The sequence below is a fragment of the Pelodiscus sinensis genome, chromosome 9, assembly GCF_052426305.1.
Source record: "Pelodiscus sinensis isolate ZL-2025 chromosome 9, ASM5242630v1, whole genome shotgun sequence".
Classification (NCBI taxonomy): domain Eukaryota; kingdom Metazoa; phylum Chordata; order Testudines; family Trionychidae; genus Pelodiscus; species Pelodiscus sinensis.
The window spans coordinates 14,827,651-14,971,829 of NC_143060.1; the positions used below are offsets into that span (position 1 = coordinate 14,827,651).

Below are 144,179 nucleotides of genomic sequence, written 5' to 3' on the forward strand. Positions count from 1 at the left end.
CTAACCCAAAAGAGCTGCAGTTCTAAAAGTCACAGGCTCTTGCAATCAGCTATATGACCCCGGAGAAGTGGACCCTTTCCCCCTAAAAGTTACTACTTTTCAGCCACTACCAAGGTTGCCAACTCTGACTGAAGCTATTCCGGGAGATTTTTTTTTCCAGCATGACATAATGTCATTTTCTTAAAATATCCTATTCTGATCCCCCGGATTGCTTTCAATAGTTACCAGGAGATCGATGCAGGTTCCGAGAGACTCTAGGCCAATCCTGGAGGGCTGGCAACCCTTACCACTACCAAAATCCCTACACTGGGTTTACCCTTTTATAGGGACATTTTCCAGAATGCACTCCTGCTGATGGCTATTTACATCTGGGAGTGAGCCAACTTCATCTCTAAAGTGGCCATTTTGCTTCTGACTGCTATAAGTACAATGCTCTCTCTTCCATCTTGTACATGTTTACCTTCTTTTATGATGTTTTCTCCCCTTTTTTCTTACTCCTCAGGTGATGGCAACTCCCTGTACCAGTAAACCCTGTGTAATTTATCAGGATAAGCCTGTTATCCAAACACACAAGGGAGTCTTTGTTAGCTATGACACTGAAAGACAACCTTACATGGAGGAAATATCACAGGAAGACCTATTGCTAGAGTTGCTCCCCATCCAGATTTCCCCAGAATAATCCCTTTTGGGGACGTCCTGAATTTTTGCATCTAGAGGTGGCAACTTTGCCTAATGTACATATGTTCCTGTCAGAGTTTATGATCTGACAAGGACAAAGCTATGCTGCTGCTGGTAACCAGAAAAACATGGTCTTGTTGTGGTAGTCTGCTGGTCTAACTAAAATATTTGCTTCAATAGGAGAGTCAGGGAAACAGGGCAATGTCAGAAGCAGTGACCTTCCCAAGGGAACTGTTTAGAAAATAACATTGTCAGGCATGAAGCTAGGCTCTTTCTTGGCTATTATAAAAATGGGTCCTTTGCAAAAGCTCAGAAATCATGTCTCTTAGGTGTTGCTGAATCCTGCACAGCTTGCTCGTTTAGAGACCAAGCCTGACTCACACCATAGTTACACTGATTCCCATTTTATTCAGGATAATTGGGCTCATGTCTCTCATTTCTAAGTATTCTACCCTGTACTATAAAGCTCTCCCTAAATCTAAGGAATGGGGCTAACAGCCCATTCCTCCTCTTCTCACACATCTGTATACCTCTACTTCTTTTTGCTACTGTGACTCCTCTAGTCTTTGTTATTTCTATTTTCCTTTTTTATTAAGACTTAGTCCTCGTCTTCACTTGCCGCGCCAGAGATTGATCTTCTGGCATTTGATTTAGTGAGTCTAGTTAAGACCCACTAAATCGAACACTGAGGGTGGCTCACCGCTGGTGCTCCTCACAGCCATGAGGAATAGGGGAAGCCAATGGGAAGATTTGCTCCCATCGGCTTCCTTCTGTGAAGATGGCACCAAGTTTGGCTTAAGGTAAGCCAACTCCAGCTACATATTTTATGTAGCTGGAGCTGCATACCTTAACCTGACCTTCCAAGTCTAGTTTAGACCTGGACTCAGTAAGCTAGAACCCTGGCAATAGCTGAGATATAATGCTACAACTGTACTGAATGGAAGGGGATACTTTATGATACCTTTTGTTCCTCTCTAGCCCTGTGGTTGGCTTAGGCCTTGTATAAGTTAGAGAGGTCTTTGTGCTCCTCTTAATTACATGGTCATTCTCCCAAGATGTGTGTTCAGGCATTTGAGGTTCACTCTGTCTTAGGGTTTGACATTCTCTTTCTCCTGGGAACATCCCAGAGCCTAGAAGGAAAGGTGGTGTAGAACAACTGTGCTGGTGTTCCATGCGGAGGCTGTTAAAGTGGATACAGGTTCTTTGTACAGCTGGAGCACACCTGAGAATTGGGCTCAATATCACTGTGCGTGAACTGCCATATAGTCTCTTCTTTGTACACAGTCACAGTTACAAATAACTAAATCCAGCATAAAAACAACTTAGAGTAGTTATCTCTGTCTTTATACTTCCCCTTTTGGATGATAAATCACCAAGAAAATTACCATCTTCCTGTAATTTCTGCATCTTCTGCAGTCTCTACCCCGACCTTAGTTCTTTCTTGGAAGTGTTGGAAATTTGGTTGCTGAAGGTCATATCCCACTTATTCTGCTTTTGTCTCTATCTATGGGGTCTTTCATGCCTCCTCCCCACCTTCTTCCTTTATTATCATTCTGGACAAATGTTATCACCCTAACCTTCCCGCTTCCAAAAAGAAAATAGGATTTGCTCATGACCTTTATACGTAAGATCCTTTACTTTTGAACCATACAAAAACATCCAACTTGTCATCTCTTGTGTAACTTTCCCAGAGTCCCCTCTATCTGCACTCTCCATGGAGAAGGATCCCACTTCAGTGCTGTGTTCTTGGGCTCTTATAAGACTCCTAGCACTAATCAGAGGCACATGTTTCACATGACATGCACATTTTTTATAGAATCTAGTGACCGTACATTGTTCAAAATTGTGTCTTATAGAAAGAGGGCATCATGGAAGGGAAACACTCCAACTTAAGGGTTGAAGACTCACAAGAAGTTCCCTCCGTGTTAGAATTGGCCCTTATTGGTGGAGAAAGAGAGAACTTGATAGAAAAGTGAGGGCTTTAAAATACTCCTGAAACAAACTTCCAACATTTGTGTTTGTAGAAAAAAAAAGATTTCCTAACCAGGCCAGACTTAGGGATGTAATGGTCACAGTATTTATTCTGATCCCTGTTATATCATTCTAGGTTGCTCCAAGAGAAGGTCTTGTTTACATTACCTCACTTGGCTGAAGAATTCTTTTCAGTGCTGCTCTAACACTCTGACTAGACTTGGAAATTTTCCCTTGCTTCCAGCGTCGTGTTATAATCCCATTTGTTTTTCACTATAAAACCAAACCAACCTACTACGTGGCTATTCCCGTCTCAGCTGTTTCTGTGTGCAATTTTGTGCTTGCTTATTATACATGATGATCAAAACAATATAAATATAAGTATAAATCTCAGGGCTCAGCTGCATCGCCGCTAAACATATTTGTAATGCTTGGTGGTAGTGATCTAAAATGTCCTAATGCTGTCCGGGTTATTCATAGCATCATCTTACTACTTTTTCTTTGAATAAGCTCCCATATGAATGGCTTGTTTATCAGATATTCTATTACACTCAGCAGAGAGAATTATAGTGAGTATTTATTAAGGGAGGGGGGGAAACATGGATTCAGCCATTAATTTCTATGAGCAGCAGTTAAATGTCATAGTAAGCTGATTGGGTTTGCACAGACTATTTTGTAAAAGCGTCTTCAAGTGTCTTCAGCCACCAAATAGACTTTTCTGGGCTTAAACTAAAATATTACCATTTCAAAAAAAAAATCACATGCTCAGATTTTGTGGCCAGGCAGAGAGAGTTTGGTTCACTTAACTCAAGGTAAATGAGTAGATTATCAAGAGTAATAAAATGTGTTTACTCATTAGATGCAAATTTAGAACTAGAAAGTCTTAACATGGATAAAAGGTTCAGAGCTGCTTTATCTCCTTGGAATGTTAGGAGTATTTATGGTGCCCCACAACTGATAGGACTGTATCTGTAGACGTTATCAGTTGAGTGCTCACCTTTTCAATGCATCTCAGGCGGTTGATAATAACCTTTTTCTCTAGCTTGGAATGTTGCTTGTTTTTGTATGGACCTGACATTCTACCAGTATTCTAGAAGGGAGCTAGCTGGGGGTTTCTGTGCTGCCCTGATTTTACTTTATCTCTCACCAGCTTTTAGGAATCTCATTCCTTTTTCCATTTTATATCTGTATGTGAGACTCTAAAGTATCTGCTAATCTTAATTGATGTCCATTACTTGGTCCTACACATTCCTGGTATTGGAGCTGGGAAGGAATTAGCTGCTCGGTTTTCTATGAAACTCCCATAGGCAACTTTGAAGTCTGAGTCTTTCCTCTGAGCCCGAGACTGATTATTCAGGAGATTAACTTCATTTCCCAGATGAACTTGAGAGCTGTCTTCTCTGCCAGGTTTGCTATAGCTCAAGCATTTGCTGTGGTGAAATGTTGACAGTTCTATGCTTCTAACTTTCAATCAGAAAACTAACACTTCACATCCTCCTATCGCTGATCCATTTATCATGACCATTAGCACCTAAGTACGTGATGTGTGCATTGGGGCAATGGGTATCACCTGATGTTTAACTTGGTTTCTTTTTAGTCCATGTGACATGTGTAAAACAGGATGTCAATGAAACTTTGTAAATTTCAGCTTTCAGGTTCAAAACCAGCAATGAAACCAGATGAGTTGTGAGCAAAATGTAGTAGCATACATACACCTTTAATTGAAACAGGTCAAATTTATATTGAGAATTACATTGGGAATTATTTTTGCCTCTAAAAGTATAAAAGGGTTTTGAGACACAGTTCCCTGGTTTTGTTTTGATTTTGCAGCTCTGCTAGCAACTGTTGGTCTTCCCTTAAGGCAATATCATCTACACTAGAATTTTGTCGGTGTAATTTATGTCGTTCAAGGGTATGAAATAAACACCCCTTTGAGCAACGTAAGTTGACTGAAGTGCCAGTGTGGACAGCACTTTTGGGAGTGGGAGATCATCTCTCACCAACATAGCTCCTACTGCTCATTGGAGATGGTTTTAATTATGTCATCAGGAGAGCTCAGCATAGAGCAGTGAAGCTGCATGGGACAGCTGTGTCACTGTAAACTTGACAGTGCAGAAATGGCTTAAATCCTATGTTGAACAAACCTTGTGATTCTGAATTCTTATAAAACTTCATTAAGAACAGAGCTTAATGAAACTCACTAGTAATTTTCCCTTTATTATGCTAGAATCAAACAGGAAACAGTCTCTGAGGATTAAAATTAAATTACCTGAAACATTGTTTGAAGAAAAACTGGTAATATTTGCTCTGTCACACTCCTAAGGAATTTTAGAATTCATTGAAATGTCTAAAAAGTAATTAGAATTAGATAAGATACTTGTTTTTAATCTTCAAGCTATTTATTTGTAGAAAATCTTTCTGTTCCACCTGTGTTTATGTGTGGGGACGAAAGACCAAACAATACCTTGACAGAGGATGTTGCGAAGACCAAGACTTTAACAAGGTTCAAAAAAGAACTAGATAAATTCCTGGAGGTTAGGTCCATCAATGACGATTAGTCAGGATGGGTAGGAAAGGTGTCCTTAGCCCAGGCCTGGGGAAAATACAGCCCGTGGGTCAGATTCAGCCCACCAAGCCACCAGATCCAGCCCACGGATGCAGCAAGGAGCCCCAGGCAGGCTCTCCTTCTTGCCCCACGTGCCACTGAGAAAAGTGGCTGCAGGGCCGTTTCTCTTTTGAAACTGTGATCCTGAGGGGAGAAGGCTTCAGGTGCTGTCCCCACCTCCAACACAAACCCATTGGCTGGTTTATGGCCAGAAACTGGCCAATGGGAGCTTCCTGACTGAATAACAGGCAGCACTTGAAGCACCATGCCCCCCTCACCTCCATCTCAGTTATTCACACAAGCACATGACCCTGCAGCCTGTGCAGGCAGGCTGGCTGGTTGAGAAATGTTTTAAGCTCTGCAAGCATTTAGCTCTGCAGGCAGGCTGGGTGGCTGGGCTGCTGGCTGGTAAGTCTCTTGTCTTCCCCAACCCTCTGCCCCCCACTCCACATACCCAAACCTTCTGCCCCCCTCCTGCACCTATACCCCCTCTCAGATATGGCACCCCAATCCTCTGCCCCAGGTCACAATCCAAGACTACCACAAACTCCTGCACCCAGTCTCCTGCCCAAGTCATAACTGTGTTCTTCACCCAAACTCCTTCCCAAACACCATTCCCCTTCCTGCACCCCAATCCCTTACCCCAAGCTCCCTTCTGCAGCCAGCCTCCATCCCAGACCCCACATCTCCTCCATTAATATTATGGGTAAGTGTGGTCCTCAACCATTTCCCAAAATCTTGGCTTGGCCCCCCTGTCCAAAATTATTGCCCACTCCTGTCATAGCCTCTGTTTGTCAGAGGTTGGAATTGAATGAGAGGAGAGGGATCACTTGATGATTGCCTGTTCTGTTCATACACTCTGGGACATCTGATATTGGCCACTGCTGGCAGATACTGGGCTAGGTGGGCCTTTGGTCTGACCCAGTATGGCCATTTTTATGTTCTTATATTCTTATACCTACATCTAAGTTCCTATGATTGACTGATATAATTACTAAAGTATATGCAGACTGCCAAAATTGTGGGGCATGACTTTTCCCATCTTTTAGATATCAAATACCCTCTGGCACCAAAATGTGAATCATAAACCCCCAATGCTCCTTGCAGGTTGGTTTGTTGCCACACAAAAGGTTACCCAATTACAGGCAAGAACCCAACGCATTGCAAAACCCCAAGTACAAATGACTTCACACATTATAAACCATCCCTGATCAAATATTAAGAGAACAGTTCAAAAAGTTGTTTTTTAACTGCACTTGAGGGGTTTTATCCCCCCCAAGTTGCAACATTTCTTGTCCAAAAAAAAAAAGATGTTTTTCCTGGAGCTGGCTCTTGGAATGGCGTTGAACACTGATTAATTATGAAATAGTTTGAAAAAAAGTTGCTAGCTGGATAACATGATGTTTACTTCTGTCTTAAGAGGACACAGCCAACAACATTTGTGTGTGTGTGTGTGTATTGATTTGGGTTTATTTTGTTTTTTTGTACTCTTTTGTATATAACCCTCATTTAGTAGTTGAAAAGCAGCTTTTCCTTACCTATTTTTGTCCTTTCCTTTTACTAGAAATGAGAAATACTAGAAAAGGACCTGGAGAGAGTTAAATTATGTGCCGGGAAAACTCCCAGGCAAGACTGCGGCTAACTCTGTGCAATGTATTTAGAAGCAGCAGTGTGGTCCAGTTAATAAGACATGGGATTTGCAATCAGGAAACTGAGGTTTGCTTCTCACCCTTGCTGTGTGACCTTAGACATAGAAGTTGGGCTCCCATATTTCAGGCTCTCAAAAAGAGAATACTGCTGGGGAAGAGATGAAGGGGGATGAGTGAGGAGGAAGGGAGGTGGTGGAGGGTGTACCTATAGCAGGGGTGCTAACCAGAGGGAGGGCAGTCTCACTCGCTGTCACAGTGGCCAGGTGACTGGTGCAAACCTAGGATGCAGGGACAGCCATCAGTCAGTGTCTTTCTGCAGGACACCCACCCAGGGCTCAGAGTTCAGGCCTAGTGAAGTAGGATTCAGCAGCTGGGACTTGCAGAGGACCAGTCAGCTGCAGGTGCACTGGAGGAACCAATCACAAAGCAGACCAATTGGCCCTCTTTCTGACCTGCTGCTTGTTGTTAATCAGAGTTCAATGCCATTCCTGGGACATTGCCTGTTTCTTTTAAAATCCTCCCCTGACCGAGAAAGGGCACTCAAAACAGAGGCTGTGTGTGAAAAAACCCGCACAGTGAGTAACCCTGCACACAAATAATCTCACTTCTCTGAACCTCATTTTTCCCAGCTGTGAAATGGAAATAATGGTACTTACCCACTTTTGTAACGTGTTCTGCGATCTAGGAGTGAAAAATTAAGTATAGTTACAATTATTATCTAAACAAAATGAACTATTGATGACCCCAGAAGCTGGTGTTTGGATTGCTGATTGTTTTAGATCTAAAGGGAGATGAAGCAACCTTTAAAAATTCCAGATTGCTCAGAACTCCAGTACAGGCAGTCCCCGGGTTACGTACAAGATAGGGACTGTAGGTTTGTTCTTAAGTTGAATTTGTATGTAAGTCGGAACTGGTACATATTGTAGGGGAAACTCTAGCCAAACATTTCTCCAGAGCTCAGTTTTATTCTCCCACACCTCACTTCCCTCAGTCCTTTATTCTCAAACTGAGGTGTCTGCTGAGAAAAGCCGCTCCACGTCTCCCTGGTCTGCTGGGGGCGGCTCTAGCTTCGCGTCTCCCTGGTCTGCTGGGGGGAAGCAGCTAGTGCGGGGTTGCCTCACCCCGTTTGTAAGTAGGGATCCGATGTAAGTCGGATCCATGTAACCCGGGGACTGCCTGTATATAGAGGGAGAAAAGCCTATTGAGAGTCTATGGGTTAGTCTTACCTCGGTCCATGGAAAAAATCATGGAAGGGATCCTTAAGGAATCCATATTGAGGCACTTGGAAGAGGGGAAAGTGATCAAGAATAGTCAGCGTGGATTCACAAAGGGCAAGTTGTGCCTGACCAATCTGATTAGCTTCTATGATGAGGTAACTGGCTCTGTAGACATGGGAAAGTCAGTGGATGTGATATACCTTGACTATAGCAAGGCTTTTGATACAGTCTCCCACAATATTCTTGCTAGCAAGTTAAGGGAATGTGGATTGGATACATGGATGGTAAGGTGGATAGAAAGCTGGCTAGAAGGTCGGTGGATGTGATATACCTTTACTATAGCAAGGCTTTTGATACAGTCTCCCACAATATTCTTGCTAGCAAGTTAAGGGAATGTGGATTGGATACATGGATGGTAAGATGGATAGAAAGCTGGCTAGTGATCAATGGCTCGATGTCAGGATGGCAGTCGGTTTCTAGCGGAGTGCCCCAAGGATCGGTTTTGTTCAATATCTTTATTAATGACCTGGATGAGGGGATGGATTTCACCCTCAGCAAGTTTGCAGATGACACTAAGCTAGGGGGAGAGATAGATACGCTGGATGTCAGAGATAGGGTCCAGAGTGACTTAGACAAATTGGAGGATTGGGCAACAAGAAATCTGATGAGGTTCAACAAGCACAAGTGCGAGTCCTGCACTTGGGACGGAAGAATCCCAAGCATTGTTACAGGCTGGGGACCAACCAGCTAAGTAGCAGTTCTGCAGAAAAGGACCTGGGGATTACAGTGGATGAGAAGCTGGATATGAGTCAACAGTGTGCCCTTGTAGCAAAGAAGTATAATGGCACATTAGGGTGCATTAGGAGGAACATTTCCAGCAGATCCAGAGATGTAATTATTCCCCTTTATTCAGCTCTTGTGAGGCCACATCTGGAGTATTGTGTCCAGTTCTGGGGGCCCCCACTACAAAAAGGATGTGGACGCATTGTAGAGGGTCCAGCGGAGGGTGACCAAAATGATTAGGGGGCTGGAGCATATGACCTATGTGGAGAGGCTGAGGGAGTTGGGTTTGTTTAGTCTTCAGAAGCGAAGAGTGAGGGGGGATTTGATAGGGGGTTCCAAAGAGGCTGGAGAGAGGCTGTTCTAAGTAGTGACAGATGGCAGAACAAGGAATAATGGTCTCAAGTTGTGGTGGGAGAGGTCTAGGTTGGATATTAGGAAAAACTATTTCACTAGGAGGGTGGTGAAGCACTGGAATGGGTTACCTAGGGAAGTAGTAGAGTCTCCATCCCTAGAGATTTTTAAGTCTCGGCTTGACAAAGCCCTGACTGGGTTGATTTAGTTGGGATTGGTCCTGCCTACGGCAAGTGGCTGGACTTGATGACCTTCTGAGGTCTCTTCCAGCTCTATGGTTCTATGATTCTATGAATACATTCTTTAAAAATCCAATATTGGGAAACAGTAAACTTTCCAGCTGTTGTTAAACCATGTTTCAGCGCATTACAATGTTCTATCCTTTGATACTGTTTTCAACTCCACTATTTTAACATGCTGCCGATGGTTTGATTTGGAAGGCAGAGCGTACTAGTTGTAGTTACATTCCTATTTGAGCAATGGGACTAATTAATATCTCTTCTTAACCAAAAAATGGCATCAGTCTCATGGTGAGGCACAGATGCTTCGATGTTCAGTCTTACATCATATCTGTCAGCACATTGTTACATTGTAGAATTCTAGGACATGAATCTACAGTACCTACTGGCCTCCAACTGTTGTGGTGTCCAGGAATAACTGTGCCTGGACCAAGAGGGAGTCATGCTTCAATTTTTGGAAATTTTAAAGATTTTATTTATTAAATGAATCTGGTTTTGAAAGAAAAACATTAGAGGAGCTATAAAGCCTCATGCCCCAGAGCAGAAATCAATCCCCAACAAAAGGAGTTAGAAAGATAACTTGTTCATAAGGGACGTATTCCTTAACAGACCCCTTCAGGGCTCCTTGCATCTTCCCCTGAAGCATGTAATACTGTCCCATGTCAGAGATAGGCTGCTGCACAAGATGGATGCACTGGTCCACAGGATGGGGAGTTAGTAGGATCTTATTTCCTACTGTTGTGCAGTTTAATCTATTGTGCTCAGTAGCTTCCCACATCTGAGACCAAAGGGCTATATTTATTTGTAGAGGCCTATAATTTCCTCCCTTAACTTTATCAGTTCTTAATATAGAACTGGGAACCAGTATATATAACTATCCTCTTATCCCTTGACATTTCCTCTGTACTCAACGCCCTGTCATAACAGGCATGCTTCTTGCCCTTGTTTACATCGTTCAGATTTCTGGCATGGAATTCATTGGGGCCGCATAACCTACTAATAGTCATGTTTGTTACCTATCTTTCTTGAACAGAAACTATTGAAAACTTTGTAGCATTTCACCTCCTCCCAGGAAAATGCCTCCAATCTCTGGGATGTGATATGCCACTTTTTTCATGAATGTGGCAGTAAATAATCCATTCACCTTCCTAGTAAGATCAGCATCATCCATCATTAAGTCCTAGACCGTGTCTCCTTGTCGCCTTTCTGACTCCTTGCTGGTTTCCTCCTCAGATATTTAAAGAGCATCTTAGCATTTATCTTTATTTCCTTTGCTATTTGTGTTCCACATCCTTGGCTTTTCTTATCGTTATTTTTATTCCTCTGGCTGTGTTTAATAAAAAAGTTCACTTTCAAGGTTATAGATTAAAAAAAAAAGGAAATCCAGAGAGCAGGTCCGTGATGGCAGGCCCTTGAAAAGTCACCTCTTGAATACAGATTACAAGGCCTGATACACGTGACTAACATAAGATTCAGATTTCCCATTTGTTCAGTCGACAGACTTTTCTGGTGAACCAATCTTTTCTTAGTGAAGCATAAATTCTATGATGTAAACTATTGTTCCAGTGAGAACTAAGCTCAAACCAAGTTTCTTTTCCTTTAGGGACCACAGGCTATTCTTGCCTTGAGTTGCAAGGGGACAGACCTGATGATTTATCCACAAAGCCATACAGGCCCCTCAAACAGTTTCCTAATGTAAAACATATGTCACCAGGCCCAGGCCGTTAATTCTCACTTGGACTTAGACAGGGTTGTTCAAACATTGAACATCATTAGACAACCGATATTTTCAATAAGGAAAGCAACATTTTAGTATCTTTACTTAAACGGGGTTTCCAATCAGTCTGCACTTTCTCTGCGGGTGATTATTTTGACTCTAATTTAATTATTTACATAATGTAACAAAGATTGATTCATTTGCCCACTCTAATTATGATTTGTTTATGCTGCTCTAAATATTGTGTTAGGCATACACCGTATTATCAGTGACAGTGCAAAGGGCTTGGTTTATTCTGAGGACTTACATTCTTGTAAATGGGTTGTTGCAATAAGTGTATATCACCTTTATGGAGATTTCTGGGGATAGGTGCTGGGCCATAGCAACTCCCAGTTTGGAGTGGTTTCCATTATATACAAAAGATTACAGTTTGATTGAATAGCTCTCAGCATTCTCACTCTCCAAATTGTTGCAGCACCCCTGTGTCTGGAGTCCTGAGGGTGGTATCAAGGCTAATTTACACTGAGAATTCATTGGTGTTTTCTTAAGAATGGCTAGAAGGTTTGCAGGAGTGAAAGAAAAGAACCAGTAAAGGCTATGTACATTGAACCCAGTCAAGGTCCATTTCTGAAGGCCCATTCTGAGTAACTATATTAGACCAATTCCTCAGGTGGTGAATATGGGCCTAGACAGGCTGGCTGATAGACTTTGCTTGTCCCTGGGTAATGTCAGAGAGGGGGGCTGAAGGGGTGGAGCCTTGGATAGAAGGGGCAGGGTTGGGGCTAGCCTCCCCCAGCCAACCCTCAGCATCATCCAGACTGCTCACACGGGGCTCAGGCATTTAAAAGGCTCCAGCTACTGCTGCTACCACAGTAGCTGTTAAGAGCTCTGGACTCTTTTAAATTGCCCGACCTCAGGGCAACAGCCTTCTTTCCCCCACCAACAGCTCTGGGCCTTAAACGCCCACACTTAACCCATGTCAGCAACTCATGCTCATGGGGCATGGGCAAGAGGGGCTGTAGGCCTTTAGACTCAGGCTAAAGCCTGGTTCTCTCCCCTCTCGTAGGGTCGTCTTCATAGCCCAAGTGAAGCAGCCCCTTAGCTCAAGCCCCGGGTGTTTAATTGCAATGTACATATACCCATGAACTTCCATGGAGTAATGTCCATTTACATCAGCTGAAGATTTGGCCTTTGATGAGTCTGGGCACTTAGCCTAGGTAAGAAATCCCTCCTATTGTTTTGCAGCATATTAAGCTACGTTCTAGAGTAATTAAAACAAAATCAAGTATAAACCACCACCAGAGTGTAAACTCCTCAGAGCAAGGGCAGCCTTTCTATTATGTGTATGATGTAGTGGGCCCTGAACTATAACTGGGGGTCCAGAAGCACAGATACAATACGCAAAATAACACAACAAGCTGGTCAGAAATTGTCCGTCAACGTTTCGCTGATGGAAAACTTATTTCTGCAAAATCTTTCCGTTCTTCCCCACCCTTCCCAGCAGAGAAAATATAATTCCTCTGTGAAACCAGTGTGCTGCCTCATGAGAGTTTAGCCATATAGTGCATCATGGGAGAGGTAGTTTGTCCCAGCTGCCCAGCCCAAAATGGGGCATGAGGCACCCAAAGTCACTCCAGCAGCTCAGACAGATGCTGTCTAATTATATACATATTCAAGAATGTCAGAGCTTTCCATTCAGTGAAAAAATGTTGCTTTTTAACTTTTTAGTCCTAAAACAAACAATCATCAAAATATTGGAATTTCTCATAGGTTAGAAATTCCAAATTTTGACCAACTCTAGTAATTACAAATATGTGTAGGAGAAACTATAAACATATTTGGCCTCAGTAAATACATACATCTAGCATATCTGCTGCCATCAAATAACTCTAGCACATTACACAAGACTGTCCAATTACTTCTGAATTATAGTGAATTATGGTTGACCAAAAATGATATCTGGAATCAGATTGTCACTCATTCTTAAACGAAATAAATGAATGTCTTAGTCTCTCATTCATCATTCTGAGACTCAATTCAAGATTTTTCTCCTAATTCATAGATTCCAATGCCAGAAGGGACCATTGTGATTATGTAGTCTGACCTCCTGTCTAAAGCATGCCACATAACTTCTCCAAAATAATTCTTAGAGCAAATCATATAGAAACGCCCTCCCCCTCCCAATCTTGATTTAAAATTTGTCAGTGATGAAGAATCCACCACCATGATTGGTAAATTGTTCCAATGGCTAATTACTCTCAACATTGAAAATTACCCCTTATTGCTAAAAATCATAAAGATAAGACAACACAGGAATATTGTTAAAATAAGCAGGTTTTATGAAAGCATCCTATACAGAGATATGTATCCCAAAATCCATTTACAGGATTCCTCCTCTTCCAAAGAGCGAAAGAAGGAAGGTCTTGTGGTTAAGTCACTGGACTGAAACTCTGGTTTGGGTTGAATTCTTGGCTCTGCCACAGACTTGGTGTGATCTTAGGGAAATCACTTTGTCTATATTCCAGTTTTCTATTGTAAATTAGTAATAATGCTTCTTTTTTCCAGACATGTTTAAGGCTACTAAATAGATTATGAGCTCGTTAGAGCAAGGAATGTCTTACTATGTGTTTGTACAACACCTAACACAATGGGCCCTGATGTTGGTTGGATCTGCTACCTGCTATTGTAGCCTAAGTAATAAAGTACCAGAAGACAAGGACAAAGACATGGCTTTTATGCTCCACAACACCTGTTGGAAGCAGGGGCCTGCAGTAGAATGACAGGCCAGGACTGACACTGTTCTTTGTTTCATTAGGGTGAAATTTGCAGGAGCAGGGTCAGAATGCAGGTTCTTGGGCTCTCTGCAGATCAAAGGTCCACTAGTAGCTCTAATTTGGGGTGTCCTACCATGCGGTGCTGCTTTTGACAGGTCGCCACCCCTGCCAGCCACCCCTTGATCTGTTCAAGCTAGACTGAATTACATTACAAGTTACTCTTGTCTTGGCTTGCAGAATAGTAACTTCCCTTCAAAGAAATTCTTTGAGGTCCCTTCTCCTCTGACTACTTATTCTCACAGAGCCTCCAAAAGGAATGACTCTCCACTGGCTGAGGAAAAAGAATGCAGTGTAGTCGTACTAACATGCATGTGGTACCTTTGCCCCATTTCCAATCACATTCACTACCCCTCCAAATTGTTTATTAAATCTCTTCTCTGTACAATGTACCCCCTCTCTAATTCCTCCCCCCCCCCCCCCACAGTATAGGTAAAGTATGATAGCCAATATATGAACATGGTCCTGTTTCTTCTTTGTCCTGAGTTGATTCCCTCCCTATGTGCTGAGGTAGCTTGGGGACAAAGAGGCCATGGACAGGCTTGTGCAGAAAAAAATAGAGGTGAGCTGAGGAAACTGATTCTGTTTTTCCCACCAGGTAACCAACAATAATTTCTTAGCCAAGCATCGCTGGGCAAGCGAACTAAGCACAGTAAGGGTGTGTCTAGATTACTGGGTTTTTTCAAAAAAATCTTCCCCTGCATCTAGACTGCTGCTGCGTTCTTTAAAAAATAAATCGAAAGAACACGGCAGTTTTTTCGACCACAGAAAACCTCATTTTACGAGGAATAATGCCTTTTTTTGAAAGTGCTCTTTCAAAAAAGAGGTGCTATGGAATGCAAACTGTGCTTTTTCGAAAGAGAGCATCCAGACTGCCTGGGTGTTCTCTTTCAAAAAAGCGGCTTGCTTTTTCGAAAGTACTGAGTGTAGTCTAGATGCTCTTTTTTAAAAGAGGCTTTTTCTAAAGTATCTTTTGAAAAAGCCTCTTTTAAAAGAGGCTTGCAGTCTAGATGTAGCCTAAGTGTCCTGTCCGGGAACTATTTATATTTTGCTTCTAATAGAATATACAGGGTAGCTCAATTAGATACAATAGTGAATATATTATACATCACTGCTATAGTTCATGCACATTTGTCCCCTTCCACCTGATTAGAGATGCTAAATTGTCCAAGTGTCACACCAGTATGTACAAAGAGCTGTTCCCTGATAAATGAGAATAGGACTGCACTCGGATGGGTCAGTCTGCTCCCTGGGCATTCCTTTTTCTAATAATTGTCCCTACAGACATCAGAGCCTTACAATGCAGTTATTTGAATGGAGAGCTGCTCTGCAGGGATACTGCTTCGGACAAGCATTTCCTTTGAAGAGTTAATCCGCATGTTAAATTTATAGCCAGGCCCATTCTCCATCTGCTTTTGGGAGTTACTTTATGTACCGCATGATAGTGCATGCATGGACTAACACCCTGTGTGATTTTTGCCTTCCATATCCCAATGCGGGGAGTGGAAGGGAGGACCTGAAAAACCAATTCGATCTCTATTGTAAATGCTGTTGCTGGGCGTACAAGGTGTATAATATCTTTGAATATTTTGTCCTTAACTAATGCAACTAAGAAAAAGCAACTTTTCCCTGATTATGTCTCTGTAGATTAGTAGGCCAGGGAGCAGCCTCTGAGAGAGAGAAGTCTGATGAATTTTATTTTCAGATCTCATGAGCACGGTCTCTCCAGTATTCTATTATTGACACAATGTGCTGTTGTTTATTCAGATCAAGGCCAATAAAACATGTGCCTGAGCTGCATCTTGGCAGGCAGATAGTTGCCTTTCAAGGACTGGTGTGGATTTCCTAGCATTCCTTTGTAACAAAGTGCCTGCATTGTCCTAGAAAGCTCAAATCATCACACAGCACGCAAGGTGCTCATCAGTATCACCATGGGACAAAGTGTGCTTCCAATGACAGCTTAACCCTCCAGCGTCACCTTCTCTCTTCTCGTGAAAGGGATAAGGCTCCAAAGAGCCACATCTAGTGCCATGCTGGCTCTCCACCCTTGGTCGCAAACCTGACTTGATGGGAACTACCCTTGACTTATATCAGTGTAAGTAAGATGATTTTCATACATCAGGTAGTGTTTGGAGTATGCCGCCCTCCGTCACAGGACACTCCCTCAGGTACCAAGTGTGCCACACTGCCTGGCGTATTGGGGTGGTCCCTTATTTGCAACATACACAGAGTCTATGTCTTTTTCCTCATGTGTACCTTTAATCTTTAGATACAAGCACTGAGGAACATGACACAGGCATGTGTCAGGAAACTTCCCTCCAGCTTTCGCTACACACCCAACTTACCCTCTGAGCGCTCCCTCTACGTCCTTTTCCTGCCAATTATACATCTTCCCCTTATTGAGCTAAATACCTCGTTAACCCAGCCATCACCCCCAAGTATAAAAAATTTCTATCGTAACAGGTTAATAGAATCTAATTAAGCCTGTAATCTTCTCTACTATACAATTACCTAAGTAACCAGGGCGTGCCTGCTAGCACTCTATCACATACCTTTCCCCTTCCTATGTCATGAGAAACCTTTTATTGCCCCCCAGAAGGGGGGAATCTTCCTGCCCCTTGTAGACCGTCCCAGTATGCAGAGTGGGGGATCAACAGTTCCTCTTGTGCCCTTTCATACTGGCTTGTCTATGGGACATCAGTGAAAGGCAATGGACCTCTCCCCCACAGAAAGTAGACTCAAGGGACGGAGCTTTCCCCTATATTCTCACCTTGGCCTATGAGTCATCACACTGCTCATGTCCACTTGACCTTTCCTCCAGCTTTTTTTGCCCTGGGGTGTATCTATATAGGGATTTCTCCCCTCAACTTGTCATGCCCCAGGCTAAAGGATATCTGCTTCAGGTCCCCTTCTTCCTCCCAGGGCTTCATTATCAGAGACTGTCTTTCCCTTATTAGTATATTTTCCATCATGAGCCTTGCCTATGGCTTCCTCCCTCTAGGAGATGTGTCCTCCTTAACCACTAGATCTCCCACTCCCAGATACACTGGCCCTTTCCAGTATTTTCCCCCCCTTCTTATTTCACAGTAGTCCTGAAGGGCTGCCTGGAGGATGTACGATGGAGAATTCAGTATACAAGCCCCACCATGGAGGTTGCCTTCTCCACCCCCCCCCCCTTTTTTTTTCTAGCTGAAGTGGACACAATTCCAATTGTTCTTGCATAGGGCGAGAACTTCAAAACTCCCACTGCCTGACACCTGAATTTCCCATCTACTTCCCTTGGAAAAATTGCCACTGGCTGTTTCCCCCGGGACACAATTCACTGTAGTCAATGCCCCTTTGTGACACCACTGCACACCAGGGAGCATGCAGCTGTAGCATCTACAATTGTGGTTGCCCAGCCTACTTCGATTGGAATTGTCCTTCTTCCCAGACTCTGTCCACGACAGAACTCACAATCCTATAGTTGATGCATGGACAGCCTTTCCTTATCTGCCCTTTGGCCCCTCACTGATAACCCCAGGGGGTGGACACTAGAGCCACCCCTCTTCACCTCTGACATCATCCCCTTTCCAGGCTTTGATGATGGCAGCTCTTCAGATTTCTTTCTCCCACTCCCTATCGAGAGGAGTGGGGTGGGAAACTCTGGTTTTGGAAAGTCTGCCTCCTGTGTTAGCATCACGAGGACTCTGACAACGCCAGCTGGCACTTAATCTTAGACAGCCTCATGAGGGCTCTGGGTGAACTGTTCCAGACTCTCATCTGAGGAAGTGGGTTTTGTCCACTGAAGCTCATGATACTCTCTCTATATTCGAACAGGTTGGACTTCCCTGGTTCGGCACCTTCGGGACCTGACTGGTCCCAGATGAGGGATTTTTCCAGAAGAGGGAAGGGCATTTTAAGTCCCCCTCTGCCAACTCCCCCCTGCTTCCTGGATCCCCCGACAGTCCAGCTGAGCTGTGCACCAACTCGTGGCCCCGCCCCAGCCTAGCTGAGCTGTGCACTGGGCCCCAGGCCACGGCAGTGCTCCAGGACTGTATGATCCTGGAACATCTATGGTCATGTTGGATCACAGATGTTGCTGGACCAGAGAATCTCAGATTTAAGAGGTACAACCAGTGCTACAGGTGCTACAACCAGTCTAAAGTGCTACAGGACTGCTAGTCATTCCAAAGTAATTGAGTATAGTAGTGTCCTTCTGTCCTGTCTTTCTGGCCTCAGTCGCCAATTGACTTTTGCATGAATGGCCAGGGACGTGCTCCATCATTCCATCCAGCTGCTCTACATTTTTGGTGGCATTTCTGCATGGATGGGCCTGCCCTACTCACAGTAGCAGCCTGCAATGTGTACCAGTCCTCAGCTTGATGCTCCCTTAGAGCTACAGAAGTCACCTGAGCATCACTGCTCAGTTAGAGCCCCATGCCCCTTTCTCCCATCTGGTGATCATAGCCAACCGCTCAAACATTATCAAAAAGGCATCAGGGTCATCCTCTAAAACCATCTTTCCTAGTTCCAGGCCTACTGACCAACACCCTGTTCCCTCGTTGACATCCACCAGTATCTGCAGGAGCTGCTGCTATGCCTGGGATTGCTCCTCGATGAACTCCCGTAAGGCCTGATGCTGTTGCTGTCTCACCCGCCAAACAAAGAGTGCTCCTGTGGTGCCTTGTGGAAATTGCAGCTTTCTTCTAAAAGTAGGGGTGACAGATTGCACTACATCTCCCTTGATGAACCATGGTGAGGGGAGGTGGTTGCATCATGGGAGAGCCTGCCCAGAATGCATAGTGGAAGATGTAGGAAGTTAAGAAAATATGGATTGGAAAATGGACTGTAAGGTTGATATCAAGCTGTTGGTCACTATCCATTGGCCCTGACAATCTAGCCAGCTTTCTGACTGGTTGTCAGTCAGTTTCAAGTGGAGTGCCCCAGGGATCGGTTCTAGGGCTGGTTTTGTTCAACATCTTTATTAATGACCCAGATGAGGGGATGGATTGCACCCTCAGCAAGTTTGCGGGTGACACTAAACTAGGGGGAGAGTTAGATACATTGGAGGGAAGGGATAGGGTGCAGAGTGACCTACACAACTTGGAGGATTGGGCCAAAAGAAATCTGATGAGGTTCAACAAGAACAAGTGCAGAGTCCTGCACTTGGGACGGAAGAATCCCAAGCATTGTTACAGCCTGGGGACCAACTGGCTAATTAGCATGTTGGCAGAAAAGGACCTGGGGATTACAGTGGATGAGAAGCTGGATATAAGTCAACAGTGTGCCTTTGTAGCCAAGAGGTCTAATGGCACATTAGGGTGCATTAGGAGGAGCATTTCCATCAGATGTAGAGAAGTTATTATTCCCCTTTATTTGGCTCTGGTGAGGCCATATCTGGAGTATTGCATCCAGTTCTGCCCCCCCCCCCCCCCCACTAAAGAAAGATGTGAACTCATTGGAGAGGGGCTAGTGGAGGGCAACCAAAATGATTAGGGAGCTGGAGCACATGACCTATGAGGAGAGGCTGAGGGATTTGGACTTATTTAGTCTGGCGAAGAGAAGATTGAGGGGGGATTTGATAGCAGCCTTCAACTTCCTGAAGGGAGGTTACAAAGAGGAAGGAGAGAGACTGTTCTCAGTAGTGACGGATGGCAGAACAAGGAGCAATGGTCTCAAGTTACAGTGGGGGAGGTCTAGGCTGGATATTAGGAAAAACTATTTCACTAGGAGGGTGGTGAAGCACTGGAATAGGATACCTAGGGGGGTGATAGAATCTCCATCCCTAGAGGTTTTTAAGTCTCGGCTTGACAAAGCCCTGGCTGGGATGATTTAGTTGGGATTGGTCCTTCTTTGGGCAGGGGGCTGGACTCGATGACCTCCTGAGGTCTCTTCCAGCCCTGGGATTCTATGATTTTATGTAGTGGGGTTGGGAAACCTGACCCATAGAGGAGAATGGAGAGTTGAGGTAACCAAACTACAACTCCCATGAGGCACAAACAAGGGATATCTGAACCAAAATATTTGGAAGATTTGACTCAAATATTTCAGTATGGTGTTATTTGAGTTTTTTCAACAAAAGCTGAAATTTCCCAGAGGAAAATAATCATTGTAGTTAAACCCAGTTTCCTTTATTACAAAGAAACAAGAACAAAGAAACAAAAAATGCTTCAATTTAAAATTATCAACCAGTTCCTATTTTGTTTTCAGCTGTATTATTTTGATTTCACTCAGTTCTACTCCTGACCAATTTAAACTAAACAGTAGTAAGTTTGGTTTAAAGTGAAAGAAGAGCATCCACACAGTCTTTGACATTGGTTTAACTAATTTGGTTTCAATTAACATCTAAAGTCAAACTGGTGCAATTGTATTGTGTAGACAAGGCCTTAAAACTCCAGAGATGTTATCCTTGCATTTTCCACCATTACTCAAATTTTCCTGAAGGAAAAAGTGTTCATTCTCCAGTGTAAACTGATGAGAACACAACACTTGTCCATTTGTTTGCAGTACGTACAAGGAACCAGAGCCTTCTGAAGTCAATAGAGTTTGGACCAAAACCAGCTGAGGACATGGTCCTCTCTTTACCTTGAAAACAGTTTTATTTCTGAGACCTTTATTAAAACAGCATAGTTGTTACTGTTCCACTTTTAGTAGCCCTTTTGGGAAAAAGTCAGCATCATGTAGTATGTGTGCTACCTCATTTCATTTATACCTCAGCATGACCTCACCCAACACTAAAGAACTGAAACTACACACACACACACACACACACACACACACACACACACACACACACATACAGGTAGAACCTCTCTAGGCCGGCACTCTGTGGTCTGGCAACATCTGTGGTCCAGCATGTTTTCAGTTAGCTGAATGTCTCCTTACCATGACTGTGGCCAAGTTTCCCATGGTCCCATAAAGTTTCTTTACAGCCACCAGTCCTGGCTTTCAGTATTCTGTGCTGTCATTTAGCTCTAATTTACTCCTAAATGTCTTCTAAAAGCCCAATACACAGTGGAAGCATTGTTAATGCTGCTAGACAATATTGACTTCGTGTGGTTCAGTAAATTCTCTGGTTCGACACCAGTCAGATCCCGAGGGTGCCAGACAAACTAAGAGGTTCAACTTGTATATATAAAATCTGAGATGGAAAAGACAATCTATTTGTATTAGTTCCTATAGAAACAAAGAGCATTTTTTTAGTTTGGGGTGGAGAGAGAAATTACACCATTTACATTTTTGGGGTATTCTGGATTTTCCCCAATTTTAGTTACCTCAATGATTCTCATTAAAAGTGGTCCGAATTCATTTCTGCACAAAGGGGTCATAGTGATGGAGTTAGGATAAGAATATATATATATCAGCTGACATGTGGAAACACTAAAAGGTGTTTCTTAAAATAACAGCTCATTGCTTCCTCTGGTTATGAACTTTTAATATCAAATGAGATCAAAAACTGTAAACTTCACGCCATTACAGGCTGCATATGCTGATAGGTTAGCTACTACCAGTGAATTCACTCACAAACTTGTATTGTGAGGTTTCCCAAAGCATTGAAAATTATCAGGTTACAGAGAGATCAAGCTTATTTTTAGGTTAAATAAAAAGATACAGTATTACCCGAGGCAGCACCATGATTACTAGGAATGAACACAATTTCTTAGAGATTTGCTGACATTATTATTAACTGTGTAGCCATAACACCTAGGGGTGTATTCTATATGAGTACATTCCACAAGTAGAGAATTAACTCTGTAGGCATAGACTTTTCTAGGAAAATAAAATATATGTGAGGATAATAGAATTGATCTCTCTTGTGACTTCGGGTGACCAAGAAATTCAGGTTTATTTCCCTTATCAGCTACAGATACGATGAAAACAAGGGATTGGGCAATTAGTCATGGCTGATAGTTTGATCAGTACTACACCAACACATAAGGAAACAGTCTATGCCCTGAGGAATTTACAATCTAGACATAACACAGTTCAGACATACTGTACATAATGCATCTGGAGTCAATGTGAGCTTGGAGGGAAGAGTACAAAGATCATTACCAAAAGACTGTTTGGGACAATGTGTCTTAGAAAGAGGTGTTTAGCTGTTCTTCCCTGTTGCCCCCACAAACTTTTTATAATTTCTGCTTCGGTCAGTAGAAATATCAAACTCCAGGTATCAATTAGTGGCACTATTTGGCAGGATGTACAGGCAGTCCCCGGGTTACGTACAAGATAGGGACTATAGGTTTGTTCTTAAGTTGAATTTGTATGTAAGTTGGAACTGGCTCCAGATTCAGCCGCTGCTGCTGAAACTGACCAGGGGCTGACTACAGGAAGCTGGAGGCAGAATTGCTCTGCCCTGGGCTTCCTGGAATCAGCCACTGATCAGTTTCAACAGCGGCTGAATCTCGAGCCTGGGACAGAACAGCTGGGCTGCCAGGAAGGTCCCTGCAGGACCAACCCGGCAACACCCCAGTTGCTCTACCCCAGGGTCCACAACAAAAGCCTGGTCTGCTGGGGGGGGGGGTGCACTAGCTGCGCCCCTCCCCCTCAGCAGACCAGGGACACGGGGAGCAAAGCCGCAGCGGCGGCGGGGTGCCGTGCCTCTGAGGCTTTGCTCTGGGTGTCCCTGGTCTGCTGGAGACGGTCCCCAGCAGACCAGGGACACCCGGAGCAAAGCCGGGGAGGTGGAGGGGTCCCGCGCCTCTGAGGCTTTGCTGTGGCAAAGCCTCAGAGGCGCGGGACCCCGCCACCGCTGCGGCTTTGCTCCTGGTGTCCCTGGTCTGCTGGAGACGGTCCCCAGCAGACCAGGGGCACCCAGAGCAGCTTTACTCACCCCGGAGGTCGAGGTGGCGGGACCACTGCGCTCTGGGCGGTCCCGCTGCCTGTGAGCTCCAGGGCGAGAAAGCCCCGTTCGTAAGTGCGGATCCGACATAAGTCAGATCCGCGTAACTCGGGGACTGCCTGTATAAATAAGCCTATAAAAGGTGGAGATGAGGGGAAGATCAATCAGTCCATTGGGAGTTGGGAATAAAGAGAAGAGAATGTCAAGGGGAAGGGGTGGTTATGGGTACACTGACGAGAGAGAGAGAGAGAGATTGTAGAGACAAAGGCAGAAGGTAGTGTCTTTGGAAGTTCTCAGAGTTTTGTTGGATCAAGGCTACATTCAGTCTTAGAGGTGAGTCTGGCCCAAAACTCCAGCTCTCAGCTAGGAGTGTTTGTTAAGTGAATATGGATCCAAATTCTGTTCTTGGTTTTATCTTTATAAAGAGTGAACAAAAACCTTCTACCCAAACATTGGTGTACTACAAATCTAAAGTAAAGTTCTCCAGTATTAAATTGTTTCTGCTTGTGGCACATGCTGTAACCTTCCTCCTGGCATGGAAATCTACATACCCCAAAAACGGACTGCATTCGGCCCTTCTTTAGCCAGCTCCAATTTACAGTTGTAAATTGAAGACCATCTACTCTGAAAAGATTCTGACCTTTGTCCATTTCTAAAAGGCTTGACTTATCTCACTGTATTTCAGTCCACCGCCTTGGCTTCCTGCCTCCTTGGCTAGTTCTCCATTTCACTGGCTTCTCATTCTCTTCCCTCCTGTGAAATTTGATCAAGACTGACCCGTCTTTCTCTAAATCAGCATTTCTCAAACTATGGGCCGCGGCCCGATACTGGGCCGCGGGAGAAAAATACCAGGCCTCAGCGTGGTTGCCAAGGTGTTCCGGGCTCCCGGACTGTCCTTGCACTGCTGGGTCCTCCAAACCCTCAGCCGGGATGGGCGTACGCAGCCGTATGTTTCAGTTTCCCGGCAGAGGCATAGTGAGGGTTACCAGATGAGCTCTTATTGCTGGCTGTGGAGGGGGGAGGGTTGGATATGGGCCGCAGGGAAGCAGGGTTGGGGCAGTGGAGCTGCCCCGGGGGAGATAGGGAGGGGAATCAGCCGGTGGAAGCAGGGCTGTCTGGGGGGGGGGGGGGGGAGCAGGGGCAGTGAGGCTGGGTGGGGGAGATCACGGGGCTGGCTGGGGAACCGGCTGGCAGAAGCAGGGCTGGCCGGGGTGGCAGGAGCAGTGGGGCTGGCCAGGAAAGATGGGTGGGGATGGGGAGAACCGGCCAGCGGAAGCAGGGCTGGGGAAGGGGAGGGAAGGGACAGCAGGGCTTGCCAGGGGAGATCAGGAGAGAATCAGCTGGCGGGGACAGCCGGGCTGGCTGGAGTGGGGGGTGGGGAGAGAGAAGGTGCGGGGGGGAAGGCGGAGAGAATAGGCAGCGGGGAGCGGGCAGTGGGGCTGTCCGGGAAAGATGGGGGTGGGTGGAGAGAACTGACCGGAGGAAGCAGGGCTGGCGTGGGCAGCAGGGCTGGCCGGAGGAGATCAGTAGAAGTGGGGGAGAACCGCCAGGCTGGCAGAGGGTTGGGGTGAGCGGGGATGGCCAGGGGGGGAAACAGGGAGAAGAGAATTGGCAGGCGGGGAGTGGGACTGATCTGGGTGCACGCAGATCCTGGGGTGCTGCCCGTTTCGTGCATGGTCCGGGCGAAGCACGAAGCAGTCTGGCCTCCTAGATTCCATTTTGCCACCCCCGAGTAGTTCCGAACTGCCTAGCTGGTGGACATCCTCACGCAGCACGTGTTGACCAGCCAGGAAGTTGGCAGCTACAAACTGATACACCTAATAATAATCATCATCATTAATAAAATGTACTTAATCAGAAAATATCGGACATTTTCTATGTCCGGTATTTTCTCAATTTGTTTCTGGACAGAACCCTCAAATACCAGACTGTCTGGTACAAAACTAAACACCTGGCAACCCTACCCCTCCTTGCACCCTCACTCCTAGCCAGATACCCTACCCCCAATCTGCTCCTGCTCCCACCTCCTGGAGCGCCCGTGCGGCGCCGGGTCCCCCAAATCCTGGCCCGGGTTGGGTGGAGGATGCAGTGAGTGAAACAGTGAAAATTTATTCATTTTTCATTCTTTTTTTAAATGTGATTTTATATTTTTGGGCTGCAAAAAAAGTACTGAAAAAAACCCCAGGTTCCAACTAAAGTAAAAGTTTGGGAAACCCTGGTATAGCCAGTTTTCTATCCATCTTACAGTCCATTTTTCCAATCCATATTCCCTTAACTTGCTGGTAAGAATATTGTGGGTGGCCATATCAAAAGCTTTGCTAAAGCTGGCCCTGGGGGCTTTGGGAGGACCAAAAAGAACATATTTGCATATTCATCATTTGTTTAATGAATATGCAAATTTGCAAATGAATGTTACCAGTCCTCCGAAAGCTTGTGAATGGATTTACTGGTCCCCGTGTCAAAAAGTTTGGGAACCCCTGCTCTAGATCAATCTTCTATTTTCAGTAACATCTGCTGCCCTTTCTGGAATTTTCCACCTTTTCAGTCAGGGTATGTATACACTACAAAGTTAATTCGAACTAACAGACGTTAGTTCAAATTAACTTTCATAGGCGCTACACATACAAACCGCTAGTTCGAACTTAATTCGAACTAGCGGAGCGCTTAATTCGAACTAGGTAAACCTCATTCTACGAGGACTAACGCCTAGTTCGAATTAAGTAGTTCGAATTAAGGGCTGTGTAGCCACTTAATTCGAACTAGTGGGAGGCTAGCCCTTTCCAGTTTGCCCTGGTGGCCACTCTGGGCACCACCAGGGAAATTCGTCTGCCCCCCGCCCAGCCCCGGAGCCCTTAAAGGGGCACGGTCTGGCTATGGTGCCCGTGCCAGGTGCAAGCCTGCCAGCACCCAGCCAGCAGACCCTGCACCTGGCACGGCACGAGCCAGCCACCCGCTGACACCCAGCCCTCCGCCTCTTCCCGGGACCCGGCTAGCGGCTCCCAAGAGCCTGCCCGGGGCTGCAAGAGGTGGGCGCCTGCCTGGTCTAGTGTGGACATCATGGACCTCATCCACGACCTCCGCACTAGGCACAGGAAAGTGGCCATCTAGAGCAGGATAGCTGCCAGCCTGGCCACCCAGGAGCAGGTTTGCATGAAAATCAAGGTGGTCCAGTAAGACCCCCGACCCTGAGCCCTGAGCTTAGAACATAAAAACATAAGAACGGCCATACTGGGTCAGACCAAAGGTCCATCTAGCCCAGTAGCCTGTCTGCCAACAGCGGCCCACACTAGGTACCCTGGAGGGGATGGACCGAAGACAATGACCAAGCCATTTGTCTCATGCCATCCATCTTCAGCCTTCCACAAACAGAGGCCAGGGACACCATTTCTACCCCCTGGCTAATAGCACTCCATGGACCCAACCTCCATGACTTTATCTAACTTCTCTTTAAACTCTGTTATAGTTCTAGCCTTCACAGCCTCCTGCAGCAAGGAGTTCCACAGGCTGACTATTTGCTTTGTGAAGAACTTTCTGTTATCAGTTTGAAGCCTGCTACCCATTCATTTCATTTGGTGTCCTCTAGTCCTTCTATTATGGGAACTAATGAAGAACTTTTCTTTATGCACCCTCTCCACACCATTCATGATTTTATAGACCTCTATCATTTCCCCCCCAGTCTCGTCTTTTCTAAGGTCCCTTTAAGCACAGCCCTCGGCTAGCCTGAGACAGCAGCTCCACGCTCTAAGTCCTAATCTGATGCCCTGCCAGCACTGCTTCTGGCCATCCTTAACCTCGGTTCAGGGTCCACTCAATGTGGACATGCTAGTTCGAATTAGCAAAATGCTAATTCAAACTAGTTTTTAGGTCTAGATGCATTAGTTCGAATTAGCTTATTTCGAATTAACTAATTCGAATTGTTAGTTTGAATTAGTGCTGTAGTGTAGACATACCCTCATACCTATTTCACTCACTGCCTGCACTCATAATGTATTCTAGACCTGGAAAGCTGGTGGTGGGTATCCAGCAGCTCCCAGGGCTGGCACATTCGAACCCGCCACTCTTATGTGATCTTTACTCACATTAGGCAGTCTGCCTTTTTCTCCTGTTCAACAGTGCTGCTACCTTGGACCCAGTCATCTCTGACCTTTATTAGGCTCTCTGCCATTAACCCTGTTCCTATGACCTGCCATCTGGTCTGTAGCTTGTACCCCCTGAGGGTCTCCTTCTCTAGTCTCTGTTTTGGTTTGGTTCTGCTACAGTAAACGTTACCTCCTTCGCTTGCCTGCCAGCTTTCCTCATCTGTCTTCTTTGGTGTGTTTAGTTTCTTTAAAAACTTTTGTTTAATTTTCACAAGCCCTCCTCATTATTTTAACCTAGCAATGTTGTATCAACCGCACACACATGAAGTTTAATATACTTTTTTACTGCTTGCTAGTGTTACAACCATCGTACACTACATTACGCGCTTTCTCTGCCACTATTGAAGGCCTCTGATCTTCTTAACTATGCAACCTCATTTTAGTGTAAAACTCAGGAAACTATTTGAGCGGTGCCAGACACTGCCACAAACCTCTATGGCTCCTTTCCATAATATACTTTAAATCCCATGATTTGTTAACTTTTATCAATTTATTCTCCTCTTTTATGCCTGTCTCCCACAAAGCTACTCTTTACTAGCTTTAATGGGCTCTTCACTAATGAACCCTGCCCATATCCCAGCAAGCTATCTCTCCCCTCCCATTTGCTAAAACTTCCTCTATTAAACTGTCTTCTGTCTGTGGCAGCTGAGTACCTCCCCACTGTACCATCCCGTACCATACTAATCCTTCCTTATAAGCATTCCTCCAAAATGGCCTTACTCTGGCATATTCCATTAAGCTCATCTCCACTCTAGTATTATTATTTGTATTGTCAGGATGCCTGTGCACCTGATACCAGATGCTTGACCTGCTATTAGGGTCTCATTGCATTAAACACTGTACATACACGAAGTAAGAGACAGCCCTTGCCCTGAAGAGCTTACAACATAAATAGACAAGGCAGATGAAGGGTGAGAGGAGAAACAGGCCCCAGAAGGGACTATGCTTACCTGAAGTCACGCAGCAAAGCAATGGCAGAGCCAGAAACAGAACCCAGGTTTTCTGAGGACTAGTCTGGCCTCTTGACCAGTGGAACATGTATTAAATAATGTTCCTGGAGGACAGGTCGGTCAATGGCTGTTAGCCAAGGTGCAGAAGCTCACAACCCCATGCTCTGGGAGTAAAAGGGAGCAGGGAAGGAGTATTGGGCATTGGGCCCCAAGAAAGTACAGTCTGTGCATGTGCAGCAGCTGCACATGTAAACAATTTGTAATAATCCTACACTTGTCCACAGAATGAGATTACTCTGGCTGACATATCCCTGCTGAAGTTCAACAGGCAAACGCAGGCTCAGCTTCTAGATGCGAGCAGGGGGAACCCCACTCCTTATGCAGCCAGACACTGTGCTGCCTTGATTCCAGATGCACAGTATGAAAATGATTTGGGAGAGTGTTGTACCATGGAAGTGGGGAAATGGCAGCCCAGCCATGGAAACTCTGTGAGAAACTTGATAAATACCTCAGGCAAAGTTTGGATGCCATCTCCCCGCAAGAATCTATTGATTTCTATGTGAAAGTCAATGCTCTGTTTGGACCTAACACAGACCCAGGCAGGGCATAGTCAGCTCACAGAAATACAGCCTCCAGTCGCCCTGCGCCACTGACCCTGCCCCAGCTGCAAGAGCAACTTCTTAAGCTTCCATCTGGCTGCAATTCACAGCAACTTACCACCCCGTGCTGCTGCCACCCACCCCACCCTACCCTGCTGCAATATATAGTGACTTACTGCACTGCATGTCCTCCATCTCCCCCTCCCCTGGCTGCACTAGAACAACTTACCACCCCACGCTGTTGCACCCTCCTTGCCCCCAGCTTCACTAAAGCATCTTACTGCCCTGCGTCGCCGCAGCCTCCCTTCCCATGGCTGCACTAGAGCAACTTACTGCCCTACATGGCACCAACCAGACCACCCCTGCCTGCATAGCAACGTACCCTGCGTCTCTTCCCTACACATCTGTTAATGTGGCTGCAGAGCAGCTGAGTTCAAAGTACCGGCCAGAGTGGAGAATGGGCATTCTGGGGAACATGCTGGAGGTCACAACGCAACAAAAAACCTACCGTAAAGTACACACTGCGTGGTTGTCGACAATAAAGGGAGGGGAAGAGATCAAAGTGTTTTGGGGTATGTCTACACTAGCCACCCTACTTCGAATGAGGGTGGCTAATGTAGTCATTCAAACTTGCAAACGAAGCCCGGGATTAAAATATCCCGGGCTTTATTTGCATGTTCCCGGGCACTGCCATTTTTAAATGCCCGGTAGTTCAGACTCCCTGCCCGCGGACTACTGTTACTCCTCCTGGGAACATGCAAATAAAGCCCAGGATATTTTAATCCCGGGCTTTGTTTGTAAGTTCGAATGACTACATTCGAACTAGGGTGGCTAGTGTAGACATACCCTTGAAGAGGTGGACATTTTCTGTTGCCAAAACTGGGCATTTGTCACCACTTTTGTCATGTCAGTGTGGACGCTTTCCAGGTTTTGTCACCAAAAGGGAGTGACAAAGGCCGCTTTTCTGAGCAGTGTGCAGAGGCGGGTGGGGCAAGCAGGGAGTCTGCCTGTGGCTCCCTTCTGCATCTGTAGGCTGGATCTGGTGGATTGGTCGGCTGGATACGGCCCGTGGGCCATATTTGGCCCAGCCCTGAAATACAGTCTGTCTGTGGGCTACATGCTGCTAAATCCAGTCAGTGTTTCCTTCAAAGGAAAATTCAGGAAGCTTAAGATGACTCAGTAGGGGGCGACTTCCTCTAAGGAATTACTGGAGATATTACTGAATGCATAGTGTAGCTAGAAATGTCATCTTTCAAGCGCGTCCTGTCCGTGTGAATGTTAATATAAAAATCCCCTTGTACCAAGAATAGGAGCATTTACCCAGTGGTACCAAGTTTCAATATGAGTAATAACTCCCACCATGTTCTGCCTACTTAATTTTGCCCCTGCTATTTCATTCTGGGGTGGAATTCCATTTCTATCATAAACCGTCGCGCATCTTTGCTGTGCTTCATTCCAGAGTGCGCGATCGGAGAGAAGCCTGGACTTTTAACTGCAACCTGTGTGCATATGTGCGGACATCAACAGACGTGGGCATTTATTTATTTTTTTTGTCCTCAGTAAAAATGTTCCATATCCATTTCCTATTACATTAGAATGTTGTGAGTCTCAGAAGAGAAATGTGGAAAAATAGGGGCGAAATAGATTTCTTTCAAAATGTTAAAAGAGAGGCGTGGAAAATGGCAGGGCTGCAGACTGTGTCCTGTACACAAGAGACACCCAGGCATGCATCTGACGAAGTGGGTCTTTGCCCACGAAAGCTTATGCTCCTACACTTCAGTTAGTCTATAAGGTGCCACAGGACTCCTCGTCGCTTTTGCAGATTCAGACTAACACGGCTACCCCTCTGATACAAGAGACACCCTGAGACTGTTGTGCTCCAGCACAATTGTGAGTTGAAGTAACACACAGGCACAAGACAGGTTAAGTGCCTTAAGTGCCTGGCAGCCTTTAACATTAATTAGAAGCACTGTGGTCTGGCAGAAGGCCTGTTCTTGCCCTGCCACTGATCTTCTGCATTGACTGTGGGCAAATCACTTGATTTCTGTGCTTCTCTTTCACTGTTCAATCTTCTCTATTCAGGCTATAAGCCCTCCAGAGCAAGGATTGTCTTTCCCATCTTTGCAGTGCCTAGCAAAGAGCAGCCTACCCTAACATAAATAAGGAGAAGTAAATTTCAAGCTTTTTGAGCATGCCACTCCTTCATACACAAGAGCACTGGGGGAAAAAGAGATGTAGGCAGAGGAGAAATCATCCTTACTATGTAAATAAGGGGTTCATCTATGGGCTTCCATGTAAAGGTGCGTCTACACAGCAGGGCTTACCTCGAAATAAGCTACGCAAATTGAGCGACATCAGTTGCGTATCTTATTTTGAAATAGGGAGCGTCTACACGGCACTTATTTCAAAATAGAGCATTCTTCCTCTCACTTCCCTTATACCTCGTACAATGAGGGTTACAGGAGTCGGAGTAAGAGGTCCTCCAGCTTGACTGTATTTTGACACTCAGAATAACTGCCTGCTGTGTAGACATGGACTAAATTACTTTGGGATAACCCTAGTTATTTCAAAATAGTGTTGCAGTGTAGACATATCCTTAGACTTATTTCTATTATAAAGCAGAGACAGAAATGTAGAAAGACCTAGGTGCTTTGCAAAAATTCACACCTTGAGTGCTGCGTCCATTCTTGCGCAAAAAGCCTGAAGTGTAGATGTAGCCTTGGAACAGATATACGCAACATTTATCCAGTGCAGAATAAAGCCCTGGATATACTACCCCAGTGCATTTTCTTCCAATTAATCTAAGAACAACACAAATGCAGAACATGGTTAAAATAGGATATTTAGTTGTGTTATGAGCTTTTATTTAAAAAGCACATTTATACAGCAATAATTTCGCAGATACAAACTTCAATTTTGTATTCTACAAAAGTCTTTGAATATTCTTCTCTTTACAAAATGAAACATTACAAAAATACAGACAATTTAATATGATTTTTATACAATTGTCTCTAGTTGTAGTTATTTTCATTAAAATATTACTACCACAGACCTACAATATTTTAGTCAACTACCAAAAAATTAATTCAATGCTTTTTTAAGCAGCAAAATGTAAATAACACAGGTCAAGACACAGTTTATAATCATAGTGGATATATCTAAAAAAATTGTTTCAGAAATAATATTTTACATAGTTAATTTTTAATGTTTTATACATTATTTATATAATATTTATATATAAAAATCATAGCTTGCTATAGTTGAAATGATAGGACGGATTGTGTAATATAGATGTGCAAATGGCCATTCCACGTGGTTTGCATGTTCCCCTTTCAATTTAGCTTTTTAAAAGTTTTAAGATAGATCTTAAGTATTTGTCTTTAACTTCCATCAGAAAGCCAACAAGTCGAGAAAAAGGCAAAACTCTGATCTCCTTTACACACTACTGATTCACTACTGGTGTAACTGAGATCAGAATTTGGCCTAATATCTACTGAATGGCTTAGAACAAGACCCTAAACCGAGACTTTGAGGGAATGCTCAAAACTGTGAAATCCAGGTTAGGACGTTCCACCCAGCAGCCCGTCCTAAAACTGCAGGATCAATGTTTCCTGGGACTCAATCCCATATTCATAGTGCTAACGTATCTTCAACAAGATCGATCACTAACAACTGATATGACATGAACTCCCAAAGGTGGCAGCAATAACACAGAAAATCCTTCTGCAATTTATCAGGGTTAGGAGTAGTGAAGGGAGCCTTTTTGTAAATTAGGCCATTTGTCAATTTTGTGTAGGCTTGATGCCTCATAAAGCCATAATATCACAAGTGGAAATGAAGAGATTTGACTTCCAAGTGGATAATGGATTCATTGATGTTCAATTTGTTGCAGAAACACCTTGGATAGTGTTTTTTTTAAGGTTGTGTGGTATGCAGGATTTTTTTAAAGTTGTGTAGTCAGGCACCCTTCTGACTTTTATGGCAAGCTTCTTCCGAACCAACATCACAGTATGGAATGGAGTTGAACAAAGCAATATTAACAAGAAGCGGGGAGGGGAAAGGAAAGCGGTGACACTGAGGAACCAATCCCAAATCTTGAATCAGTGCTGTTTCTTGCATACAGTGCTATATAATTTAGTTGTGAGTTTTTCTTACAGGCATTGGAAAGCTTCATAGTAAAAGCTAAAATGGCCGGCTTTACATAATCGTTTAGCGTTCACTATGCTATGAACAATTTGGGTTCACTACAACATGAACACTCAACCAATTGCACATCCAGAATTCCGGCACCGCTGTTTGTTTATTGTTCCCATAGTTGCTTTTGACTTTAGTTGAACAACACCCATTTCATGCAAATGTTGCAAGTGAAAAGGCCAGAGAGTAAGACCTTATTAGTCAGGCAAAAAAGTCTCTCCCTACATTCTACTGTCTGATGAGATTTGAGAGCAGCAGGTAGTTGCTGTCAGCAGTCATTTTTGCAACCAAAAAAAAAAAAAAAGAGGGTTATGGAAGGTTGCAAAGGTCTACACCATATTGTGGTGATTGTTCCGTTCAATGATGTCCACAGGTGAAAGGATATCTTTCCGGATTGGAGGAGGAGGCAGGGAGGTCTTCATCTTGGGTTTGAAGAGGTCTGAGACGTAGAACACCTGCAAATATAATTTAAAAATCAATATATCGACATGTGATGAATATTCCTCAAATGCCATTTGACAGGTCATCAGTGAGAGAGTATTCGTGTTCTATTTTCCCATACACAAATTCTTTCAGGTGTCTTAGACTCAAGCTCTAGGCTCACAAGGTGCTGAACATCCCCAGCTCCCAAATGGGGCAATGGAAGTTGGGAGTTATTAGCTCGCTGTATGATGGGGCCCTTCACCTATCTATGGCTGTTTTCCTAGCTGTGGAATAGACATGTACAGTACTTAATTACCAGCCAGATAGGGTGTTGGGAGATTAAATAATGATGGCTTGGTATGAACTGTTGTGGGCATTAATAAATGATTGCACCTATATGCTATAAATAGCTTGATAACACACAACTTCACAGCACTGGCTTGAAAGTCCAGAAATAAAGAAAGTTTCTTGGGGCAGAGAGCATCTTTGGGTATGTCTAGACTACAGGTTTTTTTGAAAAAAGTGGCCTTTTTTTAAAAAAAAAAAAAACTTCCCCTGCATCTAGACTGCTGCTGCATTCTTTCAAAAGTAAATTGAAAGAACGCGGCAGTTTTTTCGACCGTGAAAAACCTCGCTTTACGAGGAAGAATGCCTTTTTTCGAAAGTGCTCTTTCGAAAAAAGGCGCTATGTAATGCAAACTGTGCTTTTTCGAAAGAGAGCATCCAGACTGCCTGCGTGCTCTCTTTTGAAAAAGCAGCTTGCCTTTTCGAAAGTACTGGTTATAGTCTAGATGCTCTTTTTCGAAAGAGGCTTCCAGTCTAGGCGTAGCCTTTTTGTTCTTGTTTGTACAGCTGCTCGTACTCTAGGTTCTGATCCAGGCACAGGCTTCCTAAGCACTATGGTTACACCACTTATGCTCAAACACCCCCTCCCAAATTTAAATCCTGCTTTGCCTGACTCACACAAGTAGCCCCACCGACTTAAAATGATCTCCAATGGGCAATTAAGGCCCTCAAGTTAAAACTGCTCCACGAGTGACTCTCTCTAATGAGTGATGGCTGCTTTCCCCTCTTCTCGTGACACATGGGCTACAAAACTAAAGTTTAGTCAGGATGACTGTCTAGCAGTCAGAGCCCAACAGAGAGAGGAGATATTCCTGAGTCCCCCTTTCCTGACTACCCAATGACGTGACCGCTCCGCCGGATGAGAAAAGGCCAGCGTTTGACAATTTAGGGAGGCAGAAACACAATAAGAAACAAAGTGCTGGGAGGAAACCTTCATTTCCTCCTTGGCAGCCATGGCCTAACCCTTATCAAGCTCGCATGACTGTTGCACTTTCTCCGTTACTAAACTTAAACCTGAAGCCAGCAGGGAAAACAGTCAGACAGTGTAACTCTCTGGAAACAGCAAAATGCACAGAGGACTCATCGTTGTTATTTAGCACCAGAAGTTGGCTATAAACAGTGCCAAAACTTAGTTACTGGTGAACACAAATGCCAACAAGCACCAAGGCTACCTCACAGCTGCACTTTTAGTAAGCATGTGAGTCAGAATTTACCAGCTGAGCTGAAACTTATTCTGGCCCTGACATTTAATAGCTGTGCACACATAAGGCATCACATTTCACTTTAGCCAAAGTGATACGGAGGATGAAATACGGTATTTTAATGTTTATAGAATCATTGCAATGCACGGCGAGAAAGGATCAAGTATTCCTAGAGCATCTTGGAGAGGTCTTTGTGCAACTTGTTCTTAAATACCACCAGCGATGGGGATCCCAAAACCTCCCATAGCAGCTTATTAGTTCAGCACATAAGCCGAACATTGGCTGTGGGGGTGTTAATGTTCCCTTAAGGGAAGGTTATCTTTTAATAGTCCTTTATGGGATTTCTAACGCATTGGGTGGAGATGGGATACTGGCCTGGTAGGACCAAGTGATCTAAACTGGTATACCAAGTTCTAAATTTCAGTCAGGCCCTATTGGATGATAGCCTCAACATTAGAAATGTATTTGTATCTCCTTCTACTGCAGTTTTTGGAAGGGTCCTTGATTTGACTAAATAAAATGGAAAAGGGGTAAGATGCTTACATGAATAAGACCAGACTACACAATGACTCTGGCTAATCCAAGTGCAAGGGTAACTGAGACACATGTCTGAGGATGGTATACTGGAAGGCATTATATAGCAGCCCATATGCACTATTCACCAGTATTCCTCTTCCTTTTCTATATCTTTTCTAAGCTACTATCAGAGTCATGAAACCAAGTTACGTGGACAATTCAAATGAACCCAAAACTGAGAATTTGGGGGTTTGATTCCTTCACTTTTCCAGTTTTATTACTTATCCATAAATATTTCTCTGGATCAGAAAAAACATAAAGAGGACTAACATTTACAATTTTTTTTTTGTTCCTGGAGTGAAGTGCTGGCACTCAGATGTCTAGCTAAATAACACTTCACACAAATCTGCTGATTAGACAACTAAATGCCAGGATTTGTGCTACAGCAAAATGAGGGAGTAAATTTGCACCCACAAAAACAGAGGTTTGGATGAGTCCTTTTAAAAACAAACGAACAAAAATAAAAATAATCTATCAAGAGAATGTATTACTATAAAGTATTTTTCTCTTTTTGGTTGTTAGCAAAAAAAACCAAAACAAAATAAATCAGTTATTTTGGAATATTTCTCTCACATGGCTAACTCCTAGGACTGGATGCAATCAGAAACATGTCCAACTTCTATACCAACAAATCCATGAAAAATAAATTTGTTGGAGGAGGTAAGTGGCAGTTGCTCCATGCAAGAGGTAGATGGGGATTATATTGAATGTGGCCCTTATTTTGTAAATTAGTAAGTTATGGATGAAGTATCATCTTGGGGTTTTTTCCCAGCCATTACTCTGAAGTTCATTGGTTTTGAAAGTTTAATTCAAATACTTGGTAGTCGTTTTAATTCCCTTTTAAACTATATTTTTCTCTAGCATGGCTTGAGGCTATGTAAACACATACAGGAATCATGAAACATGATCTTTTAGGGTCAAAAGAGTGTTAAATCCTGCTAATGCTTGAACTGTTTGCACATTTATTAGTCCTTTTTAATGTTAAAGTTTTTACTTGGATTTGTTCCACTTCCTGCAGAAGGTGCTCTCCACCCATAAAGAAAATTTGACATCAGAGAACTGGGATTGTACTATACAAACACAATATCTTATATTTCCATTTAATAATACTATTTATTTTCATCATATTAAAGAAAACCGTACTCAGATACAAAATAGTAAAATAAACTAATATGACTTTTAAATGTTGACACAAAAAAGTATCTGGTCTCTTTAAATGGTTCCCCTCTGTCATAAGGGATGTAAACTAAGCAATCCGTATTAGTCTGTTATGCTGCATGTAAGAGCTATTTTGATTTTTGGAAATTCTCATCGTATTTCACTTCAGAACCAAGTAAAAATGTTTCATCAGCTGGAAGTGCTTGACACAAATGTCTTGTGTTTGTTATTTCAGGCAGGGAAGGACAAATGTGTCTGTTACAACTTTTAGCTTTGGTAACCCTTGGAGATGAAACACATAGCTGGCTTTCACGGAGAATTACAGCACGATTCCTACTACACTTAACAACCTTCTAATATCAACAGTTTGAGACTTTTAGTTCTTGAGTCACAGTTGCAGGCTGTTCCTCAGAAAGAGAGTGCTGTAAGAAATGATTTTTGAGTCACTCCTCTCTGACGCAATGTAGTAAGGAGTGATAAAACTGTGGCTAAGCAAGGAGGCCTTGAATGCCCTGTGAATCAAAGGTTCAGGACTGGCTTTCTCATCTTCGCCAGTTAGCGAGGTCCCAGCCACAAGAAGTGAAAATTACTCAGTGCATCTCCAGAAAGGTTTCCATGACAAGCTGGAGTATATTGTTCTATTAGCAGAGCTGATTAGCTCAAAAAGGAAAGGGTCAGACAAAGAACTGCATAACTTGTAATGGTTGATATTAACTAGCTTTTTGAGTGTCCAGCTTTCAGAAGTGGGATGTGTCCATTTTGCAAAGGTGAAGCAGAATCCTGGGAGGAGAGAAGTGAGGGATCATTACATTCATGTGGAAATGAGGATGAGGGAGGGGCCAAGATCTGGTGGGAACATACGGTAAGATCCTAGTCCCAACTCATGCATTAGGATTGTGGAGATTGCCGAAGCCACAAGGTTTCAGCAGTGGTTAATGGGCGGGGGAGGGGGCACTCCAAGAGTCTGGTAAGTGGTCAAGGGCCACGCTTTTCTATGGAGGGGGTATGGGATCTGGGATGGAGGTTGGTGCAGAAGGGAGCCCAGTGTATAGAGACTGGGGTGCAGGAGAAGGTGTGGGGTCTGAGAGGAAGTTTGGGTGAAGGAAGGGGTTGTGACCTGTGGCAGAGGTTTGGGGTCCAGGGTCCAGGAGAGGGTATGGGTGGGTGCAGGAGAGGATTTTGACTTGGTGAGTGGTAGGAGGCGTTGCAGGGTCTGGGAGGGAGTTGTGACCTGGGGCAGGGAGAAGGGGGGGTGTCAGAGGTTTTGGTGGTGACCTGGGGTGAAGAACTGGGGTATAGGAGAGGCTGGGGTGTCAGGTGCAGGCTCCGTCTGGAAGGCACTTACCTAAGTGGTTTCTGGCCAGCAGCCCAGCGTGACCATCAGGGAGGCTCCCTGCCTGCCCCAGCCCCAGCCCCAGTGGCTGGCTGCTCCTTCCATGCTGGGGCGGGAGAGAAGGCTTTGTTCGCTGATCCCATCCTCAGCACAATCTCTCAGCTCCCATTTGCCAGGTTCTGGCCAATGGGCTGAGAGATTGTGCAGGGGGTGGGGACGGCATGTAAAGCCTCCTCGCCCCCATATGTACGATACAGAGAGCCACATGGAACAGCCAGCCGCTTTGAGCAGTGTGGAGCTGCTCCATTCCTGAGGGTCCCAGGAGGGTAGTCCGCAGGCCAGACTACTTGACATATGTGTTATGGCTTAGGAAGGAATAGCACTGCTTTCCCCACTCTGCAGCAGAGCTGCTAACAGCATGATACTGCTGCTCAGCATTCAGCCAGACAACTGACCCTAATAAATATATATACAAGAACCAAGCAGCGTTCCCTCTAAGATTTTCCAACTATGAGCGGAGTGAGTTTTGGCTTGTGCACTAATACCGAGGCCATGCGCACTCATGTGGATGTATGCCACTGTGGCACCCACATTATTAATACACACATGTTCCCAGATGCCAGAGCAAAAACCTACCCCCCCTTGCCATACGGCAGGTCCCATTCCCAATCGCTGGAGCAGACCCTATCCTCCACCCCTGCGGCATGTCCTGTTCCCGGCCATCAAAGCAGAACCCCCCTCCCCCCGCCATGCAGCAGGTCCTGTTCCCAGCCTCAGCCGCCAGAACAGGCCCCGGCCCCCCTGCCACATGGCAGGTCCGGCCACCAGAACAGGCCTCCCTCCCACTCCACATGGCCCACCACAGTGGCTCCCTCACCACGCTGTCTCAGCCGGCTCCACCCGCTACAGTAGCTGCCTGCCGCACGAGTGCTGCTGCACGGCTCTCCAGAGGAGGTGGGTGAGAGAAGAATTTTTTGTCCGTGGATGTGCAAGTGTGCACCTTAGTGGGAACTATGGAACCAAGTCTACGCTTGATGCAACTACCAGGGCCCTTCTCATCCCGTCTTAGCACAGAAAAGGCTATATTGGCAGGCTGGCCCTACAACTACTTTAGAGTGATATTCTAGAGAAGAAAGTCCCTGGGGGTGGGTGGACAGCCTTCAAGATGTGACTGGCTGCTAGTCTACAAGTGGTTAGCAGCCTAGCAGGAGAGGGAGCAAGAGAAAGTAAAGAGCTAGGCATGGGAAATTGTGTAGCCAGCCAATGAGAGCTGTTCTGGGACATAGTGGTAGGTGGGGAATGGATCTACCAACCCATTCTAAGATCTATGGCTATCAGTTGGGGTGAGTCTTACCCTAGGCACAGGGTGTAACCGAAAGCTAATAAACCCTAATATGAAAACAAATGCCTCCTGCTTACAAGAAAAATGTCTAAGGTAGGACTTATTAAGCCTGATGTTGGATCCCCTTTACTCATGCGACCCTTGACATCCTTGACAGTTTTGGCAGGTTGCTCATCCCTACACCACTGTCCTGATTCCAGCTGCAGGGAGCCCTGGAGCGATTTCCTGTGCTTCACAGGGAACAGCCTAGCAGCTATGTAGCGCCAATGGCCCTTACTATTAAAGGAGCTCCAAACCTTCTCCCCAAAAAGAAGAAAAGAAATATCGGTCCATATTGGACAAATACTAACCATTGTTAAGCAATCGAGTTCAGGATTCCAAGAACCTTTTAACTGTTATTTGTACCTGGGCAAATACGAGACAGGGGTTTGGGTCTGAATCTCATTGGAACCCACTTGCATCTTTCCCAGGCAGTAGGAACAGGGCAATGAATGACTAGTGCTCTCCCCACATCCGGGCTTGGAATGGAGGCACACAAAAGAGTACAGCGGGGTGTGCCCTGTGCTAGAAGGGAAAGACTAGGTCTGTTTGTGAAATAATCAGGCAGCTGCTTCCTATGGTGATTTACTTCGTCACAGGAAAATCAGCCTATGGGAGCCACATTCTCACCCGCCTCTGGGCACAGCACAATTTGCCATCTGTTAAAGGGTCAGGGAGGAGGCCACCAGATTTGCAACTTGTCACTAGACAGGAAATGTACAAATGTCCGTCCTTAGCATCTGGATGCCTATTGTCTTTCAGAAGCCACTAATTAGATCAATAGTGCATTTCATCCTTTTATTGTGTTCACATTCTTCTTTCTCTCTACCTGAGATAAAGCTTTAAAGTGACAAAAAGAAGGCTATGTAGGAAATGTACACATACAAAACAGTCTTAATTATATACAAACTGGTGCCTAGACAAAGCCTCCTGATGTGATATGAATCACTGGACCTAGGAAAAGCTGCCTCGCTGCTCCAAAGGTTTGCCCAAGATCTTTTTGCTTCCATAGTGTTCAAAAGGGGATGGGTTGTTTCTTTAATTGGCTGAGGCTATGTCTACACTTTGGGGGTTTTTGGAAAAAAATATACAAACTGCGGTTCGCAATTTGCGTACCTTTTTCTGCTTGTTTTTTTGAAAGAGGCTTTTCCAACATTTGGTCCATCTACATGGAGCCAAATGTCAGGAAAGCCTCCTCTTTCGGAACATCCTTTATTCCTCATAAAATGAGGAATACAGCGATGCCAAAAGAACGCGCCCACTTTTTTGGAAACTGTTCTGAAAAAGTGGACGTGTTCCCTGGACACGGCAGTTTTTCTGGGATACTAGAGGTATCCCGGAAAACTCTGCAGTCTAGACACAACCTCATAGGGATAATAAAAGGTTTCCAAGGCTCTGAGAAATGCCATGACACTTGAACAAAAGATTTATGAACCATAATGATTTTGCTGCTACTGTGCATTAAAAAAGGCAAATTGAAGACGGAAAGTCACACACAGGAGTGGCCTATGTGGAAGACTTCCACCAATTCACCCTTTGGCACTGGTATTTAGGATTTGCCGACACTCAGCCACAATGTTGCATTGGCACTTGGGTTAATATTTTTTTAAACAACTAGACTACAGCTTTTTTTGGCTCAGATTTAGCATTTTATCAATAAGTGGAACATGCACAGCCTATTTTCCACTCCTGCAAATAAACCTCTAGTGAACTTTATTCCTTGCCTGGAGGTTTACTTTACTTTCAGATCAAGCAAAACAAAACGTGTGCAACCTTTTAAAAGCTTGGTTTTAGGAGTTTCTAAAGCCACATAATTACTTTAGTCCCCAGTCCCTTTGTTTCTAAACAAGATAGCTACACTGAAAACAATCACGTCATTACACAGAGCCAGCACCTCTCATTAAACGTTTACATGTGTCACTTTGAGTTAAAGGACTATGCAATCAGGTCTCTCTTTTGAAAGTAAATTGCATGAGAACAAGCCAGGCAGCGACAGACAAGCAATCATGGCTTTTGTAAACCATTTTCTCACAAACCTTTTTGCTAGACCAAAAAAAAAAAAAAAAAAAGTCTCCAATCAAAAGAACAAACCCAAAAGCCACATTCCCAGGCAGGGGAGTTTTCTGGTTTAACTCTGAAGGGCATATAGCTGTCCCCCACTTCCAAGATAGTCTGCTGGGATCTTTCTGTACAGATCCTCTGCAAGAGCTTTGACAATGTACAGCCACCACCCAGCTTTCATCCACAACGGGCATCAACAAAACCAGGGGTTAGCCTTTGAGGAAAAACTGCTGCCACTGTTTGCCTGTTAGCCTCCCTAAACTGCACTGGTAATTTGCCTGGATTCAGAAGGGTCCTTGCCAATCAGTGAACATACTGACCCTAATGCTGATAGGGAAAAGCAGAACACAGGGGTTTCACTTCACATGCTGGGTTGGTTTTACATTACTTGGTTTCAAATGAGACTCTACAATTTATTTTTTTTTACACATGGGCTTTCACCATCTCCTAGTCAACAGTGCAGCAGGGGTGCTAAGGCAGCTTCCTGCCTCTCCTGGCACTGAAGACCATGCTTCACCCCACAAGCAGCCAGCAGCAAGTTCTCAGCCAATGGGAGTGCGGAGCTAGGGCTCAGGGCGGGGGCAGTGCATGGAGCTGTTTGCTTCCCACTGCCCCCCTACTTTGGAACCAGGCTAGTTGCTGGCCACTTCTGGGGAGCAGCGCAGTGTGTGCTGCCAGAACAGGCAGGTAGCCTGCCAGAGCACCTGCACTGGCCACCTGATCACCCTGCAGCAATGAGACCCAGTGCCTGACATTCCACGACCCAGTCCCGGATCACGAGCCTACGTTCGAAAACCACAGCCTCACCTCATGTCTCACTACACATCCATGCCCACAGCAGAGAGAGATTTTTACAGAGGCATCTTGGCTTACAATGCATCTTCCACACTGCAGCCCACTCGAGAGAGCCAGCCCCCATGTGAATGTTAACTCTCAACAGCCCCAGCTATTCTGAAGCAGCTGGATTGCCTAACATGGTAAGTAGCCTCTGTCACAGGCTATACCCATCAGCACCTCCCTCCAGAGCTACTAGGCCATGCGTGCAATAGTAAGAGATGCCACTCACTATGCAATAAGCCACCAGGGCTCCTTGTGCAAATCCTGCCAGCACATCTGTGGGGTGATGCTTGTGGTCAGACACACGGGACAATCCTGTGTAAAACGCCATCATGATCAGAGTAAACTGCAGAAGGGGACGTAGCAGACGTGCTCCTCTCCACGTGAATCTGGCCTGCAGATATAACTAAGGAGAGAAAAGAAACAAAACGAAGGGGAGCATTAGTTTTACACCCTGGCCACTGTGTGCACAGCAATGTAGAACAACAGCACTGGCTAGCTGTAGCAATGGAGCGGAGGGAGGTCATTCTGCCCTCGGATGCTGGCTGCCACTGGATACAGCAAGAATTTCATACATGTATCCCAGGGCAGAAGTTGGTCCTTAGTGTGGTATGGGGGGAGAGGCAGGTTGTATCAAAGGCGACGAATGACTTCAGATCACAAAGGCTGCCCTGACACGGGTGCCCAAGGTGGTTGCCATGGCAGCAGAAGTGGCAGGATGCCAATCCAGTGGGGAGAGGCAGGGAGAGCTGGCTTTCAAGTCAGGCTGGAGGAGTGTGGGCTTTGAGCTAACTCCCACTGCCAACCCCGCTGCTGCCTCTACCTAGCTATCTTTTGCACCACAGCACAAGCCTGAGTCTGTGGACCTGGCATGGGCAATGGATGACCTCATGGCTGGAGGAGGCAAGCCCCCCAGCCCCGCCCCTTCTGCTCGAGGCCACGCCCACCACTGTGGCCACTGCTGGCCTCTGCCCGCAATGGGGAATAAGCGCAGTCCCAGACCTCCAGGGAGTTGGTGGGCAGTGTGGCTGCAGCATGCCCTGGCCCCCGGAGTGCAAACAAGCAGTGTGGCCCCAGCCTCCCCTGACCCTAAAGATGAGAGTCAGGAGGGCATGGTCCTAGCCTCCCTGTGCTGTGCCTGCCAGATTCCTACAGAAAGCACGTCCCTCCAGCCAAGCTACCGGTCCCAGCGCTGGGAGGACAGGCAGTGTAGCACATCCCCCTGCCTGCCTGTCCCAGCCTCTGCCTCCTCAAGAGCAGGCTGGGGGAGAGAGCCTGGGCGACTCCGGTGGAGCATGGGTGGCACCATGGATGGGGGAGTCACTGGGACCTGCACCCCCATCTGCAGTCAGATGTGACTGTCAGCCAGCAAGTAGAACAGAAGGTTTGTTGATTCGCAGGGACACAGCGCAGCACAGACTTGCTGTTACAGGAACCAGGAGTATTCAGTGCAATCCATCTGCCCAGACCCCCAAGCCAACTAGGCTCACTTCTCCTTAGGCCAGCTGAAAAACTAACACACACCCAGCAACTGGTTCCTAGCCCTTTAGGCAGCCCCAAGGCCAAGGTGTTATCTGACACTCACTGGTTGCATCTTCCCCCTAGGAACAGGTGACAGGATGGCTTGGGCCATTCCCTACCTGCCCTCCCTCAGCACTTCTCACCCAAAGTTCTCATCCAACGGTGGGCACCAGACACACAGAGTCACAACAGAGCAGCACAGGACAGTAGGAATCACATACAGCATAACAAAGCAAACAGTGCAAACACGATCCCCACTACATCACACTAGGTGAGGCAGTTTGGGAAGGCATTACATTCCTCTGCTTATGCCACCCACCAGCCCTGGGACCTAAGCACTGAGATTGGCTGCTGCATTGTGTAGATGGACCCTACGAGAAAGCAGTCCACACCAGTGACAATGTTCCCTCTAACTTTTTCCATCCATGTACCGAATAAATGTTGTTGTGGGCACTGAGGCATGTAGAGATGTGCACCACCAGCAGACATATTATACTGCCAGCTGTGGGCAGATGCTCTGCTGATCAGCTGGGAGGCACCTGAATACCTCCTGAGTGGCCACCCAAGCGCCTAGCTTATAGGAAACACTGACCATTGAGTACAGTATTTCCAATTCTAGTTCATTTTGCACAGACAAGGCTTCTGAAGGTAAAGGGTAAAAACACAATTCTATAACATTTTCCAAGCCGAGTAGTGAGAGTTCATATTAACATTGTTGCTTCTATTTAGCCAGACCCACAACTAGGCTTTGCAGAATTCAATTTTTATTGTAATTTCATAATTCCAACAGACAATATTGATGTTTATTTCTAAGCATTTTCCCAACCTTTATTTACATTTTCAATTATGAACAAGTATAGGATCTAAGCATCTTTTCTATAATCAATTTATATTTTTACAACTGTGGGAAATTAGGCATTGGCATGTCAGAGAAAAATTACTTAATACCAGTGTAGAGATATTAAAAACAATTAACTTTATAACCACTAAAGTGCCAACATCATGTGCTGAAATATACATAGCAAATATTCTTAAATCAAATGCTGATAGGCAACGAAAGAAAGTGAAAACTTATCAGCCAATTTCTATCATTACTGGAAATGTTTTTGTCACTTTGTGTGGATACCATGAACTTGACATTTACCAACATTCACGAATAATAATAAAAAAAAAAAAGCTAATCTGAGAGGGAGGCAAACTGCTTATCTAAATGCAGGAACACTTCAGCTAGAAAAGGCTGATGACAGTTGTGCATATATCTACCTCCTTCAGTCTGTGCAAACAGGATAATTATTAATGATCTCACAAGCCCTGCTTCAGAATAACTGGCATGTTATGGTGAGGTCAGCGCGCACTCATGCTCACACAAGCAGACCTATGAGCTATGTTGGGGCTATTCACATCAGGAAAGACTCTCTCTTTGCCCTGAGCCTCGATCCCTCAGCATGCAGAATTCTGCAGCGCCCTAGTGTTATAGAGAGGGGTATGTTTGGGCGTGGGGGAGGGAAATGTTATTACACTTACAAGGGGAAACAAAAAGGACTTGACCTGAAATGAAAAAGTTGAAGTGACGTCAAATGGGTATTGTCCCCCCCTTGGTTATCTTGAGCTTTTTTTCTGTTGCAAAGGGTGGGCACAACCTACTTCCCAGGTTCCTGTGGGAACTGGGGAAACCAAACGGGAAGAGACGACAGGAAAACTGGAACCTTCAGTCCACAAATCAAAGTTGCTTGAGGCCGATCACCCCCAAGGCCGAGCCAAGCGGAGCAGCGCCCTCCCAGAAAGTGTTCCCTTCCTGTGCATGCGTGAGGAAGTGGAGACAGGGTGGGGTGGGGAGGACGTAAAAAGGATGTAGGTCAGGAAGTCATAGCTCTGTCTGGGGCGGGAGAAGGGAAGGAAGGAGGGAAGATTGTGTGTATCTGGAAAAGGAACAGGTATAGCAGCTTCTTCTTTAACACTTGCAAGAAAGCTAAAAAACCCTCTAACTTCTAGAATTGCAGCCCAGCTAAGCATCCTGCTAAGCTCATCTGTCCTTACAAATGAAACAGAAAATACAGCTAGTAGCCATCTGGAAAAGACTTGGTGACTGAATAAGATTTCTAGGCAAGACCCTCTCCTGGCAGAATGGTGTAAAGTAGGTACAGCTCCAAGTACAGCCCAGACCAGTGAGCTTAAACACCATGCAAAGGCAAACCTATAAAGTGGCTGTACTAAGTGATTCATTATGTTGTATCTATTTCATAAACCTTTTATTTGCCCCCCTTTGGAAAAAGTACAAGGCAAAACATTAAGATGATATGAAGAAACATTTGCACCAGTCTAGCAGATGCTTCACATTATCCAAATTGGTAGCCAATTATGATTGAATAGAGCAACTCCAAGCCAGTTTGGTGCTGGCCAAAGCACATTACAGAGTCTATGGACATATCAACATATATTCTGGTGAATTCACTCCCACACATTTGTACTTCAGTTTTGAATAATAATGTATATGCTAGAAAAAGAATTAATTAATCATAAACACATTTTCTAAACACACTGCATCTGTCATCCAGAAAGATTTAAAAACACTGCTCAAATTCAAAAACACATCAGATACTACTAACATGCAGCCATCTCTGAAGTGGGACACTGAAGCTGTTTAGTAGCCCAGTGCAACACTACATAGCAATTGAAAACTATTTTACTCTGGGCACATCTTTATTCACAGAAACAGCAATTTCCATGTGTTTCGTTAGCAGCAAACTGGCTTCTAAATTGTTTTCAAATATCTTTGTGCTCATTTTGAGCCAAATTCTGATACCCATGGGTCATAGTAAATAGTCCTTTACTCCTTAAGCAATCAATTGATGGGAACCAGTTGGGGAGATAAGATACTATGGAACAGGAGTTCAGGGGCTCTGGATCTGCTTCTTTATTGTTCAAATGCACTTTCTTGATGTTTTTATACAGAGATGATGTTGCCCCTTTAAAAGTCTACATTTTGGGAGTAAGGGTGGCAGGTTTTAAATCAACAGAGGGATGCCAGCTATATTTGCATTGATACTGATATTCAGACGTAAGATTGCAGTGCAGCATGCACGTCCCATACAATGCTCCTCCACCTTGCTAATTAATCGCAAGAGCTAATTTCATGCTATGTTATTCCAGTTCCTTAAGAAAAAGGTTTCAAATGTTTCATATATCCCCTTTTGCATACCATTGTGAATTACTTCTCTGTCCTCTCCTCAGTGCAGTCCAAAGGCTTTGATTAAAAGTTCAAGCAGAGTAGAGAAAACGAGAACTGAATTTAAAAAAGACCATTTCAAAAAGAACATTCAATTTAAACAGAACACAACCTCAACAGTGACAAACTCCAGACATTTGGGGGGGTAACATGAGAAAAAATGGCTTACAATGTACAAGTGCAGCTGTTTGTGTGCCCACCTGTTCAGAAATGTGCCATACACCAGGCATTGCATGCACAACGTTCAGACTTGTGCATGTCCTTCTGTAAATATGAGACAAAAGTAATACATGCCTATATTGGATAATCAAGACTGTTAATTAGGGACGTGAATAGATAACCAGTTACCCAGTAAGCATCACCCTTACTGGGTGATATTTACTAGCTAATGGTTAACTGGTTCCCAGGAGCAGTCCCCCTGCCCCGCCCGGTCCACCACACTGGCGCAGGCCCTGGGCCACGGAGGGCTAGGAAGGAACCAGCAGCCTCCCTGCCGGCATAGGGCTGGGAGCCAGGAGAACTGCAGGTTGGGGACTGCTCCAAACTGGGCCCCCGTTTAATCAGATAACTAGTCAAATTTAAGGTTTACTCAGTTAACTGATTAAACGGGATTTTACATCCCTACTTCTAGGTGGCCAAGTTGCATGCATGTCAACACACAACACAGATAACCTATGGAACTCATTGCTAGGTGATGTTGTGAAGGTCAAAACTATAACAGGGTGCAAAAAAGAGTTAGATAAATCCATGGAGGAAAGGCCCATCTATGGCAATTAGCCCGGATGATCAGTGATGCAACCGCATGATCTGAGTGTCCCTTTGCCAGAAGCTGGGAATGGATGACAAGGGGATGGATCACCTGATGACTGTCTATTCTAGTCACTCCAGCTGAGGCACCTGGCACTGACCACAGTCAGAAGACTGGATACTTGGTTTGACTGGACCAGTATTTTCCAGCCTTATGTTCTTATGCACACACATGTGAATTGGGGCATTTAAAAACATGTCAGTACAGTAGGGAGGAAAGTCCAAAAATCAGAGCACTAGCCTTGCACCCCGTATTCAATTCCTTGCTCTGTCACAGACAGCTTATTGACCTTGGGCAATTCACTTGGCCTCCTCATGCCTCAGTTCTGCCTTTGTGAACTGTGGATAATTGGACTTGCCTATCTCACAGGAAACTGCGAGGATAAATACATAGAAGACAGTCACTAAAACTGAATATTCCAGGCTTGAATTTAGGAGGCTGGACAGAGGCTATACTGAAACCGTAGCCCTTGGTGTGTGTGCAATACATATAACTTGGGAAGAAAAGCCAAGAAAAGCAACTCAGAAAGCTAAAGGAAAAACAGAACGGATCAGAATCTCTTGGCACAAAAAAACCAGTGGCCTAACTATAAAGTAGGAAACCCCCAGCAGCCTCTCTGCAAAACTTTTTCAAAACAGACCTTAAGCACTTTGCAAGTGGCTTCTGCTAAGTGTCTAAATGCTGCCGTGTGGGAGGAGTTAATGGGTGAGCCTGGATGGGGGTTAAGATAATAATGTAAAATATATGTTACTTCCACTGCAGCCCCTCCCTTGTGTAGCCTCAAAAGAAGTACACTAACATAATCATGATTCAAAGGAGCAGGCCTGAGAAAAGGCATGAGGGAAAAGAAGGATGAAGTGACCCGCCATACCATGCAGTAGTAGCTATGTAGAGAGCCTATCCATTGTCAGAAGTACTGGCAGAACAGAAGTTACCACAGAACAGATGGCGTTAGGAGCCATGAATAGTTTTTCTCCTGCCAGGGAACTTCCACTGATGTCAGTGGGAGCAGACTGTGGTCAGCAAGTCAGCAAGTGAGCCTAAGCAAACAGAATGAGACAACAGTTTGTGTTCAGCTGTAGGATTACAAGTCAGGGGCAAGAAAGGAGAGGAGAATATTTACACTTTGGCTACGTCAACATTGGCCCCTTTTCCAAAAGGGGCATGCTAATTTGACAGGTCGTAATAGAGAAATCCGCGGGGGATTATCCCCCGCGGCATTTAAATAAAAATGTCCGCCGCTTTTTTCCGGCCTTTAGAAAAAGCGTCTACACTTTGAAGTAGGAATAAGAAATCTCCGGAAAAGGGCTTTTTTCCGGAGGATCGGGGCCAGTGTAGACGCTCTTTTCCGGCTTTTCTAAAAGCCGGAAAAAAGCGGCGGACATTTTTATTTAAATGCCGCGGGGGATATTTAAATCCCCCGCGGATTTCCCTATTACGACCTGTCAAATTAGCATGCCCCTTTTGGAAAAGGGGCCAATGTAGACGTAGCCTTTATCTTTTGGAGGGGTGTGTTGGATACATAACCTGGTGGTCAAACTGAACTCCCGTCTCACTCCTTCTGCACCACAAGGCTGCATTTAGCCAAATCTAGGAAATTTGCCATTTTCTTTCCTAAAATTTCACTCTGAGCAATGGCAAGGCCTTATCATGCTTTTCTGACTGGATTCTTCGCACTTGGCCTGAAGATATCTTGCAGGTAAACCTTCCCCCACCCTCTTTCAAAAGGGCACAAATCCTGTAATGCTTATTTGGGCAAAACTCGCTGAGCCAAATTCTTCCCTGGCAAAGTCCCCTGATCTGATTGGATGAAGTTAGCTGCCTGATTGTGAACTATGGGATTAGGAGCATAAAAGACTTTGTAGGAGCAAAAGGACATTTGCAGTTTAGTGCATCACATAACCAGAAATCTAATTACAGATGGTTACCTACCTGTCACATTTTGGCCCCAATATCACTGAACCCCCCCAAATTATCCGCTAAGTAGGATTTGAACCCAGCACTTATTTTTCTTAAATGATTCCAGATCTCCCTGAGCCCCAGAGAGGGGCGCCCTAAGCTAGTGAATAGGCCACACGAGTGGCCCTCTTTCGTCTCAAAGCAGGCCTCAAGTTTCTCATAACCAAGGTAGTCTTTGGGGATAGGAGAGTTTTGCTCACTGCACTTGCATGTCTAGAATTTGTGGGTGTGCCAACTGACCTGTAGCAGCGCTTTGACTGGATTCAGAGGGAGCACACGGCTCTCACAGTCAATGTTGTGTGCAATTAGCACACACCTGAATTCATGTGCCCTTGCTTTACGCATGTGTCCCTTTAGTAATACCGGCAGAGAAAAAAAATGACACAGATGGAAACCAGCAGAATCTGGCAACTCTGGCAGGAGCAATGGTAATCAAAATGTCGTGTGGGCCACAAATAGAACCCCCTATGGACCGCAGATTGCCCACCCGTATACTAACCTCACACTGTACTACACTTGGCCCAATGAGAGCAATGAGAGCCACAAGCAAAGGACTATGCTGAAGAGACTGATATTAGTCAGTTCACCGAATGTGACCTCAGCAAACCGTAGTAAGAATTGCTGGCATGCAGGTTCTCATGAAGGATTAAGGATCGCTGCAATACAAAAGAACTCTGATAGTTGTGAAGATTCTGTAAGCATGCAGCATTTCGTTGCAGACTAATAACTGATCTTCCCCCCTTAATTATGTTCATGGAGAGATGGAAAAATTCTTTGCTATTCTTGCTTTCAAAGAACAAAGAACTCCAAGGGTGTGTCTAAACTACATGGCTCCATCGAGTAGATTTGTTTGTTCGGCAAAGGGAAATGAAGCCGCGATTTAAATAATCGTGGCTTCATTTAAAATTAAATGGCTGCCGCACTGAGCCGACAAACAGCTGGTCAGCTGTTTGTCGGCTCAGCGCACTAGTCTGGACGCTCCTCTGCTGACATGAAAGCCCTTTATTTACCTCCCCTGTAAACCTCATCCTACGAGGCATAACGGGGAGATCGATAAAGGGCTTTCAGGTCGGCGCGGGAGCATCCAGACTAGCGCGCTGAGCCGACAAACAGCTGATCAGCTGTTTGTCGGCTCAGCGTGGCAGCCATTTAAATTTAAATGAAGCCACGATTATTTAAATTGCGGCTTCATTTCCCTTTGCCGATCAGCCTAATCTACATGGCTCCATTGATGGAGCCATGTAGTTTAGACACACCCCATGTGAAACCCTGATTCCCAGCACAAAGCTGAAGCCTTCGTCAGGGCTTGAGGAATAGAATTGCCCCTTCAGCCCAGAGCCAGGGTATCAGCGTATCAACCCAGCTACTCCAAGGATGTTACTTCAGGCTAACGACTGCTCTAGAACCTACCAGGTTCCCCCTTCCGCCCCCTTGTGCTCAGCTCTATGATCCACATGGGCTGAAAAGTCCTATTGTACAGGCCATCTGCATCTCACAGTTCAACATCCTTATGGGCCTTATCTGATCTTCACAGTTGCACCCTTATGCCTTGTCTCCACTAGAGAGGAAAAAAGGTGTGTTCTTGGGTTAACTACTAGGAACTAAAATCCTAGTGCAGATCAAGTGGGGCAAAGAATTCTTTAACTTGACCCGGTAACTCCTGTGAAAACTACAAATCACCTTAACCTACTGAAGGTTAATCTAAGTGAATCATAAAATCATAGAATACTAGAACTGGAAGGGACCTCAGGAAGGAATCAAGTCCAGTCCCCTGTCCTCACAGCAAGACTAAGCACCATCTAGATCATCCCTGACAGAAGACATCTTCTTTTCCCCCTAATAAAGACACACCCAGGCTGTGTCTACACTGCACCCCTTTTCCGGAAAAGGGATGCAGATGAGACAAGTCGGAATTGCAAATGAAGCGGGGATTTAAATATCCCCCGCTTCATTTGTATAAACATGGCTGCCGCTTTTTTTTGGCTCGGGGCTTTGCCGGAAAAAAGCGGCAGCCATGTTTATACAAATGAAGCGGGGGATATTTAAATCCCCGCTTCATCTGCAATTCCGACTTGTCTCATCTACATCCCTTTTCCGGAAAAGGGGTGCAGTGTAGACACAGCCCTCGAGTATGCACTCAACTACAATCAAATCTTCTTGACCATTTCTAAACCAAAAGGTGTGGGGGAAACCATATAGCTGTGTTTGCTAAATGGAGAATCTCCCTTTTACCCATCCCACTATACAAATTACAATAAGGTTTTACTTAGACAGCTGGTGACAAGGCAAGAAAAATTAGTACAAACAGGATTTCCAGAGAGTCATTTCCCTTTGTAAATTGTTACAGTATACAGAGCAGGTGATGTTAATTCCTAGTTCACTAATAGGGGTGAATAGTGACACAACTCTGAGCCCCATTTGTATATTTTATCAGTCCAGTTCTTAGTGGATAAATGTTCTCATTGGGGGAAAAGAGTCACTCCAATTCACACTAGTTGGCAGCATCAGCAAGGAAACCAAGGACTGTTCCATCTTCTTATTTCCAGGGTTATTCTCTCCAGGTCAAAGTTGAAGCACATCGGTCACGAACTGTGGGGAGGAGCTTGTACTGCTATTACTACTGAGGGTCATTTCTGAGGATAAATGACAGACTGGGGCAATCAATCAGGTATACCTTCTGGAATCTTAAATCCACTGTGTTCTTGGACACCACGAAATTTGGACGTTTTGTAAAATTGATGTTGGTCAGTTTTTGGTATGTTTTTCTCCATACCAGTATGTATTCCCTAGTGAGTTTGAGGCATAGACCCTTGAGAAGGAAGGTTTTCATGAACTGTACATATTTGTATTGAGGATTTTGCAGATCAATGAATTCTTTGAAGTACCTACCCACCCACCCACAAGCACCACTTCTTGATGGTCTCCTGAAACTAATCATTTAAGAGTGAGATACTTGGCTGAATGCTGAGTGAGAATTCTGTATTGTTCACTAAGCCCCCATAAATTTGTCCGAGCATGTCTATATAAAAAAAGGACCCAGTGACTAATGACCTCCAACCTGCAGGAGATGCCTGAAAAAATGCAGCCAGTTCCCTCTTTCATGGACCCCTGCCAAGCCTCCTATCACATGAGCAGCCCTGAGCAGTGCAAGAGCCAAACATTTGCTAAACAGCTTCTCAGTTATAAACAATTTGTTTATATCAAGAGAACTGATGCCCAGGCCTCCTCAAGCAGGCAACAGTAGTGCTTAGCGGGGATTTAGCAGTGTTTCAAACCGGTCTTACAAAAAAAGCTCCTCTCACCCAGTCATCTGTGAAAGAGAGAGGGTTTTTTAATGCCCGCTAATACAATCTCATTAGTTTTTCTACCATTATCAGCGTTTTGGTACAATGGATGTTGTGCCTGGCGTAGTACATTTTCATTATGCTACTGGTTGCAGAAAATCTCTCTCTCTCTCTCTGGGATCCCTTAAATCCACTGGCAGGAAGATCATAGACTCATAGAATACTAGGACTGGAACGGACCTCGAGAGGTCATCGAGTCCAGTCCCCTGCCCTCATGGCAGGACCAAATACTGTCTAGACCATCCCTGATAGACATTTATCTAACCTACTTTTAAATATCTCCACAGATGGAGATTCCACAACCTCTCTGGGCAATTTATTCCAGTGTTTGACTACCCTGACAGAAACTTTTTCCTAATGTTCAACCTAAACCTCCCTTGCTGCAGTTTAAGCCCATTGCTTCTTGTTCTATCCTCATAGGCCAAGATGAACAAGTTTTCACCCTCCTCCTTATGACACCCTTTTAGATACCTGAAAACTGCTATCATGTCCCCCCTCAATCTTCTCTTTTCTAAGCTAAACAAACCCAAGATGTGGAATGACAGAGAAAAGGACTGACTTCCTGACATCAGACACACACTATACACAACTCCACCTCCGCTTCTTTTTTCCTAGCTCTCTTCTATGTCTGTTAAACTCTTCAGTATCATTTTTGCCCCAGCTCTGTGAGTGCAACAGTTGAACCTATGGCCTCACTGTTCCCGCTACCAGTCCTAGCTTGGCGTTTCAAGCCTTAAAAACTTCTGTGAATTCTGGGCCCGTAATCCTCTCTCCAGAGGGATAAAGGGAACAATCCAGTGTCGCAGGTCAGCTTGTTATATCCCAGCCAACGAGCAGAGGTCGGTGCCTTGCAGACTGCAGTCTTAGAGGACATACGCTGTCCCGGTCAAAAGCCAGCTTCTGCAATGTTTTGTTTTCAGTCTCTGGTGGGTTGGGGGAGAGAGGCAGACGCTGCAGAGCGCTGACAGCCAAAGTGCTTCCATATGAGGGAAATGGGAAGGGCAGGGGCAGAGACGGGGAAGAGAAATCAGAGCTTGATTACGGTGGGTGTGCACCATAGCCACAATCTGGCTTTCCCTCTGAGGTATCACTGATGCCTATTAAGTACTGCAGCTGGGGCCCTGTCCCCCAGTCAGGGCCACCAATAGGAGGGCAAACGGGACAAATGCCTCGGTGCCTGGCAGTTTAAAAGGGCTCAGGACCAGTGTTCCCGCTAAGATTTTCCAACCATGAGCAGAGTGAGTTTTGGCTTGTGCACTAATATTGAGGCCCTGTGCGCTGGTTTGGATGTGTGCCACTGTGGCACCCCAGTTATTAACTCGCACACGTTGCTGGCTGCCGGAGCAAAGCCTCCTACCCCGCCCGCCACGCAGCATGTCCCATTCCCAGCTACCGGAGCAGACACCCTGTCCCCCCTCCCCCCACTATGCAGCAGGTCCCGTTCCCAGCTCCAGCCGACAAAACAGGCCCTAGCTCCTCCTGCCACGTGGCAACCTCAGACACTGGAGCACACCACCCTCCCCCGCCACACAGCCACGGCCAGTCTCAAGCCCCTTTGTCCCTGTGGCTCCCTCCCCATGTTGTCTCAGCCGGCCCTGCCTACCGGAGTGGGAGGGATAAACCCAGAGAGCTTGAGTCAACTTCTATGGAACCCAACTGGGCAGAAATCTTGAGAGGTGCAGAGCTGAATCCCTGGCTTTTATTGAAGATACCCGGCACATCTCCAGGGGAGGGAGGACTTGCCTGAGTCAGCACTTCCAGAGGAGGTGGGCGGGAGAAGAATTTTTTGTGCATGGCTATGCAGGCGCACACCTTAGTGGGAACTCTGCCTGGGACTCTTAGCAGCGTACAAAGCCCTGGACCCTTTAAATCGCTGCCGGAGCCCCCAGCAGTGCACTCCCTGCAGCTTTGGGGGTGCTGAAGGTGGCTGGGGGAGGCTAGCCCAGTCGCACCCTTCTGCCTGAGGCTCCACTCCTTCTGGAGGCCCAGAGTGGGCTCCCCCAGGACCCGGCGAGGTCTCTCCCTGCCCTGCCCCCAGTGCATTTGCCGGTAGATCCCCTCCCCAGAGGAGTCTAGCAGAAAGCTTGCTGGCTGCGATTATTCAGCTGTGCGCTACCCCAAATACAGGGAAGTGGCTAAAAACCACAAGTGAACTTATTATGGAGCGAGGAGAAAAATATATGGCACTGGGGCAAAGCACTGTTCCTAAAGGCTCGTCGGAGCATCTTATGCAAGATGCCATCTCCAGGCCTGCCTCTGGCCTCTGCAGGGAACCCAGTGCATGCAGCATTTACATGGTCAGGCCCATCCTGTGTATCTGAGTTCCCACTCCACTGCTTTTTTCTTTCTAACTTGCTGGGTAAGCCTCACAGAAAAGAACCTGGTAAGGTCTGTGAGAATAAAACAACCCACCCAGTGCTTTTAACATAGGAGGGATACACCCAGAGAGCTTGAGTCAACTTCTATTGAACCCAACTGGGCAGAAATCCTGAGAGGTGCTGAGCTGAATCCCTGGCTTTTACTGAAGATACCCGGCACATCTCCGGGGGGAAGAGAGGACTTGCCTGAGTCAGCACTTCCAGATTTGTCCATGTATATGTTAATAAAGAAAGCACCAATGCTACGGCTACACTACCGTAAAGTCAACCATGCAAGGTCGAATTTGGCATCACTCCCCGTGAAAACAGGAGAACTAAAATCCACTTTAACAGCCCTTAAAGTTGATGAAACAGACTTGATAGTGAGGGCTCGTTGTTTAGAAAATCGACCTTACATGGCTAAATGTGATCTAAACTCCTAGTGTAGACCAGGCATAAGAGAGCAAATTACTTCTTTGTGGTAGCAGGATCAGCAGAAGCCTTGAAAGGGCAGTGGCAGAATCTAGCAAAGAATGTAACGATGGGATCAAACACAGCACCAATCTTGCTTATTGTTCTGCCAAAGCTAGTCATCTGTTTAATTAAAGTTGCCAGTCCTTATAGTTTCCTAAAACCAAATCTGAGAAATGACCTATTTGACTTCCTGCAGAACCCTATTTAATACTCATGGCAAGCAATGGCTTCCAAGCGCAGTTTGGAAAGTTTTGCAAATCAGCCATTAAGGGCTTAGATTTCTGTGAAGCATCACGGCATTGGCTTTGACATTATGAATGATTCCCCCCCTCTCCCAACACTGCAAAGGAACTTTTAACCTGTTAACTTTAATTAAAGTTCTGCATTCAGGGGTATATACATAGAAATCACTCATGAAAGGAATGCGGAGGTTGGGGGAGTTACTGTTTCATGGAAAACTGAAGTAGTGATTTTTGCTGATGGGTAAAACAAAACAGTCATTCAGGCTCTCCCTCTCTTACACACACACATAACATTAACCCCCGTTTTGGGGGAGAGGAAAAGGGAGGAAATGTCCAATTTCTTTCGCATCGCATATCCTCAGCCGCTCACTGACAACGTTGTTTTAACGTCACTGAGAGGAAATGGTGTAAATGTTTACAGAATAAAAGTGAAATGTTTCAAGTCAAGAAAAAAGAAAATGAGGAAATAAATTAATAGAAACCCCCCATTTAAAAAAAAACCCTCCCACCAAACACTGTCTAAACCCCCAGTAATTACGTTACAGAATCTGCTTCCAATATAGGAGGGGTTAAAACCCAGAGATTAAAAACCAGGAGCGAGTAGTGGTAATTTCTCTTTTCAGATGGCAAAGCAAAGGGGTTGAGGGTAGGGGAGAGATGCAGTTCATAGACAAATAAATGTTCATGTTTAATGTTTTCATAAGTGCAGGGCTCTTTCTTTGGTTTCCAATCTAAGGTTACAGGAGATATGGGGGCCGCAAATCTTTGAAAGTTTCCAAAAACCTTTTTCCTAATTATTTTTTACACAAATCACTGTCCAAATCCCCTTTCCAAAAAACATGACTGTAGTTCCTCCCAGAACTGACCTGTACTGGGTTGTTTCATGAGTGCTAAAGGCAGGAAGCACCTTGGCACAGTGCTTTATTCAGGGGCGGAGTAGAGGAAGGGCAGAACCATTTTTCATTGGCAAAGAAAAACAGGCCAGCCCACAGTTTTGGATCAGACTGTGTGGGCATGCCAGCTCACCTGCTTTGCTTTCAGATTTGGCCCCAAATGTGAGATGAAAACCAGAGTTTAGCCTATAGAAGTAACTAGTTAGGGTTCTTTATTCATCAATTGCAGAGAACAGAGCATGCTGCCTAATACAAGCCTAAATAAAGCCCCTGTGCATTGATCTTTGGCAATTCAGCTTCCTTGTTTGGCTCACCCCAAACTCTTGTTAAGGTCAGTGGGAGTTCGAGCAAGGAATGCAGGATTCACCTGGAGACTTTTGGGCTTTGTCTACACTACGAGGTTTTGTTGCCAAAACCTGCCTTTGGTGACAAAACAGCAAGAACATACACACTGCAATGCAACAAAAAATTCCAGCCCTTCGATACACTTTTTTCTTTTCTGAACCCTTTAAGGCCCACAAAGAGCCAGAACAGACTCTGCTGTTTGCTTTGTTGACAGAACTGGCTTCTGCTAGTATCCCACAATGCCTCATAGTTGTGCTCAGCTTTGGTCTCTGCTTTCCTCCAGGCGTGCACCTCTCCCCTGCCAAAGCTCCAGGAGGTATCTGACAGCTGAGTGAGCTGCTACATTTGGGGAACAAACAAGAAGCAAACCATTGGACTGCTCCTGTTCTGCTCTGCATTAGGAACACAGCAGCAGGCAGACTACTGCTGCGGGGGAAGAGGAAAAGCTGTTGTGCTGCTTGGACACTCCTCAGCAAGGAGAGCTCATGGAGCTACTCATGATGCTGCTTCTGGCTGCTGAGGAAGCTGTGGGAGAACAGGGTGAATCCCAAGATGTGCAGGAATCAGCTCTTCCTTCCCACAACAGGTCACTCACATGGTCACTGATAGTGCTCCCAGAGTGGACATGATCTGTTAACAGTGGGAGCAAGCGTAAATACCCTCTGGCGATTTTTGTTTAATCGACCTTTGCAAAACTTGGTACTACAGACATACCCTTGGTAACAATCCTGGTGCAGCCAGACAGCAATGTCAGGAATCACAAGACCAAACATTGCTATAAAGTTCAAGTATTTTTGAGTTTTTAATGGCAGTTTTTGATTCAGTCCAGGCAGTCTCCTGATGTAATCAGAGTAATGTAATCAGCTGCCAAATTGCTACAAGTGGGGGTGAGCGTCCCATGTGGGGACACCGCAGTTTGGAAACAGGTTAGACTAGCAAAAAATTGATAGTACTCACCACCAAATAAAGCATGGTGTAGAGCGAGAAGGAGGCGTGACCAGAGAAGAAGGATTTCCTGTAAGACAGAGAATGAGTATAAACCAGCCATTGTAATATTAAGATTGAACCTGCCTATGAATATTCAAGAAGCAGGACTATGACCTGCCTCTGACAACAGAGGACTTAAGAGATGCAAGGTACACCCTTATTTTTCTGTGTGGTCTGGCTGCATTGTGGGTGGGGAAGCAACCTTTTTGGGGCTGCTGCTCCCCTATACCCAGCCTGTGGAGAGTGAATTGAGGGAAGAGTTTGTACCAAGCACTGGCTCCTCCCCCATCCCAACCCTACAGCTAGGCATGGTGATATGACAACCAGACCAGCAGCAAATTATTTCTTCAATGGATCAAAAGGTGAAAAATCATGGGGCTGCTTTCCTTTCCCGGCCTGTTTTTGGAGGCTCACAGCTATGAACTGTTACACACTCAGCAGACGGGAAACTTACAGACTAACTCCTAATAGTGGGGAATTTCAACAGAAATAAAGATAAATGCCAATCCAGATGCATTAAGTCTAAAGTTCACCCAGGATAAATTATCAACATTAAACATGAAGACTTTAAAAAAGAGTTCCTGGCACTGGTGGCTGTTTTCTTCACACAAAGGAAAGGATGTATTGCCCTGCAGATCCAAATCACTTACCAGTGAAGTCAGCTCTGATGGTACATTCCCACATTGAGTAACCACTCATGAAACAATGGTGTAGGAGTTAGTAGAAAGAAGGAGAAGTATTACTCAGCAGAGTTCAATAACTCCATAGGGAAATTGCCAGTTAAGGGTAACTCAGTGACAGTCTTCCCAGAGAAGGAAGTTTCCAAATGATCCACTGCCAGCAGACGGAGTATTTTGTGAGACACTATTTTGGTAGACACAACCTTCCTCCCCAGCCATATTGTCAAAGAAACACCTCTCACCTGGCTTCCTGAACTTTACTGTCATTTCCCCTACAGGTGTAGTTTTGAATGTAGCCTTTAGAGCAGTTGAGTACTGAAAAGTCTGGATCACAAACGTTCAGGAAATGAGGTCTCAAGCGCCCGACGGACACTTTGGCAATGTCTGTGAAGGACTGGCTGATGGCACAGCCAAAGGCAAAACAGCCTACTTGTTTGTAGAGAGCTGCCACGTATGGGTTCTGGATGAAGGACCGAGACTTCTCCTTTAAGTAGTGAATCCGGTAAAATTCTCCTATTATGATCTGAGGGAGGGATTTAAAACAATGATAAATAAAAAACATATGTTGCAGTAAGAGGTCATATGAGGTAAAAATGCAACTACACAACAAAATCTCAGAATAAATGAGCATTTGTTAAGAAACTACACATGGTCCTGCATTCAAGTATTTCAGAGGTCCATTAATTACTGCAGGCTTCAGGCCAGATGCATATTAGCACTTCTAGTCAGAGAATTTTTGTTTCATACACAGACGACAAGCATGTTTCTGAAAATACATATTTATCCGCGAATCCTTCTTAAAAGCAAACTCAAGTTAAATAAATATTGATGGAATTCCAAGAACATTTGCCCATCAGAAAGCTATTAGATTTCATTATATCTCAGAATTATGATTCTACCTCAGAATGCAAGATGGGGCAAAAAATACTTTGGTTTATCGAAGAGAGCATTGTAAAATGGCATTTACCCAGTCTCTCTCTCTCCCCCTCTGTTAGCCTGCAGGTAACAATGACATGTCCAGAGACATGAAGAAATGGATCTAACCTCTTTTGCATGTAAATTCTAGATATCTGATATTACTGAGTCAACAAAGGCAGTCAGGCAGACCTAAATGATTTGGCATCAATGTATCAGTGACTAGACACTTGCTACATGGACATAGCAAGATACACAATGCAGTTGTGGTCCAAAATAATAGCAAATGATTCCAAAAGGTGAATACTTCGTATGAAGTTCTCACTTGGCCTGAATCAGTGAGCAAGACAGAGAGCCCTAGGAATGCTACTGCTCGTACCATACCAAAACCCCATTGGATTACAACATTTTCACCCTTTTGCTGCATGTACGTGTGTGTGATGCTGGGATATGAAAGCATTCCCTACTCTTTTCTCTGTGTTGTTGATGCAGAAAGCAGGCAGCCTGTCCACAACAGGAAAGCAAACAGCAGACCTGTATATACTCTCCTTTCCAGAAATGTCCATTTAGTTTTTGTCACACATGGATGAAGCAGAAGTTGGTCAAACCAGGGATACCTTAAGTTCTAAAGAAACCTTTGTACTTGAGGGATGGTCATGGAATCATAGATATCCAAGATGAAAAACACCTGCCAGGTTGTTCTGTTCTTCCCCAGGCTAGTGCAAATTATTCTCTAATTATATTTTGTATAATTTACACTGATTTGCTTTTTCTTGTTCTAAACATCTCAAGTCACAGAGCTTCCACCATGACAAGCTGGAACTACAAGATCTCACCATTTGGAATTCTCTTTCCTAAACTTCCCATTTTTCCTTATACTTTCCAGAAATCAAGACCAACATTTTTCTTTTAAATATAAGGAAAAATTCCAAGGCCAAGCTAAATTCATTTGATCAATTTCTGCTCTCGGGTATGTTGGTGTAAAGCTAGAATAACTGCATTGACTTCAAATGCTGCAGCTCCCCCAAACTGAAATTAAAATTCAATTCATACCCCTAATATTGGAGATGAAAGAATCAAGGTTCCTTGATAGGGCCAGTCACTATATTAAATTCCATATAGCAAAAATAATAACATTTTTGTTATCAATCATAACTTTAAAAAATGAACACACAGAATCAGATTCTAAGATCCTCAAAGTATTCAGAATATGGCCCAAAATTTGCAGTGGCCAGACTCAATTTAAATCCTAGAAAGCTTCCATAAATACAGGGACTTTCCTGGGAGTTCTAATGGTCCTTGCTGTTATTAAGCAGCAAATTATGTATTTCTTGTACCACCTGGAGGGGGAGCGTTGTGGATTTGACAATGTTGTCATAAATCATAGTTATGAACCAGAGGACCTGGCTTCTTGTAATCCCAACTCTTAAAAGGCAATTTAATGAAAATCAGGCTGTGAAATGAAGTCCAAATGTCTCACCTCTCCAAAAGAGGCAAAGGCTTAAATTGTTCCGTCACGTTACACACCTAGTTTTGGAGTTTCAAATTTACAGCTTTAGGATTTTATTCATTACTTTCAATGTTTTTATACCTGAGTAATAAAATGAGGTGTTTTTTTTCCTCCCGCACTCCCCTTTCTGTTCCAGTCAGCAGCATTGTGATATATAAGTTTAACTGTCAGGGAAAATGCCTTCATGCTAATCCCTTTCTGAAACAGCTAGCAATATTCTTCACAGCATGGCAGCCAGCCAACTCCATGCAGAAGAGAATTCTCCCCTGCCTACCTTTTTAGAAACTTGGCACAACATTTGGAAACTAATAAACTGGAAAAGTATTGCAATTAGGCTAAGAGGAGATGAAACTCTATCATGGCTTGAACTCTTGAGTACCATGGCTTGAAAAACAAAAGTTGACCTAAAGTCACTGAAACGATAGCTATGCAGGCTTTATCAAAGGGAAGTAAAAAGAAATAAAATGCTGGAAGGAGGCACATATACTTCCATACTTCTTGGAGAAAGACCTGCCATGGAAAGTTTACAAGCCACAGATATTTTTTACAAAAGAATATTAGTTTCAAATTCCCTATGGGCTTGACTGAGGTTGTCTAGGGTCTTGCAGCTGACATGTTCCAGAGTCATTTGTAATCCCTATGGAATCCAAATGCTCTGCAGATGGTGGCTTATCTAGATTTTGGACTATCTTTACATGCAGTCTGGGAGCCAGGAAATATATTTGCACGAAGACCAAAGAAGAATACCTGAGCATCACTCCTGCAGCATTTGTATCATGGAAAGGACACTTGTGCTTTCTAATTGTAGTTTGGAGCATCTCTTCTCCCTGCCACTACCATTTCAGTTTGTCTCTGTGTAGGCTCATTTATCTGTGAATGGGCGGTTTAGGAATCCGTTGTGGGTTTTGAGGGCACTCAGGAATCTATTTCCACTACACACAAAGCCCTGTTCCTCATGTACAATTTAGACTGATCTCGCTATAGTTAAGCCAACCTAACCACTAGGGTAGCTACTGCTGCTCAGGGAAGTGGCTTACGTACACTAATAGAAAAACCTTTTTATCTATCGAGGAAATGCTACAGTGGTAAAGGTATAGATAGCTGTGCCACTGGTGCTGTCGATGTAACCCAGACACTTGCTACATGCGGTGCACTGTCCCATGTAGTGTCACTTAGGGCACTTACAGAGAGCGAATAAGTTTGTTTACAGCAGGGGTAGGCAAAAGGGCTTCCGCAGGCCAGATCTGTCCCGCCAAGCAGGTTGATCCGGCCCACAAAGATCCTGCTACTCCCCTCCCCCAGACCAATCAGGGTACACACAGCACTTAGGGTATGTCTACACTACCACCCTAGTTCGAACTAGGGTGGTAATGTAGTCAACCAGAGTTGCAAATGAAGCCCGGGATTTGAATTTCCCGGGCTTCATTTGCATATTGCCGGGCGCCGCCATTTTTAAATGACCGTTACTCCTCGTGGAGTTCTTTGATGAAACGAGGAGTAACGGTAGTTCGGAATAGGAAGCCTAGTCCGAACTACCTAGTTCATGCCGCGTGTAGCCGCGGGGCACGGAGTCCGAACTAGCGGACATTTAAAAATGGCGGCGCCCGGCAATATGCAAATGCAGCCCGGGAAATTCAAATCCCGGGCTTCATTTGCAACTCCGGTTGACTACATTACCACCCTAGTTCGAACTAGGTAGGTAGTGTAGACATACCCTTAGAGTCAACCCTGGCAGTTGACTCTAAGCATCGCATGCCAGAGAGCAGGGAGTGAGAGACTTCACGCTACCCCCACCCCCAGGCCAATCAGGACCTGGGGGTGGAAGGAAGCCTGCAAAGTCTCCTCCCACCTTCAAGGGGCTCAGCACTTAAGAGTCAACCACTAACTGCTGCTCAGCTAGTGGGTAACTCTAAGGGTATGTCTACACTACCCCGCTAGTTCGAACTAGCGGGGTAATGTATGCATACCGCACTTGCTAATGAAGCCCGGGATTTGAATTTCCCAGGCTTCATTAGCATAAGCGGGGAGCCGCCATTTTTAAATCCCCGCTGCTTCGAACCCCGTGTAGCGCGGCTACACGGGGCTCGAACTAGGTAGTTCGGACTAGGGTCCTATTCCGAACTACCGTTACTCCTCGTGAAACGAGGTGTACCGGTAGTTCGGAATAGGCACCCTAGTCCGAACTACCTAGTTCGCGGCTACACGGGGCTCGAACTAGGTAGTTCGGACTAGGGTCCTATTCCGAACTACCGTTACTCCTCGTGAAACGAGGTGTACCGGTAGTTCGGAATAGGCACCCTAGTCCGAACTACCTAGTTCGAGCCCCGTGTAGCCGCGCTACACGGGGTTCGAAGCAGCGGGGATTTAAAAATGGCGGCTCCCCGCTTATGCTAATGAAGCCCGGGAAATTCAAATCCCGGGCTTCATTAGCAAGTGCGGTATGCATACATTACCCTCCTAGTTCGAACTAGGAGGGTAGTGTAGACATACCCTAAGTGAGATGCTCCCTTGCAGGGTGGGGGCAGACTTTGCATGCTTCCCCCGGACCCCAGGGTGGGGGCAGGAGGGGGAGCATGCAAAGTCTACTTCCACCCCCAGCAGCATGAGCACCTAGAGGGAACCGCTAACTGTTCAGAACAGCTGGTGGTTCTCTTGGGAGGGGAAAGAGGAGGGAGCAAAGGCTTTGCACACTCCCCCACCCGGAGACCATTCAGGGTCAAGGTCTGTGGGCAGGGAAGCATCAAAGTGTCCTGGCCCCTCCGCTTCCTCCTGAGGCCCTGCCCTTTATAGGGCACCCCTGGGACACTTCAAAAATTTCTGATGTGGCCCCCGGTCAAAAATTATTGCCCACCCCTGCTCTACAGCTGTAGCTGAGAGCCAGCTGGCTTCATAGCTCAAGCTGTAGCAGCCCTCGCACTAAACTCTAGAGGTCCTAACTTCAGTTCTGCCTGTCAGCCTTACATCAATATACCCAAAAATATGGCCTGTGGAGAGTGCCACTCTCATAGTTAAGGTCTGCCACTGTACTGCAGAAGGATATCTCACCCCAACTGCTTACTGCAACTTTCTTTGATGGCTGGGTGCATATAATCATACAGGGAAGAGGTGCCTACGTCTCATAAGGCCTAGAACTGTAGAGGGAAAATAAATTAAGGATGATACATGATACCTCAGCATGTACTATTATTTTCAGAGTTCACAAATGAATCCCTTTAAAGCTTAGACATGTGATCATTTTAAACGGGGACCAACAAAGACTAGGGATTAATATTTTTTCTCACTGCTGGTGGTCTTGGTAATTGCACAGATGTAGCAGATTGTAAATTGGAGACTTCAGTCTCCTGCTAACACACTGCTGGGTAGTCATGACCCCTCCCCACTTAGTTAAAATCATGGCTGAATGTTAATGGAAAGCTAAAACGCAGGGAAGTTGGGTTTTGGCAATGCTCTCCCTGATAAAGAGGGACTTAGAAAACTAATTTAGCACAGATGTACACAAACTGAAACTTCATCCTGAACAAACAAGTCTTAAAGGTATTAATCTCCTTTTCTGACTTGTGTCTCCAGCAAATAATTTGCATGTGGCATATAGAGAATTTCCCAGTTTGAACTGCTAGAAACATTTACCACAGTCACTAGTAAGAAATAAATGCCATTTTTTCTCTCTAGTGACTCTTCTGCAATCTTTCTGATCAAGTGAAAGTTTTATATGTAATTATCATCAATTATCCAGTTGCCCCAGTAATTACACTTCCTAGGTCTTTCTAATCAGTTTGGTCTCCAAGGTATTGTTTTTCTGTGTCTTGCCAAATGGGAGCACTTAACATTGAAATATAAAGTATCTGACTATCTACATTTGTATTCTTATAAACTGGCTGAGCTAGAAAACTGATCTTGTTTTTTTTTTTAAAAAAAAGACCTGACAGTCCATGAAGTTGAGTATGAACAACAGTATAAGGGGGCCCAGGAAATGGAATAAACAATGTTTTATTCCTAGAGCACAGTTTCAAATCCAAACTTTGCTGGAAGTGATTGCTAGTTGTTACCACTATTTCAATGATCTGTGTGAAATGGGTTTGTGGCCTCACACAAGATCAGAGGGTGCAATTCACACTGTGCAGAAAACCAGCACAAAACTTCAAGGCACATAAAACACAACCTACAACTTTCACTCTGACCTAACGATTCTGTCAGTGTCACTATTTCAAGCTCGGAGTTAGGAGCATGACATTGTTTTTATTTTATTTATTGCCAAATCCCAAATTGCCCTGACCTACAGTCATGGCTTTGAAAAATCAAACATTCCAAATGAAAAGAGAAATACTGGGGCATTATGGATTTGGAAGGAATTCATATTATGCTACAAAAATTCTGATATGTGGGTTACATCTGAGAAAGAGGTCAGAATGACTTGAATTTTCCACATATTCTGCAAAAAAAAAATCTCTTCTATAAATCTCTTGTTAGCCATTTGTATCACTCAGCAACAAATAACTGAGCTTTTGTATTTTCCTTACTAAGTTACTTTTGTTGTGAGTGAAGTGAAACCTACATAGAAAACATCCATTTCTTTCAGGAAAACTTTTTTTTCTTTTTAATTGACCTGCCATTTCATGTTAGAAACTTGATGGATTAAATAGTCTGTTGATTATGTTTCCAATTTCAGTTCCAACTCTTGTATTTGCCACTGGCTTATTGCTGATCAGAAGCAGATTCTGCATGGAGCCGACATGACGGTATGTCAGGCAGTAACATGAAAATGAGGGTTTTTTTTCCCCGTTTTATTTTATGGCTTTTCCATACTTGGCGGTAATTCACCTGTAGGGTAAAATTCCTTTTTGTTTATAGATTTTTTTTTCCACTTTCACTTTTGAAAAGAGAGGCAGAGAATTATTGGGTCTGTTTGCCCCTGGCTCTATGAATAAACTGGTTGGCAAACGATGCTGCAATCCATAAAAACTGAAACCTGGCTTCATTTCAATTCTGTTTGGGGAGGAGTAAGGAAGGGAGGGGAACTAACCGATAATTCTCTTGGAAATGGGAAAAAGCAAGCCAAAGGATGATTTTGAGAAGAAATCAGCCATCTGTCTGACACAACACGAGTCATACACTGTCCTCAACCTATACACCCCTGACTCCCATTGACAGGAGAGAGAGTTCTACTAAGGGTCATTTCCGATCATTACACTGACTATAATGTAGCTGTAATCACTGCTGAAAGGATCAGACAGTAATACTGAAGTACGTCTGAAGCATTTCCCTGAAGGAAAAATGCATAGGACAAAATTCATCCCAGTGCCCAGGGTCAGAACAGGGCCCCTTGGTATAGCTTAAGCCCCAAGCTAGCACACTGTGCAAGCTATGCTCTCTTCCTATGGCCGTGAAAAGGCTAGTGGGTAAGACAATGATGGGGCCAGAGCACAGGGAGGGTACACAGGATCCACATTTATCTGAAAGTGATAAAGAGGGGCTATGACTTAGGACATGACTTCACTACAGGAAAGATCGATGAGCAGTGATCAATCCAGTGGGGTTTGATTTACTGTGTCTACTATAGACATGATAAATTGACTGCCAAGCACTTTCTTGTTGACTTCACCAAAATGAGAAGAGTAAGCAGATTCAGTAGGAGAACGTCAGCTGTTGACTTGCCACAGTGAAGACACAGTGATACGCAGGCCGAAGTAGGCTAACTTCAGCTACGTTATTTACATAGCTGAAGTTGCATAACTTAGATCAATGGTAAACAAAGCCTGATACTGTATCCCAGAAACTTGCATAGCAGCTGCCCATCTGTTTTTCATGCAGCTCCCACTGGAAGTCTATTTCACTTAAACAGCTCTCTCCCTGCCATTTCTCCTCCATGTCCACCACTCCCCACATACCACCTGCGCTTCATCCATGCAACAGCTCTGGCTTTATGCAGGCAAAGTGAATTCTGCCCAGAGTGCATGAACCTTCTAATCAAACGGACAATGTCATGATTCTGATCAATTTCCAACTATAGCCTGTGTTGGAGAAAGGAAATCTCATGTGCACCATTTACTGTTTGAACCACCAGTGTCCGCATGAATCAACAGTATAAAGCTTAGGCGTGCTTAAGTTATCTGACATTACTGCGTTCACAGGTCAAAGAGTGAAAGCAAGGGGAAAATAAAAGCTTAAAATAATTTCTGTCCCTTAACCTACCCTCCCACAATACAGTTACTTTAGCTGACAGAACTAAGCAAAGGACTGTTATAAAAGTAATTCTTAAGGATAAACCTAAGTAAGCTATACTAAAAGCAGGAAACTTAGGCACTTCTCATACAGAAATGATGGGGAGGGGCATCTTTATATAAATATTCAAATAAAATTTAGGGACTAGAACCCTGCATGTGAAATTTTAGGGCTAGAACTCATGCTCAGTGCTAGGCCTGTGGGGAAGAGGAAGAAAGTGGCTTAATTTCACCTTTGCACTTTCTTAGTCCTGGGGAGCTTGGGTCTGGCACCCACTCCATGTTAGAGCAGACTGCAGGTTGCTTTAACTTTTCCTGGCCAGTAACACTTGCCTGGGGCCAGTGTGCGGCTGGGGAATTCCTTAGGGCAAATTCTGTCCAGACCCCCTCCATCAAGATGGGAAAGGGTGGAGCAGCTGGTGTAGACCATGTTGTGTCACCAATGGATGCCCCCACATCAAAGAGATCCCCAGATATTCTTTTCCATTGCAGGAAAAGGCATTTTTTCCTTTTAGGGTTAGGGTTAGGGTTAGGGTTAGGGTAAGGATCTGCCACCTTCAAAGGCATTACTTTGTTTTTCAATAACAAACTGCACATCATTTCAGCTTTTCCTGATGGCATGAGAGACACCTGTCAAATTTTAGTAGAACACTGTGATGGGAGCATAGTGGGGCTTGCTGTTATGTGTTTAGCTCAAAGTGCTTTTAGTAAATAGCTAACGAATGTACTGCGGTTAGGAGCCTCAAGCCAGCTGACTCTTCCAGGGTTGGATTTGGTCCATTTGCTGAAACAACGCAAATATGTTCACACACAACATAATCCCTTCACACAGCAGTGGGAAATTTGATATGAAAAAAAAATCAAAAGCAATCAGAAAGGCGACACAAGTCAGATCAGAGCAGCAGAACTACACTTTATTATGTGTCTAGCTTACTATTTATTAAAGCCTAATACTGCCTCGGAAACTTTTCCATGCAGCAGCTGGCTGCAAGGGTATAACCCCTTTTTTAAAACTGCTTGAAATGTGGGCTATGTAAATACCACAGCAATTTCTTAAATGTGGACACGACATGCCAAATCCTTATTGGCACTAAATCTTTTTGCATGTACAAAGAATGCTCCCTGAAACATGAACTGCATGTATCTTATTGTGTAACTTTTGCAGGGCTTTCCTAAATGGTTTGACTTGTTTACTTGCTTTAGAAGTAATCTTGCTCATTCTGCTCTAAGTTTTCAGTTACACGTGGCTGCAGATTTGTGTGTGTGATGTAGAAGCTGGTTAATAGCATGGGAAACTTAAGCCTCATGCACACAGAAAGGCACATTGGGAGGACGACTCTTCCCTAGGCTGACAATCTGAAATGGTAAATCGGCTAGTCTCTGTAATTTCCATTTAAAAGTCAAAACTCCCTGGTTTCAGCAGTATTGAAGCAGACTTTGGACTTTTTAGGCTTTGTCTACACTGCTAAGGGAGGTTTAGGTTGGACATTAGGAAAACTTCCTAAGGGCTAGGACGGCTAAGCACTGGAATAAATTGCCTGGGGAGATTGCGGAATCTCCATCACTTGAGATATTTCAGAGCAGGTTAGATAGGCATCTATCAGAGATGATCTAGATCAGGGGTGGAGACCATTTCCTGTATCGGGGGCTGCTGATGCACAGAAAAGTCAGTCGAGGGAGACACAAAAAACCTCACTGATGTGGCCCCCGACTGAGAAGGAGAAAGACTCTCTCCACATTCCCCTCACACATCAGAGAATAGGGCAACTCAGACTAGTAGATTTTGTGTGTTCCAGCCCCACTGATATCCAATGCTGGGAGGGGGGAGGGGAAGCCCTGAGCATCAGGGGCCGGATCCAGGAAAGCTGGGGGTGAGCCTTAGATTCCCCACCCCTGCTTTAGATGGTGTTTGGTCCTGCCGGGGGGGCAGCGGATTGGATTTGATGACCTCTTGAGGTCCCTTCCCATTCCAGGATAAATACTGTGTTCATTTGTTCTACGACTCTTAAGTTTAAAGAGCAGCTAGGGCAGTGCTTTAACACATGCTTTAACACAGCAGAATGGTCACAGTACCAGGGCTGGGAAAGAGCTCCCCCCGCTTGTAGGTAAACAGCCGGGAGCCTGTTTACACTGGCACTTTAAAGTGCTGTAACTTGCTGCGCATGGAGGGGGTTGTTTTTTCACACCTGTGAGCGAGAAAGTTACAGTGCAGTCCAGTCGCAATGGAGACAAGCCCTTAGTTTCTCTGCTTGGTCTGAGTACAGATTTGTGCTCATTAGTGCAGTGGCACTTGAAATGGGGCGATCTTCTGCTACAAATGGTGCAAATCAACCCTCACTTACCCACCAAATTATGAGCCACTGGTCAAACACACAAAGGACACCGTACTGCCTTTGATTAGTAATGAGTTTCAGTCACTCACCTGGACTGATTCTGAACTGACACAGGGGTGAAAGGCTTCATATCTGATTACCAATGCCATCCTGTTCTTGTTGCTGTTGTAATAGATTTTTTTTAACTTGTTCAAGATGCAGTCCTAACTCCCAAGCCTTCTCAATTAATTGTTGAGCAGAGACTAACAGGCTTTTTGCGTTGACTGGCACACTGTCTGGGAGCATCGACAGGTTCCTGGACAGCGTTACCCTGCCACGCCAGCTGACAGATTCACTGGATCCCTAGGTAAGGGAAAGAGCAGTTCCACATGCCTAGAAGGGGCGGGGCCTCAAGCAGAAGGGCTGGGATAGTCTGTCCTCAGCGCCTCTGGACCGCCCCCGTAGCACCATTTGGAGTGCACCATCCAAGGCTACAGCAGCAATTTAAAGGGCCCAGGGTGTTTGCTGATACTACTGCCACAGTAGCAGCAGCAGCAGCTGGAGCCCCGGACCCCTTTGAATTGCTGGACCCAGGGCAGTTGTCCCTACCATCAATGGGCCTGTTTGTGCTCAGGAGATGGCAAACATACAGCGCTGTCAGAAAAATCTGACTGGTTCTACTTACAGCAAGGATGGCAATGAGAATCCCTGCAGCACACAGCACGGCATCATTAATCGTCTCGGCCTTTTTCAAAGGGTACTTGATACTCTCGTCATGGCAGTAAAACCCTCGTTGGTATGGCTGGATTGTGCTGGTTTCAATGATCAGAAAGGGCAGGCCGGCTTGGGGAAAGCAAAGACAAACAACAGAAAACAAAACAAAACAAAACAAAACAAAATAAGTAACATGGACAAGTACAAACAAAAAGCAACCACGAGACCTCCCAAAAACCCAACTCAGCACAACTTTTCTTTCTTTCCTAATGAGTTTCCAAGTGATGGGAACTGTTTTACAAAGTTTCTCCTGCGGAAAAGCATGTATTCTGCTATGGTTATCAGGTGTCCATGCTGCATGGTCCCACTGAAGCTTGCACATAGCAAATATTAACTTACAGGGATGAATGGCAACAGCAGCCCCACTACAAGAAGTCATGGAAAAGAATATGACACTATTCCCCACAGAGCATCTGGTGCTGTGAGCACAGCACTGAAACACCTCTCTGACATGGCCTGTTGGAAGCTGAGTTCAGCAGGGCTGCAGGAGGAGTTACTGAATAAACAAACAATAAACTATTCATTTCAGGTCAAGCTTTTCCTGCCATATTGACCAGGCTGAGGCCCATCTACACTTGCTTTGATACAATGTTTAAACAAAACAAAACTATATTTCCACGGTTAATAGACCTTTGTGTCTTAAAGGGATACCAACACAGTTTGGCTGGCCAATGTGGACAAAGGATGTAAACATGTTCAGAGGGGTAGCTGAGTTAATCTGTTAACAGGAAAAACTTAAAAAATAACAAATAGTCTAGTAGCACTTGAAAGACTAACAAAACATGTAGATGGTATCACGAGCTTTCGTGGGCACAACCCACTTCTTCAGATGACTGGAGTGTTGGAAGTCCAGATCCGAGAATAAATAAGGGAAGGAGGAACGATGTAAATATTGTTACAGTTGCCTTTCTTTGAAGACTTTTTGAATGCTAGTGAAACACAGCATCTATCCACCCATCCACAATAGCTGGTGAAACCACATCAGGTCCTACTGGCAGTAATCGTGAGCTATATGTTTTTAAACACTATTTTAAAGACCTTAATTTCCACTTCATAGCTGGAACGTCAAACCAGATGTACACTATAGGGTCACAGACCAATAGAAACTGGTTATGGCACAAGGTAATACAACTTAGAATTATTGCACTTGCGTAACTCATTCATAACAATTAGAATGCTCCTTCAGAGGAATGGAGTTGTCTAGAAGTTACAGTAGGGGATGGGAATCTTTCTCAGTTGTGTCACACATCCTGGATGAGTACAGGCAGGCCACTTAAAACTTCTATGTGCCTCAGTTCCCACAAGTGATTTGCTGTGGACTTAAATGACAGCAGAATCAGTACATGTGATCCAAAGGCTCTTCACAAACCTTTCAAAGAAGGGATGTGAATGGGTAACCGGTTAACCAGTTATCTGGTAAGCATCACCCATACTGGTTAACTGGTACTGAGGAGCAGCCCCCGCCAGCAGCCTGCTGTGGATGGAGGGCTGCTCCAGTCTCCCGGTGGTCAGAAGCCAGCCCCTGAGCAGAAGCTGGATGCCCCACATGCGGGGGAAGTGGGGGAAACAGGAGCAGGAGGCGTGGCGGGGAGGGTTGGGCGTGGCAGCTCTGCATGGCGTGGGGGGGGGGGGAGAGACTGGGAGCAGAAGCTACTTCCCTTGCAGACTGAACTGCTAGCTCCTACTACTGCCACCCCCCTATGTGGGAGGGGTCAGCAGCAGTAGCCCCGTGTGCAGGGGCAGAAGCAGGATCCTGATTAATTGGTTAACTGATTAAACCTGTATTAACCAGTTAACTAATTAAACGGGATTTTACATGCCTATTTCATAGTGATTTATTATACTTACGGGAAACTCATCTCCCACCTCTGAAATTACAACCCCACTGAAGTGAAACAAAAACAATTTAACAATGTAGCAACACTATTCAACAATTTGGGACATGATGCAAACCACAGCAACAAAAAACAATGTTTGGCTGAAACTGCAGGAGGATAGCATTTAGGTAAGTAAAATGTTGGCATTTTGCTAAAACACCAGGGCTGTGTCTATATTGGCATGATTTTGCACAAAAGTGCACGCTTTTACGCAAAAACATGCTGCCTGTCTACACTGGCAGGGAGTTCTTGCACAAGAACATGGATGTTCTAATGTGTGAAATCAGTGCTTCTTGTGCAAGAGGCCAGTGTAGACAGGCAACGTGAATTTCTTGTGCAAGAAAGCCCGATGGCTAAAATGGTCATCGGAGCTTTCTTGCGCAAGACAGCGTCTACACTGGCACGGATGCTTTTGCGCAAAAGCACATCTCTTACGCAAACGCACATGCCAGTGTAGACGCTTTCTTGTGCAAATACTTTAACACAAAAACTCTTGCGTTATAAGTATTTGCGCAAAATCTTGCCAATGTAGATGTAGCTCAGGACTGTTAGCCCTACTGCTGTCATGGAATATTTATTGACCACTGACTGGGTTAAATGTTTACGCTCTTGTTTACGCTCCCACTACTGTAAAATTAGCAGATTTTTTCCCTTAAATTAAGAAATGTTGCTCCATTGTTTTGACTTGATTTGCCTAGAGTCAAGTTTTATTGCTGTCATAAACAGCATAACCATTAATTAGTGAAAGATTTTGTCCAGAAAAGTACAATCTAAGGCTAATTTAAACATTTCCATTTGTGTGTAAACAAGCTAAGGAACTTATGTTTTGTAATGCATTTTGGAGTTTGTTCATTTTATTTGTACAGATTTTTCTAATCCATAGTTATTTTTTTTCTGATTGCCTTAAATACATGATTCACAGAGAGAGAGAATGAATTCTGTTCTGTTTGGCAAATACAGCCAAAACCACAATTTGGCATAGTGTTTCAGGTTATTTTGTGTGATTTTCTAAAAGAATATTAGGAGCTGGTAATATTAAACACACAGAGACCTAGGCTGCCTGCTATGAGTTGTCTGTTTTCCAACACATTAATGAAATATGCAATAAGTGTCTCAGGATACCCCTCTTATCAGCTCATCTAAGTCTTGACCAAATTATTTGCAATCTCATGTGGCTCCAGCTCATCTTCATTACACCCTCTAAGCATTTTAAAAACTAGTCAGTTTGGCCCCAAAACGTATCTCTTAAGCCAGCAATATGATATTAATAGCCTTCTTTATAGATCCAAAGTATCCTGATGAAAAACTGCAGCAGAAAAGCTAATGCTGTTTGGTACGATCCCGTTTCACCACCACTAAAAACAGGAGCATAACAGTTGAACTTGGGGAGTAGACATACCACAGTTACATGGCTTATTGTTATTTCTCCAGTTTCTCTTTTTAATAGCTTTCACATGACAGGTCTGTAAAACACATGTTCCCACAGACAATGAAACACATCTGAAGAAAGAAAGAAAGAAAGAAAGAAAGAAAGAAAGAAAGAAAGAAAGAAAGAAAGAAAGAAAGAAAGAAAGAAAGAAAGAAAGAAAGAAAGAAAGAAAGAAAGAAAGAAAGAAAGAAAGAAAGAAAGAAAGAAAGAAAGAAAGAAAGAAAACAATAGTGTTCCTGTGTACTACATGAACCCAGGGATAAGAAAGATTTGTTTTCCCTTCATTCATGGACAGCATGAGGTTGTAGTATTTCTGCGTGTTCAATCATATGTATGATTACCACAGCTATAATAAAAGCATAATTGGCATATACTGTGCATATTTTTCTTAGAATGCACATAGACATAGTATAGAAAAATCCAATGGTTTTGTTTTCTCTCCTATAAACTTGTGGTTTAGTGGGATATTGCCAATACAGTCTTGACATTTTTCCAGCAAAACAGTAACCTCAGATTCCCTTCTTTTCCTTTTCCTTTTTTCCCTCTTTTTTTTAGAAGAGAAACATAAACATACCCTCAATAGCTAAACGGATATTGCTTAGAAGACATACTATACCCTAGACTGTGGGCTAAAGGCTGTTATTTCAAAGGTTATTATCCAAATGACAGAAGGCACCACTCTCGTAATGAAGAATGTGTTGGCAGATACCTTTCTAAAAATGGCCCTTCTTCGATGAGCTATCTCTCTGAGCACAGACTAAGTGACTGTCACCACTCACACTTTGAGGCACCAACTACACTTTCTGGCAATGGTTAGCACTCCGATTGCAATACAAGGAAGATTATACTGGTATCAAAAGCTACTCAAATAATGGATTTTGCAGAAGACGCTATGGATAAAAATGAACACAAAGGAATAAAAGGAAAGGCCCCTTGAGGGATCCTTACAGAGATGTTCCTGATTCTGCTTCCATTTACACTGGACAATTCATCAGAGAGCAAAAGACTTCCAGATTAGAGAAGTTGCAACTGTCTTTCAGAAAGAGACAGTCATGGAGGGTGTCAAGCAATGGAGGTAAATCAATAGGGTTACAGCAACAGCAAAGTTTGGCCCCCTCACTTTGGCTGTACTAGTGCCATGAGACTAAAAAGCCAAGCCAAATTTTCCACTGTGGCACAAAATAAGACATCCAAATTTTGCATTTTGGATGCTCATATTCAGTTTCCCATACACATTCTCATTGTGACCTTACAAATTGGTTTGTGTGTCCAAATTCAAAATCTGGAAAACATTTTAAGGCACCTATCTTTTAAAATCTACCTTCTCCATGATTCCTTAACAAGCCTAGAAGACAAAGGCAGTGATCCTCGTAGGCTGTGTCTACACTGGGCCACTTATTCCGGAAAATCAGCTGCTTTTCCGGAATAAGCTGCGAGCTGTCTACACTGGCCCTTAAATTTGCAGAAAAGCAACGATGCTCTACTGTACAAAATCAGCCGCTATTCCAAAAAACTATTCTGCTCCCGCTCGGGCATAAGTCCTTATTCCGGAACACTGCTCCGGAAAAGGGCCAGTGTAGACAGCCCAGTAGTCTTTTCCGGAAAAAAGCCCCGATTGCAAAAATGGCGATCAGGGCTCTTTTCCGGAAAAGCGCGTCTACATTGGCCACAGATGCTTTTCCGGGAAAAGGGCTTTTCCGGAAAAGCAGCCTGCCAATGTAGACGCTCCTTTTCCGGAAAAACTGAAAACGGAATAGTATTCCGTTTTAAGCATTTCCAGAAAATCATGCCAGTGTAGACAAAGCCAGAGTGTTTAGAAAGTAATGACAAAGAGGCAGCCCTTAGAAAGCATGGGCAAGGTGGTGATTTCATACCAAGGTGATTGGTTGACCCATGTAATAGACAATAGATTGTACCAATGGAAAGCTCACTCCATCCTAATCTTATCTCTGGCAGCTATTTATCCTAGTTCTTCTATCCATGGCTCATGTTCATTGATGCCAGAGGTCCCCAAAGTGTGAGGCGACCCTCCCCAAGGGGGCATGAAGGAACATCCAGGGAGGCATGGCAGGGCCAGCCCAGCCCCCACAGTGGCATAGAGGGAGTGCCACTTGCCCCCCGCCCCGTTCTGGTCCCGCCACCAGCTACATCACCGGCTCCTGGCCCCACCCACAGTTTCAGCACAGCTCAGCTCACACCCTGGCCTCACATCAGCCACCAGCCTTGGCTGCGGGCTGTAGCTCCAATCCCTGCAGGGGGAGGGGACTGCAGACAGGGTAAAGGATGGGGGAGAGCTCAAAAGTCTGAGGACTGCTGATCTACGCTTTCTGTGAATGGGAAAGACTGATGTGAATAGACCTTGCCTCTAATACCCCTACAGCACACAGGTATCACATCCTCTTTAGTTCCCATCTGGACAGCTAGATAATGGCAAGGAGACTTTATTATAATGCTCCAAGAAAGTACCATTTCGCTAGCACCTGAAGGCAGGTCTATATTACTCATTAAGTTGCTCTAACTTACATCACTCAGGGGTGTGAAAAGCCCCTTCTACCTCAAGAGATGCAAATTTCCCATCCACACTGATGCTATGGGGTCGGCATAGGCTCTCCAATTGACGCAGCTTACACTTCTCACTGTGGGGGAGTAATTACGCCGAGAGGCCAGCACTCTCCCTTTGGCATAGCGTGTCTTTCCCAGATGCGATAAAGTCACAGCCCACAACACTGTCATGTCAACTTCCCCTGAGTCATTCACCTACAGATTTACTCTCACCACACTCCTGTGAGGGAGGCAGGTGCTATTATCCCTATTTTACCTATAGGTAAATATAGAGGCATAGAGCAATTAAGGCATTTGCCCAAGGTCACATAGGGAGTTTTGGTAGAGCTGGGAAATGAATCCAGTGTTTTGGATTCCTAGATCAGTCTCTTAACTGCAGAACCATCTTTCTACCCCACAGAGAGCATTTTTTCCCTGGGTCATATAAAGAGTTTCTGGTGTAATAACTATGAAATTCCACCCTCAGACCCTGAACTAGATATGCTAGCATAACAAAATTCCCTTGAGGCCTGATCCCGGACTATTAAAACCAATGGGCGTTTAGCCATTGATTTCATTTGAAGCTGGATAGAGCCTCTACTAAATGCAGCGTGAAGCAGGTGTGGATATTAATGAATTCAGTTAGGCACTGCAGGACTCTGGTACTGTGCACTGAAAAATTATGTTGCTTTTGTTGGGAGGAAGTCAAAGTGACTTTTTGACCCTTCACTGCTGGTATCCTAGGCTAAGATATTTCAGTAAAGGATTTAAATGTATTTGCCTTTACATAAATCATGTCAGCCTTGCAGCCAATCAGGTTTTGAAATGTAATACCAAGGAAAGATATCTCTTCCCCTGTTTATGAATGCCTTTTCCCAACAAGCAATTAATTGTCAATACCTCCAGGGAATGCTAGCAACCTATAGGAAAAAAACCAATGCACTCACTGATCAGCTTCCAACATGCGTAAAAGCAAAGGCTGAAGAAAGGATTCTGTGCTTTGAAAGCTAAGCTTGTGTAGATTGAAAAAAAAACAAGCTAAGCTTTCATTGGCCACCCATTGATAAAGTCACGTGGGAGGTGTTACTCTGGTGACCCAGCCATGAAGCTCTGATCTTCCCAGCCAAAGTTTCACCTTTGCACTAAATTAAACACAGCTTCGTTTTTGAAGTTTTTTTTTTAATGGTTGGAAGAATCTTTCCTCTTTGCTCTCTCTAGGCATTACAGGTCAGCAAGAATTATATTTCCCATCCTAGGCATCTCAGCTGAATGTCAGGGATTGCTACTTGAGCCCTCACGACACGCATTCTGCATTGTATTTGCTTTAGAGTCTATGGTGCTCAGACCCCATGGAGATTTTTAAAGTTTCACTGTTAAGAGTTCCAGCCTCACAGTTGAAAAAGATCTTTGAGTAATATGGTAGGGCTGTGTGGTGTATCTGATTCCTTACTCAGGACATAGAGTATAAATATTTGGGTTACATGTAAGTGACAGGGGTTCCTTTTAGAGTAATTAATGGCGGGGCTGGGGAATGTATTAAACCTATTTGGTTTACAGTATTTCTCCAGATTGTGAAGGCTGGATAACATGCAGATTAGACTAAGAGGGGGCCCTGCTGAGGCCTTCCCCAGTTCTTAAAGAATTGCCATTTCAGACAAAAAAAGCACCACCCTGGCTGCTCCTAATGTGAAATATTCATGTAGAAAACAAATATTTATAAGAAGATTTGAGCATTAAGGTGTTTCCCCCTGTGTCATGCACATCTCAGGGACTCCTACCACACCAGACTTCCCAAGGGGCTTCAGCAGAAATGAAAGTTGTGGAATTTTTATCAACAGTAAAACAGTTTACAAGGGTCTGAACCAATGCCTATTGAAGTCAATAGGAAGTAGCCCATAGACTCCAGTGGGGGTTGTATTGGGCCCTAAGGCTGGGCTTTCAGAAGCAGTCTGAGTCAATCAGATACCCAACTCCCATCAAATCTGGGTACCTAACATCTTTAGACCTCTATTTCAGCCTGAATTACTAATATTTGTGTCTTATGAAAGTAAATGAAATCACTTTAGTTCCATATTTTAATGGCTTTTTAAAAAGTCTCATTCCTTTGATTTCCAGCAGTCTAGTAGCCCTCTCTCTGTCCTTGTCTATGATCTCATTTCTTTAACTAGTGGCTATAGTTTACCATCCACATTTTAAATCTGGGGTGGGCAATAATTTTTAACAGGGGGCCACTCTAAGATTTTGAAAAGTGGTTGAGGGCCGTACTCTTCCATGATATTAATGGAGGAGATGTGGGATCTGGGATGGAGGCCGGATGCAGAAGGGAGCTTGGGGTAAGGGATTGGGGTGCAAGAGGGAGACTAGAGTCTGGGAGGGCGTTGGGATGAAGCAGGCGATTGTGATTTCGGGCAGGGGACTGGAGTGCCAGGATTTGGGATATGACCTAGGGTAGGAGGGGACTGTGATCTGGGGCAGGAGATTGGGATGCCAGATCTGGGAAAGGATATGAGTGTAAGAGGGGGACAGAGGGTTTGGGTATGCAGAGTGGGGGAGAGGGGCAGAGAGTTGGGGCAGGAAAGGGCTGGGGTGCCAGAAGCAGGCTGTGGCCAGGAGACTTACTTGCCAGCTGCCAAAGGAGCCTGCCTGCCTGCAGAGCTTAAAAAGTTTTCCAGCCAGCAGGTCTGCTTGACTGGCCATGAGCTTTATGAATAACTGAGCTGAGGAGAGGGGGCCTGGTTCTTCTTGGCTGCCCGTTACTCCAACAAGCAACTCACATTGGCTGGGGTCTGCCAGAAATTGGCCAGTGGGAATGTGCTATGGGCGGGGCGGCTCCTAAAACTTCCTCCCCCCCCCCTCACATTTTAAAGCAGAAATGAAGCCCTGCAGCGGTGTTTCTGCACGGGTCGAGGGGCTGCAGAGCAAGCTGCGGAGCCTGCCTGGGGCTCCCCGCTGCCTCCACGGGCCGGATCCGGTGCTTGGCGGGCCTCATCTGGCCTGCGGGACATATTTTGCCCAAGCCTGTTTTAAATAGAACTCCCCAGCGGTTCCACTTCCTGGGGAGGCATAAGGATCTTGCGCAAAAAGGCTGTGTCTACACTGGCATGAATTTCCAGAAATGCTTAAAACGGAATACTATTCCGTTTTCAGTTTTTCCGGAAAAGGAGCGTCTACATTGGCAGGCTACTTTTCCGGAAAAGCCCTTTTCCCGGAAAAGCATCTGTGGCCAATGTAGACGCGCTTTTCCGGAAAAGAGCCCTGATCGCCATTTTCGCAATCGGGGCTTTTTTCCGGAAAAGACTACTGGGCTGTCTACACTGGCCCTTTTCCGGAACAATGTTCCGGAATAAGGACTTATGCCCGAGCGGAAGCAGAATAGTTTTTCCGGAATAGCGGCTGATTTTGTACAGTAGAGCATCGTTGCTTTTCCGGAAATTCAAGGGCCAGTGTAGACAGCTCGCAGCTTATTCCGGAAAAGCGGCTGATTTTCCGGAATAAGTGGCCCAGTGTAGACACAGCCAAAGGGTTTTTTGCTCAAAACAGAAACATCCACACTGCTGGTTTTTGTGCAGAAACAGATCGGAAGAGATTATGCAAATGAAGCACGAGAAAATGCTAATCCGCGCTTCATTTGCATTGCCTCTTCTGGCAAAATCTGTAGTATAGCAGTAGCCAAAGTGTCTGTTGCCTGTTTACTCAGGTAAATAACACATGCAAAGATAGAAAGAAAATGACACAAGACAAAAATATCGAACACTAAGCTCAAGTGCTCCTCCTGGGAGTTCTACCTGCTGTTATGTAATAGAGAAGGCTGATAACAAAGTGCACCTTTATTTTTTGTAATGGCTTAAAAATGCACTAATAAAATTAAAAGTCTTTGTCCAAGTCACACTACCCAGGTGTATATAAAATTCTATGTTTATATGGTAAAACAAAGGTCACACTGGCAGGCCAGCCAATGCTGGACATGGTGAATACAAATGTTACTAGAAATGCTAAACCAGCATCAGCTGCAGCCCAAGATCGATGGGAGCAAAGACATCATTTTAGAAGATGGTCTAAAGCAGAGCTACTCAACTTTGGAAGTCCGGGGGCCACAATGATACAGCACATACCAAGGGCCGCAACTTCAAGTGTGGTTGCATTTACATGCAAATATATATGCAAATAGCTTATTTCACACCGACGGGCACGAATACAAAGATTAAGCCTTAAACCGCAACGCCGGACCCAAATGTGGCCAGTGTGAGCCAGTCAGCCTCTCTCAGGCTCTGCCCACAAGGCTAAGCACCCAGCACTCTTCACAATGCCCCAGCTCTCCCAGAACCTCCTCTCTGGGGGCTAGAAATGCCAACACCCTGTACCCGTCTCTTCCAGCCAGCCCATCCATTTGCTTCTTTCAATGCTCACCCTGCCTGGGAGATGCCTCCCCGTTGTGGAGCGTGTTCCCAGTGGAGGCCATGTTCAAAGGATCCCACCCACAGGCCACGTGTTGAGCCCTATGTAAACCCAAACGGCACTGCAGGCCGCAAACATATGGGCTGCAGGCCACATACGGCCCACGGGCCACGTGGTGAGTAACCCTGGTCTAAAGCAAGAAATAAAATATGATATGCAGTAAAAACCTAAAGTGTCAAGAACTTACAAGACACCTCTATAATCAGGATGTAACAGTGTAGACGATTAACTGATTAACCGATAAGAAAGGCTTTAGGTTAATGCTATGGACCACATACATTCCCCACCGACCACCCACCCCCCCTTTGCCAGTAAATTTTTGGCAGGCAAGCCAGCAACCCAGCTCAGTTCTGGCTTGTGCCAGGTCCAGGACCTATTCCCACTGTGGCTCTGCATTTAAAGTGTATGAGGAGCCAGCTGGGCAGGCAGCCCATGTCAGTTCCAGCTCACCCTGGGTCTGGGTGCTCAGATGCCCCCCGAACAGGGGCTGCAGCCATACTGTGCTGCTGCCTCTGAGCATGGGGCGGCAGGCAGCCAGTCCATGAGGGAGCTGGTTTTCAAACTGGCTCTCCTTGTAGACCAGCTCCTGCCTAGCACCCCACGCTGCTGCCTCTGATGTAGAGGCAGCAGCATGGAGTGGCAGGGAGCTCCTTGGGAGTGGGGTCAGAGCACACTGGTGGCTGGCTCCACACCTGGGGACTACAGAATAGCTGAAACCGATAAAAATTCATGAGGCCAATCGACTATTCAATAAACTGATATTTAACATCCCTACTCTCTGAATCTAAAGGTTTTGCTTCACCATGACTTCGTCATGTTTGTGTATAAATTGCTTTTCTCTGACTTGTCTTTCCAATGGAGTGGCGTGAGACCACAATAAGGCCTCTGGATTGTAATCCCATGATTAAGTTCCTAGTTTGGGTGAGGGGGTCTCCAAAGATGGGTGAAAGGGAGAAGGAATTCCACAAAGCCCAGATTATATTTGTTGAAGGAAACCTGGGAAATCTTTCTTTAAATCGGCTTAAGAGTAAGCAGAATCTATTCTTTCCTTGAGACATACTATTCCCATTGACAAAAATAGGAATCAGGAGTAGACTCAAGTGCTCAGAGACTTTTTATTGTAATTATGGACTAGAGCCTGCTATTGAAGTCTATGGGAGTTGTGTGCATGGAGTGGGTGGCAGGATTAGGTCTATTCCATCATTTAATGGACATTACTCCTCTGACCGGGGGGCTGACAAAACTGCCGGGCCCCTGGGCAAGGTTATGGAGGGCCCAGCTCTGCACTCCTGGAAGGGGCAGGACTGGGAACAGCCAGCCTTCAGTGCTGCCTGGACCATGCCACACCACACCCTCTCCCCTCCAGTCCTCAGAGCTAACCAGAGCATGCTGCAGGAGACTCCAGCGGCAATTTAAAGGGCCCAAGGCTGCAGCCACTGCCCAGTAACAATGGCCGAGAGTCCTGGGGCAGTTGCCCCTTTTGCAACTCCTCCTCTCATTGGCAGGCCTGCCTGTGACTAAGGACGGAGGGTGTTTGCCCTTAATATATGCAAATAACATACAGTGGCCTATGTATCTCAGAGCCCTGTCCTCAAACATCACAAGCTATCACCTCTGGCTACTCTTCTTACAACAATCTTTATAACATCCCTGCAATCACAGGAGTCACATTTTGACATTCTCAAAACTTCATATACACTGAAGGGGAAATGAAAAGGTGGTGAATGCAGACGCTTTTTGAAATGACAGCAAAGCCAGTTCACCTTGTCCATGTGTGGCATTTTTAAAAATTGTTCAGTTTTATCTGTTTTACTCCCGAGCTTTGTTCGCTCTCCCCCAGAGATTCCTGTCCAAGCATTTCTGCTGTCATTAAGCCTGAGTTTGGAGCAACTTCCCCTTTCCAGCCTGCTCAGGAGAAGACAAGCCCTGTGCTCATAACACTGGAGAGTACAGCGAGGAGCTTTCTGACACAGCTCTGTCAATGTACCTATTGTAAATGCAGAAACCTTCTTCAGATTTGAAGCAGCAGCCACCTGCACAAATAATGGGCGGCATAACTCTGTAACTAAATACAAGTACTGAAAGCTTAAAAAGTTTGTAGTCCAAAAAAACCCATTTGACCTTCTACTTAAAAGTTCACTAATCACTTTTTATTTATAATTTATTTCTTCTTGATATATTTGCCTTAGATAATACACTTTTTTTTGGAAATTTCCCAGGAATAAATGGTATTACACAATTCCCATGATTAAGTGGAAGTGAAGCTTTCCTCTCTCCCCTTCCTTCAGCTAATCAAGGATTTGTACATTTTCCATAGATCTGTCCAAGGAGCAATATGCAGCACACAACAAAGAGAAAAAGGCAGGTGTTTAATCGACCAGTCAAAAGTCAATTGACATCAACAGGAGTTTGACCTTTTACACATTAAAGTTGTGCCAGTTTATCTTTGCTATTTAGTTAAAGAAGTACACACACACACACACACACACACACACACAATGCAATTACATTAGCATAAAGGTGATTATATCAGGATAGCTTATTACCATTCAGGAAAAGATAATAAGCTACATCATCATTAGATACCTTTATACCACTATAACAATGTCCACACGAGAGGTCACATTGGCCCAAATATATCAGTTTAAAAATATCTCACAGCTGAAATACTTAGTCTGTGTGTAGACAAGGCATAAATAAACACTTTCTTATGCACAGGTCAGTACCGAGGTCCATACTCAGGCCTTTCTGAGGTCCATGGGAGCTTTCCTGACTAAGGACCGATGAACCAAACTGCCCACAGAGATTATGGACCCTGTTCTGAGCACCTGGGCCCCAATCTTTGCCCATTCTCTTCTCATACCAACCCATGTTCTCCTTCAGGCATGGAACTTGCCTGGATGCTGTAAACCAGATCCCTATGGCAACCATACGGTGGCTCTACACAGCACCCTAAACTCGAAATAAGATACGCAATTTGCGCTATGCAAATTGCGTATCTTATTTCGATTGAATTTTGAAATAGCGTATTTCAAAATTTGTCATGTCTACACCATGCCAAATTTCGAAATAACATGCTATTTCAAGACATCCCTTAACCCTCGTGGAATAAGAGTTTCAGGGATGTCAAAATAGCGTATCCGTTATTTCGAGACCTATCTCAAAATACTGGGCACATTCAAAAGACATGGGGTAGCTATTTCGGGATACTTCCGCTATCCCAAAATAGCCCCACTGTGTAGACATACCCATAGTGCCCTGAGGATGCGGACTACTGTGAGACAGATAAAAGGGAGAGTAGAACTAAATCAAATATCCCCTTACAGCCATTTTAACTAGGAATGAAATTGAAATTTTCAAAGGTTTAAGTTTCTTCAATCTCCTGGTTTCACTGGGAAAATAGAAGTGCTAAGTCGCCTGGATTTGTCATGTGACATTCAGGTTCATATACAATCCCATCACAGTGAACTGATAGAGCTTTCATGGTTTCAATTACTCTGGCATGAAGTAGCTGGAAAACCTACAGCGAAAGGCAAGAAGCCAAGCAAGGTCTGCAGAGACTGAACAAACCCTCACAAGCCATTAACAAAAGATACCACAGCGTAGATACCCCTCTGTGGAAAGGTCCCTGAGCAGCCAATCAAACCTCTTGGCTGTGTCTACACTGGCATGAATTTCCAGAAATGCTTAAAACAGAATAGTTTTTGTTATAAGTATTTCCGGAAAAAGAGCGTCTACATTGGCAGGTTGCTTTTCTGGAAAAGCCCTTTTTCCGGAAAAGCATCTGTGGCCAATGTAGACACACTTTTCCGGAAATTGCCCCGATCGTCATTTTCGCGATCGGGGCTTTTTTCCGGAAAAGACTAATGGGCTGTCTACACTGGCCCTTTTCCGGAACAGTGTTCCAGAATAAGGACTTATGCCCGAGCGGGAGCAGCGTAGCTTTTCCGGAATAGCGGCTGATTTTGTACAGTAGAGCGTAGTTGTTTTCCGGAAATCAAGGGCCAGTGTAGACAGCTCGCAGCTTATTCCGGAAAAGCGGCTGATTTTCCGGAATAAGTGGCCCAGTGTAGACACAGCCCTTATGTGTATTCCCAACATTCTCTGGGTCCAGATTTTCAAAAGCAAGCAGGAATTATGAGTGCTTCCATTTTGGGGTGCCCAAACTGCCGGGACCTTAAATGAGTTTGTTTTTTCAGAAACCGTTGAGCACCTACATTCTGAAAACCAGACCCCTTGTAGGCATAGCAAGTTGGACAATTAAAAATATACCAGCTGCTTTCAAAAAAGCAGGCGTTTGCCTCCATACACAGAAGAGGCAGCATTAGATCTTTTCTATGTCATCTCAGGTTACACTTTGGCACACTCTCCCACCATTGCCAAACTAGCTCTTACCATAAAGCAGCTGATGTTGACACTGTAACCTCAATCACAGTGCATTCAAAGGGCTGATGCTTTGCCCTGCTGCCTTTTGGAAGCAGGCAGGTGATGTGCTGTTTTGTGCACATGTTTCCATCGATTACAGTTTAAATCAGGCCCAAGTTTGTTCCTAGCTCTAATGCTACAGGCAGAGGCTAGCCTGCTATTCGCGGGTACTCCAGGGACACAATGTGTGCAGTGTTCTTTTAAACACAAAAATGGATAACTCCCAACTTCCCTTTTCAGACCCCTTGTAACAATGCAGTGCCCTGCTGTCAAGCAATGTGTGAATAAATTGGGGAAAAAAGGTTAAAGAAGCCCAAGGGAATGCCAGTCCCTTTTTTTCTTTATTGCAGCAAATTTTGACAAAGCCTTCACTGTTCTTTCCATTTTTTCTGAAGGGCTTCGTGCCAAGTAACATTATTCCTCTTCACCATGGTATTGCCATGAAATGAGCCTGGTATGTTTGCCTGAAAATCGTAGGTTTTCATGGAAATTGTTTTTCCTCCACAACAACTCCCTTTGTGGAATTAGACATGAAAAGAGGAGGAGAACAGCGCTCAGCCTGAAATCTAATCACAGGGACAAAGCATTGAGCAAATGCCACAGCAACTATGAGAAAAGCACAAATAACATCTGAATTCAGCTCTGCACAATACAACTCCCGGAGTTCATTAAAATGTATACTCCCTTCTCTACCTCCTTTACCACCTACCTTATAACACTGAGGCTAGTATAGATATAGAGAATGCATTTTAAATATCTTTTCACGGCCAAGTATTTTAAGCATTCTAATTACATGAAAGCATTTTTTCCACAACCATTAAAACTATTTAATGATTTCTAATAAAAAATAGTTTATTTTCTTAAAAAGGAATATTCTGGCTCCTGTTAAGAGACAGGATCTCTGAGAATTCTTAGGAATGTCTTCTATTTCCAAGCACCGCCTCATTTAAAAATAAGCAAATAGATGCTTTAGTCTTCAGACTGGGAGACTTGGAGGGTCTCAGTTATTCAACAAACTGAGCTTTATTAAATCCCGTCAAAAAGAAAGATTTGGTGCTTTTCAATATGCTTACTATATAAACTGCTGAAAGACCAGCCAACTTCAAAAGCTTCACAAACTGTGCTCGGGTTTGGCAGGAGTTCATTAGCTGCCCATGTCTTTTCTGTGTGTGGCTTGTAATTGCATGCAGACCTGATGCCAGATCTTAATCTATTAAGGTGGTAGCGATTAACATGCTGCTGGAGGATTCACAGGTAGTTAATGTCAAGACTTATACACCCCACACACCAAATTTCATATGCTTATTTTTTCTGGTTCTTTTTTTTAAGTGGTGAACTTTAGTGGTGCCTGGGAAAGGAGATATTACCATGACAGATGGCAGGAGAGCACTGAACAAGCTTCCTCATGTTTTCTGATAATAGGACACAACTCAATGAGCCTGATCTTGCAATTCTTTCCCAGGGCAAAACTCCTGTGGAATTCATGTTTTGCCCAATCAGTGCATGTTTTGCCAGAATGAGAACTGACGGATCAGACCCTAAATCTGATCCAAGCCCAGTCATTTCACTGCTGTTCTCTTTCATGAGCACAGTTACGCCGTACTTTGAAGGGGTTTTTCTTTCTGCAGGCAAACGTTCCCTTGGGAACTAGGCTGTGACAATGCAACTCATTTTCTTTATGACTTGATTAGAATTTCAATGTAGATCTTCAGAGGCAAGAGGGCTACTGTATATATCAAACCCTCTATTGTTTTCCCTGCCAACACCTTCCTAAAAGCATCCTAAAACTTTAGCAAAGGCTCAACCAGTTGCCTTCAATACTATGAGAAATGGTGTCATTTTTCACTATCACACTAGTTTAGAAAACATCTCTCTCCTCCCAATCATATGCACCAAATTGCTTTCTTCCTGCCCTTCCCAATGTTAAAGTGCCACCTATCCTAACAAGAATGCACATTACTCCAGTTATTAACAAAGAAGCATTCTCCACCTAACATTCAGTGAAGCATGATGCATGGAGGCAGTTGTTTCGCAACTATGTAGGAATTAATTATTAATAATGTACTAATTATGAGTTTCCATCACTGGAAGGCATGCAATTCAATTTAACTGAGCAAATTTTATATTAATCTTTAACCCTGATGGCTGGAGTTAACCCTCTCATTACTCACCCCAGGGGTTATGTTTCTGATTCCCCACTAACAGATAGGCACACAAAAACTGAGTCATGCCAGAGAGTATGGTAGTGAAATCCACTAGAGAAAGACACTCCAATCTTTAACCAAAGAATCCTCCTCCTTTCTGCAGATTAACATCCTTCAAAGTTAGTTGCATACTTATGCTGCTGTTCCCTTTGTGGTGAGCTCAAAGGCCCCCAAACTCCAACGTTTTGAAACTCAAATCCAATCACATTCTCAAATCATTTTCATTTCTCCCTCATTTTGTTCTCTGCTTCATGACGCTCCACAAAAGAAAACAGTGCAAGGCAGGGCTGTATTGCTGACATCAGGCAGAAGATAGTAATAACTGAATAGTCCATAGACACCTGTGCTTTGATAAAGGCCATCATCTTAAAATGTCACTGGGATTTGAACCCAGAACCTCCACAACTAAACAGAAGTTTCTGCAGACAGAGAGAAAAGACTAATTCTTCTAGCTGGCAGCTGTAATAGATTCATATTTTTTATGGCTCAAGCCTAATGGGCTGCGTACATAACAGTGAGCAGTACTATCGCCTCTGACTTGCATGTGATTTTATATGATGTGAGTATATACAGAATGTGAGCATTTCAGTCATAGTCTGGAAAACAATGAGCAAAGGGGAAACTGTTCAAGAGATCTTATTAAAAGGGTATTCTTCATTCGTAGGCTCAGTATCAGGGTTTTTGGAAAAAAAGTTGATATCTCATAGGTATAAAAATTCCTCTGAAGGATGCATTTTTAGGAAACTTAGAACTGCAATTCTGTGCAAAAACACTATAATTTAAGGATTGCTCACACTCTCAACCCAGTCATCAGAACAGGCTAAAAATCATAACAGAGATTTCCAAAGACCCCGGTTTATCACAATGATTAGTTTGCTAGGGGAAAATTAAGAGTCAAAGTCTCTTCTTCCTTATCCTTTGACACTCTCTAATGATTTGTACAGTGTTTCTACAGTTCCTGAATTGAATGTGTTCTTCTGATAGTCAATCTTCACCTGCATCCTGCGTTAGCCGACAACTTACAGAGGCACCACCAAACCAATGACTCATGAGAACGACATCAGGGAACCTCTGATATCATGTTTGCAAACTTTTAGTCCTGAGAGCAATGTGCTGATAGTTTGTGCTATCATTCTTCTCCCTCCAGGCTGTTCTGCTAGACATAACCCATGGAAAAGCATAAGGACTTTCACTCCTATCTTAGATTTGGTTCCAATCTCATAGCTAAGAAGGAAGCCTATAGTGGGAATCCACGGGAAGATAGGAAACAAGAGAATGGAAAAATGATAATGCATATCTAACAACTGATTAGCATTGCTATGAACATGCCCAGTGAGTTAATGTTTCAAATGCCATTCAACAGATCAACCACACAGGTATACTGATTAGCATATTAAGCCTAATATTAAACATACATGTTAAATAGTCTGTCAAATGTTACATAATAATGCACTGTAGCAGGAAGGTAATACAGTGCTATGCTTTATTTCTCCAATTCATTTGATTTAAAAGGACTGGGGAAAGCTTTAATCTAGTCCATTTCAAAAACAAAACAGGGAAATGATTTAAAAGTGATTTCAGGTTTCCCACTGAGGCCCCCTCCTGCTCATTTATGTGGTTTTACAATCACTTTTTGTTCTGTTAATATAAATATTTCTCTTCCCTGTTGTAGTGTGAAAGTGTCTCATAAACAAGACAAAGAGAAGTTGACTAATGCTCCCAATCCTGTAGTCCATTGGCAGACTGAAGCACAAGGATCTACTCGCATGAAGCAAGATTTCAAGGCTGCACAGGGGACATAGTGCCCGTGCAGGGGATATAATGAAACTGACTATATACAGAAATCTTGGATCTACTGAAGTCAGTGACAAGATACTCTGTGCAGCTGAATACATAGTGTAAACAAAGGGGGGGACAAAGAAAAGAAAAATATTTTCTACTCTAAACTTTTTCTGTTGCACTCACCTTAGGTGTTATTTGTAACAACAGTAGGGGAAAAGAAAAAAAAACTGACATAAATGCGATAGCGGACACTGTCCTTTGTAATCCTTTTGTTCTGTGCATCCTATGCAGACTGACTGATGGATGCTGTTCTTACACTTTCAGTTCATACTGCGAACCAAATACTGCAACCACTTGTAACCCAGAATTTGTTCTACTACAGTTTTGATCCTGAAGACACCTTTCCACAGGCCTACTATAAACAAATGAGATATTCCTCTGATTTCAGTTCATAGGTGTTTGCAGATTAGACCACCGGTGTGCTGAGACCAATGCCTACCATGCTGACCAATAAATATTGCCTCACTGAACTCTCCCATCTGTCTGTATCCATTTGTTGTATCTGGTCTTATACTCTGATTGTAAGCTCCTTGAGGCAAGGACCATTTTAAATTATTTCTTTTTGTCCTGTGTCTGTACAGCACCTAGCACAGCGAGGTCCTGGCCCATGACTAGGGCTCCTACTGATTATGTTAATACAAAATAATATATTATAATAAATCTGATATTTAGCATGCATGAGCATCAGTGTCTTTAAGCACTGCCTTTTTAAGGCATCTCACGCCAGTCACTCAAAATCACAAGTCACCATTGATAATCTTGGCCTAAATCATCTGTAGATCTATGGAGTTAGCTGTCCATCAGCACCTCTGTTATAACAAAAGCCCCAATTTTCAAGGTGTATTAGCTGGCTTGTAAACATTGGATCTGCATGGGGGGAAAAATAATTTTCAAAAGAATATAGAGATTTATGCCTATGGGAATAACATGGCAAGAGGACATATTATTACAGGTTGGATCTCCCTGGTTCAGCCCCCTTGTGATCTGACTGGTCCTGAAGGAGGGAGTTTGCCAAACCAAGGGAAATCAACCCTGGCTCCCTTGCTGCCCACCTGGCTGGGCTTCAAGCCTCCATTACTGCAGGCCCAGCTACTGGTCCCACTACCGCCAGTCTGGCTGGGCTACTACTGGCCCAGCAGGGCTCCCAGGCCCAGTAAGACTGCTGGCCCCGCCACCACTGGCCTAGGAGGGCTGCCAGCAGCCAGCCCTCATGCCACTGGACTCCCGGCCACTGAGGCTCTCTGGTTCAGAAACATCCGTGGTCTGTTGCTGGACCAGAGAGTCCCGGTTTAGAGAGGTTCAACCTCTATTTTTATATGAATTTCACAGACGCTAATCAACATGTGTGGCCTTTAAATCAAAATTCCAAAAAGTGGGGGGGGGTGTTCAAAAATATGAAATGAAAAATAGCCCACAGTGCAAGGTGTTAGGGGGGCCTTATCCTAAACCCAGCAAATTCCACTGGAGATTTTGCATTGACTTGACTGATTGTACCCATAACATGTGCAATAATGACATTTGTGACCTTATGTGAAATACATTTACCCTGACTTTTGGCCCGAAATAGCCCAGATCTGTGGACTTTCAGGGCATGTTGTAGCCCACATCTTTTCAAAAGAGGTGATAAAGAAGCAAATCCCTTGGCAATGAAGTTGAAGGGATGTGCTGAATATGTTTCTTTTATTTTTTTTCTGCCTTATTATCTGATATTATAGTCTGGTATGGAACAGCTGCTGTTTTTTGGATTTATTGTATTTTTTAAATATTTGCCAGAAATGCCTAGACTGCTCAGACAGAAATAATAATAAATATACATGAGGGGTGAGATTCTTCCAAAAGTGGTCAGCCTTGGCTTAACTTTGTTCCCAGTGAAGTCAAAAGGAAGGGGAGCTGTATTTGAGTGTCTTGTGCTTGTCAGGGATATTTTAAAATACAAAGGGACCTTCATTAGCATTAACTAGGAAAGATTTCAGTCTTCATTCTTTAGCTTTTACCTACATCTCTCTCCAGGAGTCACTGCTTCACCATGTTTATTTTTCTGATGGCTTTTCAAAATCCACATTTCCCATCCCCTTCTTTTCCAAATGTTTGTGCTCTTTGCTATCAGTAGAGGACGTGAGCTTCTAAGCAGCGTCTCTGAACTTACCTCTCCACTTCTCACATGCCACTGCAGTATTACTTTCGCTGTGTTTGAACAGCCTACACTTTGAGGCTTGCTGATGTCAGCTGGCCTGCCGTTTAGCCCAACCCTTGCATTCTGTTTTCTAATAAACCTTTCAATGTGTCTGACAGGATACAGGTCTCGTTCAACCATGAAAGCTTTCAGCTTATCATGAGAATTTTTTATAAAAAGGAAGTGAAAATATGGACCTGATACTTTATTGCTTCCTTGTGCTTGACATGTTCAGACCTAAGTTTTCTTCCATTTGCACTCATGCTAATGTGTTTAACTGGGATTGTTTTAATGCTTTGAGTCTTCATGCCAACTAGCTCTGCCTGGATAATTTATAGGAAAACCAAGGGGGAGAAAAACTTAATACCATAATATGAGAGAGAGAAAGAAAGAAAGAAAGAAAGAAAGAAAGAAAGAAAGAAAGAAAGAAAGAAAGAAAGAAAGAAAGAAAGAAAGAAAATCAGTAGTTCTGGGGCATGCTTTATCCTGGCCAAAAGTAGAAAAACAACAAATATGGGAGAAGGATCATAAACAGTTCAGCTCTCCCCTGTTAAGACCAGCTGGTATCCATAAAAAAAATACCCAAATGACTCCACTAGGACATTATACACAGCTCCTTTCTTCTTTGTAGTATTATAGGTTTGTATTATGGTGGCACACAGAGGCCCTGACTGGGGGGTTGGGGCCATTGTGTATTAAGCGCTATACACATGCAATGAAACGACAGTGCCTGCTCCAAAAGAGCTTACCACCCTCCACCTTCAGCTGTTACCCTATGAACACTGACAGAAGTGGGCACAGATCCTTGCCCTCCGTCGCTCCTCCTTCCCTCTTTCCTTTTCCTCCGTTAGCCCAAGTGGCAGTTCCTTATTGGGGCCGGGTACAGTGCATTCTTGTTCATCTCTATCCCTTGCCTTCTAACATTCTCCCTCCTTTATTAGATCTGGCTACTTGCCTAGGTAGCCACAATACCTACGTAGCTCCCTTCTCAACTCTTCCCCTCCCCTCATATCTGTCTTCTGTAATCCACCCGCAATTGGACTGTGATTTCAGAGGCAAATGGCCCTTCCCAAGCAGCTCATTGTGGAGTGGTGCGATTGTGGCTGCACTGACTGGGGCAGACAGACAGAGACACAAGCAGGGCTCCTGAAACCAGAGATGCTAGGGAGAGAAATTCTCTTAGCCTTGTGGGAAGAGAATCTCCCCCGTATCTCTATCACAAAAACACAAAACTATATTCCCCTGCAAGCATGGCAAAGAGACAAGCACTACAGCTTATTCCCTTGCCTGGGGCTATGTCTAGACAGCAGGCTTCTTTCGGAAGAAGCTTTTCCGGAAAAGATCATCTGAAAAAACTTCTTCTGAAAGAGCGTCCGCGCTGCCAAAGCGCATTGAAAAAGTGATCTGCTTTTTCCGAAGATGGCGTCCACACTGAATGGACTCTCTCTTGCATGTAAGCTGTGACTGCTATGGACTGTATGGCCACTAGGGTACGTCTAGACTACACCTCTCTGTCGACAGAGAGATGTAGATTAGGCACGTCGAAATTGCTAATGAAGCAGGGATTTAAATATGGAGCTTTTTCCAAAAAAAAACGGCAGTCTAGATGCGGATCTGTCAAAAAACAAACCCTTTTTTGAAAGATCCTGTATTCCTCAAAAAATGAGGTTTACAAGATTTTTCGAAAAAGGGTTTATTTTTCGAAAGATCCGCGTCTAGACTGCCGCTTTTTTCGAAAAAGCTCCGTTTAGAAAAAAAAGCAGCGGCCATATTTATGCTAATGAAGCATGGCATATTTAAATCCCCACTTCATTAGCAATTTCGACGTGCCTAATCTACATCTTTCTGTCGACAGAGAGGTGTAGTCTAGACACAGCCCTAGGGTATCTGTGCTTTTTCCTCTTTCCTCTTCTTGCAAAAGAACTCCCTCTCCCCGTCCATGCACGCCTTAGGCTAAGGCTTCTTCCTCGTGGAAAGAAGTTTACCAATGTCGGGAAAACCCCTCTGTTCTTTCGATTTTTTTTTCGAAAGAACGTGATTGCAGTGTGGACGTAAGTGATGTTTTTTTGGAAAACCCACCATTTTTCTGAAAAAAACTCTGTAGGGTAGACATAGCCTGTAAAACAAAACCACACTGTGTTGAGAAGTCTTCTACTTTCCTGCATCCATCTCACATCGGTCTAGTCCCCCGGATGCTTCACCACTAACCCTAAACTGCTCTAGAGAGAAGCCAAGCCTCAGCTTCTCTACTGAAAAGCCTCTTTGTTTGTATTCTCTTTCCAAATCAGCATATCCTAAGACTGAAACTCACTTTCCCCTCTCCCCCCCCTCCCCCCCCCCCCCCCCCCCCCCCGCCACCAATGCTTTTTTAAATGCTCAGAAATCTTGGCAGCGGAAAGATCCGCCAGCAGGTTTGTGGTCCCATAATAGCTTTCAAAATCTCAGGGCTGGGGCACGTACATTGCTAAGGAACTCGTTTCAAGTTAAAAGAGAGAAAAAAGAAAGTATTACAAAGTTACTTCCAACAATGCTTTAGTCTTTAATTGCTACCAGAAGAGCTAAATTCTTTCCCTCACCTCTCCTCCCAGTTTAAGATACTTTTAATTATCCTTAAATGATACTGGTTAAGATACACCAAAAAGCTTGAAATGCAGTTTGTCCTCCAAAGCTGGACTACTTCAAAGGTAAATGAAAATAAAGTGTGCTTTTCTTATCTGAAAGCACAATCGTAGGCACTACATCACATGAGAGGAAGCATGGACTCATGGGACCGGGGCTAGGTAGGTTTTAGGTTTAGCTCCTAGATCTGCCACAGACTTCCTGTGCCACCTGATGCAAATCACTAAAACTCTCTATGTCCCATCTGGAAAATGAGGGTAATAATAAGCCGGCCTTTCTCACTTGTGTCTTTGGAGGCAGGGACTGTCTCTTGCTATGTGTCTGTTCAGCACCCAGAACAATGAGAGCTCAGTCTCAGTCAGGGCCTCAAGCACTCCTGGAATACAAATCAATTATAATGCAGTAGCTTAATTTACGTGTGAGGCTTTGAGTTAATATGATGCTGAGCTAAATGTTTCAGACCTAAATGTTTCAATCTGATCTACCTCCTCATTTCTTGACTTTTGAACCCAGCCTTCTTCTACTACAGATTGAACTTCTCTAATCAGGCACTGTCTGGTCCAGCAACTTCCCTGGTCTGGCATGATTTTAGTTAGCTGGCTATCCACTTATCATGAATTTGGTCAAGTTTCCTGCATCTCGAAAAGTTTGTTTACAGCCACTATTTTTGGCTCTTCATATTCTCTGCTGTTATTTAGCTCTAATTTACCCCAAATGTCTTTTCAGAGCCTTGAAAGCAGTGGAAAGGTTGTTGGTAATGCTGCTAGACAATATTGACCTCCTATGATTCAGCAAATTCTCTGGTTCGACACTCGTCAGGTCTTGAAGAAGCTGGACTGGAGAGGTTCAACCTGTAGTACTAGTGAGGCGGTTCAGAATCCCACTTACTCTTACATCACACAAATGACTTTAAGTGTCCATTCTGAACACAAGCTGAATGAAGGCTGAGACTCATTATACAATGCCTAGATTCCGCAATACCATTACCATTACAGTAGAATCCAGCCAGTCATTTGAGACCCCCTCGGTCTGATCCAAAGCCAAGTCATGTCAATGGGGAGGGTCCTTTCTCTTGATTTTAGTGGGCTTTGATAAAGCCCCACCCAAGCAGACCAAAGTGAGGTAAGTCGCTGAGAACTTGAGTCCCCCTGCTTCGCTGTGTTAGCATTTATTGTCTCTGAGCAGAACGAGAGCTGCAATGCTATTCCACTCCATTCTGCTGGCAGTTTACTTCCCGACTGCACCCAGCTACACATGGGGTAACCGACCCTAAAAGGCAGGGTAGAACCAAGGTACCCAAGTCAGTGGAATTCTTGCCTTTGACTGCAATGGGAGCTGGACTGGGCTCTAAACCCTTAATTAGAATATCCCTTTCCTTTTGTTGATTTAGCTCACACCCTTAATCAAAATTCCTAGCTATTCTAAACATACCTTGTGGATGGCAATATAAGGCCAAAATGCACAGTGCAGAATAAGGGGCTATGTAATGCATTTATATGACAGTAATAGAGCCAATATTCCAACGAGGTTAATTTTTGCTTTTCATTTATAGTACTCTAAATTCATCCAGCAACTAAGCTTCTACTATATATGCTGTAGGGGGGAAATGTCCTGATTATATGCTATCTGCCCTTCAACCCAGCAGTGGTTTCAAAGGCATGTTTCAACTTCCTTCAAACAATGGGAATGCTTTCAAATCACTTTGACTGAGAACTGGCTCTTATCAGGGACTGGCACAAATCCACTGCCTGAGTGGTTTGACTCCGATTTCATTCACAGACTTTACATCAAGTCTGGTCCTCTGCATATAGGGTTGCCAGATGGTTTTAACAAAAATACCGGACACACTTGACATTACATCACAATCTACATTACATCTTATTTAGAAAATACCGGACACTGATATTTTCTCATTTATGTTTTCTCAATTTGTTTCCTGAACAGAAAACTCAAATACTGGACTGTCTGGTTAAAAACCGGACACCTGATAACCCTATCTGAATAACACAGACCATAGATACTCTTATCCAGATGCACCCCTATAAACAGCCAATAGCTTGTATTTGACTCAGGCTAACAGGCACTCTGTCTTGATGTCGACATTTCCCATCACTATCAAATGAGCGGAATTGCATTGAAACCAAAGAACTTATGCCTGTTTGAAATCAGATTCAGGCCCTGTTGATTTAATCAACCTCTCTGGAAGCAGGCAGTTTGCCCCCAACTGCATTTGACTCTGATCAACCTCACATTTTTTGTCCTGCCAGTGATAGAGAATAAGCAGTTTTGCAATTGACTTCAATGCAAGAAAGATCAGGGTCTAAAGGCATAATTATATCCATGCAGGGGACTCCAGTGAGGACTACTGCTGACAGTATATCCTATTTGTAGCCATCTACCAATTAAAAAAAAAGCTGTGTCCAGAATACATTCTGTAATAGCACTTAGACCCCAACCTTTAGAAAGCTTCTGCGTAACCTTGAATGTGCAGATTTTATCAAAATAGGCCTTCTCCAAAACCCCACCTGACTTTTTCATGGGTTTGTATTTGTCAAAGATTCATGCCAACTCAGTCAGAAAAATAAATACCACAAAGCTTGTCCTTGAAGAAAAAGCATACAGGCCAATGCTTTAGAAACTTGCCCACATGCTAATCACTCTACTATTCAGCTGCAGATTGAATAGGACTCCAACAATGGCACAGAAACACACTGAACCTATCCCACATTTCATGCCCCTTCACTCAAAACATTGCTGTTACCTTGGTTTTTAACTGCTTTGTGGAAGTTGCACCAGAAAGACATCTGCATGTTCAAACTGCCCTCCTCCCATGGCAATATGAAAGTGACAAAGATTTCTTGACTAAGAAAAATATACTTTATTATCCTTCTTTATAAATAAAATACGAACCTATGTGAATGGAATATAGGGCCCAATCCTACAACCACTCTTATAGGGAAGGATCAGACCCTAAAATAAAAGCATAACCTTTCGTGGCTAATCAAATTGGAAGGATTTTTATTGGTTTATCGATTATAGACTCTAATCTTGCACTCTCTGGTCTGGCAACATCCACGCTCCAGCATGATTTTAGTTAGACTGATGTCCACTTAACATGGGTATGGCCAAGTTTCTTGCAATCCCATAAAGTTTGTTTACAACCACCAGTCCTGACTCAGTGTTTTGTGCTGTTATTTAGCTCTAATTAACCCCTAAATGTCTTTTAACAGCCCAGTAAGCAGTGGAAGTGATGGAAATGTTGCCAGACAATATTGGCCTCCCATGGTTCGACAAATTCTCTGTTTTGGCACCAGTGATGTCCTGAGGCTGTCGGACTAGAAAGGTTTCAACCTGCCCAAGTAGGAGATAAAATTGAGTAAATCATTTCTCTTTAGGATTACCCATTTGTATTATGTGTGATTGTTGAACAGGTGTCTCATGCTCATTTTAAGTAAGGTTCAACACAACTCTTCTATTCCACGTTTGGTTGTGCCAGTTCCAAATGCAAAAGTTAGCCAGATGGCATGATGCCCATTTCCTCTTATTTGAGGAAAAGTACACATGAACCAATGGTCAATGAAATTTGTAAACTTTAATAGGTTCGGTAAGTCAAACATTAATAAAGTCCGAGCAGTCTGGTGACTTACAGAACTCCCATTAATACTAACAGAAGTTAGCTGCATTCCTTCTTTGAGATGAAGTTTAACACAATGGACTAGCACTTGGGAGCTCTGGGTTTAATTCCCTCTTCTAGGACAAGAAGCAATGGGCTTAAAATGCAGCAAGGGAGAGTTAGGTTGAACAATAGGAAAAACTTCCTAAATTCCAGGGTGGTTAAACTCTGGAATAAACTGTTGAGGGAGGTTGTGGAATCTCTATCACTGTGGATTTTTAAGTGAAGGGTAGACAAACACCTGTCAGGGATGGTGCAACCATGAATGCGGGGAACTGGACTTGAGGACTCTCAAGGTTCCTTCCAGTTCTATTACTATTCTATGATTCTGTCACAAGGCTTCCTCTGTGACTTTGGGTAAAGTATTAGGCACCCAATGGGATTTTCAAAAGCACCTAATTATAGTGCACAGGCACCTAATTCCTATGTGAGTTAGGCGCATAGGCACTTTTGAAAATCCCACTAGGTGCCTCTCTGTATCTTTAGGTGCCCAACCAGCTTTAAAAATGTGGCCCTTAATCGCTGTGCCTCAGTTTACCACCTGAAAACTGAGACTAAAAATTCATCTTTTTCCCCTAATCCTTAGTTTGACTTGTCTATTTAGATTTTAAACTCCTTGTGACAAAGACCATCTCTTACTATGCATTTGTACAGCATGTAGCGCCATAGGGATCTGATTTCAGTTGAAGACTCTATGGGCATGTCTACATTATAGACAAGAGAGAACCTCCGGAAGTCCATCTTCTAGTGTTTGATTTATCGGGTCTAGTGTAGACCCCCCAAATTGAATGCTGAGGGCAGACCCCACTGACATCTTGTACCCTCATTCTGTGAGGAGTAAGGGAAGCCAATGGGAGCAAGTGCTCCAGTCAGCCTCCCACAATGTAGACACTATGGCAGCTTGTCTTAAAATAAGCCAAATCCAGCTATGCCTTAAGATGACCTGCCTGATCTAGTGTACACCAAGCCCAAGTGCTTCTGTGATACAATAATAAATAATAAATAAATAATGCATGACTAGAGAAAACCCCCAGAATTAAAGATTTATGCAATCATACGAACAACTTGTTTTTAACACAAAGCGCACGACCCTCTGCTTGGTATCAAATGTACTATTTCTATAGACTTCCGTAGCGTGACACTGATTTACAGCAGCTGAGAATCTGCCCCAAATAATTAGACCAGTGGCAGAACATCATTTGGAAAACAAACACAGAAGGAGATTCCCTAAAAAGAACTCAACAGGGGATCAGTAAAGACAATGTTGTAATGAGATATTTTTAAGCAGTGTTAGCCTTACAAAAATATCAGTTTAAAAAGAAGGGTCAAGTCAGTATATTTTTGCTAGCGCTTTACAAAAAGCTATGAAGCTTGAGTCACTGCTGCTAAGAAGTGTTTGGAGTTCCTGGCCAGTTGCTATGGATGGGACGGGGCAATTTACAATGACTCTGGTGAAGACTTTCCTGTAAACACCAGTAGGAAAGATAACTGGAGCCATCTCCTGTATTAGTTCCGGACAGCATGAACTGACCTCTGCAAAAGGGATTAAAGAAAGTGGCATAACATCCAACATGAAGACTTGTAATTACTTTGAAACTATCAGAAAGACTGGGAAGAAGAAAATGCTTTCCACCACATTCACTGTCTTTTTTGCTCTTTATAATTAAATGTTTGGGCAAATCCATTAGAAGTCATGCAATTATGCCTATATTCTGAAGAAATATAACAAATGAAAACATCAGAGATGGAATTCAAATGAATTTTGCTGTCTGGCCCTACGGCAATACTGTAAAAACTTTCCCAGAGAGCTGTAATTTTGACTAGTTTACAATAAAACCATTTTGTGGTTAGTTACATATAGGTGTGATACCATTTTGTCACTTCCTTTTTGCGGTGACAAGCATCTGCAACTACCACCTTCCAAGGAGCAAGTTGTCAGAAAACCTGTCATTTACTGCATGAAAGAGAGGTACGCCCACAACTGCTAACCAGCCAATCTCAGTCTTCCCGTCTGAGTTAGTGAAAGGAGGAACAGGCCTGCTCTTCAGTGGATGCTACTGATAAAAGGACAGTGGCTGCTGATCCTACAAACATTTCACTGCCCTGACCCTGCAAACACTAACGTACATTTAACCACAAGCACGGTTCCACTGAATTTCAGTGTGGACCTACTCATTGGCATAAATGTTTGCCAGATCATGGCTTTCAGGGCAAACCTTCACTGCAGACTTAATGGGGATGATCAGCCAGCTCAAGTTATTGTGCCCCCATAACAGGATGCTTCACCTCTACATGTAGGCTGTGTCTACACTGGGCCACTTTTTCCGGAAAATCAGCCACTTTTCCGGAATAAGCTGTGAGCTGTCTACACTGGCCCTTGAATTTCCGGAAAAGAAACGATGCTCTACTGTACAAAATCAGCCGCTATTCCGGAAAAACTATTCTGCTCCCACTCGGGCATAAGTCCTTATTCTGGAACACTGTTCCAGAAAAGGGCCAGTGTAGACAGCCCAGTAGTCTTTTCCGGGAAAAAGCCCCGATCGCGAAAATGGCGATCGGGGCTCTTTTCCGGAAAAGCGCGTCTACATTGGCCACAGACGCTTTTCCGGAAAAAGGGCTTTTCCGGAAAAGCAGCTTGCCAATGTAGACGCTCCTTTTCTGGAAAAACTGAAAACGGAATAGTATTCCATTTTAAGCATTTCCGGAAATTCATGCCAGTGTAGACACAGCCGTAGGGACAGATCTGATCGTTAAGGCTGTGGGTTTGTCACAGAGGTTGCAGAAGTCACAGGTTCCATGACTCTCTGGGACTTCTTCAGCAGCTGGTGTGCCTGGTCCAGAGACCACAGAAGCAGCTCTAGCAGGCCCTGGGCCTGTCACACCGGCTACTGCTGGGACAGTCTCGCCTCCCTCCCCCAGCAACAGCAGGAGTGGGAGAGGTATGGGAGTAAGGGCTCTGGGCAGCTCTCACCTGGGCATTCCACAGATGCAGCAACATGTCCCTCTCTCAGCTCCTCGCTCTGCATACTGCATCCACTCACAGGCAACACCCCTGCACCTCCCATTGGGCACAGCTGCCCCCCTGCACATAGCACTGAAAACACAGTGCTCCTCTAGGGAGTGTGCAATCCCATTGATCCAAATGACCTGGGGGACGTCTGAAAACTTCAGATAGCCAGATGTTCGGATAAACAGAAGTACTATTACCTAACATAGGGCCACATGAGGGACGCATTGTGGCTTCTCAGATACAGAGAATTCGGGTAATTGGAATTAGATTGTACTTAAATTAAAAATAGTCTATCCGAAGGGTGACTATTGGCATCAATAGGTATATTGTGCAAGTGAAATATGGAGGACTGAGCTTGCTATATGCAAAGCCATAGTCCCTAATTTGTAAAGGAACCTTAATTCAACTGTCCTTCTTGCACTCACAAATAATCAGACCCAATTCATTTCCAGCCCAGATCAGGGCATGTAAATATCTAACTCCCTAATTTGCAGGCACAAAATAGGATATGTAGGGTTATGGACAGCGTATCCATACTGTTTTGGATAATCTCTGGCTGCAACAACCTGACAGGATGCCTCTGCTTTATCTCACTGCCTCTCAGCAGCCCTCCTACTGAAATCTGCCTAGGTCATTTTCATGAAAATGATCAATTACTCAGGACACAAATCTAGTGAGGCAGGCATTCACTGAGAGAATGGTGTCTCTCGAGACAACCCAGATCCTACCTGAATTGCCTAAAATGTCATGTATGATCAAATGAAATTTTAAAAGTTCAGAATCAAGCAGATGAATCTTAAGAACATAAGAACGGCCATACTGGGTTAGACCAAAGATCCATCTAGCTCAGTAAAGTGTCTTCTAACAATGGCCAATTCCAGATGCCCCAGAGGGAGTGAACAGAACAGGTAATCATTAAACGATCCCTCTACTGTCATCCATTTCCAGCCCCAGACAAACATAAGCTAGGGACACCATTCCTACCTGTCCTGGCTAATAAGTATTTGTGAGCCTAACCTTTATGAATGTATCTAGTTCTTTTTTTGAACCCTGTTAAAGTCCCATTCTTCACAACATCTTCTGGCAAGGAGTTGACTGTGCACTGCGTGAAGAAAAACTTCCTTTTGTTTGTTTTAAACCTGCTGCCTATTAATTCCATTTGGTGAACCCTTAGTCCTTATGTTATGGGAACAAGTAAATAGCTTTTCCTTGTTTACTTTCTCCATACCAGTCATGATGATAATGCTTAATGCATCTTAATGCTTTACTTTAACTTCTGCACTCTCTGTAAACAAAGATAATGAAAAGCTCTTCTGGAATAAATGTAATAAATATATTATGTACTACCATAATAGATAAATAGTAATTTGAGCATATCACATATTACAATTATCCCATTTAATTTCCTTTGACCCAAAGTGATCAGTGTAGATACAGTGTAGCTAGGAGTAGAGCTCAACAGGTGCAAGTTAACTGATAGTCTGGCTTAGAAGGTATATAATTTAGTTAAAGGATAACTAACTTTTAAAACGTAATTGCTAACAATATTCTGCTTTACAGTACATACTTGTATAGTATGTAAGGATAATAAAAGAAACTATGTCAAAGGTTTCTCACACATTAATCCATCACTGATTACTCTGTTTTCAGTTGCCCATGGCCACCTTCATTATTCTCTCCAGAGAGTTGCTGAGTTGAGGACATCGAGCACACATGGATACTAATTTCGGACCTAATTAGAAGCCCACCAAATACCAAAGGAATCACAGTTCCAAAAACAAAGCTGAAAGTAACCAGCCAAATGAATGCAGTCCAATGCCAAGATATCACTTCAGAAGCCTGTGACTTACAACAGCTCCAGAACCGGCCATACGCAAGATGGTGAAAGACCCTGCCAGTTCCTAGGTAACACTTACATTCAAGGGTCTTGGGCCTCATGGTATCTCCACAAAGCTATCTGTTCAGCTTGTATTTATCTTTTCTCCTAATGAAGAGTGGGCAGGAAAAGCCCATTAAAATGTTTCAAGGAGAGTCACCAGAACAGATCCAACAGATAATAAAATGTTCAATATCAGAAAAAGTTCACAATTCTGCCTGACGCTGCAGTCCCAACAGTGAGGTAAACATTCGCACTCCAATTGGTTTGTGTTGTGTGTTATATACTAATTCTTCTGATGAGCAACCTCATAGCCATTTTAGAGAAGAAGAAGATGCCCATTAAACTGTGGAGTTTTTGCTGCTTAGTGTTTTCAGACAGGTTTACATCTTGAATGGTTGGTTACCACTTGGTTTTTTTAGGAGTGAATTGAAAAATGTCATCTAAAGCTAAAATGGACCCTGCACAGTCAGAATCTTCTTTCACAATGCCACCATTAACGCTGCTTTGTCCAACATGCCTTTGTTTTTGCAACACCCCTTGTATTTAGACCTTGTCCTTAAAATGTAGTCATGATCCTACTACGGCTCCCATTGATTTATAGAGGATCATGATCAGGTCCCAGGAAAATTTTGCTCCTGAAAAGTAGGAAGGAGGCACAATTTTGTACACACGTTTTTTTCCCTGACTAGATTACATCCTCTGCTCACATACACATTTCAAACTAGTGCACATATAATATTTAGGTTTATTTTTTAAAGTGCAGTTTAGGATCAAGCCAGAACTCTTTCTGTGTGTGTGTGTGTGTGTGTGTGTGTGAGAGAGTGGATAGATAGATAGATAGATAGATAGATAGATAGATAGATAGATAGATAGATAGATAGATAGATAGATAGATAGATAGATAGATAGATAGATAGATAGATAGATTGATTGATTCTTGGTTGCTTCTAGATTTCCCAGATGTAGCAGTTATCTAGTGTATTGACTGCCCTGAACTGATGACAGTAAGGGATAAAATTAAAGCAATGTTCAGGCAGAGTGATGTAGTGAGTTAAAAGTATAAGAGAAAACAGTGGTTTACAGCTGTCCAATGTAAAAAGCAATCTACATAAGCTTCACAATTCAAGACAGTCTATCATTTGACGTCCAGAATTCCAACAACCAGTTAGGTTAAATGAAAACTGTCTGTCATGTGGCACCACTAGGACTTCTGGAAAGTTACTGTCCCTGTGTGAGCTATAAAAAAGTTCCTGAAGATCACAATCAGCCTTATTGACCTTGCTGACAGAGTCCTCCCTGCTTTCACAGAAAGGATGTGTGACTGAGCACCTGTTGAAAAGTTCAGGTGGCTAGCACTCTCCTGACATAAGTCCCCTGCCCAGCAAAACCAGGCCGTGCCGTGCAGAGTACCATGCATTTAACAATGGTCCAGGCACCTTCCAATGCAGCCCAACTATAGGATAGTGGAAAGGGCTTTTGCTATGCAGGAAGCAAAGTGGGAAGGCAGGAGTGTCTAGCCCATTATTCGAAACCTGCACCCAACCCATGCTCCAGGCAACTGATCCAGTTTGTCCACAGGTTTTTACATGGAATAAACTGGCTGTCTACAAACCGACCTTGCTGAAGACATTTCTCATGAAGGGTCAATTTGGTGTGTATAATTGGGCATCCAAACATGGATCCTCCTCTATTAATTTGCCTAGATCTATGTACATCCCTTGCCAGGAAAACATTGCCACTCAGTTGTACAGTCATGCTATGCAGCAGTGCCACTGACAGTGAAGCCTTCACTCAGAGAGTCATAGTGAATTTTAACATGAGGTGGGCCAGGGAGAATATCCTGTGTCTGCTACCCAGGGATGGCTGTGGGCATGTCGGTTGCTTTTGAACACTAACCTGAGTGCCCATGCTCTCCAGCCCACCACGACACGGTGGTAATCCTTCCTGCCTTAACGAATGGCAGTTTGCCTGCACAGGGTTTCTGGCTGGCTGACAGTGTCTCTCTTTCTCTGTGTCTGGGCTTCATAGACCATACACGCTTCCCTTTTGCTATGCATTACTGCTGCCAAACACTGCTCTGTGCACGGGGGAGAGGTATCAAAGACTGTCAGCAAAGATAAAGGAATGTGTGATTGGTCATGGCGTAATACGCAGATGGAACTAGGCACTCCCAACAAGAGCAGGAGCTCCTTTCCCCCCCTTGCTTTTTAAACCTTTCTAACAGTGGCATAGAGAGCGGCATGCTTGTCCTACAATTTACTCTTGAATGTGAAGTGGGTCTTGCTCCTACTGGTTGAATCTCTCTACTCTCGCACCCCTGGGACCTGACCTATGCCAAACCAGAGAATTTGCAGAATCACGGAAGGTCAATATTGTCTACCGGCATTACCAACACTTCTACTGCTTACTGGGCTGTTACGGGTAAATTAGAGCTAAATAACAACACAGAATACTCACAGCCAGGACTGGTGGCTGTAAACAAACTTTATGGGGCCACGGGAAACTGGGCCACACCCATGATGAGTGGACACACAGCTAACTAAAATCATGCTGGACCACGGATGTTGCTGGAACAGAGAGTGCAGGACTAGAAAGGTTCAATCTGCATTTAACTGTGTAGCTGGAGCACTGTAGAGTCTTAACTCCTTCCTGGCAGAACTCTAACCAGACCTGTGTACATATCGTTTTCCAATTAAACATAACAAACACCCAAGAAGATGGATGATTAGGGATTCTTGGCTGGCTTCAATGAGGAAGGAAACAGAGAGGGGATTTTTTCCAGATAACCTAGTAGTTTAGAGTCCAACTAATGAAGGTGCTTAATCTGTGGACATTGCTCATGGCCAAAAAGGAAAGTTAATATGTAGACATTACTCATTGCTCTCAAGGTCAGAAAGAACTATCATGATCATCTTGGATGGCTTCCTGTACATTGCAGGCCACAGAACTGAAAAAGAACTCCTCATCTGTGGCTCAGTAACTGAATATTGTCAGAGTTGTTCTCAGTATAAGCTTTAATTGACTCAAATGTATTTCTTGCAGAATCCATTCAACCTGTAATTAAATGACAGCCAGTAAAATGTCTCCTTTCCTGCCAACTTTTCAACTGGTTTATTCCCACTGATTTCTCTGAAGTAAAGATATGACTACTTTTCAGTGTTTACCATTCTGCTTGCATTAGGATAAACATTTTACTTAGTGATGGGTGGAAACTAAGGTGGGGTTAGGTTTCCATACCTATTCACATTTAAGTGAAGGGAAGCACCTGAGAAAGGCTACTGTACTTATTTCCATCTGGCTGTCCCAGAACAAATGTTTCACATAAAAGCGCATGAGCGCACACGCATACACACACACATACACACACATCTAATCTTCTCATTGGTAATTTGCTCTCAGAAGGAGGTTGATTATGTATTTAAACAAAGGACTCTATACAGAAGTAACTACTGAAAAGTTAATAGTGGAGAAAACATGTTTTTAATAGAAATTTCAAGAATATTTTATATTTGCCCACTCAAATAACACATTCACATTAGATTAAAAGAATATTTCTGGTAGAAATAAATGTGGCATCATAGAATATTGCAAATGAAAAGGAAAGTTTTAATAGTTGTATGAGCCACCTCCAAATCAGAAGAGCCTAAAGACTTGTCTCCTTGTTATTCTGTATATTATGGGCTAGGTTCTCAGCTGATATAAATCAGCACAGGTCCACTCAATTCAAGGGGACGTTGATGACTTGCACCAGCTGAGAATTCAGCTAGGTATCTTTACTACTGCATCCCACCACCATAAAATAGATCATGTTAGTGATAAAGAGGAGTCACTACTCTTCATTTTACTAATCAATTGAGCATTCATCTTCTTAAATTTGTCCCCTCTTTGCCAATAGATCACATTTCCTTTTGCTGAAGTACCTTCTTTGCATCAAAAACAAATGAACACAAACTACGCTTAACTAAAACAGGCCTTTTTTTTCTTAAAAGCTTAAAGGTATAAAATAAAGATTAGATGGGAATCAAGAGCTCATGAACACTACAAAATTTTACTGGTTTCTCTTCCCTGGATGAGATTGTATTAAGAAAGTAATGACTCTTCTTCTGTCAGCTGGTCAACAGAAAAGTTCCTTCCCTTGATGTTAATAGCTTCTGATCTTTGTTACTGTACTCACATATGGTAGTTGTGACACAGAATAATCAATCCCTCAACAATCCTGAAATTATTATTAATTTGAGTACATTTGTAAAGACCTTCCACACACGTACATCATGGTAACAGGTTATATAATTGTCTTATTACAGTTTTACTAGCTGTATGCATCTGCACATGATTAAGCCAGACTCAAGACTCCTTCAATCAGCTGCTCAAATTATGTTCTCACTTTCACATATTACTTACATATACTAGAATATGCACCATTCACCTTCTGCCCTCACTTGAAATAATCGGCATCAAAGCAACATAAATGGGCAGTTACACTGCATACACTATCCACCTCTAACATAAGCAGTAAATTGGTGCTTTGGTAACACGTGACAGATAATTCCTGTAGAGTTTAGGACTCCAGTCTCCAAAACTTTATTCATTCAAGTAGTATTTGCTTGTGCAAGGTGTGCAGTTAGAATTAACAGAACTCATGGGAGTGTTTGGAGGATCTGATCCGTAGGAATAATTTCTCGAGGAATTTAACCTTCTTTTTAGAAGAATGAGGTTAGTCAGGCTAGTTTATATCTTTTTACTTAACATTGGTTTTATACAGAGCATATCGTATATTTTATTTTTTCCAGATATAAGAAGATTAAGCTTTCTGCACTACTCTGTATTCCTGTGGGAATATAAAGAGAAAACCATGTCTCTCTTCTTAATATATTAGTGCCTAGTAATAGAGACCAGATGATCAATAAACTACGTAAAAATTAAATCAAACTGACAGTCTTCAGAAAAATGTGCTCTAAGCAGAAACAATTGTTTTAAAGACTCTGGTGTCTAGAATATTAAAATCACATGCTTCTGTTATTAATTTATTTGTTGGAAGCCAGTCGACTTTTCCTGCATGAATCAATTAAATATTCAACCTTATACATAACTATTTTCAAATGCTGGATATTCCAGAATGCAAGGTATTTTGAGAGAAACTGTTGAAAATGTTATATTTTTCTTTAAGTGAAAACGCAGTTTCTCTAGCCAAAGCACAGCAACAGATTTCTAGATTTCTGTTACAACAAGATGCCTTAAATTACTTTCTTTGGTGCACGCATGATACTCCAAGGAAATTGTTATTTTTTTATCCTATAAATACATATAACAAGACATCTGTACCTTTGAAGGGTGAGGGGAAAATTGAACTAGAACAAATGATATATCCCAACAGCCAAAAGTAACCTGCAATGCCTATTGCTTTCTTCCCAGCTGTTTCTATAATTCATGAAATGTGCTTAGTCCTTTGTTAAGTTATTAGTTGTTTGATATGCAGCATCCCTCTGTAGGTGTCCTTGAAGCTTACTAATGTGAATAAGTACAGTTATTCAGATGGGATACCTGAAGCACAGAAAGTTTAATTCCCTGAGGATACACAGCAAATCTATACTGGAAACAGAATTGGAACACAGATCTGGGATTTCTGGTCTTATGTTTGATGCACTAGACCACAGTGCCCCCTGGATACTGTTTAGAGCCATATCTTTTTCTTTTGTTGCCAGCACAGAGTGTTGTGATACATCATTTAGAGGCAAAAAACCCAAAGCAAAACAAACACAAAACCCTTCAATAAACCTCAAGTGTTTTCTCCAGTCTCTATGCTATGTTTAACACGTGCATTTTATACATCTTATGTACATTTTTCCTTATGGGGGGGAAGGGAAGTGTTGCTTGGAAAAATCAACATAAAAGCTTACACTATTGGTTCTCTTTCCTGTCAATTACAACTGTCAGAAAGGTTAGTGCTATTTTCCAGCATCACAAAATTGTATCAAAGAGAATATGAAGAGAAACAGGGGGTCTGAGCCTACTCCACTGAAGCAAAACTTGCACTGGGAGCAGAGGCGGTAGGTCTATATTTGGTTAAGGAAAAAAATCACCTTCCCCAGCCCCTCACAGCCTCAAAAACACACCCACCCATACTTTTCTTGAGTTTGCCTAGTGAGTCAGGGATGGGTTACTGCAAACAGTTAACACGTTCTTATCTGTTTCCACACAATAGGTAAGGGAAAATGAGCATTTGACAAAGTCTTTCTGGGATTAAGAGGCTTGTTCTGAATCCTTTGAGTTTAAGTGTTAATCACCATATGACACATAATAGAGTAATGAGAGAGGGCTTTCACCTCCTGAAAAGATGTCTCTGAGCCCAACTGCTTGAAGTGGCATTTCAGTCAGCATTTACAAACTATACAACGCCTGGGGAAAATGGGGGGAGGGTTCACAAGAGTGATTTCTGTCTTGTCCTTGCATTAATTTACACTGGGGAGTTAGTATGAGGATTATGAAAGTGCTTTTTAAGATGTGATATACATGCATGAGGTCATGACACTGGACAGTATCAACACAAATTACTCTGCACATGGTGAAACCCTGCTGGGATGTACATTGATGAACCTCCATTGCAGTGAGTGGAATGAGGCCAGATTTCACCAGTTTAGAGTCTGAAGATCATCTTTTCATGTCCTCGCCTGGCCTTATTCAAGAAGAAGCAAGCCTGGCTTCTTTATCAGTGTAATCTCTCTGTGAAACACCTATCATCCTGTCAAAGCAGTGCTTGGTAGCTAAACCTACAAGGACAAGTAACAATTGTGATTTAATCAATCTTCTGATTTAATATTGCCTCACCAGATCTCTTCCAAAGGGGGTTTGTGAAGGTGAGGCAAGCCTGTTTCTTGATTAAGGAGATCCACTGCTATAGTGAAAGAGGAGTGTTAGCAGTGTAATTTTCTGCCTCTTACACCGACCTGCAACATGTCAACCAACCTCTGTCTTAAAGTACCAAATCCACCCATACAACCAATGTATTGCCCTCCCTTTTGCTCAGTTGCAGATATCGACTCACACTGTAGTTTGAAAAACAACTAACGCCTTTACGACATCAACAACCGAGTAGGACAAAACGCACATTATCCCCCGCCTCCCCCTCGCAGTTATTGTACTCTGCAGGGGGCATGCTCCATGTTCCCAGCAGAGTAAATCAGAGATGGCACCTTCCAAACATTTGCTTAGACAGAAGCAACATGAAAAGCCTGCCTGTCCCCCTAGCCGAGCTACTCCTGAAGCCCGCGGCGGGGGGAGGGGAGAGAGATGCTGTGTTTACATACTGGGGACAGACAGAAGCTGTGTCTGCTCTCTGCTGGGACATCCATTTTATTTGGACTGACCCCAGGAGAACTTTGTGTTTTCAATACATCGCTGTGTCACTGTGAGGGGAGGGGGGGGGCAGGTTTCGAAAGTTAAGCCCCAGTGGCTTTTAGTACCATCTTCACAGCTTTGCCCCTGCTTTGGTCACACACCCCTCAGAGTGGAATTCGGTTTAGGCGCCGCCCGTGTAAACTCCAGCAAATCTTTGCCGTGCACCTTTTTTTTTGGGAGGGGGGAGTCATTTTTCACCCAGCTGGGGACTAGACATCTGACTGCAGGAGAGAAAGGGGGGGGGGGAGGACGACACACACACACACACACACACACCCTCCTGCAAAGGAGACACACACACACACACACACAAAACTCCTGCAAAGGAGACACACACACACACACACACACACACACACAAAACTCCTGCAAAGGAGACACACACACACACACACACCCTCCTGCAAAGGAGACACACACACACACACACACACACACACAAAACTCCTGCAAAGGAGACACACACACACACACAAAACTCCTGCAAAGGAGACACACACACACACACACACACCCTCCTGCAAAGGAGACACACACACACACACACACAAAACTCCTGCAAAGGAGACACACACACACACACAAACACACACACACACACACACAAAACTCCTGCAAAGGAGACACACACACACACACACACACCCTCCTGCAAAGGAGACACACACACACACAAAACTCCTGCAAAGGAGACACACACACACACACACACACCCTCCTGCAAAGGAGACACACACACACACACACACAAAACTCCTGCAAAGGAGACACACACACACACACACACACCCTCCTGCAAAGGAGACACACACACACACACACAAAACTCCTGCAAAGGAGACACACACACACACACACACACCCTCCTGCAAAGGAGACACACACACACACAAAACTCCTGCAAAGGAGACACACACACACACACACACACCCTCCTGCAAAGGAGACACACACACACACACACACAAAACTCCTGCAAAGGAGACACACACACACACACACACACCCTCCTGCAAAGGAGACACACACACACACACACAAAACTCCTGCAAAGGAGACCGCAGCAGCAGCCAAACGCCTGGAGGTGGGGGAAGAAGTGAGCAAGTTTGCAAGAGGCAACTCCCCCCCACCCCCGGCCCCCGAAGCTCTTCCTTTCCAGCAGAGAGGGGCGCAGAGCGCGAGCCGCGGCGGCTGCCCCCAGGAAAGCGCAGGGGTCAGAGGAGAGAGGAGAAAGCGGCGGGCCGGCGGCGCTCACCCATGAAGAGGCAGAAGAGATCCAGGCAGATGAGCAGCCCTTTCTTGCTGCCGCGCTTGGCCGGGTTGTTGTTCAGGGCCGGGCTGCCCCCGTTCTTGCTCTCCGGGGCGATCGCCTTGTCGTACTTGTAGTTCTGCATGGTCCGGCGGGGAGCGAGCCCGTCCCGAGGCGGCGGCGCGGCAGGCGCTGGCTGGCGGTGGGGCTGCTGGCTCCTGAGTTGTATCCCGGCCGGGGCAAGGGGGTGGGGGGCAGGCAGGGGAGAGGCGAGAGGCTGTGGGTGCTGGTCTCAAATCGCTCAGTGTCCTCGGCGGAGGCGAGGAAGGGGGGCACGATGCAACCGAGAAAAGTTTGCCAACAAGTTTGGAAGCCCCCAAATCCCGGGGCGGGGGGTTGGAGTAGCGGCCGCTCAGCCCCCTTTGGGAGGCAGGCTCAATGAATGGAAGCCGGGCTCCTGCAAAGCCACTTTCGCACAAAGCGCTGCTTGGGATCGGGGGCTGCTGGCTGCTCCTGCGGCGGCGGCTTCTGCTGCTGGCAGTGGCTTGTGTCTGAACTTTTATTTCCCTAGGTCCTTTCCACCACCCCTTTAGCAACACACACCAAAAAAGAAAAGAAACCCGATGTCACTCCGGCTCGGAGGGGATAGCCAAGTACAGCCCCCTTCCTGAAGCTGACATATACATATGATAATTAACTCCACATTTTTTTTTTTCAGTGGGAAGAAAAAAAAAAGTCAGGAAAAACTTCTCTTGGAGCAGGAGGGAGCCCCTAGTGTTCACCATGCAAGTGTCAAAGGGGAAAAAAGTTTTCAGGCTGGAAGATTTCCACAAGGAGGGGGGAGATGGTGGCAAATACCCCTTTAAATCTCTCCCTGGGGGTTTTCTTCTGATCAGCCTTACAGGTGAGGTGCAGAAATCAACCCCCTGCCCAACTGGAACTGCTCAATTGTGCGGTGTGGCTCAGTCTGGGGGTTATTTTGAATCTTCTGAAAATCTCTCAAAGCACCCTGCGATGCCAGACCACAAACAGGGAGACAGAAGCAGCCCTGGGTCTCAGCTGCTCCTGGGGGGCCAGGACACAGCCGCTGCACAATATGTAGGGCACAGGTTGACCACAGCCATCCCTCCTGGATGCTTGATCCAACGGCAAAGCCCCTCCGCAAACTTGGCTGCTTTGCTCTGCTGCAGAAGGAATGTTGTGTTAATGAAGCTAGAATAACTAAAGTGTTTGGATTTTTGGCTGGAACAGTCCCAGAGTTAGATGGTTGCCCAAATACTGTTTACCCAGGATTATTACATCTGTTGATTTCCCCTTTGATCTGATTAAAAATTGCCTAGAAAGTAATGGAAATTCCACCTTGGAATCCTGGCAGGGTTTGTAATTTTAATAACCCTGAGTTGAAGGCAGGAAGATCAAGATATAAAGATGCTTGCAATTAAATTAAAATGACACCATTAAGGATACATTTGCAGTGCTGTCATAGCCAGGTGAGTCCCAGGATATTAGGCCATGTCTACACTAGGAAATTATTTTGAATTTACTGAATTTGACTTTTGGGCATCTGATTTTACAAATTCCAAATACTGTGTCCTCACTACAGAGAAGAATTGAATATAGTTCAAGGCAGGCTCCGTTAATGTGGACGTGCTACCTCAGACTTAGAGTCCAAGAAGCACTCTTTGGGATACTGCAAGAGGCCTCCCAGAGGCCAGTTAATTCAAATTAGTGGCACCGGAGCATTCACACTAACGTTATTTCAGAATTACAAGTTCAGGAATAGTGTTATTCCCCATGAAAAGTAGGACTACAGAGTGTGAATGCCATGGCCCGTTATTCTGGAATAATGGGCTTGATAGCATAGATGCACTGCTTAGAAATTCAACATTGGAGGGGTTATTTTAGACTAAGGTCCTAGTGCAGACCAGGCCTTACAGAGACATGGAGACCCAAGTGATATCTTTGGACCAATTTCTGTTGGTGAGAGAGAGAAGCTTTCAAGCTTAAAGACAGTATCTGCCAACACCAAATGAAATTAATAGGAAGTAGATTCAAAACAAACAAAAGGAAGTTTTTCTTCACGCAGCACACAGTCAACCTGTGGAACTTCTTGCCAGAGGATGTTGTGAAGACCAGGACTTTAACAGAGTTCAAAAAAGAACTAGATACATTCATGGAGGTTAGGTCCATCAATACATGTTAGTCAGGATAGATAAGAATGGTGTCCCTAGCCTCTGTTTGTCAGAGGCTGGAAATGGATGGCAGGAGAGGGATCACTTGGTGGTTACCTGTTCTGTTCACTCTCTCTGGGGCATCTGGCATTGGCCACTGTTGGAAGACAGGATTCAGGGCTAGATGGATCTTTGGTCTGTCCCAGAATGGCCAATCTTATGTTCACCTTTTTCCTTATGCTAGAGTGGTCCCTTCAGTCCTTAGAAGGAAAACACCCAGTATACCAAATCCTGTGTTGACTTACATCCTGTGCCAATCCAATCCTTCCAATGTCTACTAAGGGGAACTGGTCTTCTAATTAACAAGAATCAACTTTGAAAAGAGCAACCCTAATAAAACAAGGTGATATACACAGGAGTGGTCCGAGGCCGGCTGCAGCAGCTGGTGCCCCAGGCGGGCAGCGCAATTGGCGCCCCACCCCCCATATGGCCATCAATGGCCGTGACATCATCGCGGGGCACCCCAGCGCCCCGTGACATCACCATCAGGCGCCCGGGCCAGCAGCACTCTAAGCAACTGCCTAGTTCGCCTAGGCTCACAGGCCGCCCCGGGTATACATTGGAGGGTAGTCAGTTTCCAATGAGGAAACACATCTAGGTCAAGTGTCCAAGTGTGGTGTCACGAGAAGCATGTGCCAAAAAACCAAAAAAGTTGGAAAATTCTAAGGAGGACTCAAATGAAGGTCAAGGGGATTTTTGCATGTGAATGCAAACTAGGAACCTCCAAAGTTCCCTATGACCCCTTACAGACAAAATCAAATGAGCCTGAGATTCCAGGGGGTTACATTTCCTGTGGGGTTGCAGATAATGGTAAACATGCATCCAAACATGGCTTGCCAAATCCAGCTTGCCTTATTCACTTGAGTGGCCTGACAGGATTTGTTCTCTATTGTCTGATGTAAGTATCAAATTTACTCTCATTTTTACATTAAATCAGTACCAGGTGTGATTTGGAAGAAACTCCTTTTATGCCCCAATACAGTCTACCTGGACGTTAGATGTTCATGTAAGTGTCTTAATTTTATGCTCCCACTGGAGCAGAAGTCATGATTCTGCCATAGTACAGTGTGCTCATCTGAGCTGGTGTTTGGGGTGCCATAATTTGCTGCCCGCCTATATCACTAGCTAAGTAGTTTCCCTGGAGCAAAAGAAATCATCTAGGGAATTGTGGGATATACAGGGTCTTCAAATGCTACTTCAGAGTTCCTTGCTCAGGACTATTTTTAAAGGTCCATCTAGCTCCAAGAAATTTGCAACTATTTTCACAATAGGACGCAGAGAGTTTCTTTCATCAGTTAAATACCTCGAAAAACAGCAAGACTATAGTTATAGTCAAATGTGTCTTCACTTTTTGGAAGCTCATGGCCTAGGAGATGAATTCACTTGTTTAAGAACACTTAATGTCAGCCTGCATTAGCTTGTTTCAAAATATGTTGGCTGTGGATTATTCTAGTTTAGAATTCTCTGGGTTATATTCAATTACCTTTTTAAAGTGAGAGGGGAAAAGTATTATTGTAACAGGGAATGAAAAAAAAAGGAGGCCTTTCTTGTACTTCAAGGGAAAGTGAGGGGTGTTTAAATTAAAGTTTTTCGTTTCCATTTACAAGACCCTTCAGGCTGTTAAAGTTTACGTTTTCATAACAAAATGATTGTACTGTTAATTGATGCGTGCAATTGCACACAAATAAGTCAATTTTTTTTATTTTTTTCTTAAGGAAACAGAACTCTACAATTCTCCATTGTAAAGCATGAGCTGATCAAACGATTAACACTGAAAAGCAGCTTTAACACGTTAATGCATAAAATGCAAGAGAGTGATTTATAATAATTAGGTATGCTGTTTATTCATAAATTTAGTTTAATAACTAATGCATCAGCTATTATTTTAAGGTCCAGTACTTCATTTCTCCCATAATCACCTTTCTAAATGGGGGCCAGATTTATTTCACTGAAATCACTTGATTTACACCAGCGAGAATTTGACCCTAGGTGTTTTGAGGATCTAACCCTAATTCCACTGAAATCAATAACAAAACTTATCAGCTTCAACAGAGGCAGACTTGATCCCTGAGTATAAAAGGAGTGCCAGATGAGGTTTCATCAGGATAAATAATGTTCACAGCAAAGGTTGACACAGGCCAGAATTGCATATACATCTTTAATAGAGATATTTTAAACATATATCTTAAAAATTACAATTAATTTCATGTATTTAATCTTGATATTTTAATGAATAATTTCCTGCAAAAATAATTCAGTTTAATGAACAATCTCACTAATAATTTCCCATTCAGTTATATTCTCTTTAAAATTGAGAGAAGCATAATTAGTCAATACATTTCAGCCCAAAGTGGTTTCATTCAATTTCCAGTTGACTCCAATTTGTTGTTTTTAATGTCAATTTCTTTGTAAAATTTCTTTGAGAATCCTATAGAAAGAAAGCCATTAGATAAATGCAGGATGTTAGCTATCTATCATCTCTTTCACTGTTCTACTCTCTTACCCCACTTTGTCTTGTATGCCTCTTTCTCCTTGTACGCCTCTTTATCTTCCACTCTTAATTTCTAGAAAACTGTTTTAAATTTCAGATGGAGAAAAAGCAGGGTTTGCTAATCAGAGCAGCTCAGACCTGTGGAACTCATTTCCACAGGAACTCATTCAAACCAAGAATGTAGCAAGATTCAAAAAAGGATTGGACATTTATATGGATAGGAAGAATTTCCAGAATTATCATGTTTCATTATAACAGCTTTTGTAACCAAATCTAAAGTGCAGGCGAGGGGCAGATTAGCCCACATGTGCCTATCGTGGAGTTTTTACACTTTTCTCTGAAATATCTGCTATTGCTACTGTCAGAGACATGATACTGGACTAGATTAATGTTAGGTTTAATGGCAATTTCTGTATTCCCAAACTTCCTCTCTGTGCTTTGGGTGGATCACTTCTTTTACTTCTAGCTAATTTCTATAAGAGACGATTACCATAGCAAGTGGGCTTTTCCATGGTAACAACCTTCTCAAATTATGCTTCCATTTAACAAGCTGAACTGCTCCCCACCTGAGATGGTGCATTATTAGGTTGAATTTCTGCTCTCAGCTTTGCCCAGTGGCAATCCATTCTAACTTTCCTGTCTGCTTAGACTGTCTTTATTATTATAAGGAATTTCTCTCATGTAATCAGAGCCAAATGTCAAAGATGATATTCACCACCCCATATTTGAGAAAATAATGTGTTCTACTTATTAGAGATCCAACAGGTGCATGGCTGGGAAGACTCTCATCAGAAGAACATCCTTCCTGAAGGTTCCTTCTTCATTGGGCTGACAGGATAGAAGAAGAGAGCTGCTTTGAATGACAATGCAAAATGGATCCATCCCCATCATTCAAGTTAGAGCGCTGAGGTCAGTGTTTTTGTCCATCTTCAAGGCTCATTTTTCCGTTGCCAACACCCCACACCATAAAAAGGGATTATTTATGTTGCTTGTCTTTTTGTTAGTGAAGCATACTCGTTGTGTGTTTATTTACCCCTATGTAAAATTCTACCATCCCCTCAGACCAGTGGTAGTATTTTATACCCAGATTATTCGTACTTTGGGCCTGCTGCACGTTAGTGAAAAGACATGTTTATGGGCTTTCAGATTCTTTGCACAGGTGCAAATCCCTACATAAGATTCAAAGCAGACTCTGTCTTGTTGTTTTTAAATCACTAACTAGGTAGCATATAAAAATAAATAAGAAAGAAAGAAATGCCTGTTTCATTGGTTGTTATCTAAACAGGGCCTTCAAACAGGGCCTAAATGGAGGAATAGAGCTGGGATATACTGTACGTACCAGATAGGCCAGACCAGAACAGCTTCCCACTTTCGGAAAGTCCAGATCCAGATTTTAACATTTCAGTTGGGGTCCATTTCCCAGGCCACAGGTTGTTACATAGCCCAAGGGAATAGTCTTACCATCCAACCTGCTAGCCCCTGAGTCCGAGCTAACGTGGCATTTAATTACAGTGATCACGTGGCTGTGAGCACTCCATGACAGGCCATGCCTACTTTCAGATATCATCCTCCTTACACAATACCTAGCTGCCATCAGAGTTCCACACACTATCTACCAAGCAACCCAGTTAAAGCAAAATCCAACAGTCCCAAAGTACTGTACAAGATCAGTCCTGTTACACAGATACATCTTCACAATGGACACACTGATAAGGGGTGGTTTGTTCACCTCAAGGACCGCCGGGTAAAAGTGAATCAGGTCACAAATATCTGACTTGTTTAAAAGGCTACTTAGGTGATTGATACACTGCTGATACAATGGGCTTGGTGCTTCATAGTAAAGATGGGTGTATTTTGAAGCAGATATTTGCCGGGGCGAGGGAAAAGAAGGAAACCAACTTTTTTATTTAAAAAAATAATGATTTTTTCATCTAACCTCATCAATTTTAAATCAATCTCATGATTGGAAGGAGGCTAACATGGGGCTGGCAGCCAGGCAATTTATGCCTGTGTACATTTAATGCACCAGCAAGAGCATGACTGCTCAAAAAGAGAATAATAGCACCATCTACTGCTCTTCTTTGAAATTGTCTTACAAAATAATTCAGTGAAACTGATTTCAATCTTTCAGGGTCTTTTCATTGGATTTCTAAAATGCTATTCTGGTTAAATATAGTATTTATTGAGGAATTAGAATATGTTTTTACTTTCATAATTAAGAATCGCCTCTTTATTTTAAAGATTCGCATTAATTGTTAAAAATTCCAGCATAGTCGTACTATCAAATTAGTGGGGTTTTTAAGTTTATATATAACAGTATTTTCATATATTTCCTCCAAATAATTTTGTGTATTTAATAGGAAAAAATTAAATAGTTATATGCATACTACACTCTGATGTGCAATGTACCCAGGACAAGTATTTTCACAGTCGATTGTTAATGAAAGAAGCGATATATCATATAACAGTTTTTGTAAAGGCTACTAAAATCTGAGTTTATGCTTTTTCCTGTATGGCTTCCAAAAGTTTGTTTGAAATTCAAGTAATGTGGCATATGTTCATTTATGTTCACAGGTCAGCATATCAATGAAAGCCTCATTGTAAACAGCAGCCCCAGAGGATATGTCTATACTAGAGCTTTTACCTCTAAATTGGTTACTGGTTAACTCAAGATAGCCAACATGTTCGTTAAGTCTAGTCTGGACATTCCCCAGATATTTGTTCCAGAATGAAAACTGGGAGGTTTATAGTGCAAACAGACACTCCTAAATCTGATGGCTTGGAGCTATCTCTGATCATAAATTTTCCAGATGTCATAGATGAAAGTTTTCAGAGGGCAAATGAAAAAATCCCTTTTCAGATGGATACCGAACCCCATCCCATTTTATAAGAAGCTACAGATTTTGATAAAGCCTTAAAAGATCAATATGTCACATTCATGACAATGAGTGAGAAGATTAATATATCATGGGTTTATGTTGTTAATCTGTGCTTCAGTGAAGCACTTGAAAAGGTAAATGAGAGCTGAAGAGTGGGTTTTGAAGCCTATGTGTGTAGCCTAGTGCCTTCTGAGTAGGAGACTACATACCCCTTGCAGATGGATGTTAATGGGGGATGGATGAATTACTGGAAAAACCAGGAGAAAGATTAAAATGGATCTTAGGCTACGTCTAGACTACATTCCTCTGTTGCCAGAGGCATGTAGATGAGGCTACCAGGCACAGGAAAATGAAGCGGTGATTTAAAGAATCGCCGCTTCATTTAAATTTACATGGCTGCCGCGCTGAGCCTATCAGCTGTTTGTCGGCTCAGCGCGGTAGTCTGGACGCGCGGGTGTCGACATCAAAGGCATTTGTCGACCACCCAGGTAAACCTCATTCCAGGCTGTGAGTTCTGTGCCATGTCCCTTAAAGGCTCTGTACAGAATTTTGCCCCTAATTTTCAAAGCTGCTCTCCATCTCTCTTTTAACTTATCAAGCATTTCCCTGCAGTCCAGCTTTACAGAAAACACCCCTGCTATGTTAATGATTTCATTCCTGGTTGGGATCTTGGCACAAAGGCCTTACCAAAAGCTGCCAAGCTGCATGCAAAAGGAAAAGATGACTTGGTGCAAATCTGGGCAAAAGATTTCCATTCACCATCTGAATATTTTCATGTAGGGTGTATAGATAACTATGATCAGAAATGGGTCCAACCCACCAAATTGAGGAGTATTTGGATCCAAGTTTTTTGACTTTTCCACTAAAAAGTTAGAAGACGCATACAAAATTCATGTTCAGATCTGGGTGTGGATTTCAAATACCCCCAAAGGGTGTGGGCCTGGCTTTTTAGTTCAGGCCAACTTCCGTATGATGCCTCATGAGGGAGACTTCTATTGCTATCTTCTATTTTTGCAGCTAGAATGAATTCCTGACCAGCACTGGCTGTTTTCTAAGACACAGTTTAAACTTGTTTTAAACTGTGTTTTCCTGAGCCAATTAAACCTCACAGTGGAATACCCAATTTTGAAAGGCTGCAGACATGCCACAAAAGAACCCTTGAGACAAATGATGTTGAAGAGCTCATATTGACCAAAGACAAGTTGGCTAAATTATGATAAAATTTATGTTGCCACTACACGTTGAATCTCCTTAGTCCAGCATTCTCTGATCCGCCAACCTCTGTGGTCCGGCATGAGTTTAGTTAGTTGAACATCCACTTACCACAAGTATGGCCAAGTTTCCTGCATCCCATAGTTTATTTTCAGCCACCAGTCCCAGCTCTCAGTGTTCTGCACTGTTATTTATCTCTAATTTACCCCAAATGTCTTCTCAGAGCCCAGTAAGCAGTGGAAGTGTTGGTAATGCTGCTAGACAATATTGACCTTCCATGGTTCGGCATATTCTCTGGTTCAGCATTGGTCGGGTCCCGAGGGTGCTAAGGTTCAGCCAGTAGTGTGAACTACAGAGCCACTCGATGGATGCTGCTGATGTTGCTTTCTCTGCAAATCAACCTTTTGGTATTTTCTACTCCAACAATTGCCATAGGCATACATTAGCTTACTAAGTGTGCTTTGTCTTAGTATGCTCAAATTTCTAATAGTTGTAAGTTATAGCCAAACAAATTCAAATTAAAAACAAGGCACACAATTTTAACAGTGATTATCCATTGGAATAAAGTAGCAGAGGAAGTGGTGGATTCACCACAGTGCTTAATTTTTGTAATGAAAGAGGTTCTGTGGCTCAAGCAAGTAGGTGCTGAGGTTCAAGCAAATATTTAATTTCTTAATAATGTGGCAAGTCTAAGGGTGTTGGGACTATGAACTGCCACTCCTAGATGTGACAGGGATTAATGCAGGGGTATCTGAATGAAATTGTGCAGCCTGTGGATCAGAATAGAGGATCCTTCTGACCCTAAATCTATGGGTACTAATTTAGCTATAACTACTCTAAAGAGAGATCTTGGAGTCATTGCGGATAGTTCTCTGAAAACGTCATTAAATAAGGGGTAGAGAATATCTTATTGCAATTTAAAAGAGCTTGGGGCTCCTGGCCACTGTCACTACTACCTCAGAAGCAACAGAGGCCGAAGCCTCGGGTCCTTTAAACTGCCACTGGAGCCTTGGGCAGTGCACACCAGGCGGGCAGTGCACACCTTCCTCCCAAAGGCCCATCCCTTCCAGGGGCCTAGCGCTGGACCCCACCCTCAGCCCGGCCAGGCCTGTCCTCAGTCCTACATAGACCCAAACAGTCTCCAACAGTCTGCACAACAGCCCCCAAATTGCTTGTATGCCACCACAGCCCTCTCTATCTGTACTGGCTTATCTAGCATTGCCAGCCCCAAACATTAAAAGTCCTAACTCAGTCCTCCATACCCCTCCCCCAAACCACCAGCATTTTAAAACAATACAAAAAGTATTATTATTTGCACATTGGGCGTTGAGCCTTCAAGGTACATCTGGGTCATACTTTCAAGCTTCCACACAATCATGAGGGAGGAAACATTTTTAAAAAAATGAAAGGTAAGATTCTCCCCCTGCATTGGAACTGTCTCTTAAGAGCTGGAGCTTGAAGTCAAAATTCAAATATCCTGAAACTCATGGGCCATGTGGCTTCCATGATAGCAAAACTACAAGTCATGGGTCTGACTCATGGAATCTCTTTACATTTACTTTAGCTGTCATCTTTCAGGCAATTGTTGCCAGGCCCTTTATCAAGGTGAATACTGTGGATGCCATTCTGTGTCTGATAATTAGCCTGGAGAAATGCTGGAATGTTACCAATGAATACTAATGAACCCAAAGGCTGTTTTTATCTATTACCACTGAAAAGATTGCATAGGTCCATTCTTAAAGTTCTTGTGGAGAAATCAGCATGTTTTCCATGTCTGCTCTTAATCCACCTAATCTATTCAGGGTCTTTTTTCTACAATACCTGTCACTATAGTATCTTAATATCAGAAATGGTCACCCCATAAATTATGCATGCTAGTTGGGATTGAGGGGGCTCTGGCAGAACAGAGTGAATCAAGGAAATACAGTGTCAATGAGTGCAATAGCCTTTGTTAAATTCAGAGGAGAAGAAATTAATTCTATAAAAGGGAAGTCTTAAAATAGCTTGGCACCAAACCGTAATAAGAGACAGCCTTTTTGACAGGGGATAGAGAGCGACTGAATAACTGTCTGCTCTTCCAGAACTCAGTCTGGGAAAATCAAGGGGTTTTCAGCCATGACTGTCATTTTAATATCTTTTTTTTTTAAAGCAATAAACAGGACCTCACTTTAAAAGTTCCAGGGTCTTCAGTAATAAAACCAAGCCATTTCATGATCAGTGAAAAAGCCTATTATTATTATTCCTATTTGTGCAGATATGATCTGAAGAAAAACACACCTCTAGAACTAATAATAAATAATAAGGCTATTCATACATTTGCACTGGTTATGAGATGTCAATTTCCCCATAATTGAAAGGAACAGAAAAGGGTATACAAAAAGTAGCCTGTGGTGAGTAAGTATTGCCCAGTGCTTTGGACTGAAGAGATTTCTTATGGGCACAGGTATGTTATGAAAGAAAAGTGTTTTTAGCATTCAAAGGACCTGGGAATAATTCTCCTGAATCTTTGCACAGAGCCTTATTCAGGGTGGCTGAAAGTGGATGTTATTTAAAAGCATAGGTGTTTCGAATGGGAAAGGATTTCTAGGAGACCAAGGCAACTTAACCACCCATATGACAGATCTTCAAGTAGAAAAACAGGCAAGGAATCCAGGCAGATACTTCCATCAGTCCCATACGAAGACATTTCTGTGTGGGGAGGGGGAGGGAGAGAGGAGGGAGCTTTTTTTGTAAATGTGAACCACAAGGGTGTGTACACACACACACACACCCCACTACTGTCCCCCAAGTAGGCATGCTCCGGACAGCCAGGGGAAGGCTGCGGCTGATTTCCCCTCTTCCACCAAGAGCAAAGCCCAGCCCCAGCCTCACTCCTTGGGGAGGGAGGAGAAATCAGACCCAGCATTCCCTCAGTTGGCCAGAAAATGGGGGAGGAAGGCGGGAGCATGTTTATTTGGGGGACCATGGAGGTGCATTCGCACTCTTTGCACCCGACCCCGCCACATACAGGCCTGATAAATCAAACGTACATCTTTCGGTTTCTTTGCCTTTTACATAGAAACATTCATCAGTATGATGGGGGCTAATTTGGCTACAGCAAATCAGGAAAGAGACCTTAGAGTTATCGTGGACAGTTCTCTGAAAACTTCCACACAGTTTGCAGCGGCAGTCAAAAAGGCAAATAGGATGTTAGGAATTATTAAGAAAGGGATAGAAAATAAGACCCAGAATATCTTACTGCCCCTGTATAAAACTATGGTACGCCCACATCTTGAATACTGTGTACAGATGTGGTCTCCTCACCTCAAAAAAGATATTTTGGCCTTAGAAAGGGTTCAGAAAAGGGCAACTAAAATGATTAGGGATTTGGAACGGGTCCCATATGAAGAGAGGTTAAAGCGACTGGGACTTTTCAGTTTAGAAAAGAGGAGACTGAGGGGGGATATGATAGAGGTATATAAAATCATGAGTGGTGTGGAGAGGGCTGATAAAGAAAAGTTATTTATTAGTTCCCATAATAGAAGAACTAGAGGACACCAAATTAAGTTAACGGGTAGAAGATTTAAAACTAATAAAAGAAAGTTCTTCTTCACACAGCATGTAGTCAACCTGTGGAACTCCTTGCCAGAGGAGGCTGTGAAGGCTAGGACTATATGGGTACGTCTACACTACAACGTTAATTCGAACTAACTTAGTTCGAATTAGTTAATTCGAACTAAGCTAATTCGAACTAATGGATCCAGACTAAAGAACTAGTTCGAATTAGCGTTTTGCTAATTCGAACTAGCATGTCCACATTAAGTGGACCCTGAACCGGGCTTAAGGATGGCCGAAAGCAGTGCCGGCAGGGCATTAGAGGAGGACTTAGAGCGTGGAGATGCTGTCTCAGGCTAGCCGAGGGCTGTGCTTAAAGGGTCCCAACCCCCACCCCGGACAGACAGTTCTCAGGGGTGTCCCGCTTGCAAAGCAGTCCTGGCTTGGGGTGCCCGGACTACCCACACTGGGCACATCACAGCACTCGGCCATCAGCCCGGCTGCACTTGCCGCAGGCTGCCATCTGGGGAGAGGGGGCAATTGGGGGGCTGCAGGAGAGCTTCCACCCCCAGAAGCCCGCAGAGCCAGCCCAGTCCTCCCCATCGGGGGCTCGTGCCCCATTCCTCCCTCACCTCCTTCCACTTACCCTTCCCTAGCCCATCTTCTTGATGTACAAAATAAAGATAACGTGTCTTCCAAAATGGAATCTGTCTTTATTAAACAAAACTGGGGGAGACTGGGAAAAGGAGGTGGGAGAGGGAAAGAGAGAGGCTGGGAGAGGGGAAGGCAACTAAAATGATCAGGGGTTTGGAACAGGTCCCATATGAAGAGAGGCTAAAGAGCCTGGGACTTTTCAGCTTAGACAAGAGGAGACGGAGGGGGGACAGGATAGAGGTCTCTAAAAGCAGGAGTTGGGTGGAGAGGGTGCATACGGAAAAGTTCTTCATTAGTTCCCATAAAGAAGGACTAGAGGACACCAAAGGAAAGGAATGGGTAACAGGCTTCAAACTAGTAACAGAAAGTTGTTCTTCACAAAGCACAGAGTCAACCTGTGGAACTCCTTGCTGCAGGAGGCTGTGAAGGCTACAACTAGAACAGAGTTTAAAGGGAAGTGAGATCAAGTCATGAAGGTGGGTCCATGGAGTGGTATTAGCCAGGGGGTAGGAGTGGTGTCCCTGCCCAAAGTTTGTGGAAGGCTGGAGAGGGATGGCACGAGACAAATGGCTTGATCACTGTCTTCGGTCCATCCCCTCCAGGGTCCCTAGTGTTGGCCACTGTCGGCAGACAGTCTACTGGGCTAGATGGACCTTTGGTCTGACCCAGGACAGCCATTGTAAGCTCAGGGTCGGGGGTCTTAGTGGACCACCTTGATTTTCATGCACGCCTGCTCCTGGGTGGCCAGGCTGGCAGCTCTCCTGCCCTAGCCGGCCACTTTCCTGTGCCTAGTGCGGACATCGTGGACGAGGTCCACGATGTCCGCACTAGCCCAGGCGGGTGCCCGCTTCTTGCGCTCCCGGGCAAGCTCCCGGGAGCCGCCAGCCTGGTCCCGGGAAGAGGGGGAGGGCTGGGGGGCATCGGGTGGGTGGCTCGATCCGTGCCAGGTACAGGGTCTGCTGGCTGGGTGCTGACAGGCTTGCACCTGGCACGGGCACCGTAGCCAGCCCGTGTCCCTTTAAGGTGTCCTTGGCCGGGAGGGGGGCAGACGAGTTTCCCTGGTGTTGGCCAGAGTGGCCACCAGGGAAAGCTGGGGAGGGCTACCTTCCCACTAGTTCGAATTAAGGGGCTACACAGTCCTTTATTCAAACTAATAAGTTCGAACTAGGCTTAATCCTCGTAGAATGAGGATTACCTAGTTCGAACTAAGCGCTCCGCTAGTTCGAATTAAATTCGAACTAATGGAGCGCTAGTGTAGCGCCTATGAAAGTTAGTTCGAACTAACTTTGTAGTGTAGACATACCCTATCAGGGTTTAAAGAGAAACTAGATAATTTCATGGAGGTTAGGTCCATAAAAGGCTATTAGCCAGGGGATAGAAATGGTGTCCTTGGCCTCTGTTAGTCAGAAGCTGGAGAAGGATGGCAGGAGACAAATCGCTTGATCATTGTCTTCAGTCCACCCCCTCTGGGGCACCTGTGCTGGCCACTGTCGGCAGACAGGCTATTGGGCTAGATGGACCTTTGATCTGACCCAGTAACGGCCATTCGTATGTTCTTATTCATCCCTTTCTCATAAATTTTGATTCTTACACACATATCCCAAATTGTCATGGGCCACACACACTGAAACATGTCAGTGGTTCTCCATTGCTGGTTTTCTTTATATGCCCAGGCATGATGATCACATCATTACATTTTTTGTTATCTCTCCAGTGGTACCTATGGGAATCCAGCTATCAATAGTTAGGCAAGGGCAGGGGTGAGGAACCTCAGGGCCAGGAGCTGGCTGCGGCTCCCCAGTTCAGCTGGATCCAGCCCCTGAGGCTCTGGGCTCCCCCCTTCACCTCAGGGGAGCCCACACTGGTGCTCCAGCTTCTCCGCTGACCCGCCATGGAGTCAGAGCACACAAAATCTATTAGGCTGGGTCCCCATAGGCTCTGGTGTGCAAGGGGAATGTGAGGAATTCACATTCTTTCTCCTTCTCAGTGGGGGGCCACGTCAGTGATGGGTTTTAGGGGTTTTTTTCTGATTTGTTTTTTTCACTTATGTGCAACCCAAAAAAGGTTCCCCACCCCCGGGATAGGGTGTACAATTACTACATATTCTTGTAGAATCATTTGATCTCCGTTTACGGTAAAATGTACCAATTTCCACCATATCATTAATTATCTCTCCCCTTCTGTAACAATTTTCCTCAACCGTTTTCTTATTTCCAAAAGCAAATTTCCTTGCATGCCTTCCCGAATTATTTGAATGATCAATTGCTGACTTATTTCCTGGGCCTGTGTACAGGCTACTGCTAGGGACACATTTCTTTATATTGCTCCCATGGTTCCTGCTAACAATAACAAATCCTTTCCCCCTGCTGTTGCCATTCTGGCAATATGCTAGAAAATAGCTGTCCCATTCCTAATTTTGATAAGGATACACTGGCAGGCCTTCCAGCTCTTATATTTCAGCTGTAACAAAACTTAGTTTGTTTGCCAATACCGCTATGTTAGTGGCATCCAGAACCCCAACTCCTAATCCAGTTCCACCCAACGCAGTTTCCAATACACCCCTTAGGGTTCTTTTTCTCATGGGTTTGTCAATATACCCTACTTTTAGCCATGCTATCTACCCTTTATGGAATGTTTGTACAATGAGGTTTGACCTTGGACACATTTAACCCAGTAAGGTCCAGCTCAATTTGCTTTAGAGATCGTATTGGTGATGTGATTTGCTCGCTGTGATTTAATTTTACTACATGATGTCCATTTAATGGGTATCATCTTGATTTTTGCAAGGGCTTCCCCCCAGAGCCAGATTTAACTCCTCTGGGAACCCAAAGCTTGTAGATTTCATGGGGCCCTTAGGGTCTGGGATGGGGACAACAATAAGGGGCTCAATATGTGGGAGGAGGCTTCAGGGAACAGGTGGGGGTCAGGGTGCAGGGTTTAGGCAGGATATAGGATGCAGGAGCAGGAATGAGGGTTATGGGAGGATGGGAAGTGTAGAAGAGAGGTGGGGAGTCTAGGTGGGAGCTGGGGTGCAGGAGCAGGTTGGGAATGGGGGTACAGGATGTGGTTCTTGCCTTGGACTTTCTGTTCTCCATTCTGTGTACTAATGGAGTGGTGCACATGAGGTTAGGGGAACTTTCAGAGGGATTTAGGTTAGGGATGTAAGTGAGTAGTCAATAAGACCCAATAAGACTAGGATTATCAGGAATTCGAGTCTCCAGTGCTGGGAGGGGGGCAATTTAAAAGCCAGTTCCACCCAGCACTGCCTCTGCGAGGGAGTAGGGGAGGCAGAGGCGCAATGGGGGACCTGCACCTCTGCTTTGTAAATGTAGTAAGAGTCTGGCAGCTAGGTCAGAGCTAGGGATGTAATAGTATAGTCAATTAACCAAGTAACCGATAAGCTGATGCTATAGACTACACACATTTCTGCACACACCCCTTTGCCAGTAAATTTTTTAGCAGGCTGGCCAGCAGCCTGGTTCAGTCTTGGTTTGCTCCAGGTCCAGAACCTACCCCTGCTGCTGCTCTGCATTTAAAGTGCATTAGGACCCGGGCGGGCAGGCAGCCTGGCTGAATCCTGGCTTGTGCAGGGTCTGAGACCTATCCCCGCTGTGGCTCTTCATTTAAAGTGCATTAGGAGCAGGGTGGGCAGGCAGCCTGGCTCAGTTCTGGCTTGCGCCAGATCCAGGAGCTCAGACTCTCCCCTAGACAGGAGCTGCTGCTGCTACCTCACGCTGCTGCCTCTGTATCAGTCCACGATGAGAGCTGGTTTTTACACTGGCTCCCCTCATGGACCAGCTCCCACCTGGCATCTCACGCTGCTGTCTTTGTCTCCACCCTGAGCCAAACTCCAGCTCCTACCTCCCCCCCACCTACTGGGACTAACAGCATCTACCCCTGAGCCAAATCCCAGCTCCTAACCCACTCCACCCCCCTGCCTGATTTTTCCCCTCCAGCTCCTCTTCTGCCTCACACTAAAGGTACTTGACCCCCTCAGCCAGTTAATGTCAGCCTTCTGCCCATCCCCCTGCTGCGATTTGCCCCAAACCTCTTTTTAATGCTCGTAAAGGGACAGAAGTAAAATCCACATGAGTACAGCAGCAAGAGTAGCTCTTACTGAGCATGTTCCATTCCAGTCAACATTCTCAGATCACCCTAAATAGCAAATTCTGTCACTACAGCAGCGTAGGGGAGGGGCTGACACTACAGCAGCGTAGAGGAGGAGACCATGGGGAATTTGGAGGGGTGTGTTTGCACCTTTCGCCCCCTCTCCCCCACATGCGGGCCTGTCCATGGATCATGTTATTCAGCTCTCAGTGCTACAGCTAAGGCCAGGTCAATAGACCTATATCGATATGATTATGCCACTTAGTGATATGAAAAATCCACCCCCCTAAGAAACACAGTAATACTGACCTAATTACCCCACCTCTCCAATGCAGACTGTGCTATTTGGCAGGAGTTTCTCCTGTCAATATAGCTACTGCCTCTTGGGGATGTGTATTAACTACGTTGATGGAAGAAGCTCTCCTGTTGGCATAGTAGCATCTCCACTAAAGCCCTGCAGCAGCACAGCTGCAGCCCTTGCACTCCACCACTGTAGTGCTGCATATCCAGACAAGTCCATAATTCTATCAGCCTAGGAGGAAGAGAGATAGTGATCAGGTTCCAGATTGTGCAAGCTGTAGAATAAAGGTTCTGTATGCACCCACCCACCTTGTCTGTTTCATTCTATTTTTGATGACTGGGGAGGGGAAGGGAAGGATGTTCTGTCCCTGCCTGAGGACTCATGAAACATGTTTGAGTTTAGCTCTGTGGTCTCTTTCACCAACAGAAACTGGTCCACTAAGAGATATCACCTCCCCTACCTTGTTTCTCTCCTGGGCTGTGTCTACATTGGCACCCCTTTCTGGAAAAGTGATGCTAATGTAGACTTCGGAATTGCAAATTCCGCAGGGGATATTTAAATATCCCCACGGCATTTGCATGTACATGGCTGCTGCTTTTTTCTGGCTTGGGGATAAGCCGGAGAAAAGCGCCAGTCTAGACGTGATTCTCCGGAAAATAAGCCCTTTTCCGGAGGATCTCTTATTCTTACTTTCAAGAATAAGAAAGTAAGAATAAGAGATCCTCCGGAAAAGGGCTTATTTTCCGGAGAATCACGTCTAGACTGGCGCTTTTCTCCGGCTTATCCCCAAGCCGGAAAAAAGCAGCAGCCATGTAAATGCAAATGCCGCGGGGGATATTTAAATCCCCCGCGGAATTTGCAATTCCGAAGTCTACATTAGCATCCCTTTTCCGGAAAGGGGTGCCAGTGTAGACACAGCCCTGTGGTTTAAGTCACACATGTGCTTAAGTATCTTCTTGAACCTGGGCCTTCATTAGCTAAGGGATTACTGAAGTAGCTGTGGCAGACACAGAGATGGAAGTAAGCGGTTGCACTCTGGTGCACAGCTCTGGCAAGACCCGGCTGAGTTTCAGCAAAAGCCAGCAGAGAGCTATTTAAAGAGCTGGCAGGGATGCGGGTTGCAATAGGACATACCTGTAAGAAATTTTAAGTCACTTTCACTGCTGAGCAGACATCATTTATGTGCAAGAGTGGCCAGTTTAAGTAACTTATTCATGACAGCAAACACCTATTTTTGGATCAGATACCGCAAATATTTTAAATGCCCTCCCTGACCCTCAGCCTATATGAACAATGTTTATTCTGCATGATTGTTTTGCAGGCAGGTGGGGCTTTGATAAATCTATGGATTTGTTCCCCCATTGTAGCAAAACTAACAAAAGCAGGAGACAAAATGAGCTCACATCAAGTTGCCCATTGCTGTCACTGCCTATGCTTTGTTCTGGAGCATATTGAAGGCATGGTTACAGCTTGTGTAATCTAGGAGAAGAGCTGGGTGGGGTGACAGTTCAGGTCTTTTAGGGAAATCTGGGGAAAGAGTCTGCCTCAGGAGATGTTTTCCAAACAGAGCAGCTGCTTTTCCAGTCAAATGCAGTCAATTTCTGACTTCATCCCTTAGGCCAAGTTTACACTGGCCCTTTACAGCTCTGTAAGTTTCTGGCTCGGGGGTGTGGAACACCCCCCAACTCCCCAGCACAGCAAGTTACATAACTAGTTAAGGATCAGTGTGAACCAGGTTACAGCGCTGAGAGCGGTGCTCTGAGTGATGTTAGTTATACCCCTCATAAAGGTGGTTTACATGGAGTGCTGAGAGACCTCTCTCCCAGCGCTCATACTGAGGCCTCACTTTCAGAGTAAAGTCCTGCTGCAATTGTGCTTTAAAATTGTTAAATGTTGACAGAGATTTAGTTTCTCCTAGGCTGGGGCAATGAATGACTGTCATACAGAGCCTCGGGTCTTTTGGAGAAGTAAGAGAGGGAGAACATGATGTATACTGGAGGGATGCAGGCCATGGTAAAAATCACTCTGTCTTTACTTTTCTCCTTTTCCTTTTAGTAAGATTGCAATGCTCACTTTCCAAGCTGAGGCTTGAATGGCACTGAAGAATTCAGGAACTCTAATTCTCTGGCACATGCGCCATCTAGCGTTCAATCACTAGGAAATGCAGACTTGTCAAGAGAACCAAATTAATCTTTGAGACAACTCCATGCCATGAAAGAGATGGTCTTTGAATATCAAGAGACAACCTGCACCTCTATCAATACCGGTGAAATGAATATAGCAAACAAGACGCTAGTTAGTTAGATGGCACGAGAAGCTCAGTATTTTTCATGCCTGAAGTGCTGTGCAAATATCCCAGTTTTAGCTACTTCTCTAAAACACTTTCATATGATCTGAGCGCTTGTCTGGAATAGGTACTGTTGTCTTCCTTGTTCATTGATATTGCCATATGCTGCCATTTCCTTTCTGTGTCACTGAACTAATTGATTTAACAGTGAGTTTGATTGCTCTGTCGGACTGGATTTTCTTGTTGAATTTTTTCAGGACCTTGATGGAAATCATATCTAGTGTTGGGAGGTAGGGCTCCTTCTGGTTTCTTCTCTTTTGTTTATTAAATTACACAACATTAAGGGTAACACAAACAAGCAAGCAGCAGGCTTTTGAAATCAATTCTGCAAAAAAATTCAGATAGCCTGCCAGAAACCAACACAATATAATACCAACCATTCCTAAGAGACAACTAATGTGCTGAGTGAATTTCAAAGCCAGTTGTTAATGTTGATTTAGCTGCTTTGTCTGTGTGGGGAGATTGTTTCTACAGGTCAAAGAGTAAGAGGGGAAAGAAGAGAATGGAATTAAAACAGAACAATAATTTGAGATACAGAAAAGAAATAACAACAGCAAGGAAGGCAGAAAATAAAGAACAAATAATTAAATAGAAAGGCAATGCCTTCAAAAAGAAAATATTAAGCCAGCTATTTGATATATAGTAGCACTCAGTATTACTGGTGGAAATGGAAACATAACTAGGAAACCATTAAATAACTACTATTTGGAACAGGGCCAATATATTTTCCCTGTGTCAATATACTTTTTTCTAAGACTCATAAGTTTTCCCCAGGTGGACATGGAGATAGGAGAAAGAGTATCCTCTTAATTGAGTTTAATTTTTTTTTCATGTGCCTAAGTGATTTAGGGTCTAACTCCCATTTTCAAAAGTTAGGTTGACACGTAGGAACCTAAAGGCTTGTCTACACAAACGTTTCATTAAGAGTTTATCAAAAAGACTGCATTTGTAATGTAAGGATAAGTGGGAAGTAAAGGGCCAGTGAAAGGTTCACTGATGAACAGCTCATTTTCCCAGCTGTGTGACTGCACAAGGACATGGAGGGGATGAAACCCAGTGCTCAAACACAGCCAATCCAAGCCTATATTCAGGTGCCCAGGATAAATGTGTTTAAATGTCCACTACTTACTCCTCTCTTACTGTAGGTCAGTGGACTGGCTCCTCTTCTTTTATTTAGCTTTCCATCTAGCTATCCTACTCCTCACACACCAGAGAAAGAATTTAAATGGAAAATTTTAATATGACGTTTGCAAGTCGCTGCTCTGTATCCATTCTCTCTCTCTCTCTCTCTCTATTTCCACCTCCATTTCTGTCTTGTTGTCTAAAGGATGTGCCTGCCCTGTAGCACCCCCTTCTGGCCAGCATAGCTCTGCTGAGGGCTACGTCACTTTCCCCTTCCCTCAGGCCCTCTTAAAAGGGCTGCAAAGACTTTCTAAATAAAACTCAATTTTCTTTGGTCAAACAGACTAGAGTCTACATTCCCATTTCAGCTGGACCTAGTTCCTCCTCTCTGAGGGGCTTTCTTCTCTTTTAAGTTCACTTCTTTCACCCCAGTCCCACAGCCTCCCCCCCCCCCCCCCCCCGCCCCTCCCAAACATCTATCTGCCTTTATATTCTGTCAGTCTAGGAGCTGCAGCTTCATTGGAGGTTTTCCCAGCCTGCCTGTGGTGATCAGAGATGAGCAGGTTTTCTATACCAAGATTTGTAGTGCAGACCTAGCCTCCCATACACTGAGTGAGTCCCATTCAGAGATGGTAGGTAAGGTGTAAGTTCCACATTAGTGATTAGATGACAGTATAACTAAGGGCAGAAGGAGTCTAAGGGCTTGTCTTCGTGGAGAAATTCATTGATAGTTTGTATCAGAATAATTATGCCACCATAACTATGCTGCTGCAACACGTCATGTTGGCATTCCACTTCTGGAGTTAGAATACCTGGTTTTTAGTTTGTTTAATTTATGTGGTTTAAGCTAATCCTCCTCCTCCCAAAAGGCCCTCTAAAGTGCAAAAGAGAGCATCTACATCAAAGATGGGAAATAAAATGGAGGTGGTTCCCCAGGGTTACCCTCTTGGGGGCCACTGCTGCTATATTTACCTGCACCTCCACAGGTGTGAACAGTGATCCATGGCCAACAGAAGCTGCAATTTCCCATACCTGCAGAGCTGTGGCTAATCCTGGCAGACTGGTTCCAGACTGCGGGCTGGTATTTGCCCACTCCTGTACGAGCACACCTACAGCAGTATCATTATACAGGTATTGTTCTGCAGATCAATTTTCTCATGTAGAGCAGCCTAAACTGGTGCAGGAGGCTGGGTGGACACTCTTATATGAATTTAAAACTGGTTTCTATCAGTTTATATGGAGTTGATTGAAAAGTGCCAAGCCTGGAGATTTAGCAGACAACTTCCCTCTTATGAAGCTATGCAGCAAAAGACAAGATGATCCTGCAAGTTCAGCCAAGCAAATAGGTTTTATTATCAATAACTCAAAGAAGGACATTATGAAAATTAATTTATCTACCAATGATTTTATCTCCTTAGAAAGTGAAGCCTTGAAAAAGGTTCATAAGTTGTCTTTTCTGGGTAGCATCATTCACGATATGTATAATTGCAAGTTTGATGAATAGGTAGAGCAAGAGCAGTATTTTAAAAACAATATAGTATGGATGCCCAATGTGATGAACCAGAAAGATCTTAAGTTCTTTAGAAGCAACAGCCTAAGCACCTTTCTCTGGAGAGCAAAGTCCTGGAAAGTGAATATGTCCATCCATTGCAAACTGAGCAGCTTTCAGTGCAGGCGTCAGTGTAGAATATTCAAAATAAAATGGCCTGATAGAATAAGTAATTAAGAGGTCTGGGAATGGGCATGACTGCTTGCAAAAAGTACAGAGGAAGAGCGGGGCATAAATGGGACATCTTTTAAGAATAATAGGCTGCCTGAACAAACATTTATTTGGTGACCCCAGGACAATAGTGTATACTCCAGAGCATAACAATGGCCGAAGCAACATAATTACATTAGAATATAAAGAGCTTAGAAAAACAAGTCCAGGAGAGGGTTGAAAGGTCCTAGTTCACTTCTGCCTTATGCACCTGATGATGTGGGAAGAATGATGGTGATGATGAGAATGCCCACATTCTCCAGTGGCAGTGGTGTCCTCATTCCTTCTTTGAGACAAAAAGCGATGGGCTTAAATTGCAGCAAGGACGGTTTAGGTTGGACATTAGGAAAAACTTCCTGTCAGGGTGGTTAAACACTGGAATAAATTGCCTAGGGAGGTGGTGGAATCTCCATCACTGGAGATATTTAAGAGCAGGTTATATAAACATCTATCAGGGATGATCTAAATGGTGCTTGGTCCTTCCATGAGAACAGGGGACTGGACTTAACCTCTTAAGGTTCCTTCTAGTTATAGTATACTATGATGATGATAATTAGTAACTGGTTTAAGATAAAACTGATTTAGTTAAACCATGTTAGTGTAAACAGTGCAAATCCCTGGGCAGACATTCTGATTTTGGTTTAAGAGTGACTTATTTTGGTTTAAGTTCCGTCTACATGAGAGAGCTATTCCAGTTTAATTTTAGGTGTGATATTAAACAGATTTATATGAACTGGTGCAAAAGGCTGTGCAGGCACTTATTTTGGTTTAAGGCCTGGTCTACACTTTCTAGCAGCATAGCTAGGACAGTCAGGATACATCTAGACAGTGGCACTATTTAGGGATTCTTCCAGTATCCCGAATAACGTTTTCCATGTCTTGACAGTGTGCCTGATATTTTGAAATAAAGGGTGTGCTATTCTGATGTCCCTGTAAACCTTGTTCCATAAGAATTAAGGGGAATTTTGGAATAGGCTCTATTTAGAAATTTGGTGCTGTGTAGAAATAAGCTATTTTGAAATTAACTCAAAATAAGCTACGCAATTTGCATAGCTCAAATTGCATAGCTTATTTTGAACTAAGGATGCAGTATAGATGCACCTTCAGAGAGCTGAAAAACCAACACCAACTAATGATATAGCTATGCCATCCAAACCCTCAATATAGACACACCTATGTCCACAGAAAATGGCTTCTGTTGCCATAGCTTACATCATTCATGGAGGTGGTTCCTACACTGGCAAAACTCTCTGTCAGCATACAGTGCATCTACGTTATCAAGTAATGTAGACATAACATGGTTAGGTTAATAAAGATTTAGTCTGAGCTAAACTGAAATAACCAAAATGAGTGTCTACACCAGGGATTGCAGCCTTTTAATTAAATCAGTTTCACAATCTGTGCCACTGTCTCAGGTAGTCAAGACCTAATTAAGTTGCTACAAATGTGTGTATAGGCAAAGCCTTAACCATAAAGAGTAGAATTTTCTGTGTCATGGAATGTGTTCACTCTGTTCTGTGTTAAGATCCGATTGAATACAGAGAACTAATGTTCCTCGAAATAAACCGTGGTATAATGATTATTGTGTTTTGTTTCTGATATTTGCATAACAAGGATTTGTAAACTTGATAAAACCTCTTAAATAAATGAAGAGAGAAAGAAAGAGAGAGGGTATGGCTAGACTGCAGTGGGATGTCAGGATACATCCGGTATCCTGAAAAAACTCCACCGTGTCCAGGGACCGTGTTTGCTCTTCCGTTTTTTTTGCGGAAGAACAAACACACTCTTTCAGAAGCCCCTATAGTCCTCATTCCACAAGGAAGAAGTGGGCTTTTGAAATTTGACCCATCTGTTAGAGATATTATTTTATATGTGCTCTTTTGTATGTTTATGCATCACCAGAATTTTGCACTATCATCCAATGCACATTTGAAGTCAATGGGTTTTCTACTGCTTTCATTGTATGTTAGATCAGGATCTTCCTGAATAATGCAGGAAATAAGAATTTTTAAGATGATTAAAATATATTCACTCACACTCATGAAAAACTTTCCTTCTTTAGCAGAGAGATTGGCTCCTTCCAGTGCATATTGAATATTTGTCATGAAAAATCTTTTCATTGCTGATTTGTTGGACAGTTTTTCTCAGGAGATCTACTAATCTGTTACAACGCATCTGTAAATCTGACCTATTATCAACAATTCCCCTCTCTCTCTGTGTTAGGTTATAGTTCCCTGCCTTCCTTAGAATGCTCTCCAGAGTAAATTTAAGGACTAGTCTGAAATCAACAGAAGCAGCAGCAATGGCCTCTGGAAATATTTTCACAATCCACTTAAACAGAAATGAGAATGTTTTCACAAAGTTTGCTGAATCAGGAATTGAGAAAAATGTTTTTGATATACAGATTTATTTTAATTCTCTTGTACTTCCTTGTTTTAATTCCATTTAACTCCCCTCCCCCCCACCCAGCACAAACAAAACACAGCTGCATGACCATACAGCTGGAAGCTCAGATCATTCAAAGTCAAATCCTGATCCAGTGAAGTCCACAGAAAATAGACTTCAGTGAGAGCAGGTTTGGACCTCCGGTGAGATGTCTGCCTATCAGTACGGATGAGTAATTCCATGTTTCAGCTTTTAAGTGAGTGTGTCTCATGAGTGATGGTTGAAGGCAGGGCTGGGGGAGGCATAAGGGATCTGTCGCCAAAGGCTTTAGTGAGTGATAGAACCGGGGCTAGGTTGCCGCTTTTTGTCAACAAAGCTCCGTGGCGACAAAAAGCGGCGGCCATTTTTATGCTAATGAAGCGCAGGAGATTTAAATCCCCCCTTCATTAGCAATTTCAGTATGTCTAATTTACATCCCTCTGTCGCCAGAGGGATGTAGTCTAGACATACGCTAAGTGTGCTAGCTCACAAGGAAACCCATGCATTGCTCCTATTTATGGTGAGTGCATAACTGGCTGGATAACCGTACTTAGAGAGTAGTTATTAATGGTTCACAATCCTGCTGGAAAGGTATAACAAGTGGGATTCCGCAGGGGTCTGTTTTGGGACTGGCTCTCTTCAATATCTTCATCAACGATTTAGATATTGGCATAGAAAGAATGCTTATTAGGTTTGCAGATGATACCAAGCTGGGAGGGGTTGCGACTGCTCTGGAGGATAGGGTCATAATTCAAAAGGATCTGGACAAATTGGAGAAATTATCTGAGGTAAACAGGATGAAGTTTAATAAAGACAAAGGAAGGAACAATCCACTTAGGAAGGAACAATCAGTTTCACACATACAGAATGGGAAGCGACTGTCTAGGAAGGAGTACGGCAGAAAGGGTTATAGTGGACCACAAGCTGAATATGAGTCAGCAGTGTAATGCTGTTGCAAAAAATGCAAACATGATTCTGGGATGCATTAGCAGGTGTGTTGTCAGCAAGACAAGAGAAGTCATTCTTCCACTCTACTCTGCACTAGTTAGGCCTCAGTTGGAGTATTGTGTCCAGTTCTGGGTACCACATTTCAAGAAAGATATAGAGAAATTGGAGAGGGTCCAGAGAAGAGCAACAAGAATTATTAAATGTCTAGAGAACTTGACCTATGAGGGAAGGCTGAAGGAATTAGGTTTGTTTAGTTTAGAAAAGAGAAGATTGAGGGGGGACATGATAGCAGTTTTCAGGTATCTAAAAGGGTGTCATAAGAAAGAAGGAGAAAACTTGTTCATCTTGGCCTCTGAGGATAGAACAAGAAGCAATGGGCTTAAACTGCAGCAAGGGAGGTTTAGGTTGGACATTAGGAAAAAATTCCTAACTGTCAGGGTAGTCAAACACTGGAATAAATTGCCCAGAGAGGTTGTAGAATCGCCATCTGTGGAGATATTTAAGAGTAGGTTAGATAAATGTCTATCAGGGATGGTCTAGACAGTATTTGGTCCTGCCATGAGGACAAGGGACTGAACTCGATGACCTCTCGAAGTCCCTCCCAGTCCTAGTATTCTATGATTCTATAATTCTATGTTATTATTTATTATTTATATTACCATAGTGCCTAGGAGCCCTACTTATGAACCAGTAGCATGCTGGGCAGGGCACTATACAAACCCAGAGCAAAAAAGAAACCAAGAGTAGAGAGCTTAGGGTTTGCCCACTAAAGTTCATGATAACATTTATTGTATTTATGTATTTATTTTATTCATTAGTCTCTACGCTGCTACAGGGCTACTCATTTTTTAAAGTTACAGACTCACATGGTCTGAGTCACTTAAGGTTGTGCACTTTCCCTTCACTCCCTAACAGGGATGACTGGTAAACACCAGCAATGTCCCCATATGAATCTGGGAGTAAAAGGCTTGGGCATGGGACAGTCCCAGATGCGGGGGAGGAGAGGTGCGGGATGCGCTCACTCAGCGCCTTTTACCTGCCTGGTGGTACTGTCTCTTTTCTGTTTTATGAGAATCAATCCTATTCCGGGCACTTCCCATTTCCCTGGCACGACCAAACCCATATTTAAGTTATGATAAGAGGAAGCTGTGTACCGAATGTGGTGGTCCTAGCTCTTACTGTTTAAGAGTTCTTGAACAAACAGACAGACTCTCTCAAATAAATAGTAGAGAATAGAATAAAAACAACAGAAGCTTGTTCCCTGCAATATATTGCTGTGTCAGTCTCATTTTAGATATGCCTCTGATAGTCTATATTCTTTCTTCATTACTGACACGTATCTCTGTAACATTTAAAAAAAATCTATCTAGCTACCAAGCTGTTGGAATGTACATTTTTGGAACCACTGAAAGATTTGATAAGGAATCATTTTCAATATCAAGGATTGCTTGGCTCAGTAGGATTTTGAAAGATACTGCTATATTGCTCTGGAAAACCAGAACGTTTGTTTGACCAGCAACACATAAATCATAAGACAGTTTGTGCCGTGAATATGCATGTTGGACCTGCCACCTAATAAGAAAAGGGAGATTCTGTTCTCTCAGGCTTTTCTGCTTGCTATCTGACATGAACAAAGTAAGAAGGTGAGTCCTTTTTCTTTGTAAACAAGGGATGACAAAGTATGTGTTTGAGAAAATGAATCACCTTCCCAATTCAAGGGAAGCTGCGTGTCTCCTGATTCGCAAGTGATTCATGTACTGTCATGTGCTGTAGACAAATGCAGTCTGGCTCCAGCAAAATAGATAAGCCGAACAGTACTTGAAATGGCAGTAGCACTAAGTGGGGGGGGACATACATAAAGGAATGAACCTGGAATCAGAAGGTTCCATGTAGTTGCACTTTCAATGTAGTGAGTGATGGCACAGCAGAGAGCATAACCCGTTTATTGACAGAACCAGTGTTGTCTTCAAGTCGTCATTGTCAAGTCCAAGTCGAGTCTCAAGTCACTACAGTTCAAGTCTCAAGTCGAGTCTCGAGTCCCTAAAGTCACTTTCGAGTCAAGTCCCAAGGGGTATGTCTACACTACCCCGCTAGTTCGAACTAGCGGGGTAATGTAGGCATACCGCACTTGCAAATGAAGCGCGGGATTTGAATTTCCCGGGCTTCATTTGCATAAGCGGGGCACCGCCATTTTTAAAACCCCGCTCGTTCGAACCCCGTGCAGCGCGGCTACACGGGGCACGAACTAGGTAGTTCGAACTAGGCTTCCTAGTTCGAACTACCGCTACTCCTCATTCCACGAGGAGTAACGGTAGTTCGAACTAGGAAGCCTAGTTCGAACTACCTAGTTCGTGCCCCGTGTAGCCGCGCTGCACGGAGTTCGAACGAGCGGGGTTTTAAAAATGGCGGCGCCCCGCTTATGCAAATGAAGCCCGGGAAATTCAAATCCCGGGCTTAATTTGCAAGTGCGGTATGCCTACATTACCCTCCTAGTTCGAACTAGGAGGGTAGTGTAGACATACCCTTGTTGAGTCTCAAGTGTTAATTTAAAAAATGTCAAGTCACTTTTGTACAAGCCATTAATATCGGTATTTTTGGACAATTTTTTCACCAAGTCGCTTTAACAAAATTAGCAAGTCTCAAGGCACAAACAATGAACCCGAGTCTCAAATCTGTTCACCTATGCGACTTAAGTCAGACTTGAGTTCAAGACGTGGGACGCGAGTCAACAACTCTGGTAAGAATTCCACAGCACTAAGCACACAGATAAAGTTATCACAATATATATATATATATATATATATATATATATATATATATATATATATATATACAGGCAGTCCCCAGGTTACATGGATCCGACTTACATCAGATCCCTACTTACAAACGGGGTGAGGCAACCCCGCACTAGCTGCTTCCCCCCAGGAGACCAGGGAGACGCAAAGCTAGCACCCCTCCCAGCAGACCAGGGAGACGTGGAGCGGCTTTTCTCAGCAGACACCTCAGCTTGAGAATAAAGGACTGAGGGAAGTGAGGTGTGGGAGAATAAAACTGAGCTCTGGAGAAATGTTTGGCTAGAGTTTCCCCTACAATATGTACCAGTTCCGACTTACATACAAATTCAACTTAAGAACAAACCTACAGTCCCTATCTTGTACGTAACCCGGGGACTGCCTGTATATATATATATATATATATATATATATATATATATATATATATATATATATGAGAAAGCTTGTTAATATGCCTGTGTACTTGATTTGGAAGCTTCAGAGGGATAGCTGAGTTTGCTGTTTTTAAGTTTTTCCTGTTACAGACTAATAGTCTGATAGTACTTTAAAGACTAACAAAACATGTAGATGGTATCATGAGCTTTTATGGGCATAGTCCACTTCTTTAGATGACTAGAGTGTTGGATGTCCAGAACCAAAAATAAAAAATGAAGAAGGGAGGAGGAGGAAGAAGGAAAAAATTGGAGCGGGGAGGGAGAGAAAAAGAGGCAGTGAGTAGTTAAATTTCAAAGGGAAAGCCGAGCCAGTATGTGACAGGAAAAACTGAAAATCAACAAATAGTCTATTAGCACCTAAGTCTAGATAGTTAAAAGAGGAAGATAAGAACCATTAGTTTGCAATGTAAATGAAGAGTACCAACACTCGATTCTACACAGACATAAAGAACCACTGGCACCTTCATTGTTTGTTTGGTTGATAATGTCCCAGCCATCCAATATCGCTATCTAAACCATCTGCATGAGAATTAAACTAGTGAATGAAGCAGAGTTCCAATCCTTCTGTGTGTATTTAGCTTATGGAATTGGTCTGTACAAAAACATCAACTTGTAGATTCCTTAGCAAGGTTTTCCCAACCTATGGGTCGGGACCCAAATATGGGTCATCATTACATTTCAAAAGGGTCACCTAGTGTCTCCCCAGGTGGCTCTACCCTCCCGCTTCCCTCCCATTTTTGAATTGCCTTGGGTCACCAAGTCTTCCTGAATTTTTAAAATGGGGCCCCAACTGGAAAAGGTTGGGAACCGCTGCCTTAATGAGTGTCCAGGGAAGTTAAAGTGTTCACCAACAGGTTTCTGTATGTTCTCTTTTCGGATATCTGATTTGTGTCCATCAATTCTTTCCCGTAGGGACTGTCCAGTTTGTCCAATATATATTGCAGTGGGGCATTGCTGGCATTTGATGGCATAGACCACATAACTGGAAGTGTAGTTAAATAAACCTCTGATTTGGTGGCTAATGTGATTGGGTCCAGTGATGAATTCACTTGATTTGGGTTTGCTTTTAGACTATACTGGTGAGTTGACAAAGGAAGCATGGATTAATGCACAAACCAAGGGCCCAAGAGTCAGGAGAAATGCCCCAGATTTTATGTGACTTCCATCTTAGTTGTCTATCAATAAAGTGGGAATGATAATATTTACCAGCTTCACAGGTGTCTTATGAAATTAAAATTTGCACAATGCTTTGAGATGCTTATGTAGGAGAGGACAGAAATGTCTGAAGAATTAGAAGTTAAGCTATGGGCTTTACAAGCTTTTAAAATATGTCTTAATAAATCATTTATCAGGAAGGCCTGGGAAAATTAAGTCCTCTAGCCCTCATCTGCACTAGGACATTATTTCGAAATAACCCCCTAAAGTCGAATTTATAAGTGGAGCATCCACACTACCAAGCCCATTATTTCAAAATAACGGGCCATGGAATTCAAAATCTGTTCTCCTGATTTTCATCAGGAGTAATGCTAGTTCCAAAATAGTTATTTCGAAACAGCAGTAGTGTGAATGCTCCGGTGCCACTATTTCAAAATAACTACTCCCCAGAGTAATTCAAACTAATTACTCCCCAGTGCTTCCTGGGGCTCTAAGTCTGAGGTAGCGCATCCACATTAATGGATCCTGCTTCGGACTAATTTTGAGGCTTCCCCGTAGTGTGGACATGCTAGTTCAATCTTGTTAAATTGGGAGTTATTAATTCAAATTTAATAATTTCAAAATAGTTTCCTAGTGTAGACATGGTCCTATTAAAAGAACAAGTGTAGCAGGCCTGCAAGCTTCCCCACTGTGCTTCGTCAGCTGTCTCAGTCTCCCCCTTGTGGCACCATCTCGGAGGCGTAGAAGGCAGTTCAGTTTCCATGCCGATGCTGCTCTTGATCTCTCTGCTGAGACTGCCAATACTGCTGATACTAGAGCTCATTTTGCCTGTGATATGGCTAGTTGCCGAGGACTGGATGAATACATTCACATAACCTCTCAATCTTAGCTTCTGACTGTGACACTCATCAGGGAGCCCAGAACTGTAAACCGCTGTGTAACTTCTCTGCCTCAGAGTTCTGCTGGAGCTTAAACTGCGCAACAGCTTCCTGCCACACCAGTCTATCTGCCTAACCAGCTAACTCCTTGAGCCTATGCCAATCTAAACCTTGTTTTGCAGGTAACATTCCATGAATCCCAGTTCCTGAGTTCCACAGAGGCATCTGTGTCCCTGCAGCATCCAGTCCCTCTCCCTGGACACTCACAACAATTCCTCAAGCCCAAAGAGATCAAAAACACACCAGTCAATTGGGCTGAGGACATGCTGTTTAATATATAAGTTATAGTAAATAATTTAGAGTAAAACTTAGAACAAGTCCATTAATGAAAACACAGATGTAAGTGAGACAAAGCAGGAGAAAAACAGCCAGGTCTGGTTACAAACAAATCAAAATAATATGCTTTCTAATGGTTAAAGCTTAACTTTGGAAAGCTACCATTTTGGCCTGCTTATCTTACTCACATACACGCATCTCCAGCCCCGATGGCAGGGAGTGACATCTGTCAGAGAGTCAGATGTTCCTCCCTTTGTCGTCTAAGTGATGGATAACTAGGAGGTTCTCTTTCCTTCTTGTCCAGTAATCTTTTGGCTTAATCACCTTATTTACATACATTGTCCTTTGCTTGTAATCCAGCCTTGAAGACAGACACATCCATATTCTGGGGTAGGCTTTTTTATTAACTGCTTCCAAAACATACGTTACAAATATATTTCCAGAACTATACACAATCCATGGATAAATCATAAAATGATACAAAGACCAACATCACCAGTTTTACATGATATCTTACAAGACACTTGCTAAATATTCTGAGAAAAGTCTATTGGATGTGTCCTTTGCCTACTGGTATAAATGGACTCTCAGGGACATAATGACCACCAAAATAATTTCATGTAAATCAACAAGAAGCCAATAGAGAATACATTTGGGTTACAACCAGCCTGTTCTGGATTCAAGCCAATGATGCAGAGGTGAAAATCTCTATTTTTTACTAGAAGTTATCCCAGAATCCAGTCCTCCAGTGTAGGACTTTGAGGACCTGATTGACTTCCACTGAAGTCAATAATAGGCATTGGATTAGGCCCTAAAAGCAACCAAACATAGTAGTAAGTCTCTAGCCATTCACCTTATACAAATCCCTCTATTTGTCTGAGTAATAAAATAGTTTCCTCTTATTTATTGTACTCAGACATGTAAGCCAAAACTATCCTCTTTAAGGCCTGGTGTACACTGGGAGTTTATGTTGAACTTAGCTGCATTAGGTCAATTTTCTAAACAATGAGTCCACACCACCAACCCCATTCCATCGACTTTAAAGGTCGTTAAAGGTGATTTTGGCACTACTGCTTTTCATGAGCAGTAACAGTAAATTCGAACATGCATAGTCGACTTTAAGGTACTGGAGATGCAACACTGTGAAAATCAATATTTTTGGCCTGCAGGAGT

At 43.9% G+C, this 144,179-nt stretch overlaps 1 protein-coding gene across 1 annotated transcript; it reads right to left on the reverse strand.

Annotated features, from left to right (window-relative positions):
- Positions 1–31,377: 31,377 nt before the first annotated feature.
- Positions 31,378–112,040, reverse strand: PLPP3 (phospholipid phosphatase 3). The gene is made up of 6 exons (XM_075936053.2): positions 111,406–112,040; positions 70,540–70,697; positions 59,142–59,422; positions 58,190–58,247; positions 42,293–42,469; positions 31,378–33,202 (listed from the first exon to the last, which is right to left on the reverse strand). The coding sequence occupies exons 1-6, from the start codon at positions 111,542–111,544 to the stop codon at positions 33,077–33,079; spliced, it is 939 nt and encodes a 312-aa protein (XP_075792168.1). The 5' UTR covers positions 111,545–112,040; the 3' UTR covers positions 31,378–33,076.
- Positions 112,041–144,179: the final 32,139 nt, after the last annotated feature.

Coding starts and splice junctions, on each gene's coding strand:
- PLPP3 (XM_075936053.2), bottom strand. CDS start 111,544: ATGCAGAACTACAAGTACGACAAGGCGATCGCCCCGGAGAGCAAGAAC. Junction 58,248..59,141: donor AGTAAAGTTCAGGAAGCCAG/GTGAGAGGTGTT, acceptor TCTGTCTTACAG/GAAATCCTTCTTCTCTGGTC. Junction 33,203..42,292: donor CCCTGGTGGCTTATTGCATA/GTGAGTGGCATC, acceptor TTATATTTGCAG/GTGTTCTACGTCTCAGACCT.